This window comes from Mus caroli, unplaced genomic scaffold (assembly GCF_978045245.1).
Source record: "Mus caroli unplaced genomic scaffold, Mus_caroli_1 scaffold_11, whole genome shotgun sequence".
NCBI lineage: Eukaryota > Metazoa > Chordata > Mammalia > Rodentia > Muridae > Mus > Mus caroli.
Window position 1 is genome coordinate 77,050,870 of NW_028227266.1, and position 141,366 is coordinate 77,192,235.

General features: G+C 44.2%; 6 protein-coding genes and 2 pseudogenes across 10 annotated transcripts in view; 4 read left to right on the forward strand and 4 right to left on the reverse strand.

Moving 5' to 3' along the window:
• Positions 1-1,734: 1,734 nt before the first annotated feature.
• On the reverse strand, positions 1,735-21,265 carry LOC110301653 (glutathione S-transferase A2). Of its 4 annotated transcripts, none has more exons than XM_085827775.1 (8): positions 21,149-21,265; positions 17,085-17,198; positions 16,307-16,415; positions 8,890-8,941; positions 7,974-8,106; positions 4,421-4,562; positions 2,753-2,884; positions 1,735-1,964 (listed from the first exon to the last, which is right to left on the reverse strand). In XM_085827775.1, exons 3-8 carry the CDS (start codon positions 16,391-16,393, stop codon positions 1,842-1,844), a joined length of 669 nt encoding a protein of 222 aa, XP_085683901.1. In that variant the 5' UTR covers positions 16,394-16,415; positions 17,085-17,198; positions 21,149-21,265; the 3' UTR covers positions 1,735-1,841. The 4 variants fall into 4 exon arrangements, with proteins under 4 accessions (XP_085683901.1, XP_085683902.1, XP_085683903.1 ...); XM_085827776.1 differs by having other exon boundaries at positions 17,070-17,198; XM_085827777.1 differs by lacking the exon at positions 17,085-17,198 and having other exon boundaries at positions 21,149-21,255.
• Positions 21,266-46,165: 24,900 nt separating this feature from the next.
• Positions 46,166-47,009, forward strand: Dppa5 (developmental pluripotency associated 5). Of its 2 annotated transcripts, none has more exons than XM_021171224.1 (3): positions 46,166-46,280; positions 46,362-46,544; positions 46,951-47,009. In XM_021171224.1, exons 1-3 carry the CDS (start codon positions 46,166-46,168, stop codon positions 47,007-47,009), a joined length of 357 nt encoding a protein of 118 aa, XP_021026883.1. The 2 variants fall into 2 exon arrangements, with proteins under 2 accessions (XP_021026883.1, XP_085684403.1); XM_085828277.1 differs by having other exon boundaries at positions 46,169-46,280; positions 46,362-46,550; positions 46,954-47,009.
• Positions 47,010-54,298: 7,289 nt separating this feature from the next.
• Positions 54,299-55,277, reverse strand: Ooep (oocyte expressed protein). The gene is made up of 3 exons (XM_021173255.2): positions 55,103-55,277; positions 54,711-54,893; positions 54,299-54,435 (listed from the first exon to the last, which is right to left on the reverse strand). Exons 1-3 carry the CDS (start codon positions 55,275-55,277, stop codon positions 54,299-54,301), a joined length of 495 nt encoding a protein of 164 aa, XP_021028914.1.
• Positions 55,278-62,111: 6,834 nt separating this feature from the next.
• Positions 62,112-63,953, forward strand: LOC110302373 (isocitrate dehydrogenase [NAD] subunit gamma 1, mitochondrial-like; annotated as a pseudogene).
• A 1,329-nt stretch (positions 63,954-65,282) lies between these two features.
• LOC110302374 (large ribosomal subunit protein uL6-like) lies at positions 65,283-69,971 on the reverse strand (annotated as a pseudogene).
• Positions 69,972-73,165: 3,194 nt separating this feature from the next.
• Positions 73,166-101,057, forward strand: Ddx43 (DEAD-box helicase 43). Its single transcript, XM_021172583.2, has 17 exons — positions 73,166-73,611; positions 76,396-76,451; positions 78,073-78,199; positions 79,513-79,644; positions 83,593-83,674; positions 88,852-89,008; positions 89,358-89,476; positions 90,123-90,233; positions 90,898-91,039; positions 91,378-91,478; positions 93,853-93,940; positions 94,920-95,047; positions 95,216-95,325; positions 96,086-96,224; positions 97,479-97,566; positions 98,577-98,717; positions 100,999-101,057. Exons 1-16 carry the CDS (start codon positions 73,365-73,367, stop codon positions 98,688-98,690), a joined length of 1,941 nt encoding a protein of 646 aa, XP_021028242.1. The 5' UTR covers positions 73,166-73,364; the 3' UTR covers positions 98,691-98,717; positions 100,999-101,057.
• An 8,159-nt stretch (positions 101,058-109,216) lies between these two features.
• Cgas (cyclic GMP-AMP synthase) lies at positions 109,217-119,438 on the reverse strand. Its single transcript, XM_021173372.3, has 5 exons — positions 118,775-119,438; positions 114,731-114,950; positions 112,125-112,367; positions 110,976-111,078; positions 109,217-109,786 (listed from the first exon to the last, which is right to left on the reverse strand). The coding sequence occupies exons 1-5, from the start codon at positions 119,390-119,392 to the stop codon at positions 109,444-109,446; spliced, it is 1,527 nt and encodes a 508-aa protein (XP_021029031.1). The 5' UTR covers positions 119,393-119,438; the 3' UTR covers positions 109,217-109,443.
• A 5,024-nt stretch (positions 119,439-124,462) lies between these two features.
• Mto1 (mitochondrial tRNA translation optimization 1) overlaps positions 124,463-141,366 on the forward strand; it is a 21,948-nt gene continuing 5,044 nt past the window's right edge. The window contains 10 exon segments of the mRNA XM_021171983.3: positions 124,463-124,759; positions 125,650-125,849; positions 125,946-126,063; positions 128,540-128,829; positions 130,943-131,055; positions 131,149-131,339; positions 131,653-131,783; positions 133,682-133,886; positions 134,369-134,540; positions 137,930-138,048. Coding sequence (XP_021027642.2) covers positions 124,546-124,759; positions 125,650-125,849; positions 125,946-126,063; positions 128,540-128,829; positions 130,943-131,055; positions 131,149-131,339; positions 131,653-131,783; positions 133,682-133,886; positions 134,369-134,540; positions 137,930-138,048 — 1,753 coding nt within the window. The 5' untranslated portion in view covers positions 124,463-124,545.

The following is a 141,366-nucleotide window of genomic DNA, read 5'->3' on the forward strand; positions in this document are numbered from 1 at the left end:
AAAAAGACATTGAAACAATAAGACACCCAAACTTTTTGTAAGGTCCTTCCATTGTGAACTTTCCATAGACTGACAGACTCCTACTTAGGGTCTGGTGGAACATCCAGTGTGGGCTTGGCTACACAGATAGCTCAAAACCTCCAGGCTAGTAACTATGTTCACCATCAGCCTTCTAGTTTGAACACAGGTTACACATCCCTTTTTGTGAAGGAACAGCCTTCCAGATTCCTTGTGCCTTCTGTGAACTCTAGGAACTCTCTACCACCCCCAGGTGGGGAAGGGGCTGAACTTCTGTGTAAGACATGGGCCCTGCTCTGAGCTGGAGGTTGATAACAATGTAAGTGGAACTCATCAGAATATACCAGGGCAAGGATGATGAACCCAGGCTAGACCTGAGGAAGGGGCACAGGGTATTAGAGAGTAGGATTAGGCATTCTCACTAGGCTAGACCTCAACATAAGATATGCAGGGTAGGCCTGTGTCCACAAGTTTGATGTTGCACAGAAGGGACAAACAAAGTCAGAGGATTCCACTGGGACAAGGATAGAATTTTGTTTTTCTGGCTTTTTTTTTTTTTTCCTTTTCTTTCCTTGATTTGAGACAGGGCAAATCTATTTCTTCTGTAGCTCTGGTTGTTCAGAAACTCACTACGTAGACCAGGCTAGCCTCAAATTCACAGAGATCCATGTAGCTCTCCCAAGTATTGGAATTAACAGCATGTGCCCATATGTAGCTGCAAAGAGATCATTTCAAAGACATTTTCTATTATTGTTATTTTGCCTGAATGTATTTTTCCTGTATATTTTATTTTTTACATTAAATATTTAATTTTTATAACTTTGTATTAAGAGGTTTTGCCTAAGTGTGTGCGCGTGCGTGCGTGTGTATAATAAGTATCCAGTTACTGTAGAGGTCAGACAAGGACATTGGGTCCCACAAAGGTGCAGTAAGAGATAGGTGTGAGATATACAATCCTGTGGACGTAGGGAGCTAACCTGGGTCCTCTGCAAGAGCAACCAATGCTCTTTCCATCTGGGCCAGGCCTCCAGATCCTCCTTCCCTTTAAACATTTAACTTTGCTTCCTCATTTCCTCACTGTTTTCCCTCTTTTAAAACTTCTTTTACCAGCTGCTAATGCCTGCTTCAGTCAACTTAGCCCTTTTTATCTTAAAGTTTTTCCCATTTTAATTTTTTTGCCTTTTTCTTTTCATTTCCTTGTCTTGTAAATTAATTTTGATTTAAACTTTTTGGTTTATTTTACATTGATGTTTGTTACACCATATCTTTTCTGTGTGTGTGTATGTGTGTATGTGTGTGTATGTGTGTATGTGTGTGTATGTGTGTGTGTGTGCGTGTGTGTGTGTATGTGTGTGTATGTGTGTGTATGTATGTACGTGTATGTGTGTATGTGTATGAATGTGTGTGTATGTGTGTGTATATGTGTGTGTATGTGTGTGTATATGTGTGTGTGTATGTGTGTGTATGTGTGTGCATGTGTGTATGTGTGTGTATGTGTGTGCATGTGTGTATGTGTGTGCATGTGTTTATGTGTGTGTATGTGTGTGTGTATGTGTGTATATGTGTGTGTATATGTGTGTGTATGTGTGTGTGTGTTTTAGTTTCTCCTCATGCCTTATAAGCTTTGTTTCCTGTGAAGTGATTCTTACTTGCCTTCCTCTTTGTATACGATGCTAGCAATCTGAGCTCATACTTAGAAATTATGAGGAACATATATCATTTTTTCATTTTTTATTGTTGCACAATAGCCAGAATCAACAATTGTATTTTATAATTGCAAACCATTAGAGGCCAGTTTCTGTGGCTCCATCAATGCAGCCTCACTAAAACTTGAAAATCTTCCTTGCTTCTTCAATTTGTTTTGCATCCAAGGGAGGCTTTCTCTGGCTGCCAGGCTGTAGGAACTTCTTCACATTGGGGAGGCTGCTGATTCTGCTCTTGAAGGCCTGTGATCCAGAAACCACAAATTGACCATTAGTAGTAGGCACGTGCATGACCCAGGGATTTGAGCCCCTTCCAGAACACCATCAACTGCATCCTTGCAACAGCTCCAGTGTAGGCAGGAGAAGCATGGAAAACCATGAGCCAGAAGCAGAGCTCAGCATCATTTGTCTTCAGAGCTCCTTTGACATCCAGTTACAATCTCCTTTAGACACGCCCTGTAGATCTGCCTCTGTGGCACTGTCCCTCAGGTGTGAATGAGAAACAAGGAAAGAAAAAGGAAGACATGAAAAACTGATGTGCAAATGGAGACTGGAATGTCCAAGTCTAACCAGAAGCAACTCAGCCAGTTTTCACATTGGGAGACAGAGATGGGGTGATGGGATGGGGCTGGGGACAGAATGAGGGGGGACTGGAGAAGAAAGCAGGCTACAGAGAGCAGGAGACAGATCAGGGGGAAGGGGATCACATGACAGAGGCCTGCTCAGACATTGAGTGAGCAAAGATAAAAAACACACGAATGTAGATAAAAGAGAGGCCAGAAGCCTCCTGCCAGGAACAGGGGTCCAAGGAGAGAGCTTCAGGGTCATGCCTGTTTTTCATTACAAAGGGCAACATATTCTTCCTGGGATACCATCCTCAAATCTCCACATGTAAAAAGATTATTTTTAAGACTTAAAATGAGGGTCTAGGAGCTCAGTTTGGAGGCCCGAAAGTGGGACCTCAGCCCCCAGACCCACCATGTATTGTCAGAGGAGACATGTGTGTGGCTGCCTCTCTGAGGTGGTCTCACCTTCAGCAGAGGGAAAGGGGTCAGAAGGCTGGCATCAAGCTCTTCAACATAGAGGAGAAGTTCCAGCAGGTGGATGTCCACCCTGGTCAGCCTGTTGCCTACAAGGTAGTCTTGTCCATGGCTCTTCAACACCTGCAAATGAAAGGAGACCTATTATGAACAAAGAGTTAGGCTGGGGCCCTCACTCTCCCCAAGACTCTCAAAGCTACCCTGACTCTACTCAGCTTCAATAAAAGATCCATTGAAAGGCTTTTACATTGTGCTTATATACAAAGAAAATAATTATAATTACCCCATACAAAAACAAAACTAAGCATCAAGTGTCCATCAGAACATGGCTCACGGTGTACATGGAGGTCATGAATCTCACAGAGATGATTTCAGCTGTGATGACTGGACAGTGTGTCCCATGAGACAGGCCCTTGACTGTCAGCCCCACACGCTTCAGGGGACATGAGGACCCGATGGCACCTAAAGCCCTCCCTGCTTCCACAGAGCAGAGGCAGCAGTGAGCGAACCTTCAGTGATGAATGAAAAATAAGGTGATTCTTTATAAAATGGGATTTCAAGTCAGGTTCTGTTGGAACCCCGACAAAGTCGTGTGAGGAGATTTCTGAGTGCTTGTGGGAAAAACTCTAAGAAACCAAGACAGGAGTCTTGTGACCTCAGTTCCTTCCAAACATGGAAGTAATCTTGGATTAAGCTTCTCTGTCCATCCCAGCTGTAGTGAATGGGAGTGAGTTTAGCTCAGATTTTTCATTACAACTGGCTATTGTTATTTATTTATATGTCTATATGGAAAAACATGTTTTTGTCACTTGCAACTTGGCCAGCACATGAGCTTGATCTTGTGAGTGTACATTTTGCTCATGGGACTCATGAGTCTGATGCTCTGAATAAAGTTGTCTATTGCATGAGACTTTAGTTCACCTCCTTCATGGACGCCATTCTCCCAGGTCCCACCTCCTCTAGAGCAGACAACCAGGTCCCTAAGGAATTTGTAAGATGCCCTCCTCTAGGATCATAGTTTTAGCTCTTATCTTTAACTTGGCAGAAGTTTAACACCTTCTGAAGTGTTCTTGGTTTTCCTCCAAACAGAAGCCCTGACCATGAGAGGTACTGCATGGGCATTGACCTTCATTTACTGAGTGAGTGTGGCATTTATTTTAGAGGAGATCCCCAAGTCCTGCAGGCCAATTTTCCTTAACATCTCATCAGCCTCCTCCTTTCCACCTTCCTTCTATCTCCCTGTTCAGATATTTCCACTCCATCTTTGTCCTGATATTATATCCTCTTGACAGGCAGCTGCTCACAGGCCTCCCTGTGTAACTCAACAGAATGTTTTCCCATCTGTTGTTCACTGCAGTTCTCTGTGGAAGGGAAGCCCAGTGTGTTCTGCAGGACCCAGGCCCTTCTCTGGGGTGGTTCAGCCTTCAACAGGCCCAGTGCTGGTTGTGGCCATGAAGCCTGTTGAGTGCTAGATGTTAGACTGGCATAAGCACCCATTGCTCCTTCCAGGCCATTTTTACACAGTGCCCTGAGGGGCAGGAGATGCACAGCAGGCTCAAGGAAGTGAAGGCCAGTGTAGCAGTAGCCTTTGTCTCCCAGCCTCTGCCTTTCTCTTGTCCCTGAAACTCAGTGTCCCCAGATTTCAAAGAGCCTACTTACCTTTTCAAAGGCAGGCAAGTAACGGTTTTTGGTTCTGTCTTTTGCCAAGGCAGTCTTGGCTTCTCTTTGGTCTGGGGGACATAATACCACTTGCCCAATCATTTCAGTGAGATCTAAAATACCTTCTGTATACATGTCAATCCTAAAAGACAAAAGTTTCCAAATTGTCAAGAATATCCTATTTTACATTTATATGTGAAAAGCTGAGAAATTTACCTTGAACGTTGCTGGTAAAGCTATTTGTCTGTAGTGGGTCATTATCTCTTCCATTGGACAGGTATATTAACTTCCCCCTTGAACATCCTGCTGGTTCTGATACACTTTGAGAATTTGTACAAAATTCTTCTCTTATACATTATATCCAGACCACTCTTACCCCTCCTCCCTGCACTCCTCCCAGATTTGTTTAAATTTTGTTACACACATATGCCCTAACACAAGCACAAAAAATAATCAAACCCAGGCCCATCTAGAGATGGAGTCATAATTGATGGCATCTCACAAGATAACCATCAACTCTACAACAGGCTTGTTCTATCCCTGTCTGTCTGTCTACCTATGTACCCACCTCTCCCTGACATTGTTTGTTCCACAAGCATGCTGAGATTCTCAGAACTAACAAGCTGCATTCCCTGTGAGCTCAACACAAGTGTCTCTGTTCATCTCCCATTGTGCTGCACAGCCAGGAGTAATTTTTGGTCAGTGTTAGAAGTTGTCCATCTATTTCTCACAAATTACATTTGTATGACCTCCACATGCTGCTGACAGATTCTAGGCTTGTTAACATTTGTCAAGACTTATCTTTGTCAATCTACAGAGCAAGTTCCTGAACAGCCAAGCTAGGCAGTGAAGTAGTTAGGAAACAGAAAGCTGGTGATGAGGCAGCCATGTTCCAGCCCCAGCAAACAGCAGAACTTTGGTAGCTTCGGCTATATGTATCTGGCTTGGTAGTCAATAGAAAGAGACTACTGGGCCAGTTGATGCTGGTTAGCTGGAGCTAAGAAATTAGTGGTGATTAAGAAGAGACCAGCATCACTGAGGTGAGAGCTTCTGGGAAGTGTTTTCTGAGAGCACAAAGAAGCTGTGTTCTAGAGCTAGCAAGGGTTGTACCTCATGCTGCAGCTGGACTTCCTAATGTGTAAGAGTCACCCAGGTGGTACTGGTTTTGAAGGCATGAAGGGGTCATGAAGAGCAGCTGAAGCTTGGCACTGTGAGAGGCCTTGGAAGGCTGCCAGTGAAGGTGCAGCCTAGATATCAGTTGACAGCCCAGAACTGAAGGGGTCCTGGCACCTTGAAGAGAGCTGATGAGAAACTACTGGTGAAGCCTAGTTGTGATGGAAGACTCCAGCATATGGGAGATGCCAGTACCATGAGATGATTACCAAGAGCAGCAGCAGCAGTGAAGTGGATCAACCAGAGCCTAGAGTGCTACAGAGGGCAGAGCTGGAGAAGTGACCCAAGCCCTTTGGAGGAGCCCAGAAGATCAAGTGTAGATCCCAGATTATGAAACACGAACATGTGAAGTTTAAGTTGCCTTAGAGACCCCAAGATATTGGTGATGCCAGAGCCATGGGATATCTGCTGAGGAAAGCTGCTAACAGGGAGTGGAATCAGCACAGGAGAAAGAAGTTTGTTGCAGTCAACAAAGACGAAAAAGGAGTTGGAGATCTAAAGACCACATTGACATCAGCCTTGGAGATGCAGAGTTTGGAGTTTGTCCAGCAGGTTTCCTGTCTTGCTTTGAGGAGTACAGTTAAGAGATTGGATGGATGTTAGAAGAGACTTTGAACTTTGGACTTTTAACATTGTTGAGACAACTATACACTATAGAAATTAGACTAAATGTCCATTTTATTATGTTATGTGTAGGTTATGTTCCCCCCAAAACTCATGTATTTATGGGGCCTGGGAGTGGAACGTGATGGTTTGTATATGCTTGTTCCAGGGAGTGGCAATTAGAAAGTGTTGCCTTGGTTGGAGTAGGTGTATCATGGGCTTTCAAACTCTCTTTCTAGGTGCCTAGAAGCCAGTTTTCCACTAGGAGCCTTCAGATGAAGATGTAGAACTCTTAGCTCCTCCTGCACCACGCCTGTCTGGATGCCTCCATGTTCCTGCCTTGATGATAATGGACAAACCTCTGAAGCTATAAGCCAGCCCCAAATAAATATCCTTATAAAAGTTTTACTTGTTTCCTTTTAGGTTTTTGTTTGTTTGTTTGTTTTCTTTTTGGTTTTGTTTTGGCAGGGTTTTACTCTGTAGCCCTGCTGTACAGGCACTCACTCTAGAGATCAGGCTGGCCTTGAACTCATAGAGCTCTGCCTGCCTCTTCCTCCTGAGTGCTTGGCTTGGATTAAAGTGGGCACTCCGCGGCCAGGTGGCAATTTGTCTATTTCTTTATTCTGTCAGTCCAGAGCATATCACTAGACATATGTTTTCCCTTGTTCTAAATTGTATTTTATACAGTTCTTTTTGGAAAGGTGAGGCATCACATTTTCACACTATAGCATTTTTGGCTCCTTGAAAGATGGTATTCTGCGTTTCAGTATGTCCGTGGCAGTCTAACAACGTCAGCATACTGCAATGTTAGAACAGGTTGATCCCCTTTCCCTCCACTTCCTTCTTATCCACTCTGAGTACAGGAACACTTCCCATGAAATCAACCACAGAACATGTGGCCCTGGTGTCTGCTTCCTTTATAGAATACAATGCTTGCTCTTTATCCTTTCCTGCTTCCCTCACTGCACCATCTATTTTCATGGCTAAATTAGAACCTGGGCTCTTCTTTCATCCATTACTGAATATGTTGACTGATTCACAATAGAAAATTATAAATAATAGTGCTCTGAATATTTCTATGCATGCACTGTTAAAGCCAAGTCTCTATTTCCCGTGGACATGTCTTCCCATTAGTGTTGCTGGCTAATATCACTTCTAGTTCTGGGAGCAACTGTGACACTCCCACACTGGTTTTATGAATGAAGGATTCTGTCACAGTAGAGTGGGTCCCAGTGTGGGTGCTGCCACCAGCCTGGCTGCTTTCGTCCTGAGTTAAAGCTTCAGGTGACCCTGGTCCTCGGGAACCTTCCTCTCTAAGGCACTGAGTTGACCAATCCACAGAACTGGCTGGCATCCGGGTTCTTGCTCTGCAGTGTTCCTTCCTGGATGGAGGAAGCAGTTCCTTCTGCCCCTCCTTCCCTAGGACCCTCCTCTAATCTCCATTCCCATGTCCTTTGTCCTGAGCTGTTGCCTGAGGTGAGTCACTGAAGCTTGAGCACCTGAAGTCATGATTCCACCAAGCTCAGGAGCTGTGGCCCCTCATGGTTTGCAGCTGGGTACCTGTACTGTGCTTTGAGCATCATCCCCTGCTGTAGTCTCACTCTCCTGAACCCACCCCATCTGCTCTTTCCTCCCCTGTACAAAATCTGCCATCCTTGGCCTAAGTGTTTAATACCCAGAACCACCATAGACACAAACCCTGCCACTCTCTTGCTCCCTGAGAGGAACCCAGATCCTTCCCTTGTTTCCCACTAGGGAAAAAACAAGAAATACATACAGGGCTCTCTCCTTCATGTCCTTCCCATAGAGGTCATATTTGGTGGCAATGTAGTTGAGAATGGCTCTGGTCTGTGCCAGCTTCATCCCATCAATCTCTACCATGGGCACTTGGTCAAACATCAAATTCCCATCTGTGAAAGGATAAAGGGAAAAGGTCTGTCGAGTGTCCCAGACTCACTTCTTGGGAGCAAAAAAGTATTGAAGTGTCCCAACATGCAGAGGAAAGGTAAGGAGTGACTGCCTGTCTTTCAAATGGAATCTCATTTATTTTAGCCTGTTTCCTCTCTGCCTCACCCATCTCATCCTCTTTGAGCAACTCTCATTCACCTTAATTTCCTATCCACATACATATTATATCTCTCATGCATGGTTTTATGTTCACATCCTTGGGTGAATTAAGGAGGTGAGGAGGGACAGCCAATGACCACCATGCAAACAGAGCTACGTAGAGAGTCTGAAAGTCTCATTATGTTCATGGCATTAGGGTGTTTCTTATATAGTGAGGCTCCTTGTTATTCTCCAGCCTATATCTGTCAGGGGATAGTAACTCATCAGGGGCTATAATAAAAATGCTTGAGAAAACATCCCAGCTGTTTCTCTACCCATGATTTAAACCCTGGTCACATGTTTGTAGTTGATGGGCAGTGTGGGTAAAACACAGAGGAAGTGAGTGAACCTGAGTGACCTAGCTGATGGGGAAATAATGAGAAAACATTCACAAGTCACCAGACAAATCTTTGGAGACACTTGACCACGCCCCTATTCCCACTGTTCCAGCCCACTCAGGGAGCCCTACCACCTACATCAGACCACTCTGCCATTCCAACTACTCCCACCCACCACCCACCAACATCACCTTCAGACAGGCCTTCCCTGAGGCACCTCACTGATGTCACACATATGCTCTATGTTACCTTTTTTTAGCTTTTCCAAATCTTCCGGACTCTGTATAAACTTCTCTTCAAACTGAAAGCAGGAAAATAAAAGCATGCTCATTAGCTCCTTCTGTGTTACTGTAGACCTTTGAACTTCAGTGGTCCCTGTTGGGTGCTTCATCTGCAGAACTGAAAACCTCCAGAAGATACAAAGGAGTCTATTCATGGCCACTTGGAAATTCAGAATAGATTGTTCAGCAGATGGGCATTGAGCACAACCAAGCTGCTCATTCTTGGCTCGTTCTTCCTCTAGAACTCATGATGGCCATGCTGAGGTCCTAAGAAGAGAGTGATCTCCTGGCAGGCAAGCACTGGGACTTTGTTAAGGTTTTGGCACTCAGGAAAGCCTGCTAATTCCAGTGAGAACAGGATAGAACTTTCCAGATCTACATCATGGTGCATGGCATAGACCTATGACCACTTGGGTTTTGTTTCTTCAGGATTTAGTTTTACTAAATTTAATGGTACATGCATGCAAACATGTGTGTGTGTTTTGTATATATGAATACATTCCTCTTGGAGGTCAAGATCATGGAGGCCAGCCGGGCATGGTGGCACATGCCTTTAATTCCAGCACTTGGGAGGCAGAGGCAGGCAAATTTCTGAGTTGGAGGACTGCCTGGTCTACAAAGTGAGTTCCAGGACAGCCAGGGCTATACAGAGAAATCCTGTCTCGGAAAAAAAAAAAAAAAAGAAAAAAAGAAAAAAAGATCATGGAGGCCAGGTGTAGAGATTCCCTTGAGGTTGGAGTAACAGGCAGTTATTACCTGTCTTATCTGGGTGCTGCAAACCACAGAAGATTGCCTGCATGTTCAGTAAGAACTCTAAACAGCTACACTATTACACCAGCCCCTTGATAAAGTTGCTTACGTCTCAGGGCCATTGTTGTGTTTTTGATATATTTATGAGTTGTATGTATGAGTATTAAATGTTTTTGTGTGCACATACCCAGTGACAACCCACTATGTTACTGGGACCTGAAGCCATGTTTAATTTTTAGGCCTAGCCAGCTCTCCAGCCTTCTTAAGTAATCTAAACCACTCATTTTCCTTCAGATTGTAAAGAAATTTTTAGCTTTTCAAGGTTGAAAATCAGCTTCAAACTTGCCTAATAAGATTTCTCATGGTTCCATAACCTGACAGGATCAGGTTCATAGGCAACGTAAATAGAAGCGTCAGCAACTTGTACAACCTTCAGAGAGGTACAGGGATCACACAGCAGTCATCACAGATGGGGCTGAATTGTGATGGGCTGGTGGGGGTGAGGTCGATGGTGAGAGTGATGCCAATGGCCGGCCTGCAGGCACATGGCATCTGCAAGTTTTGAGCCAGGCTCTCTAACGGCCCCGCCCACTGCCTTCCCAGTGACCCCATCCAGCCTTCCTCTTGTACTGAACTCAGCACCCCAGTGGCTTAGCACATATCCCTGAGCCACAACGCTGTCATATGGACTCTGGAGCCCATTATGTCTTTATTTAAAGCATTCTCCCCGGGGACGGCTCTGAAGTGTCTCTGTTCTTATGTTCTCCTTCATTCAAAAAGGATCCAAAAGAAGCCCTTATCTTTTAGGAATGGAAAAGGTGCGATTCCACAGCTGAGGTAAACACGTGGCCATGACACTGCAGGAGGATACCAGCGGCCCTCCCGGGATGCCCCTTCATCCTTTAAGCCTCCCATTCTGCTGCTATCTGAGGACCTGATCTCCAGCCAGCAGTGTCCACCACTTCATCCCCAGGCATTCCTAACTGCTGAAATCCCCTGGTGTGACCTGGGAGGTTTTTTCCCCAGAGTCGCCGCTAGAGGGCAGCACTAAAGCCTACCGGCATTTTCTGCTCAAAAGCTTGAAAGGAAAGCATTTAGCTGCTGAATGCTGCTCTCCCCTCCTCACCTGGGCCACTCACACTGAAAGCTGAAGCTCACAGACATGGAGGCTGCCTGAGGATGCGAGCTCTCTCTTATTCACCACTTATACTCTCCCGACAGCCCTGTGCCTGCCATTTGATAGGCATTGGAAACTGATTACTGAGTGTTGTTCCGTTTCAACAGGTCGTTTGTTACAACCTTTTGTGTCAGGCCACAAATGTGTCACCACCATTTGTGGTGGTTGTTTTAAATATAACTCTAGAACCGGGCATGGTGGCACACGCCTTTAATCCCAGCACCCGGGAGGCAGAGGTAGGCAGATTTCTGAGTTCAAGGCCAGCCTGGTCTACAAAGTGAGTTCCAGGACAGCCAGGGCTACACAGAGAAACCCTGTCTTGAAAAACCAAAAATAAATAAACAAAAATAAAAATTAACTCTATTTAGTTTTCTGATATAGTTTATCCCTTTTAATGTTTTTATACTATATGTAGACAAGTGTGTGTGTGTGTGTGTGTGTGTGTGTGCATGCACATGTCTGCTCAATTGCCCATGATGGTCAAAGGCATGGGAACCCTTTGGGGTTAGAATGACAGGTGTTTCTGAGCAGCCTGTACCCGTCCTCTGCAAGAACAGTGTGGGATTTTAACCACTGAGCCATCACTTCAGACCCTGCCCCTTTAAACCATCTTTATCATAGAAACCTCAGGTTCTCTGCTGTAAAACTACAAGATATAAATATCTCCATCTGTCAGTCCCCAGCTCCAATACCCCCAGCTGCAGGCCACCCTGCTCATCTCTGTGCCCATCTTCTCTGAGACCAACTGTAATGTCACACAGTCCTGTGCTGTCACAGGTCCGCAGCACAAACATCTCACATAACATATATACTCCAAACTTATGGAGTTGTTTTGAATGAACAGTGGCTTTCCTAAAGTCACAATATCATACCATAAATCTGTAATAATCAATTAGTGTCACCTAATAACCAGTATTCAAGTTTGTGTTTCCATGTTTTGTTATGTAATTTGTTTAATCTCAAGTAACAATTAATTATTTGATTTTAATTGTGAATGATTTCTTCCTAGAAAGCACAGTAAAATTTCACTCTGTCCAGTCGATCGATCCCCTTTTTTAGTACTAGACAGTTAACTGTGGCCTCCCTTCCCCCAGCCTGGAACCTGCTCGCTCAAGGGTGGAGCTAACGGCTCATTCGTCCTGCCACGCCCACTGCTGGAACCTGCCTTTGCTGCCTGGAGGCACACACGTGTTCGTCCTGCTACTGGACCCTGAGTTACTTGGCGGGATATTGGGTTCCCTCCCCCTTCTTTTATAACTGAGTGTCTGGAAATAGTAAAATTGAGCTTTGATCAGGATGTTGTCTTAGCTCCATTGTTTCTTCCGCCCCGTCTAGATTCCTCTCTTTACCGGGCGTGGTGGCGCACGCCTTTAATCCCAGCACTTGGGAGGCAGAGGCAGGCGGATTTCTGAGTTCGAGGCCAGCCTGGTCTACAGAGTGAGTTCCAGGACAGCCAGGGCTACACAGAGAAACCCTGTCTCGAAAAACCAAAAAAAAAAAAAAAAAAAAATAGATTCCTCTCTTTTCAGCGAACTGCTATTCTCAGTTGAACCGTTCGTGTTGTGGACTGCGGGCAGGCCGCAACAGTTGGCGCCCGAACAGGGACCTGAAGAATGGCAGAGGGATGCTAAGAGAAACGACTGCTGTGTGGAGCTCCATAAGAAAGGAAAGGATCTTCATATCGGAGGAGCATCGGAGCAATGGACAGGTACACATGCTAGCGCTAGCCTAAAATTTCAGTTTTGTAAAGTGTTGCTGAGGATGCGGTAGGATACGAATCAAGTTTGAATCAGTGCTGACCCAACACTGTTTCTGCTTGGGGTCAGTAGTTCGTTAATCGGAACTAGATACGGAGACAGGCGGTGTGCCGCAGTTTTTTAGAAAACTGCTTAGGTGGAAGAAGGAAGGGTTTAAAGTCATAGATCAGGCGGTTGTTTTTAGCTTTCAGGAGTTGCTTCGGGCCAAAGGAGTAAGGCTTGAAGTACAATTAGTAAGAAATTTTTTAGATAAGATAGATAGCTGTTGTCCATGGTTCAAAGAAGAAGAAACGATAGATTGTGGAACCTGGGAGAAAGTTGGTGAGGCCCTGAAGCGAGTTAGAGTTTGAGATTAAGCTTCAGAGGCTGAGTCTCTTAAGATATTTCTAGTTTAGATAATGATTAATGTGGTTCCTATCCTAAATAGTAAAATTTAAGATAAGATATAAAGCAATGCCTCTTTATTAAAGCGTTAAAGCTTGCTTTAATAGGTATTCATAGGTATTAATTGATATCCAAACTTCGTAATATGATAGTAATGCTTCTAATATTGATTTTAACAGTGATAAATTGTTTTAAACATAGGTTTTGCTTTCCCAAAGTTGTAGATATTATCCTAACCTTGCACAAAAACTTAAAAATTATGGTTAAAACTGCCATTGTTCCATTGACTGCAGCTTGCAGTTTGATTGCAAATTTAAGATTAATGCTCAGATTAAAAAGTATTTTACCTTTGAGTCAATACAGGGCTCTGGGCAGTCCCAGAGCGGCTTGTGGCCCTTTCTTTTGTTTTGCAAACAATGCCTAAAAAAGTTTTTCCCTGTGTTCAAGAAAATTTCTTTTTAACAGTGTTACAGATCTATTCAGATGCTTAAATTCAAAGATTTTTGCTTCTAGTAAACTGGTAATCACTAGAAAATTTTGCCTCTACGTATGGCTAATATAGCTTTACATTATGTAAGAAAAATGTTTATTGTTTCTGCTTCTTTACAAGAAGCCAAAAGTTTTAATCTTTCAGTATATATTGTTTCCTAAGTGGAAAGTATTTTATTAACTAATGCTTCTCAAGGGAAGTTTACCTTAAATCCTTGCTTGTCATTTTTCCAGTTTAGACTAGCTTCTAGCCTTTTAACTTTATGGCAATAGTACATCAGAGACTGTATATTCAGGCTTAGTAAAATTAGTCATTTAATAGAGTCATGATGATTTTTCACTCTTCTTCAGTGTGACCAGCCATTCTAACTCAATCTTAGACTGGTCTAATATTCAGTTCAATTATTAGAGATTCCTATATTCTAAATTACCTAACAAAGTTAATTCAGAGCATTTCCCCCAAGGTCACCAAAGGCTCATCTTGCCTTCACCTTATTTGTCCTAAACTTTTTGCAAACTGACATTAAAGGTCAGTCTGCAGCGAAACGCCACTGACACCCAGTTACTTCTAATTCTTATGCATTGGTAAAATGGAAGGACGCCCTGACTAATAAATGGAAGGGTCCAGATCCAGTTCTAATCTGGGGAAGAGGCTCGGTTTGTGTTTTTTCACGAGATGAAGATGAAGCACGGTGGCTACCAGAGAGATTAATTCGTCAGGTAAACACAGATTCTGTCTCTTCTCATAAGTATCATTCTAAAGACTAGAATTCTTCTTGTGCTTAGAGTTCAGCTGGGAGTGGAAGCTCTCAAAAACACTGTTTTCCTCTGAGCCAAATCCCCTACAGGAGGCCAGAGATTAGCTTTAGTTTTACAATTTGCATCTAAATAAAGTACCTTGACTTCTCCAAACAAAAAATTTACATTGCTACACTCTCATTGTTTAGAATTCTTCCTTTTCTTAAACAGGTCAATCTACATTCTCCGGTTCTCCGCCCCTAAGAGCAAACAGGTGGTACTGCTAATCTCCCTTCCAAGGACATCCCAGCATGTGGCTTTTCAGTCTAAGATAAGATTTAGATTTACCAAGCCGGGCATGGTGGCGCACGCCTTTAATCCCAGCACTCGGGAGGCAGAGGCAGGCGGATTTCTGAGTTCGAGGCCAGCCTGGTCTACAAAGTGAGTTCCAGGACAGCCAGGGCTACACAGTGAAACCCTGTCTCGAAAAACCAAAAAACAAAAAAAAAAAACAAAGATTTAGATTTACCAGGAGAGCTAGGGAAGTAAAAATTTCATATATATTTACAGAGATTAGTTCTTATTTTGATAGAGATGGGCTTTGTCCCTTAGCTGGCCTCTGGCTTTTCACCCTTGCTGTTACTGCAAGGTGTCCTTAGTTCCTCAGGCTACTGGGAATAACAGAGATGAAGAGGAAAGACTTTCAGCTCCTATTTTAACCAAAATTAATGGTGTTAATACTGACATAATTCTTGTCTAGGCCTTGCTAAATCTGAGGTTGACAAGTCTCATATAGAGACCACGCACAACTCAGAACTGTGCTACTGATTCATAATCATATGAATACAGTATGGATACCGCTTGGCGCAGGAGATTACTGCGGAGGGAAGGTCCAGCTTGACCGTTTCTGAGTTCCCTGTGCGACACACCTGATTTGAAAGAGGTTGGTATCTGACTCCAGCTAAAAACCAAAAATACTTAAGGCTCTGCCTCCCCTCCCCAAAAGATACCAAGAGCCACAGATGTGAGTTGTTATAATGCTCACGGGAGAAATCAGGTCAATGTCCACCCAAGTCAAGGTTAAAGGCCCACTCATCTATGGATGAAAAGAATCATTTGATCACCTCTGTTAAGCATTGCCTATCTAAACTTAATTAATAGGGGGGAGAGAGGTTGGAGACCTTGCTGTCGTAAGGGCAGGCCCTTCACTGCCTCCCACCCAAATAAAAAAAAAAAAAAGCTAACTGGCCTTGTACTAAAGAGCTGGTCTTACCCCTTCTCACTGTTTCCCCTGCCTGTCACCCAAAATTGTGGAGGATTATCAGATCAGTGTTATTCTAAATTTGTTTAGTTAAACTCAGCCAGGGTTCCAACGCCCTACTTAAAATGCAAACAGGTAGCTACCTATTCAGCACTAATTAGCATTATAAAGTCAGAGCCTACAGCCCAGCGCTGCTATTCCGTCAGTGCTTTTAAGACAGTCTTAGCCAGATACAGTTTACCATTAGAAAAGTTAGGGAATCCCACGGAAACAGGTTTTTTCTTTAGCCCTAAGAACTCAGGCAGAACTATTGAACATAGATAATTTTTCTGCCTCAGGCCACCCCCTTTTTTATTTTTGTTTTGTTAACTAATGGGAGGAAATGTGGCCTCCCTTCCCCCAGCCTGGAACCTGCTTGCTCAAGGGTGGAGCTAACGGCTCATTCGTCCTGCCACGCCCACTGCTGGAACCTGCCTTTGCTGCCTGGAGGCACACACGTGTTCGTCCTGCTACTGGACCCTGAGTTACTTGGCGGGATATTGGGTTCCCTCCCCCTTCTTTTATAACTGAGTGTCTGGAAATAGTAAAATTGAGCTTTGATCAGGATGTTGTCTTAGCTCCATTGTTTCTTCCGCCCCGTCTAGATTCCTCTCTTTTCAGCGAACTGCTATTCAAAGTTGAACCGATCGTGTTGTGGACTGCGGGCAGGCCGCAACAGTTAACCATTAAAGGCAAACTTCCTGAGCTTCTCCTGGCATGGAGTCTCTCAGCTTAGAGAAGTATTTTAAACTGGATGTAAGGTCCAGCTGCAGAACCCTGCACAACCTACCTCCACCCCTGCTGCAGCCAGGAGCCACCTGATGCACTCCATTCTGCCCCGGGCATTGAAGTAGTGAAGCACTGGCTTCCCGGCCATAGCAGCAACTGTGGTTCACAGACTAGGAGTGAAAAGGCAGAGAGGTCAGCCCAGGAGCCTGTGGGGTGGGATGTATTTAGTAACACACACTGGAGAAGGGCAGTCTGCCTCCAACATGGCTGGCTTGCAGGGAGCTGAGGGAGATGTACTGGCTGGTTTTGTATGTCAACTTGACACAAGCTGGAGTTATCAGAGAAAGGGGCCTCCCTTGAGGAAATGCCTCCATGAGATCCAGCTGTGCGGCATTTTCTCAAGTGATCAAGGTGGAAGGGCCCATTGTGAGCGCTGCCATCCCTGGGCTGGTAGTCCTGGGTTCTATAAGAAAGGCAGGCAGATTTCTGAGTTCAAGGCCAGCCTGGTCTACAGAGTGAGTTCCAGGACAGCCAGGGCTACACAGAGAAACCCAGTCTTGAAACACCAAAAGGAAAGAAATAAAGGAAGGAAGGAAGGAAGGCAGGCAGGCAGGCAGGCAGAAAGAAAGAAAGAAAGAAAGAAAGAAAGAAAGAAAGAAAGAAAGAAAGAAAGAAAGAAAGAAAGAAAAGGAAAGAAGAGAAAAGAAAAGAAAAGAAAAGGAAAGAAAAGAAGAGAAAAGAAGAGAAAAAAGAAAAGAAAGAAAGCTGAGCAAGCCTGGGGAAGCAAGACAGTAATTAGCACCCCTCCATGGCCTCAGCATCACCTGCTGCTTCCTGACCTGTTTGAGCTCCGGTCCTTATTTTCTTTGGTGATGAACAGCAATGTGGAAGTGTAAGCTGAATCAATCCTTTCCTCCCCAACTTGCTTCTTGGTTTGTGCAGGAATAGAAACCCTGACGAAGACAGGAGAGCTTTGTAACTTAATCTCTCACCCATTGGTAACCATCAACCAGCAGCTGCACCAAACCAGTCTCAGCTGCCCATAGGCCTTCACCTCAGGGACAGAAGCAGACTTGCCTGGAGCCTACAGTGACGAAAAAGCTGGGAGCCAGGCTGGAGGAGATGGCTCAGCGGTTAAGAGCACTGACTGCTCTTCCTGAGGTCCTGAGTTCAAATCCCAGCAACCACATGGTAGCTTACAACCATCTGTAATGACATCTGATGCTCTCTTGTCTGTGTCTGAGAACAGCGACAGTGTACTACTTATATATAATAAGTAAATAAATCTTTAAAGAAAAGAAAGAAACCAAACCAAACCTGGGAGCCTGTTGAGCCTTGGGATGCACAGCCATCCCGGAGGGAATGAGGCACAGACTCTCCCTGGTTCTTTGGCTCCTGGACCACTTGGTTCAGAAACTTCTGTTGGCCTTATGTCACCCTGGCTGTGCCAATGCCCAATTCTCGCTGCAGGAGAAGGGTTATCTCCTGCTGCTGCTCTGCTTCCCACTGCAACTGGACCATGTTTCGAGGAGAGTAGCTGATGTGTCAGCCTCACATCCCAGGGGAAGTAACCGCCTTAGGTGTGCACCACGTCGAGGGCAGGTGCTCACTGAACCTCGGTGAATCACAAAGTTCCTTGGTGCAGTGCTGTCACTCTTGCAAGGAGACGGGATGATGTCATCCAATCCCCTGAGGAGGAAACCCTGATGGATACACCTGAGTTTCTGCACAGTGGGCAGACATGCTGGGTCCCTGCTGCTCAGTGATTGTAAGTCAACATCACGGGCCAGGGGAAGAGTCTTTAACTTGTGACAGGATAGAAAATTTCAGGATCTGTCTTTTAAAAAGGATTCTTTTTTTTTTTTTTTTGGTTGATTTGTTGTTGTTGTTGTTTGGTTGTTTTTTTTTTGTTTGTTTGTTTGTTTGTTTTTTGGGTTTGGTGTTTTTTTTTTTTTTTTTTTTTTGTTTTTTTTTGTTTTTTTTTGAGACAGGGTTTCTCTGTGTAGCCCTGGCTGTCCTGGAACTCACTTTGTAGACCAGGCTGGCCTTGAACTCAGAAATCCACCTGCCTCAGCCTCCCAAGTGCTGGAATTAAAGGCGTGTGCCACCCCGCCCAGCTAGGATTCTATTTTTATTTGTGTGTGAGTGTGTGTGTGTGTGTGTGTGTTTGTGTGTGTGTGTGTGTGTGAATGTGTGTGCATGGAAATATGGGCATGCATGCGAGCATGGGTGCCATGGCTATAAAGGCTAGAAGACATTATAGCCTCTAGAGCTGGAGTTATACTGTTGAAAGTCACTCGATATGGGGGGTTGGGAACTGAACTCTGTCCTTTAGAAGAGCAATGTGTGCTGCTAACCACTGAGTCAACACTACAGTTCTCTGTGGGGGTTTCTTGTGTGGAAGCTGTGTTAATTCTGAGTAAGACCTTGCTATTAGTTATATATTCTTGCGCATGTGCACATGACTGTGCTCCGGGCCGGCATAAGATGTAAGAAATGGGTATTGCTGTAAAGTCAGAGAGTTCTCGGTGCTGTTTCGAGGCTATTTGGCACTGGTGGTTTGGGCCAGATGATGGTTCTTTGGCTCTGTGACACTGTCCTGGGCCATGTAGTTTAATGTAGTCCATGAACTGAGCTGACAGCCTGTTGATCCCCAAGTCAGTTCAAACCACCCTCTAGACCTGGTCAAATGTCTCTTAGGGGGCGAGCACATTGCTCTCTGCTGGGAACTACTGCTCTAGTTCAAACTACTTGGGGGGTGGGGGGGGCAACACCACAACAAAGAAAACCTCACACAATCACCAGGCAAGCTCAGCAGGCAGGCAGGGCATATCAGGGGTGTGGTTGTAAACACCTACAGGCTACACTAAAGAGCCGGGAGAAGTCCAATCACTCAGACTTGGGAACAATTTCAGTTATATTTTTATAAGTGGTTGGGTTTTTTTTATCACTTATTTATTATTTATTGGTGTGTCTGTGAATGAATGTGGGCGTACGCTAACCACTGGGCACATGGAGAGGTCAGAGAGCAGCTTACTAGAGTCATTTCTCTCTTGTCGCTCTAAGTACTCCAGATTTACCTCAGTTCATCAGCCTTGGCGGCAAGCACCTTTAGCTATCTTGCTGACCTTATTTATTTATTTATTTATTTACATAGATACTTACTTTTTTTTTTTTAAGAGTTGTGACTTAGCTAGGCAGTGGTGGCACCCACTTTTAATCCCAGCATTAGGGAGGCTGAGGCGGGTGAACTTCTGAGTTCGAGGCCAGCCTGGTCTACAAAGTGAGTTCCAGGACGGCCAGGGCAACACTGTCTCAAAAACCAAAAAAAAACAAAAAACAAAACAAACAAATGAACAAAAAAAGCCCTGGCTGGAGGGAGAAACCTTCCAGACTGAGAAGTCCCTGACTGTTCTGCTCATGTGGCCTCTGCCTCCTGGGCCAGCATCACCCAGCCTCAGCCCAGATGTCAGCCTTCCTACCCTCGGATTGCAGCTGCTCCTCATGGTCACCTAACAGCTGCCTGCAGCACATTATAAACCTCTGTTCTTTTTGTCTTTCTGGTTTTCTTTGTTTTTCCCCACGAGCACTAGTTTGCCCTGGACAGCTTCAGTCTGGGGGACATCCCAGGGACTCTCAGATGCTGAGGCTCTCAGGGAAGTCCTTTGCTCCATCCTCCCCACGCTGTAGTCATTGCACAGCATTGGTCAGGCTACTGCCTTGCAGCCTTCTTGGTGATGAGTGCCTTATACATGACATCCATGCTGAGCTGTGTGGCTCTCTCTAACCTCCCAGAGTTAGAGCTGCATGCTACCCAAGAGTTCTAGAGCTTTCTCCATGTTTGTGACTGCCTAGAACCTCAGCACAGGATTGGCCACGTAACTGCTAAGTGTCGGAGCTTGCATTCAACCTCGTTCTACAGAAGGACTTTATTCCTGCTGTATCTTCTTACATACTCTTTAGTTTGCAAAGGAAATAAGTAGAGGGCCTCTTTCCTGGTATAGGATGGAAACCCTGGTATAGGCAGGGTCCTCAGATGGTTCAAGATTCACACTTTATTTTTCCTACTTCCTTGCTCTGGCTCACCATTTAAAAATACACATTGTGTTGGGTATTTAGATAATAAACTAGTAATAAAGTAAGAAATCCTAAGTATGAAACCTGCTACTCTGTTCAACAGAATGATCAAGGCAATGGGAATCCGCATGACAGACACAAATGCCTTAGAAAACGGAGCTGGGAACGTGGTCTCGGAGAGGACCCGGGAGGGTCTGTGGTGAATTTCACTTCTTAAGTGAGAGGAATCTGCAAGTTCTCTGTGGGTTTGGGGTTGCAGTTCAAGAGAAGAGCAGTGTTGATCTTCATTTTGCCTGAGAGGCCAGGCCAGGCCCACTCCTCACTATCCTAAATCCCATGCCCTTAGATTCCCCTGCAAATCCATTAAACCCCACCCTTTGGCTCAGTGACACTGAAAGAGAGGCAGGAAGGAGGGCAAAGACAGAAGTAGAAGGGGAATAAAGAGGAGCAGGAGAGGAGGAAGGAACAGAAGGAAAGAAGAAAGGACAGAAGAGGAGGACGGCAGACTGGAGGAGGGAAAGATGGAGGGAAAAAGGGACGAAGAGGGAGGGAGAACTGAAAGAAGGAATAGAGGGGGAGCAATAGGTGGCTACTGGATGTTCAGTCTCAAAGCAATGCATATGAACCAGAACCAAATGCAGGTAAATCAGTCGTAATGGACATTGAATATGAGCAAAGCCTATTATATACAGGGGTGAGAATTACCTAATAAATCCAGTTATCTTATGCAATCAGTGCATGCTAACTAAATAAAACACTGAAAAACTAGTTTGCAGTGCTGCAGACCTGAGAACAGGTCCCACAGGTTATAAGAGAGAATACTGACCTAGTGAAAGTCCTGGCTTCTTCTCCACTCAGCTCCCAGTCCAGCTCCAGAGGAGTGTGCACGCTACTTTAGTAAGGCGACAATTCTTACCCAGTGTAGGGACCAATAGGGAACAGCCCCTCCCATAGACACACATAGAGTCCAAGATTCCAGAGTTTCATGATAGACTAGAAAGGTGACAAATCAGGAAGAGGGACTAATGAATCCCACCCCTTGCTGAAAATTTAGAGTCCTCTAATATAGCCAGTCCCTGATAAGGTTCCTCCGAGCCTGTAAATGATCCTCATACATGCGTCTACAAACAACTCTGTAGGAACCCTTCTTCTTCTCCTTCTCCTTCTCCTTCTCCTCCTCCTCCTCCTCCTCCTCCTCCTCCTCCTCCTCCTCCTCCTTCTTCTTCTTCTTCTTCTTCTTCTCCTCCTTCTCCTTCTCCTTCTTCCTCTTCCTCCTCCTCTTCTTCTTTTTCTTCTTCTTCCTCTTCTTCTTTTCTCCTTCTCCTCCTCCTTCTTTTCTTTCTTTCTCTCTCTCTCTCTTTCTTTCTTTCTTTCTTTCTTTCTTTCTTTCTTTCTTTCTTTCTTTCTTTCTTTCTTGTCTCTCTCTCCCTTACACACACACACACACACATGTGGAATTGAGGGATAGGAAGGAAAGAAGGGAAAACCACTAGAGAGTCTCAAACAGTATGACCGTCCTTACCTGAGTCACCCCACAGAATTCTCAGCTATCATAACAAAGTTTGACTTTAAACTGCTGAATTAGGGAGATGGTTTTTTAAGGAGCCTTAAATTGCAGAATTAATGCACTGTCTCAAATTCAAGGCTAAGTTGGACACAACAGGTCACACTGCTCCCTGCTTATTTTATCTGATGAAGCATGTTATATTAAAATCCTGCAATAGCATGATATCTGTCTTAATCTTTGCCCTGTTTTGATTAAAAAAAAAAAATCAAGAGCCTGTGGGCAGAAAGGAGGGACACAGATCTTTATCTTTATCTGGTGACAAGTCACACTCTGTGCAGTCTGCTCTAGCTCTCAGTGCAGCCTGTGAGTCCCTGCAGTTACTCCAGTGGGAAAGTTGCTTTGTCACCATTAGCAATGCCATTTCCAAGCTAGTGAGAATTACTGATCCTTCCTGCCAAGTTCAGACATGGCTCTCTTATCCACAACAAGGTCATTCTCGCTGACCTCACTCACACACCCACAAGCTGATTCGTGATGTTAGTTAATCCTTGGTTCATGGGTCTTGGTTATTAATCATTACCTGATGATCTGGCTGGCCTCCGAGATGCCTGTCACATGCCTGAGGCTGTATACCCTACCAGAGAGCAAGGCTGGCCTCTTTTTATCTTGATGCCCACTGCTAATTTCTCTTCAGCTATAGAATTTCATTGTTCAAGGGCCCTTCACTTTGCTAAAAACAAATGACAACCTAGCCATTCCGCATTTCGAGGTGACACACATGTGCACCAGCACAGGGCCTCAGCCACAGGGATGAGTTGCGTTTGAGCACTGCTCATGAAAGAGTCCCTGTCACCGCCTGACAGCCTATGGCAGAGGAGGGAAGGAAACCCGTGGTGAAAGGAGATGTCCCAGGAGAGCAATGCCAAGACCCAGCAGAGACAACTGGGAGATCTACAGTGCACAGCAAGGGCTGAGTCAGGAGTCCTGCTGAGGACTGCCTTTGCCTTAGAGCTGGGTGCATTGTCCCAGCCTGGAAAGGAAGCACTCAGCTGCCTGCCTGTTTTGTGCCATTTGCCTGTGGTCATGTGGAGGCCCTGTTCTTCAAGCCTGCCTGCACTTTAGCCTTTCTCTGCAGTCCAGGCTCCACACTCAGGTTTCTTCAGCTGGCCCTCCTTCTCTCCATCCTCTTCAGCCTTTTCCTCTCCATTCTCTCCATCCTCTGGGGATGCTGCACTGCCTCTACCAGGTCCCTTTCCAGACGGAGTGAAACCCTGAGAGAAGAATTCTCCAGGGCTTGGTTCCAAGTTCCCATGGCTGGCCAGGTGTGCGGCAGAGAGAGGCCACGATAGACATGTGACCAACTTCCCTTGAGTGTTGGAGATGTGTCCCTGTGTGCAGGTGTAGAAAGGACAGTTGGATGATTTGTCATGTGCTACTCCACCAGACTAACAAATGTCCAAGCTCTTTGTTGCAATTCCTGGACTTTATCTGAAATAAAAAATTGATGTGTCCTTCAAATGTGTTCTTTAAAATTACTTGGGCTTCAGAAAAGTTTCACAGGGCTGAGAGTGCCGCTTGGTGGTATAGCCTGCTCTGCCATGCTCCCTGGAGCCTGGGGCAGAGCCCCAATATGGAAAAGACAAGTTCAAAGGTATAGACTCCCCAAATTCTCTTCCCCAGTGTGAAGGTTAATGTAGACACCAAGACCCCTTTGTCACACCACTCTGAGGCTGTTCCTCTTTGTCCCTTAAAAGTTAGTGGGAAGCCGGGCGTGGTGGTACACGCCTTTAATCCCAGCACTTGGGAGGCAGAGGCAGGCGGATTTCTGAGTTCGAGGCCAGCCTGGTCTACAAAGTGAATTCCAGGACAGCCAGGGCTATACAGAGAATCCCTGTCTCGAAAAGCCAAAAAAAAAAAAAAAAAAAAAAAGGAGTGGACTCGTCAAGGCCAGTTTGGGGATGAAGACCTAGCCTAGGAGAAATGAGAGTTTTGGTTCCTGGGAACTTGGCTTTTCTGATGAAGAGAATTATCAGTCCCAAGGCCACTGTGTGCTCCATCTGAAATGTTCAAGTCACCCCATCTATTTCCTTTGTTCAACATTGTGTGATTAGCCTCCTGCTGACTTTGTCCCTGTGTGAGATAGCTTCCTTCTGCTGTCTTTATCCACTTTCTCTCCTAAACATAATAAATAACATGGATGCACTTCTTGTCTCTTAATTAGCTTTCTTTTATTATTTACATCACAAATGTTGCCCCAATCACCCCTCCCCTTTGCCTCTGAGAGGGTCCCCCCAACACAATGGCTGCAGTTCTTTAGTAACCTTTTTTGGCATAAGAAACAGCTTATGTAAGACGTCCCCATTTCAAACATAAGTATCTCCTTACCTTATGATTTCCTTATCGCTCTCAAAGGACCCTGTGACCTAACACTGAAGAATGACCAACTGGGCCAACTCAGGCCCTCCTTATTATTTTCAGATAACTTGATTGAAGGGGTGTGTGTGTATTTTATATATATATATATATATATATATATATATATATATATATATGTTACATATGTGTATATATGCAAAATAAGGTAAATTAATGAGGTTTCTCCCTCACCATGTGATTTCTCAGGATCATATACAATAAGAAATATTTGGGGCTGGTGAGATGGCTCAGTGGGCTAGAGCACTGACTGCTCTTCTGAAGGTCCTGAGTTCAAATCCCAGCAACCACGTGGTGGCTCATAACCACCTGTAATGAGATCTGATGCCCTCTTCTGGTGCGTCTGAAGACAGCCACAGTGTACTTAAGTATAATAATAAATAAATCTTTAAAAAAAAAAAAGAAATATTTGGAGTCTTCCTATACTTCCTTTACTATAATAGTAAAGCCATTCTGGGTTCATATTTATTTCTTATTCTGGGTCCAAGACTTCTGCCTTTCTTTCTTTCCTTCCTCCCTCCCTTCCTTTCTTCCTTTCTTTCTTTCTTTTTTTTTTTTTTTTTTTTTGGTTTTTCGAGACAGGGTTTCTCTGTGTAGCCCTGTCTGTCCCGGAACTCACTCTGTAGACCAGGCTGGCCTCGAACTCAGAAATCTGCCTGCCTCTGCCTCCGGAGTGCTGGGATTAAAGGCGTGCCCCACCAACGCCCGGCTTGTTTTTTTTTTTTTTAAGATTTATTTATTTATTATATGTAAGTACATTGTAGCTGTCTTCAGACACACAAGAAGAGGATGTCAGATCTTATTACAGATGGTTGTGAGCCACCATGTGGTTGCTGGGAATTGAACTCAGGACCTTTGGAAGAGCAGTCAGTGCTCTTAACCTCTGACCCATCTCTCCAGCCCTCTTTCTTTGTTTTAATTTATATAGAACTACTTCAAGATGTCTCCGAATGTTTTGCCTGTTGTATGGGTGTGTTGGTCACGAGGTTGTCAGGTATGGGAAAAATCTGGAGTCCGGAAGACAGCTTTGCCAATCCAGTGATAACTGTAAAATGTTCATCCTGCTGAGAACCACATTTGTTGATTAAAAATGCATAAAGACCAAATCCAAACATCTTTAGATTTCATTCTTTTAATTGGGACCTTTTGTTTGTTTTCCCTTGGTTTTTTGTTTATTTGTTTGTTTTTCTGAGGCATGGTATTTTTAAGTAGTTGTTCTTGAACTGACATTGTAGACCAAGCTGACCTTGAATTCAGAGATCAGTCTGCCTCTGCTTTCTGAGTGTTGGCTGCAAGAATCTGGTTTGGGGAGGGGCTAAACTATCACAGTGAGAGCTGCTATCATTCATGTCACCAGGAGTTAGTCATTTGGAAGAGGTGTCAGCAGCCTCTGGTTCTATCTGTACCTTCAAAGTCTATGTAAGGCCAGACTAAGCTGAAGGAGTAAACAGGAGTCTCAGGGGGCACACAGAGGCCATGGAATACTTTCACCAAAGATATATTCCTGGACCATCTAAAAGGCTTCTCAGACTGTCCTTTGAGAATCAATGGGAGGCCAGAACCAGATCTTTTCCATAAAGCACCTCGATTGACTACACACTAACCCTTCTGGACCGACTGGCTGCCTTCCTTCCCAAGGCACAGATCATCCCAGCATGGGAAGATGGCCCTCCCTCTCCCCTCCCTCCCTTTTGACCCATTTTCACTCTTCTACCATTCACTCAATAAAATAAAATAAACAAATGAAAAAAAAACTACTTCAAAATTAGTGGCTTGCCTGCATGTACCCATGTACACCAGTGTGTGCCAGGTGCACACAGAGGACAGAAGAGGGTTTCAGATACCTGGAACTGGAGTTAAACCATGTAGGTGCTGGAAAATGGACTTGAGTCCTCTGCTAGGACAAGTGCCCTTCACTGCTGAACCCTCTCTCCAGATGGAAGGAGACTGCTGCACAACAGTGGCACAAGCCTGCAATCTCAGCCCTGGGGAAGCAGAAGCAGGAGGGGCCCATTCAAGGCCAACTGATCCACATAAGGAGTTCCAGGACACCTACAAACACACAGCAAAACCCTGTCCCTGGGCTAGAGAGATGGCTCAGTGATTAAGAGCCATAAGGACAAGACGGTTCTTCTAAAGACAGCTACAGTGTGCTTACCTATAATAGTAAATAAATCTTTAGAAAAGAAAAATCCCTGTCCCTGAGTTAAAAACATAAGTAAATAGTTTTAAAATGAGGGCCAGAGAGATGGCTGCTGTACAGGAGGAGAGGTTAGTTTCCAGGAGGCTCACAACTGTCACAATTCCAGCTCCAGGAGATCTAATGCCCTCTTCTGCCTCTATGAAAATATGAGAGCCTGCGTATACAAGCAACATAAATGCACACACACACACTAATAATAGTAATAATAATAATAAGCTAAGGTTGAAACAGAGGGCTGGGGATACAGCCTAGTGATAGAGCTGTGTGAGGCTATAAGTTCATCTTCCTGTATCACAAAATCAAATGAAAAGAATAGCCAGTGTGGCGCGGGATTAGCTTTGCCATGCATGCATCAATTCAACCTGCTCGTGCTGCTAGAGTTTCTAACTGTACAGGAAGAACCTGGAACTCTGAGCTCGCTGTCTCAAGTGCTTATCAGCTCTTGCTCACTCCCTTATATCTGAGCCCAGAGCTTCAGGGGTAAAGCTCAGAACGCTGCCAGTGTTTGATGTGAGGATGTGCGACACTGCACACAAGTCCCCAGGCAGCTAGGCACAGGATACTTTGTGTGTATGACAGGCATGGGCAGAGAGGAGTTGGGCATGTCCACAGACTGCAGGAATCTCAGCCTCTGGGCCCCTAGAGTGGGAGTCAACAGGTAATGGGGCCAAGGGAGTGCTTAGAGTTCTGGAAGAGTCTCTCTTCCAGAGAGAGGCAGAACTTCACCAAAAAGAAATAGTTGCGTCTAGATAAATATTTATTAGTCAGAAATGAAATGCAATCAAAAGCAAATAGTGCCGGGCTCGGTGGCCCAGTCCTTTAATCCCCGCACTTGGGAGGCAGAAGCAGGCAGATTTCTGAGTTTGAGGCCAGCCTGATCTACAAAGTGAGTTCCAGGATAGCCAGGGCTACAGAGAAACCCTGTCTTGAAAAACCTAAATAGATAAATAAATAAATAAATAAAGCAAATAGTGCGTCAAATTTAAAAAGTTATTGAAAGTCAAAGTCCAGGTGATTAGCATCTGGGTTCCTTTAATAACTAAACCAAGTGAAGAGTGGTTAGTTCCATGAAGCAAGAGCTCAAAGTTCAAAGTCAATGTGGGGCCTTACAGGGACAGGCTGAAGCCAGGCTTGGAAAACACCAGATGTTCGCTGGAATGTGGCCTTAGAATCTTGGCTATTTTATAGCATGTCTAACAAACTAGAGAATCTTTGCACATTTGTGACTTTTATTTTTGAGATAGGGTCTTACAATGTAGCCCTGGTTATGTGACTTTTATTCTTTATCAAGAACCGAGTGTCGGGCTGGTGAGATGGCTCAGTGGGTAAGAGCACCCGACTGCTCTTCCAAAGGTCCAGAGTTCAAATCCCAGCAACCACATGGTGGCTCACAACCATCTGTAAAGAGATCTGACTCCCTCTTCTGGAGTGTCTGAGGACAGCTACAGTGTACTTACATATAATCAATAAATAAATCTTAAAAAAAAAAAAAAAAAAGAACCGAGTGTCACTGAATGTCACCAAAAGACAGATGCAGTGGCTATGACTGTGCCAAGCAGTCTGTGGACAGTGTGTTTGTAAAAGAATAGCAGGACACACAGATCTCAGAGTTAAAAGAGTAAATTCTGGGCGTGTTGTAGGAGTGGCAGAGGGAAAGGCCAGTGGAAGTTCAGGGTTACTTTCATTATATACTCTTCAGTGGCCTCTTGTAATCATAGCTATGTCTGTCCTCCTCCCAAAGGATTGTCACAGGTCCCTGCATGTAGGAAAAACAGGTCAAGGAACCACTCCTGAAGCTACAGGTCAATGATTTCAAGCCTGAAATAGTTCACGGACCACGGGCGCTATGTGAAAATGGCACAGGCTTACCTCTGCCTGGTGAGCATGCGCCTCAGAAGGCATTTGCGATCCTAGAGCGACCAGCGGGGCTTGTAATTCTTTCACTGCTGCCTCTCATCTTTGTCATTCAGAAGCTGTGTGAGTTTCTCCACCTCTAACCCATCTCCCAGCAGTTTTAAAGGCCAGTCTTTGTAGTTTTCAAAAGAATTAGAGTCTAAAAGTAAGAAAACTGATTCCAGAGGAGTGTCTCCACCCACCACCCACCTCCTCTACCCGAAGACGCCAGGCTGTGACTCTGATCACATCTCATGTCTAGCCAGCTTCTGCCAATGCACGGGTTAATGCCTCAGACCCTCTGGGTCCCTTTGTCTGTGTGGAAAGGGTCTCTGGGTGCAGATGGGCAAGGAGTTGGCTGGCAAATGACAGACAGATGCACACAGGAGACTGTGTAGAAATCTGAATATTTTCACAAAGTGAACACCCGTCTTACATAGTACAGAAAATAAAGGGGGTAGGAAGTCACAGCATGCAAAGTACATTGAAGTTACCTGACACAAAACAAAGGAATGACTACAAAGGGACTTACAGGTAAATGTTTACAGTAAAGATAAAGCAGTCCTGCCTAGGGTCAGCTTAATGACAGGTAAGGATTTCACACCCTTAGTCAGAATTTTGGCTACTCCTTTGAGCCTTGTGAAGGCTAGCACCAGGGGGTTCTGCTCTAGCAGACCTTCTCATGAATAATGCAATACCACAACTCCCCAATTTCCTAGGCCTTGATATATTCTTATATGAGTGTAACTTTTAAGTATCTGGAGAATCTCCATTTGTCAGAAGAATTCACCAACTTGCTTCTAATATGCAATGTAGCCTGTACTGAAGATTTCTATCTCAGTTGGATTCCCTGGCTCTTGGCTACTGTCCTTAGTTAACACTCTGCAGACCAGCCCTGAGCTGCTGACTCCCTCTTCTGTAATGCTTAATTAGTTTCACTGTCTCTGCCAAGCTCCTTGGCTTCAAGCATTTTCTAGGACATTGGAACACTGTCGAAGGCTCTGGCTATGTCAGAATTCAATCTTAAAAGACACTTATAATAAAATAATACTAAAAGAGAGCACGTGGATCCATACACCAGACTAACGAGGGGATAGGGTATGAGTATAAGGGTTAATGGGAATGCCAAAGCTTCAGGAGGTGAGTTTTCATGAAACTCTTTGCCTCGTGAGTGCTTCCAGGCCTCTCAGCCTGTCAAGCAGACTTCACTGGAGTGTGCGTGGCAGGTTAACATGGCTCTGCTGCAGTCTACGAATAGAACCACCTCTGCACAAGGTGGAGGGTTCATCTGTACAGGGCACTTGGATCTCAACTGCAGATGTGATGGATGAACACACATGCGGGTACACGCACCTATATACACAGTCCAGGAAAGCAGCATGAGTAGATCTTTTCAGAAATCCAGTTGTAGGTCCCCACCCAACCCAACTGAACTACTTTGACATGGCACCTAGATCATTTTAGTTGGGATTAGAGTTTGAGACTGCTTCTATACTGTCCAATTTCCCAAATAACTACAGGATTTTAGCATCCCATGGAAAGTATCAACAACTCCAAATGTGCAAATGTTCTATCACCTCTGTATTCTATCCGACCAGGATAGAATAAAGCTGATTTCAACAGTAATAGAAACTGAGCTAAGTACACAAACTAAACTTAGAGAGACTGAGAAACCCTGTCTCAGGGGAAAAAAAATAAAAAACGTTTGTTGTGTTTTGGTTTGGTTTGTTTTGGTTGAGACAGGGTTTCTCTGTGTAACAGCCCTGGCTGTCCTGGAACTTATTTTGTAGAACAGGCTGACCTTGAACACAGAGATCCACCTGCCTGTGCCTCCCTGGTGCTGGTGTTAAAGGCACATACCATCACTGCCAGGTGAAATAAAGTATTTAAACTGATCCATCACCAAGGTGGTAGTTTGAATAGGCTTGGCCCAGGGAGTGGCACTGTTAGGAGGTTTGGCCTTGTTGGAGGAAGTGTGTCACTGTGAAGGTAGGATTTGAGATCCTCCTCTTACCTGCCTAGAACACAGTCTGCTCCTGGCCTCCTTCGGATGAAGATGTAGAACTCTCAACCCCTCCAGTACCATGTCTGCCTGCCGTTCAGAACCTGTAAATTGACGCCAATTAAATGTTGTCTTTTATAAGAATTGCCTTGGACATGGTGTCTCTTTGCAGCAATGGAAACTTTAACTAAGACAACCAGCAACAAGACTGAAGCAGTAATAATAACAATAGCTGGAGAGATAGCCCAGTGGTTAAGACAATTGGCTGCTCTTCCAAAGGACCCTGGTTCAATTCCCAGCACTCACAGCTGGCAGCTCACAACTGGGTGTAACTCTGGTTTCTGGGGATCTGACACCCTCACACACACATCTAAGTAGAACACCAATGCACATAAAATGAAAATTAAAAAAATTTAAGGAAATAAAATTCTTGGGCTGAAGAGATGGCTCAATGGTTGGGAACACTGACTGATCTTCCAGAGGTCCTCAGTTCAACTCCCAGCAACCACATGGTGGCTCACAACCATCTGTAATGGGATCCAATGCCCTCTTCTGGCGTATCTGAAGACAGATCGCTACAGTGTACTCGTATACATTTAAAAAAAAAAAAAAAAAAGTCTCGCCAGGCCATGGCAAGACTTTTAATCCCAGCACTTGGGAGATAGAGGCAGGTGGATTTCTGAGTTCTAGGCCATCCTGGTCTACAAAGTGAGTTCCAGGACAGCCAGAGAAACCCTGTCTCGAAAAACCTAAAAAAAAAGAAAAGTCTCATAAATGAGCTATGCCCAGAACCAAAGATATTCACTGCAGAATTCCACCAGAACTTCAAAGATTCAACACCTATACTATCCAAACTGTTCCATGAAATAGGGAGGAAAGGTTCTCAAACATATTTTATGATGCAGTATTACCCTGGCATAAAAGCCCAGATAGAGAGGCTGGAGAGATGGCTCAGCAGTTAAGGGCGCTAGCTGTTCTTCCAGAGGTCCTGAGTTCAAGTCCCAGCAACCACATGGTAGCTAACATCATTATAATGTGATCTCATACCCTCTTCTGGCACACAGGTGTACATTCAGAATATTCATAGATATTGAAAGACTCCGAAAGGAGCCCCTTGCTCAGGCCTCAGGACAATAGCAGACACCCAAGAACTCATGATAGACCGAGCTTGTTGCAAACCACATGAGGCTTTATTCGGGGAAAGCCAGAGCTCTGGGGACGACTCATATCCCACGCAGGGGTAGAGGAGTCGACCTCGAGGGGAAAGGGGTCCCAGTTTTTATAGACCCTCAGGGGGGAAAGGAGAAGAGGGGAGTAGGGGATTTCCAGACCTAAACAATGTCTGTTCTCAAGAAATGGGTATGGGAGGGGTACAAGGAAAGAGTCTGGTGCAGGTGTAGCAGCTCAGGATTGGCCGGGCTGTGGTTGCTGGGGAGATTTTCTGACTCTTTCTCAGCAACCAATATCACAAACACCTGGTAATGGGCTTCATCAGTGGGCACACACATGGGTTCAAGGAATGGTCAAAACATTGGCAGACACACGGATTCAGGGAGTGGCCAGAGCATTGTGCGCCTCTATTTTTCTAAATCAGTGAAGCTAGTTCTGCTAACAATAAAATCTATTTTGCCAATTTCAGGGCTTCTGTGACCTTTTACATTCTGTCAGGATCTTTCAATATAAAAGTAAATCTTTTTTAAAAATTAAAAATATATTAAAAAAAAACAAAAAACAAAAAAACAACTACTGGTACCTTAAAACCCAGGGAAGAATCCAAGTTGGTGGCATGGCCCTGAAGTCCCAGCATGTGAGAGGCTGAGGCCGGAGAAGAGGCACATTCAATACCAGCCTGGGCTCCATAGTGAGTTCAAGGCCAGTATGGGCTACTGAATGAGACCTGTCAAAGACTAGCATGCAGCCTTGTTCTTCTTCTCCATCCCCACTCCCTTCAAGTTCACAAGCCTTGGCTTGCCGCCCCTACCCCCCACCCTCTCATCCATTTTTTTAAACGATACTTTTTCTATCACAGTCTCATTCCTAGGTCCAAGGTCGTGAATCCCACACCAGTTTTGTGCTTTGAGAGCACAAACTAGCCAGGTGTGGTGGTGCACACCTTTAATCCCATCACACTCGGGAGGCAGAGGCAGGAGGATTACTGAGTTCGAGGCCAGCCTGTTCTACAGAGTGAATTCCAGGACAGCCAGACTACACAGAGAAACCCTGTCTCAGGGGAAAAAAAAAAAAAAGTATTTTTATTTATTTAGCAAACAATTTATTGTTTTTTTTTTTAAATTTCTCCATGTAAATAGCGTCCTGTACTCTTGTCTGAAAACGTTCTTTCAAATTCCCAACATGTTTTTAAGTAACATTACTTTTATTTTCTACCCACAATGCAGGTCCTGCAGAGATGGCAAAGCACACACTCAAAGCTAGCTTAGTGGTACACTGGGTGCCTAACATGTGGGAGGCCCTGGATTCTGTGCTCCGTAAAACAAAAAAAATTGGATTAGCAGGAAATCAATCCGTAAAAATAGTGGAGGGGTAGGAAAGAGGGCCACGAAGAATCGGGATCCAGATTGAGAGTTCAGCTGGAAGCCATGGATAAAATGAAACGGCTAGGTTGATTCTGGACAGCTAGCAAATCACCTTCTGTCCCAAGCTTTTAGCTTCTTACATGTCTGTGGAAGGTGCGGGAATCCCACACATCTGTCTACCCGTCCCTGTCCCACCCCATCACGCTGTGCTCCCAGTATCTCCTAGGTCTCTGGTAGGTGGCGTTCTGCTTCCTCTCTTAAGGTTCACGCAGAGGTAACTTCAGGGCTCTTTCCTCCCAGGTCCAATCCCAGGCGTCTCACGTGCTGAGTACCAACCATCAGACTCCTGGTTACTCTTAGCCCGGATGTAATTCCACAAATCCTAGATCCATATGATTCCTATCAGGATAGAACGTACTAGGAGGCCGAGCCCTCCCTTCTGAAGACGCTGACAGTTCCTTCAGTCAACCTTCCTTCAGAGAGGACCAGGGAGAGGTGTGTGTGTGTGTGTGTGTGTGTATACATATATATATATTTCAGATAGATAGATAGTTAGATAGATAGACACACACAGAGAGAAATACAACACTTGTTGGGCAGTAGTGGTAGACACCTTTAATTCCAGCATTCAGGTAGCAGAAGCAGGCTGAGTTTGAATCCATCATGGTCTATTGAGTGCCAGTACAGCTGAGGCTACACAGAAAAACTTTGTACTGAAAAAACACACGAGCCCAGAGTGAGCAGGGTCTGGAGCGAGCCGGACTGGAGCAAGAGGGAGAAGGGAAGGGGGGAAAAAAGAAAAAAGGAAAAAATCTAAAATAGAGAAAAACCAACCCATAGACAGTGACAGGGACACAGCATATCTTGTATTATAAGACCACATTTTGGGGCTGGAGAGATGGCTCAGTGGTTAAGAGCACCGACTGCTCTTCCGAAGGTCCTGAGTTCAAATCCCAGCAACCACATGGTGGCTCACAACCATCCGTAATGTAATGAGATCTGACGCCCTCTTCTGGTGCATCTGAAGACAGCTACAGTGTACTTACATATAATAAATAAATAAATCTAAACAAACAAACAAAAAGACCACATCTCTGCTTCCTGCTAACCTGCAACCTAAGTCATCCTAAAGACTGGCTCAGGGCTGGAGAGATGGCTCAGCAGTTAAGAGTTAGACTGTAAACAGTTAAGACTGGTCTTCCAGAGGTCCTGAGTTCCGATCCCAGCAACCACATGGTGGCTCACAACCATCCGTAATGAGATCTGATGCCCTCTTCTGGGGTGTCTGAAGACAGCCACAGTGTACTTACTTACATATAATAAATAAATCTTTTATTTATTTATTTATTTATTTATTTATTTATTTATTATAAGTAAGTACACTGTAGCTGTCTTCAGACACACCAGAAAAGGGCGTCAGATCTCATTACGGATGGTTGTGAGCCACCATGTGGGTGCTGGGATTTGAACTCTGGACATTCAGAAGAGCAGTCGGGTGCTCTTACCCACTGAGCCATCTCACCAGCCCAATAAATAAATCTTAAAAAAAGAAAAAAATTAAAAAAAAAAAACTGGCTTAATAGGAAGGCTAGCTGACATGGCCTTGGTGTCTGAGAACACACTGTCTTCTCCATGTCTCCCTCTGTGGAAAACGCTCCACAATAATTCTCAAAGACCAGAAGGGCAAGACTGTTCCAACTAGCTGCCTGCCTTTGTCTTCCCTCCCTGGATAAGCTGCTGCCAAAAGACAAGATGGAAGACAGACTCTTAGGTCTCAAATCCAGCAACTCAGGATGGCTCTGGGGATAAAATACAGTTTGAAGAGTCAATTCCTGTTTTTGGTTTGGTTGGCTGGTTTTTGTTTTTTTTTTTTTTTTCTTGTCTTATGTGAAGTGAAGCAGGGTCACAAGTGACAACTTGATTTCCTCAACTGTACAGATGTCCAAGGCCTTGGTTATTGTTACGGTTAGCCCTTTTGTTTGGCTTTTCTTAAGGAGGTAGTATTGGGATTTTTTGTTTGGGTTGATTCATAGTTGGTCCTCTTGCAAAGCCCTAGTTAAACTTGAGGTTTTCCAGCCTCCTTCACCCAAGGAGTTGATTTTATGTGTGACACAGCCATACCTGCCCTGTGGGCCAGCTTTCCATTGTACCACCTACAGAAAACAGCTCTCTGCCCACAGTAGGGTCTGACAGCTTTCACTTCCACAACAATGAACGCTCCGGGTTTTTGTGGTTTATTTTGATTTGTTGTCCTACATCTGCCACACATTTGGAATTCACAGTATTTCCCTGAATTTCCCTTTTTCTAGGTGCGACTGCACAAACTCTCAAGGGCAGGTCAATCTTTGCTGTTGTAGGAAGTGTGATGTGCACTGGGGGCTGGGCTTTGAGCAAATACAGAGCCTCCACCCTCCCAAGGTCAGATTTTGAATACTGGCTTCTCAGTTCAGTATTGGACATCAAGCATCAGTTAACATTACCATAGACAACCTTTCATTGCTGACTGCTTTTCTCCAGGATTCATGAGCAAACACTGAATACTGCACCTACCGGCTCAGGAAAAAAAAAAGTTTGCATGGATTGGGGAGTGGAGAAACTGTTAATCTCTCTGCATTTCTCCTGGGAGTGAAATTGGTGCCACCTTGCCTGAAGGAAAGTGGTTACATCTGGCAAAAGTAAGAGCAAGTGAGGTTTGTTTATCTGTGCTTTGGGAGTGGTGCTGGAGACTTAAACCAGGGCCCTGAGCATCCCAGACAGGTGGTCCACCACCCACCTATCCCGGGAGCTTCCTGCTTTTAGAACCACAGTTTTCCCCCTAGGAATTTAGCCTACAGACATGTAAACAAAACAACAGTACTCAATGAATTCCACACACCTGTAAAGACAAAAGGTCCGAAATACCCAATGGTCCTTCGAAAGAGAGCTAATTAAATGGAATATCTGACATGGGGAAAGAGGAACATATTATACATTTATAACTGGAACTCTGTTATAACTGAAACTCTGGCTGGGTGGTGGATCATGCCTATAATCCCAACAACCTGAAGACTAAGGAGAGAGGGTTGCCACAAATTCAAGGCCAGACTGGGCTACATAACAATGAGACCCTGTCTCAAAAACCAAACAGGGTCAGCAAGATGGCTCAGCTTGCGGCCAGGCCCTGATGACCTGAATCTTAGTTCCTGAACCTTCAGATGAAAGGAGAGGTCCAACTCCAGCAAGATGTCCTCTGACCCCTACCTACTCCAGAGAGAGAGGGGGGTATATGGAGAGGAAGAGGAGTATACCGAGAGGGGGATGGGAGGGGAGGGGGAGGGGGAGAGATTAAGGCATAAATAACACTTTTTTAAAACCCCTGGAAGCTTTGAAGTGGTGGCATGCTGCAGACCTTCTTTTTCCTGTGCCTGCGTAAAAACGAGTCTCTCGAGCAGATGGGCAAAGAGTCGGATGGGGTGACAGACAGATACACGCACACAAGAGAGGTGTTGAATCTGAATGTAATTTTCTGGTCGATCTTAGACTAATTATATTACAGCGAATATCATAAATTGTAAAACATAACAGATACGGTACATTGAAGTTTTCCAGGTGCAAGAGGAGTGACTACAAAAAGAATTCGCAGGAACCAGATAAAAGTTTATGCTAGGGATTAGTATCTCTCCAGATGCAAGAGGAGTGACTTCAAAAGGATTATGTTTACATTAGAGATTAGCACTTGCTTTGGATCAGCCCTGTGCCAGGCAAGAGTTTCACACCTTTGTGTTAATTGGGCTAGGGGGGTATAAACTCTTGCCTGGCTTCAGGAATAAAGTAGTGTCATGAACCTTGGAATTCTTAGGCCTTGTTAATTCTTATCTATGTCTGGAGAATTCCCATTTATCAGTATAGTATATTAATTTGCTGTTGGCATGGAATGTAGTCTGTAATAAGAATTTCTATCTCGGTGAGAATTCTAGTCTCTTTCTGCAGATAACTGAGCTAATGGCTAGTGCTTTATTGTTTTATTGCAGTGCTTAATTAGTTACTGAATAGGTTAAGCTCCTTGCTGCTATCTGGGAACTTAGAACACTGGGAAAGGCTTTAGCTATGTTAGAATACAATCTTAAAAGGCATTTACTATAAGGTAATGCTTAATAGAGTGCACGTGAATCTATACATTAGACTAACGCGGTGGAAATTTGATTATTTAGGGTTAAACGGCAAACCTCCGGGAGGGGAATTTCCATGGAACTCTTATCCCCGTGAACAGCTTCCAGGCTTTACGCCTGTCAAACTGACCCAAACTGGAGAGCTGACTTTCGTCAGACTTCCAGGAGGAGAGTCCTAGAAATTCATTTCTCATGAGCAGCTTTTTGGCATTTCTGCCTCACAAGCTGACTCCACCGGAGTGCCCTGGCAGTGGCACATGACTTTAATCTCAGCACTTGGTAGGCAGATAGATCTCTGAGTTTGAGGCCAACCTGGTCTAACAGATTGAATTCCAGGACAGCCAGAACTACAAATAGAAAACTTGTCTTGAAAACCAAAAATAGATAAATGTATACAGGAAATGTATACAGGAAAATAAAACTTTTTCATTGCTTGGAAGGAGAAAATAGATGAACATGAAACAGATAATACATTTTCTATCATGTTAGGGTGTGTGTGTGTGTGTGTGTAGTAGTAGTAGTAGTAGTAGTAGTAGATGTCTATATGGGAGTGGGGATAAGTGTGTGCCCTGGCAAATGTGTCAGAGGACAACTTGTGGAAGTCAGTTGTTTCCTTCCACAAAAAGGGTCCCTGGAACTGAACTCAGGCTTGCCGAGAAGCAAGATCCCACCCACTAGGAGTTGATCCACTTGAATGAAGTATTTGCTAAATTTCTGCTTTTCTTTCTTTGTGATGCGGAGACTGAAGAAAGGTCTCGCCATTCCAGGCAAGTACACTACCTCCCACAGGTCACATGCCTAACTCTGGTAGTATTTGTTTAAAATGTGGGCTGGTGAGATGGCTCAGTGGGTAAGAGCACCCGACTGCTCTTCCAAAGGTCCAGAGTTCAAATCCCAGCAACCACATGGTGGCTCACAACCATCCGTAATGAGATCTGGCGCCCTCTTCTGGAGTGTCTGAAGACAGCTACAGTGTACTTACATATAATAAATAAATAAATCTTTAAAAAAAAAAAAAATAAAATAAAATAAAATGTATGTAAATTTAAAATTAAGTAATGGAGGGGAGGGGCCAGAATCAGTTTGATTTTATTTATTTATTTATTTATTTATTTATTTATTTATTTATTTATTGGTTTTTTGAGACAGGGTTTCTCTGTATAGCTCTGGCTGTCCTGGCACTCACTTTGTAGACCAGGCTGGCCTCGAACTCAGACATCCGCCTGCCTCTGCCTCCCGAGTGCTGGGATTAAAGGTGTGCGCCACCACACCTGGCTCAGTTTGATTTCTTAAAGTAGTATCTGTATCCTTTCTGCAGATGGGATTCTACTAAGTAAACTAAGCCGTTCTCAGAAAGACGAGCTGTGCCTGTTTTTTTTTTTCCTCATGTGGCAATACTTGGTTTCTATAGACATTCAAAGATGGTCAGTCGAGTGCATGGTGCATGCCTTTAATCCCAGCACATGGGAGGCAGAGGCAGGCAGATTTCTGGGTTCGAGGCCAGCCTGGTCTACAAAGTGAGTTCCAGGACAACCAGGGCTACACAGAGAAACCATGTCTCGAAAAACAAACAAACAAACAACAAGCAAAAAAAAAAAAAACAGGTGTACACAACACCGGAAAGAAGCAGAAATTGTACCAGAGACAAAGATGAATAGTGGGAGGGGGAGAAATGGGAAGGGGCACACTCCAAGTGCCTGGTACACTTACATGAAAATATCCTCATATAACCCTGCTCCTGTGCGCAGTTAAAAAGAAACGAAGCAGAAGGGTTTAAAAAAATAATAAGTCGCTTTAATTTTGAAGAACTGAAATTTGATTTTGAAGAGTGGAAATGTTTGCTGTCTAAAGTGTCTGGAGAAAAATGGATCAGCTCTTTGTGGTAAGACACCACAGTTGGCTAAAAAAAAAAAAAAATGCTGGCCAAGCAGAGGGGGAAAGGGGGTGCATGCCTTTTATCCCAACCCTTGGGAGGTAGAGGCAGAAGCTGGTGGATCTCTGCATAAGATAATCCTGTCTCGAACCCCACTGACTCCCCCCAAAAGTTAGCTGATTGTTCTTCATCCCAGGCCTTTGTTGTTACTTTAAAAATGGCTTTGATTCCAATGTAGTACAGACTCAGAGAGTCTCCATTTTCTGCTGTGTTCCACTATTTTTCTCATATTTTAACTGTTGACAAAATCTCCAGAAATATCCTGTCCAATACTGTTTCATTCAGAATGTGCTTTTTTCTGAAACTGAAGTGTCCCTACCCATAACCTACTCCACTACACAGGACCTGCTCTGAGCACAGAATTTGGTTCCTGGCATTCCACCACGAGGGGGCACAAGAGCCTCCTGTATTGATAGAATTCTGCAAGGCAGACTAAATTTTTTTTTTTGGGGGGGGGGGGGGAGATGCCAAAGCTTTTAAGTCCAGACTCCATTTTAGAGCACCTGACCTAAGTTTGAACTCAGGTAAACTAATAGGCTGGTACCCAGCATTAGCTTCCAAGTTGCCTCCAACAAAATCCGAGCCTACCTCCAGTCTCTAGTCTAATCCCAGTAAAACCAGAGTTTCCAGGTTACACCCTCAACAAGACCAGTGTCTCTAGGATATTCCCCCAACAATCCTGCACTCCAGCTTACAAGCCCATCCCCTGCCTAAGGACCACCAATGCAGAACAGAGCAGGTTTATGACCTGACTCCCAGCACCAGCCAATTAGGTTAAGGGCCACAGCAGCTTTCCAACTAGCTGTTTGCACACCTATTCCCTGCTTGCTGCTTACTATAAAACCTTGCCCTGATAAGATATTCTTTGCCTCCCACACACACACCACCAAAACGATCCTGCGTGGTGGTGGTGTATTGGGGGGTCCGAGCAAGCTTGAATAGAATAAAGACCCTGTTGTGAGGTTCCTATGTGTGTTTTTGAGGATCACTAACATTTCCCTGGCATAACAGTGTTATAAGACAAGACTTCTCTGTATACGCTTGCCTGATCTAGAACTCACTGTGTAGACCAGGCTGGCCTCAAACTCACAGATCCCCCTGCCTCTGCCTCCCCAGTGCTGGATTAAAAGTGTGTGTGCCACTACCAGGAATTTAGACAGAGCTTTTTTGTAATCAAGTGGAAACACATTTCCCTTATACTCCAAACAGGAAGTTTTTGATCTGTGTTTAGTCACTGACTCAAACATGTACTTGCTTTAGCAATGATCATTTCCTGAGGGAAACATAAAAAATAATTTTGAGACAATATCGCATGTAGCTCAAGGTGGCCTGGAGCTCACTATATAACTAAAGATGACTCTGAATTTCTGATCTAGCTCCCGAAGAGTTAAGAGTATTATGTGCCACCTAGTCCTGTTTTTGAATAACTAGGGATCAAATTCACAGCTTTACGGATGCTGGGCAAGGTCAACCAAATCTCCTACAACCCCATCCCCTCAGCCTGTTCACGTGTTTGCTTGTGTGAAATTAGGATCTCCTGTAGCTAAGGCGGACCTCCAAGTAACTGAAAATGATCTCAAACTCCTGACCCTTCTGCCTCTAACTTTTTTTTTGGGGGGGGGGGGGTTCGAGACAGGGTTTCTCTGCATAGCCCTGGCTGTCCTGGAACTCACTTTGTAGAACAGGCTGGCCTTGAACTCAGAAATCAGCCTGCCTCTGCCTCCCGAGTGCTGGAATTAAAGGCGTGAGCCACCACGCCCAGCATGCCTCTAATTTTTAAATGCTGGAATTCCAATATATACCACCAGGCCCAGTTTAAAACAGAGGCAGGCCAGCCAGGTGCTAGTGGCCCAGACCTTTGATCCCAGTGAGTGCCAGGACAGCCAGGGCTACACAGAGAAACCCTGTCTCGAAAAACAAAAAAAAAAAAAAAAAACAAAAAAAAAAAAAAACAAAACAAAACAAAAAAACCCACCAGGACTAACTTGAGCGATATTCTGGAAAGCCAGGCTGCAACTCCAGGTGAGAGCTGATATAGAGGCCATGGAGGAGAGGACCATGCCGACTGGCTTGCTCAACTTGTTATACACCTGCCCAGGGATGACACCACTTACAATGGACTGGGCTCTCCCCTACCAATCACTAATTAAGAAACCATACTATAGAATTGCCTCTAGGAAAATCTTACAGAGGCATTTTCTCAATTGAGAGTTTCTCTTCCCAGGTGACTCTAGCTTGTGTCAAGTTGACTTTAAATTATCCAGGATGATGGGAGAACTCTGCTGGGCCAGGGGAGTCGTGTCAGGGATGGGAAAGTTGTCTTTGAGAACTTAAGAGCACTTGGTTTGGCTTGCAGGATACCCAGGTTCAGCTGCCAGCACTTCCGTGCTTACTCAGAAATCAACCTAACTCTGATTCCGGGGCACCTAATGCCCCCTTCTGGCTTCTGTGGTCACCAATATGGTGCACAGACATACATACGGGCCAAAAGCCTCATGGCCATGGAGGGAAAAGTGTTAGTTTCATCTGTGTCAGCATACCCTGGCCACAAAATATAATCTTGTCTGTCAGCACATGGAGTCAGAGTGAAGGTGTAAGACTCCGGGAAGCCTTAGCTTACCGGGGACCGCCCCCTGAGTGAACCACTTGGAGCCAGGATCGCTGCAAAAAAGCAAGAGGAATTTATTGTTCCAGTACACTGAGGTGGTCCCAGACCTGAAGAGAGGTGGCGACCCCCAGCACCCGTTCAGCAAGTTTTTATATGGTTTCCAGGGGCAGAACAGAGTATCAGCAACTAGGCACAATTTGATTGGCGGAACAGTGCACCCTTTTTATTTTCTTTCTTTTTTTTTAAAGATTTATTTATAAAGTAGGCGTGGTTGCGCACGCCTGTAATCCCAGCATTTGGGAGGCAGAGGCAGGCAGATTTCTGAGTTCAAGGCCAGCCTGGTCTCCGAGTAAGTTCCAGGACAGCCATGGCTACACAGAGAAACCCTGTCTCGAAAACAAAACAAAAAAATCTACTTATTAATATATGTAAGTACACGGTAGCTGTCTTCAGACACCCCAGAAGAGGGTGTCAGATCTCAATACAGATGGTTGTAAGCCACCATGTGGGACTTGAACTCAGGACCTTCAGAAGAGCCTTCAGTGCTCTTAACCACTGAGCCATCTCTCCAGCCCCAGTGCACCCTTTAAACTGATTGGTCTTTAGGAAATGAGGTGACAAGGACTTACCTTGTCTGAAGGTGAGCAACAGTCAGCTGTGCAGAATGTGTCCCCACCCGCAGGTCCATTCCCACCCTGTGGTCAGAGAAATGCTAATTAGACTCCCCCTTCCAGAGGGATGAGTGCTTCATGACCTTCCCAAAGTCCCCATGCTGACCTTTTCGAAGGGCTCCAAAAGCAAACATTTGGTTTTCTACTACTACTTCCAACCAAAAGTTTTTCTAAAGGAGCCAGGATTGTTTGGTGGTCTGTGGAAATGGTCAGCTAAGCTCAGTGTGTCCTGTGGTGATGAGAACTCAAGATTTCAGGCTTGGGCTGGAGATGGCTCAGAGGTTAAGATCACTGACTGCTCTTCCAGAGGTCCTGAATTCAAATCCAAGTAACCACATGGTGGCTTACAACCATCTGTAATGAGATCTGATACTCCCTCTTCTAGAGTCTCTGAAGACAGCTACGGTGTACTTACATATAATAAATAGATTTAAAAAAAAAAAAAGATTTCAGGCTTTGGGGTTTGTAGTACTTATTCCTGGTTGTCAACTTGACTATATCTGGAATGAACTACAATCCAGAATTGAAAGGCTCACCTGTGATCCTAATCTGGAGGCTGGGAGATACAAATTTCTGACCTGGATCTTGGCATGGAGATCTTGAGGCATAGTAGCTATGAATCTCAGAAGACAGGGAGATCTCTGAGTTTAAGGTCATCTGGGACAAAGCAAGTCCCAGATCCAGGCATGGTGGCACACACTTTTTGTCTAGGCCACATCTTCTGCTGGAGACCTACATAAAGAAGAAGGGAAATTTTTCTCTCTCTCTTCGCCTGCATGCTTTGTGGGATTGAGCAACTGCTAGATCCTTGGACTTCCATTCACAGCTGCTGCTGACCATTGTTGGGGTTGGACTACAGACTCTAAATCATCAACAAATTCCCTTTCGCTGGGCGTGGTGGCGCACGCCTTTAATCCCAGCACTCGGGAGGCAGAGGCAGGTGGATTTCTGAGTTCGAGGCCAGCCTGGTCTACAAAGTGAGTTCCAGGACAGCCAGGGCTATAGAGAAACCCCATCTCGAAAAACCAAAAAAAACACAAACAAACAAACAAAAAAGACAAATTCCCTTTCTATATAGAGACTACCCATAAGCTCTGCGACTCTAGAGAACCATGACTAGTACCTGGTTCCTGTGTTTAGCTAGTATACATGGCTCACTAGCCATAGGGGATATGCTCTTTGCTTTTTTATTTTAATAAGAAGGAGGGAAGAAAGAAGACTTGGTGGCTCCACCTTTTGGCACAGAAGTTGGGGAGCTGTGTGTGTGGGGGTACTAAGGATGGCATGAAAAGGGGGCCCCAGGCACTGGAAAGGAGAGGCTTTCTCTGACACACCCCAAATATCTGAGTATCTGTAGCTGTCAGGAACCCCTGCCTTCTCTTTCTGGCCTACTCAGCAAGCATGGAGGTCGTCCTCTAGGCAACCTTCTTTCACTCTTCGGGTACTAAGTATAGAACCTGTCCAAGGGCTGGCAAAGTCTCCCAGCCCATGCAATAATGCCCCTAGTTGATATAGATAGCTTTTAAGCCTTTAGAGAATAGCCCATGCAGTGAGACCTGGATTGGAGTTAGAGGCCAGCACAGTAGCACAAGTTACATGAGATCCTGTCAAAACCACAACACACACACAAGATTGCCTCTAATACCTTTTAAAAATTGAAGTCATAGTTGGGCATGGTGGCGCACACCTTTAATCCCAGCACTCCGGAGGCAGAGGCAGACGGATTTCTGAGTTCCTGGCCAGTCTGGTCTACAGAGTTCTGGGACAGCTCAGGCTACACTGAGAAACCCTGACTTGAAAAACCGGGGATGGGGGTTGGGGATATCCAGTTTCCCAGTGTTCAGATGCCCCTCCAACCAAAGAAATTAGAGATGAAGACTTAAAAGTTATGATGGTTTAGACACTCCCCCTCAAAGTGTCTTGTGGTTTTTTTTTTTTGTTGTTGTTGTTGTTGTTTTAGCAAACTGATACTGTATAGTACTTCCATTTTCTCTTTCAATAAAAAAATGTCAAGGGATTGGGTGGTGGTGGTGTGAATCCCAATCTTGGAAAACAACAAAAATATCAAGGATGGCTGAGATGGTTCAAATGGATAGAGGAACTTGACCCTAGTTCAAGTTTTAGAACCCACATTGTGGAGCGAAAGAAACAACTTCTAGGTTGTCCTCGGACCTCCTCCACACTAAGCGCATGTAACAGGTTTCAAATCCCAGACAAATGGCAGATGGGGCCTATTTAACACAACAAATCGAACCTGACCTCCTGGCTCTGCCTGCATTCTTCCTCCCCTCCAGTCTAGCATATCCTGCCCTCTGCCTACCTAAAACTTCTCTAGTCCAGGGACTGGGCTGCCCTTCCCCAGTGCCCTTTCCTATACACTCCAATTGTAGTTACCAGGCCTTGTTGTTTACTTTCTTGGCCACTTTGTCCATCATAATACCTAAGAGTAGTCAGGTTCTGTCCATTTTATTTTATCTTCTTCATCTATAACCTCCTACACTATATAAATATATATCAAAACTACAGAAGAGTTGAGGGTATAGACACTTGGAGAGAGGTGAGCAGTTAAAAAGGATTACTGCTTTTCCAGGAGATCCAAATTTAAGTCCTTAGTGCCTATGTAATCCTGTAAGTCTCCAGGGATTCTGACCTCCACAACACCTAAATTGACCTACACATTACCACACAGGTGTTCTTTTTTTTTTTTTTTTTTTTTTTTTGGTTTTTTCGAGACAGGGTTTCTCTGTATAGTCCTGGCTGTCCTGGAACTCACTTTGTAGACCAGGCTGGCCTCGAACTCAAAAATCCGCCTGCCTCTGCCTCCCGAGTGCTGGGATTAAAGGCATGCGCCACCACGCCCGGCTCGACTCAGGTGTTCTTAATGACTGAGCCAGCTCTCAAGTTCCCACTTTTGTTGTTGTGGAAACGGGGGTCTCACACCACAGCCTTGCCTGGCTTTGAACCCAGGCTTCTCCTACCTCCCAAGTGTTTATTCCAGACACTCTGTAGACATTTCTAAACAATTTTGTAATGCTGTTCATATTTATTTTCTTCCTTGCATTGAAATAGTCTTTGAGTCCAGAACATTGTCACATTTAATGCCCTTCGATCTAATTTAAAGGGGGGGGGGGGCTCTCTCATTCTTTACATGACAATTGACCAGCTCTCTCTCATCGTCTCTATTGTAAAGCATTGCCCTAAGACTTCCAGGCCTGCACAGGCCTTTAATCCCAGCACTTGGAGGCAGAGGTAGGCAGATTTCTGAGTTCAAGGCCAGCCTGGTCTACAGAGTGAGTTTCAGAACAGCCAGGGCTACACAGAGAAAAACCATCCAAACCAGGTCCTTGAAGGAAGATAGTGGGTACACTTTAAAGGCACCTAGAGATTTTAGTGACAAGAATGAAATTCCATTTTTCCTTTTCATTTTTATTAAATGACAAGAATCATTGTTGAGTTCTTGGGAGTTGCTTTGGCATCTGACAAAATGAGATCCCAGTATCTGATTCTTTCGGGATGGGAAAAACTATAGTCTTTTAAAAGTCTTTGAACTTTCCAGCGTGGATTCTCCACTTTTTTGGGGTTCAGACCCCGTCAGTTATTTCCCAGAGGAAGGTCATCAGCACTGACTTCTATTCCCAAGACCCCCCCACCCCCGGATTCGGATAAACAAGGCAGTACAGGCGACCAACCTAGTTAGCTTGTATCGGGCAGGCGGCTTGCCTTAGTTTCCCCAGGGGCATAGCCTGCGGGAGCCGCCTGGGATTGGGCCCCATAGGAGGCGGGCCCTAGTGGGCGTGGTCTAGTCAAACACCGCCCTCACAGGTGCTAAAACTTCCTGAACCTGGAGCTGTGGGCCGTGGTGGATAAGCTTGATCTCGTCTTCCCTGAAGTCTGGTTCCTTAGCAGGGGTTATGATGGTAACCTTCCTGACCCGTAAAGACATCCCCCCGTGGGTGAAAGTTCCTGAAGACCTGAAAGATCCAGAAGTATTCCAGGTTCAGTCGCTGGTGCTGAAATATCTGTTTGGTGAGTAGCTACTCTTGACCTCGCTGCCAAGGCCCAAAGCTCCGGGTCTTGGAGCTCTGCTCATTGCCTTTCCCCGGACAGGCCCACAGGGATCTCGAATGTCTCACATCGAGCAGGTGAGCCAGGCTATGTTTGAGCTGAAGAACCTGGAATCTCCTGAAGAACTTACCGAGGTCTTCATTTACGGCTCTCAAAACAACAAGGTTCGGGCTAAATGGATGCTTCAGTCCATGGCTGAGAGGTACCGCCTGCGCCAGCAAAAAGGTGAGAGTCTCTAACAGGTGCCCTGAACCAAGGTGCGGTGGAGCAGCCTCCTGCCTCCACCGAGTTTACCTCCCTTTTCACATCTCCACTGCTTGCATCCCTCTGAGGATGCCTTACTTTTGGGCATCGCCTGGGACTCCTCCTTGGTCTCTAGGCCGTCTCTGACAACCTTTTGGAAGTTCGGGGGCCCAGACGTAAGACTTATCCCTCTGGGGAGGGTTATCTGAGGTAACCCTGCCCCACCCCACTCCCATCTCCAGGTTTCTAGGAGAACGTTAGAACTGGCCCAGTGGGCCCCTGGTTCTAATTAGAGGTCCACAAAAACATGCTTAAAGAGATGGTGAATCATGCGGCCTTGCTCCTGTCCCACGACACTTAACCCTCCTGTTTGGTGGTTCTCATGCAGAAGTGCTGAAGCTGGAGGAATCCATGAAGACCCTGGAGCTAGGCCAGTATATCGAGTGAAGCCAGTTTCCGGTCATTGTGTCTCCCACCTGGACGCAGGTTATGCTGTGGCCAGTGTTTGGTTCTGGCGGGATTTTTAGCTTTGTTACATCCTAGCAAGATATTCCTGGATCCCTACTGCACATTCTGATGTGAATACCAAGGTTACCATTCTAAAAAAATAAAATTGAAATGAATAAAATGTGTGTCATCATTAAAATATGAAAAGAGCCAGTACCCTTTTTCCGGTGTCCCGTTTGTATCCTTGTAAATGCCTGAACAGATTATAGCCTGTGGGATCTTTTTTTGTTTTTCTTTTTTTTTTTTTTTTTTTGGTTTTTCGAGACAGGGTTTCTCTGTATAGCCCTGGCTGTCCTGGAACTCACTTTGTAGACCAGGCTGGCCTCGAACTCAGAAATCCGCCTGCCTCTGCCTCCCAAGTGCTGGGATTAAAGGCGTGCGCCACCACCGCCCGGGTTTTTTTGTTTTTCGAGACAGGGGTTTCTCTGTGTGGCCCTGGCTGTCCTGGAACTCACTTTGTAGACCAGGCTGGCCTCGAACTCCGAAATCCGCCTGCCTCTGCCTCCGGAGTGCTGAGATTAAAGGCGTGAGCCACCATGCCCGACAAGCCTGTGGAATCTTAAACTTGGGCATCCATCCTGTTGTGAAACACTGTCTAGCTTGTAACATGGAATGTAAATTGCTGCCTTAGGGGAAGTGGGACTTGTGAGGGTTGAAGAGCCACCAAAGTAGGTTTTCAGTTTACCGTAATGGAGATCAGTTTGATAGTTAACTGGAATATATCCCACGTGGGGAGCTTTCTGGCTTTATGACCTAAGGCAAATTGTTTAATCCCCTTTCCCGGTCCATCTTATTGGGAGGCAGGAGGATATCTGGAGTTCATGACCCGTCTTAACTACAAAGCAAGTTCTAGGCCAGTTTGGGCTAAGTGGGGCCCTATCTCAAAACAAAGCTTGGTATGTAATCCTATACATTTAATACGTACATGTAGGAGACTTAGGAACGAGTACGTGTAATAAGTACTATTGACAGCAGTGCGAGAAAACCCTCATCTGTGGAGATAAGTCTGTGTTCCCACCGCTTAACTGCTCTCCCTTTTGTGAGCAGTAAGGAAACCCCTATTCTGCGGTCTGGCTAAGGCTGGCATCCATCCACTTTACTATCCTCTTCCCAAGTGCTGGGAAGGCTAGGTGCATGCTACCGCGCCCAGCACCTCCTTCAATTTAAAAAAAAAAAAAAAAAAAGAAAAAAGAAACCCAGCTCCCTTTGTCTGCCTTATTAGGCTTTAAGTAATCTCACTCGTGCTTGCGTTCATGCTTTTGTTGTTTCGTATCTAGGTAGGGTCTTAACTCTGTAACTTTGGCTGGCCTGGAACTCCGTATACAGTAGAACAGGCTGTCCTTGAACTCCCAGAGATTACCCTGCCTTTATCTCCTGAGTGCCAGGAACTGAGCACTGGCCGGTTTTGCTAGTCTGTGATGCATATTTATCTCTGTTGAGAGAACCCCTCCCTACTGTCAGCTTTCTTCTTCCTTCTGGACGTTCACATACCTGATGTATTAGCATCTCATTTGTACCTTTTCTCCACTAGAGTAGGAATCTCTCACTTACTGTGGGTACCTCAGTGGTGTGCTTCTGTATTCATCTCTGAAAATAAGGGTTGAAGGGAGGAATATATGGTTACAGCTGGCCTGAGCCTAGGTTGAATCAGGATGATAACACAACAGTGATCAGATGACCAGATAAAAGCGTTATACTATATTTGTTTTGTTATTCTGTTTTTTGTTTTTGTTTTCGAGACAGGGTTCCTCTGTGTAGGTAGCCCTGGCTGTCCTGGAACTCACTCTGTAGACCAGGCTGGCCTCGAACTCAGAAATCCACCTGTCTCTGCCTCCCAAGTGCTGGTATTAAAGACGTGCACCACCACTGCCCGGCTATACTACATTTATATCACCATTGAGTGGTAGACATCACCATATGCATACATATACACATACCTATATATATATATATATATATATCACTATTGAGATAAATTCACCATATATATCACCATACATATATACTCCACATATATTCACATCAGCATTGGGATAGATATATACACATCACACATATACACAATTGTGTTTCTTAAATTTTGTTCTTTTTGAGGCAGGTCTCGTTTGTAGCCCAGGCTCTTCTCTAACATCAATCCTCCTGCTTCAGCCTTCTGACTCTTTGGGATTACAGGGAGGAGCAACACTCCTATGTTCACTAAATGGTTTTTGGTTTGTTTTTTTTTTTTGTAATTCAATTTTTTGTACCTGTATATGTAGGTATATGTGTACATTAGTATATGTGTACATTGTTGGAAGAGGGTGTTAAATGTCCCTGGGAGTGGGCCGTTATGAATTTACCAGGTGAGTGCTGGGAACCGAACCCAAATCCTCTGCAAAAGCAACAAATGCTTTTAACTAACCCGGCATTTTAGCCCTATAATAAGTATTGTTAATCTCTGGATGAGAGGCTATTCTTATTCCAGTTGTCTGCTGTCTCAGATCTGAAGGAGGGACTGTAGCCCTAGCTGTTCCTCCAAGGTTCCCCGCAGGGAGCACTCAAAAGATGCAGTCCCGCATCCAGTGGTCTCTGGGAAGACAAAGGCTTGCTAATGTGCCAGTCTTCACTGCATTAGCATTCTGAATCTGTCCTTGAGAATTCTGACCAGAGCTTTCTAGACCATTCAGATATTTTGAAGGAAATAAAAAGTTTGGGTTTGGCTTATTTTTTAATTTTTTTTTTTTTGAATTACAAAAAATTTATGCCGGGCAGTGGTGACGCATGCCTTTAATCCCAGCACTTGGGAGGCAGAGGCAGGTGGATCTCTGTTAGTTCAAGGCCAGCCTAGTCTACAGAGTGAGTTCCAGGACAGCCAGGGCTATACAGAGAAACCCTGTCTCGAAAAAACAAAAACAAAAAAAAAAATTATGAGTGTTTTTTCTTGCATGTATACCTGTACACAACCAGGTGTGTTTCTGGTGCCTGAGAGGTTAGAAAAACCATCCGATTCCCTGGAGTTAGGAGCTACAAAAACCCTGTCTCAAAAAAACAAAACAAAAAAAGTAAGTACACTGTAGCTGTCTTCGGACACACCAGAAGAGGGCATCAGATCCCATTACAGATGGTTGTGAGCCACCATGTGGTTGCTGGGAATTGAACTCAGCCCAGTCATGTGCTTTCCTGATGCTGCTAGAACCCAGTGCACCTGGCTTGTGGGTGGAGCAGCTACTGTTGCTCTCTGGAAAACTTTTCCAAGCTGTGGCTATTCTAGTCAGGTGCCTTGAGTTGTATCAGGTTCAAAACCTGGTTGCAACCAGCATAGTGGCTGAGACACAACTGGATTTTTTTTTTTTTTTTTTTTTTTTTTTTTTTTTTTTTTTTTTTGGTTTTTCGAGACAGGGTTTCTCTGTGTAGTCCTGGCTGTCCTGGCACTCACTTTGTAGACCAGGCTGGCCTCGAACTCAGAAATCCGCCTGCCTCTGCCTCCCGAGTGCTGGGATTAAAGGCGTGCGCCACCACGCCCGGCTCACAACTGGATTTAAAAGAGTTTTGCAGCTCTATAAGTTACATGAAAAATGTAGCAGTAGAAAAGTGTGTGTGTGTGTACATGTGTGTAGTTGGTCAGTTTGGCAAATCCATTTTAGCATATTGGTGGCCCATGTCTCTCTCGGCTCTTCGCATCTTCAAACTGATGATATTTTCTTACTAGTTCCTCCACTACAGGTTATTTTGGTCAAATAAAAATCTTTGCACATGCTCAGAAACAAAAAGAGGGTCTGGTAAGATGGCTCAGCAGCTGAAGAGCTTGCCAGCCAAGCATAAGGACCTGTATCCGAGCCCACAGAGAGAAAGAAACGGCTCTGGGGTTGTCTTCAGCCAACCCCACAGGTGCCGTCATATGTGCCGAGCCCTTGCCCCCCGCCCCGCTACAGCAGGTGTAAAACAAAGTGCAGGCACAGCTAGGCCTGCATCATGGAGTTGTTGCTTCTGTTCTATTCCCTCCCTAATGTTGCTGAGCCAACTGCTTAGGTCCCAAGCACCCAGATTAGGTGCTTGGCATAATGCTAATGCATAATCTACATTGGCCCTTAAGTGTGAAGAAGAGAATGTCAGAGCATTCTCCTGCCAGTTTTCAATATATTCAGGGCAGAACAGGAATGGTGGGCCACACTCCTCATCCCAGAACTGGGGAGGTAGAGGTTCGAGGAGTTGGAATTTAAGGTCATTCTTTGCCATTTATCAAGTTGCAGGCAGAGTACATTTCAATCTCCTAGCCTCCTCCCCGCACCTGGGAGGGAGAGACTAATCAAAGGAGGCTGGGGTGGGGGTGGGGGGCAGCCAGTAGGCATAGAACTTGCTACAAAAACAGAACTGGGTTTTTTCTTCCAGCATTTGATTAAAAAGCCAGGCACCCACGCCACACCTGTATGTAACCCTAGTGTTGAGAATGCAGAGAATAGAGGAGTCTTGGTGCTTGCCAGCTGGACTAATTAGCCTAATAGGTGAGGTCTAGGTTCAGCAAAAGACCCTGTCTCAAAAAAATACAATGAAGCATGGTGTGGTGGCCCCTCCTTTAATCTCAGGTTTAGGAGACAGAGGCAGGAAGATCTCAAAGCTTGAGGCCAGCCTGGTTTACATAGCAAGTTCCCGACATCCAAGGCCACATAGGCCACTCCCTAAGGAGACCCATACCTTTAATTCCAACACTCCAGGAGGCAGGGGCAGGTGAGTTCACTGGCCACACAGATTGAAAGAGAAGATTCCAGGACAATCAAGGGTACACAAAGAAAGCCAGTCTTGAAAACCACAAACAAACAAAAACATAAAAGTACAGAGATTGAAGCAGACATCAGAGTTAACCTCAGGACTCTCCTTGCAAGTCTCTATGCATATATATATATATATATATATATATATATATATATATATATATATATATGGGTGCACATGCACAGAATATTGGCAAATGGATGAGAAGAGAATCCAGCACAGATCTGTTAAATGTGTTAACTTCTTTGGGCTATCACAACAAAATAACCCAGTTAGTTTAAACAACAGAAATGAATCCCTGTAATTACAGAGTTAAAAGTCCAAAATGGAATTGTCACTGCTTTGGTGTCTGGGTCAACTCAGGTCATCACGTGATCTTCCCCAGGTTCACACCTTTGTTCACGTTTTCTTTCGGAGTGCATGTTTACAGGTATAGTGATGATATGACTTAATTTTATATTCATTGCATCCCTTTTTCCTGAGACTTGTGCTTGTATCTGCTGAGCCACCACTCTAGCCCCTTTTGAAAGGCTCTGGGGCTGGAGAGATGGCTCAGAGGTTAAGAGCACTGACTGCTCTTCCAGAGGCCAGGAGTTCAATTCCCAGCAACCACAGAGTGGCTCACAAACATCTGTTAATGGGATCTGATGCCCTCTTCTGGGGTCTCTGAGAGAGCGACAAAAACAAAAAACCAAAACCAGCCTTTGTCAGAGAGAGAAGGGGGGACGGGGTGGAAGGAAAAAAAGAGAGGCGGGTTCTATCTGGGAAGTGGAATCATGGCCTGGTGATTAAGAGCACCGGGTTGCTCTTCCAAGGACCCAAGTTTGATTCCCAGCACCCATATGGAAGCTAACAATTGCCTGTAATAGAAGTTGCAGAGGGATCTGATGCTCTCTTCTGGCCTCTGCAGGCACCAGACACACATGTGGTGCACAGACATATATACAGATATATACAGGCAAAACAACCCTTACACATAAATAAATAAAAACAGCAAAGCTTTATCTGAAAATATGCTACTCACAGCCTGTGGTCCTGAGTTTGGGGGCTCAAGTATAGGCTAATAAATACAAATTCTGGTAGAAACACAGAATTTTGTCCAGAAGTTACTAAAAAGTTTTAAGTTTTATGCATGAGCCTAATCATAATTCTGCTAATGATGATTAATCAATCTGCTTAAACGGTATTGACTTTTTTTTTAATAAAGTTCACACCAGAAAAAAAAAAGTATGACAAATTTCTGTGAGAAAACCGGAGCTCCTCTGCTGGCACATGGGTGGGTGGGGCCCGGGTGACAGGAAGCATGGTAACAGCTTAGCAACCTTGAGCAGAAATGATTGCCCCAAAGTCGTGTTTCAGCATCCTGAGCATGTTAGAGGTGCAAATTAATGTATCCTCTCACGGGGAATCAATGGAGAAGGGGCCCAGGATATTGTTTTGAGGCCCTTCCAAAGTGAATTCTCCTGTCCAACCCCCTTCCTGGTACAGGGATTCTCCATAATTCTGGCTGGCCTTAAATTCAAGGGATCCACCTGCCTCTGCCTCGTGAGCTGGGATCAAAGGCATTGCACCACCACTGCCCGGCTCCCAAGTGAATTCTTGCACACTATAAATCAATGGTTCCCACTCTTTCTAATGCTTCGGCCCTTTAATACATTTCACGTTGTGTTGATTTCCAATCGTACATCTCGTTGCTACTTCATAACTTGACCACTCTTCTGAATTGTAATGTAAATATCCGATATACAGGAATATATTGTGATCCCAGGTTGAGACTACTGCCTTAACTGGAGTAGGTTAAATAGTACAAAAGGGTAGCCAGAAATGGTGGAGCACACCTCTATCACAGAACTTGGGAGGCAGAAGCAGGTAGATCGGAGTTCAAGGCCAGCCTGGTCTAAATAGGAGACTCCAGGACGGTCAGAGCGACATAGATATTCTGTCTCAATAAGGAAGGACAAAAGGATCAAGAGTTGACATTTTAATGATGCCCTTTTCCCAAACTACTGGGTAATTTAAAATAATTTGCTTGGGCCAGGCGTGGTGGCGCACGCCTTTAATCCCAGCACTTGGGAGGCAGAGGCAGGTGGATTTTTGAGTTCGAGGCCAGCCTGGTCTACAAAGTGAGTTCCAGGGCAGCCAGGGCTATACAGAGAGAAACCCTATCTCGAAAAAACAAAACAAAACAAAAAATAATAATTTGTTTAACACAGGAGTTAGGGCCCACTTTTAAGTCAACTGTGCCATTCTTGAGGGCCGGACTGAGGTGTTGTTAGAAACCGTAGGAATACAACCTACACACTCCCGAACCATCAACTGAATAGTCAAGTGTTTATAAATTTTACTGTATGTGACCAAACCAACAACATACCAAAAAAAAAATTTTTTTTTATATTGGAATAGTTCTACAAATTGCTATTTGCAAAGAAAAATAAACAGGAGGTGCTCGTGAAGGCAGGTAAGAAAATACGTGTAGTGATTTAAGACTCCATCGGTGTTTCTCTTCCCTCCGGCGGAAGCGGAAAGCCAGCCAGTTTTAGCCCTTTCTTACTAAACTTGCTTAGGATTGAGGAGGCACGAATTTTCAAGAACTCTTCAACTTCTTTCACCTTCGCAGCTGGAAAAGGATCAACACCAACAGTCAGGTGGGAGGGGAGCAGAGTTTTAAAGAGAAGGACTTCTGGACCTGGAATCTAGGAAGACTGGTGCCTATGGCTGAGCAGAGGGGTTAATGGGCCTTGGGTGTGTCCGTCTTTCTTTCCCTACCTTCCTGCCATTTAAGGGCTTTGGAAAGGGCTACCCAGGGACAATGTAGTTTCCTGGTGTTTGAAAACTGAAATTGTGAGACTCTCCCGCGGCTTACTCCACAAGTGGGTTGTCAAAGTCCCTTACCTCTTTGGACTTCGTTTCCTTTGTGCCAGGCCGCCATATTCAAGAGAATATTTTTCATTCGCGTCTGTGCACGGGGTTGTCCAAAGATGGTGATTTCAACTAGGTTCCCAGAGTTGACTGAGTCCACTGTCAGCAGGGCTTGGCACATCCACTCTATTTCTGAGATTTCTGCTTGGTCTGTGCCTAAACAGGTGAGGAAGAGACTCTAAGTCTAAGCCGTAGAATGGCTTCAGATGGGAAGGCGCAGTCTTTGAAGGGCAGATTAGACTGAGGGATGGGGCATGGACTTGCTGCCCCTAGCAGAGTACAGAGAGAACTAACTAACCCAAACCTTTGCTGCCCCTAAAAGGATACAGAGAGCTAACCCAGACCCCCGCCTGGGGTGAGCTCACCTATGACCCTTTCTGCCACCCAGGCTTCCATGTAGAGCACCAGAGGATTGCTGACTTCCTGAATTGGGAACCACCAGGGCCGCGTGCGAAGTCGCAGGGACACAGGCAGGACGTTGAGCAGCTTCTGAGAGTCAGGGTCTGACTTGGCGTCAGCATCAGCCGTGTGGGATGCCATACTGCAAGCAGGAGGACGGGGCGCTGCTTGGCAGCTGGTCTGGTCTCGCTTTTCAAAGCTGCCCAGCCTGGCCCCGCCCCTTCTATGCCACGCTGGCGCCCCCCCAACCCCACCCCCAGCAAGGCGCGCACAGCGCAAGTGGGTGGGCTGGGTCTGCCAACACTAACAAAGGTCCTCTACCAGGTCTTCAGACTGTAATATTCTAGGCCCTGCCCAGGATACTGCTGACACAAAGAATTTGATTTGGTGGCTTAATTGGAATCTCCTCCTGTGCTCTACTTAATTCCGTGTTACTTTCAAAGATATAGCCCAAGGTAGGCTACTAGAGTCTGTAGAGTGTGCCTTGTCTGCTGTCTGAATTGTTAACCTTAGAAATCCTTTACAACACTGATTCGTGTTTTCATCTAAAAGACAGAAGTGGGTTTTGAAACAAACATAACAAACATTGACAGATTTTATTTATTTCAGAGTTCCTAATCCTGTGTCATTTCTTCTTTAAGTGGAATTAATTCCTGATTAAGGTTTTTTTTTTAAAAAAAAAAAATCGTTTTAAACCTAATACAATGATGTCTGTCAAGGTTTGTATGTCTCACTGGTTGTCATTCCCTGTCCCGAGGGCTGCTCTGTTTCTGTCAGTAGTGCTGACAAGCCTGCCTGCCCACTGGAAATACGGAACAGCTTTCCACAGGTCCATACATTTGCTTGAGCTGTTCTCTGGAGATGCTCCCAGCTGAAGTTACTTTTACTTAACAAGCCATATGTTACCCCACCACCACCACTACCACACACACACACACCCTGTCTCTGTATTTTCAGATTCCCTTAGGGAGCTGGGGCTAGCCACAAGTGTTGTTTGTCCACATCAGTTTTTCAAAGATCTGTGAGGAAGACAACATCCCTGACCATATTCATCAGGACGACAGTTAATTTGTGATTTCCTTTCCTTTTGGGGGCAGAGTTTTTTGTTTGTTTTGTTATTTTTGTTTTGTTTTTTTGTTTTTTGAATCCTAGCATCCCAGGTAGATAATATCACTGTACCTTACTTGCTAAGCCCATGCCAGCCCCCAGAGAGTTAAAATGCTCCCACTCTTTGATAGGCTTGGGGGGCGGGGAGGGGCGCAGGAGTGCCAATTGTTTTAACCTCCAGCTGTCTGGGTTTGAGTTTGATTGAGAGGAAGGTGGAGGTCATGAGACTATTTCGCCCTCATTTTCTCTGTAGCCTTAAACTCTTGTACCCAACCCAAACCAAGCAACTACAACGGAGACTTCCAATACTTGTGTCTCCTGTTATCTCGGGAGGGACGGACTGGTCAGAACAGGTTACAGTTCTTGCAGCAGGATACTGTGAGAGATCTGTTTTCTCTAAGTTTTATTCTTCATTGTCTTGCTTCTCAGTCTAATCTTAACTCCTTGTGTTGGGGCAGGAAGCAGAGAGAATAGTTTTCACAACACCTAGGGATGTGTAGCCGTTCAACATCAGCATCTTTCTCCAACTCTCTTTTCCTGTTCTCTGTTTCCAGACATGCTCTCACTGAACCTGACACATCCTCCAGGCTGGAATGTCTGGCCAGGAAGATCTAAGGATGCTCAAGTATTGTTCCAAACCAGATTCATTTTAGCCTGACCCTCATGTCACCCACATACCCAAACCCCTCTGGGTTTCTATCTCTCTGGAAGAGCTCCTGTTAGGTTGAGGACAGTTTGTTGGAAATATCTCCCACTGAGCTTCCCGCTGCCTGGTTGCTAAGGCCTGGAAAATTGTGACATCCCCTGCTAGAGAACTCTACTACTCAGCTACATCCCTGCCCCACTATACTGCAGAAAACAAAAACTATTGTATAGCAAGAATCTTAGGATCCGCAGCTGAGTGTGGCTGGCAATCCTCTGGGAGCTAAGGAACTTCACAAGGTTCAGAAAGTGACAAGATTCACAAGGTATCTTTCATGTTATATATGTCATAGACACCTGGCAGGTGCAGGTGTCTTCCATGTTCTATATGCCATAAACACTTGGCAGGTGCAGGTGTCTTCCATGCTATATACACTATAAACACCTGGCAGGTGTAGGTGTCTTCCATGCTACATGCAGTATAAATAACTGGCAGGTGCAGGTGTCTTCCACATTATATATACCATAAACTCCTGGCAGGTGCAGGTGTCTTCCATGCTATATACACCATAAATACCTGGCAGGTGTAGGTGTCTTCCATGGTATAAACACTATAAACACCTGGCAGGTGCAGATGTCTTCCACATTATATATGCCATAAACAACTGGCAGGTACAGAGGAAACTAGTGAAACTGAGTGCAAGTGTGTGGGGAGCTATTTAGGTATAGGCTTTGTCCCTTCCATCCCCATGTGTTGATGAGGGAGGACTACAGTTCTTTCATGGATGGGGCACATCGACTACCTCTTTTCTGGCTTCCTATTTCATACAGTAGTTCTATCTATCTATCTCAATTTTTCAAGACTGGGTTTCTCTGTGTAGCCCTAGCAATCTTGAAATTCACTCTGTAGACCAGGCTGGCCTCAAACTCAGAGATCTGCCTGCCTCTGTCTCCCAGGTGCTGGGATTAAAGACATGCACCCCCCCCCAGGCTGTTAATTCATGTTTTTCAATTACAACAAAAGGAGGTGTTTTGTTTTGACCTTTTAATATCTGTACAGCGTGTACTTTTGCTCATTCACGCACTTTATAATGGTTGATAGATGTCATGGTCGGAACACTGCCAGAGACCAGTCAGTTTTGTTCTCTAGTAGGTGATGTTTGGCTGGGCTCTCGGGGGTTCTAGAGCAAAGGTGGGTAGCAAAGATGGCCCAGAATACTCATCTGCTTGAAAGCACAGCAAAGCACTCGACAGAGCGCATACATGGTCACATGGTTTGGAGCCTGACCACACTCCCCCCGCCCCTGAAAACCTCGGAGAATCAGAAATAGAAGGGTCTGTGCCTTTCAGGGCGACACTGTGGCTACTTACAGCCATACTTTCTCCCCAGAAGGATGCCCATTTAGAGCCATGGGCCTCTTAATATTGTTTCTCCAAAGAGTAGTTTGTCTTGACTTTTCTAAGGATTCTGGAATTTTCTAACATTCTGTTCCTGCTTTTGGCCAGGCCTTGACTGGGTAATAGCTGGACCTTGTTCATTTTAGAGGTATCCCATGGAACCCTTCTTCATCAAGACCTCTTCCGGTCTTCCCTGAGAGCCCCCAGTGCTAAGAACACATTGTGACCTAGGGTTCTGCTCTGTATGCTCTTGGGGGTACTCATGAAACTTGATGCTTATGTCCCTTGAGGAGAAATGACCATGCAGAGGTTCCTCTGAGTCAGGTCACCGCAGACTCGGTCCTTACAGGAGTTCTATAATCATTTCACTTTTTTTTTTTCCCCAGACAGGGTTTCTCTGTATAGCCCTGGCTGTCCTGGAACTTACTTTGTAGACCAGGCTGGCCTCAAACTCAGAAATCCACCTGCCTCTGCCTCCCGAGTGCTGGGATTAAAGGCCTGTGCCACCACGCCAGGCATCTAAGAATGCTTCTTGCTCTTCCTCTAACTGCAGTTTTGGAGGGATCTGGTGCCCTCTTCTGCCCTCTATGAACGTCTGCACACACACATACATGTAATTTAAAAAATACTAAATATAAAATGGTGCTTAGTGCTGTGATCCACATCTTTTTGTTTGTTTGTTTGTTTGTTTTTTTCGAGACAGGTTTTCTCTGTATAGTCCTGGCTGTCCTAGAACTCACTTTGTAGACCAGGCTGGCCTTGAACTCAGAAATCCATCTGCCTCTGCCTCCCAAGTGCTGGGATTAAAGGCATGCGCCACCACTCCTGGCTATGATCCACATCTTTAATCCCAGCAACTGGAGGCAGAGACAGGCGTGTCTATGTTAGTCTAAGCCCAGCCTGTTCTACATGTTGAGTCTAGAACAGTCAAGTTACATACAAAGATTCTGTCTCAATAAATAAATACCTAGATAAAACAATTTAAAATAAGTATTATGTTTACATGGCAGAATTCTACCGTCTCCTCAGAGTCTCCTCAGAACACTTTGACACCCTGGTAAATGGACACTAGCTTCTACACCTCGCTCCCCTCCACTGTGTCATCTCCACTGATCTGCACAGGCAGAAGGAGGGAGTGATGCCCTTAGAGTCAGCCCACAAAGACGATGACATGACACCCTTTCATTTTCTGATGTAGATTATCCCTCCTGTGATGCCAGTGTTATAGTGGCTAACACATTTGAATAGTAAAGACCCTTATTGTGTCATGTGTTAACTCATGAAGAAGAGGACCTAGAAAGTTACCAGCTCAGGCCTGATTCAGGAAGGCATAGACAATGCCAGCCCCAGGGGCACAGTGGGCTGGGGGTCTTTTCTTCCTTAGTGCTCAGTTATCTACAGAGAGTTTGTCTTTTCATGTGAGTGTCTCCTCAGCTTTCTTCTACAGAGGCCTTCTATCCTTTAGCATGTTTCCCCACAGTCAATGTAACAAATAAAGATATGAAAATATTGCCGGGCGTGGTGGCGCACGCCTTTAATCCCAGCACTCGGGAGGCAGAGGCAGGTGGATTTCTGAGTTCGAGGCCAGCCTGGTCTACAAAGTGAGCTCCAGGACAGCCAGGGCTATACAGAGAAACCCTGTCTCGTAAAAACCAAAAAAAAAAAAAAAAAAAAAAAAAAAAGAAAATATTAAGGAGCTGAGATCTTGAAATATGAGCCTCAGTGAAGATATTGGGGACATGGAGGCACCCCCTTAGAAGGTATTAATCTCCCAAGAGCTGGTTGTTATGAAAATTCTTTGCCATGTTACGGCATAGCTTAGGGAACCCTGACTTTAAGGCCTGACAGAAAGGGTTGCCTGACTTGGCCATTGACTCAGAGAACATGTGGAAAATAAATACTTAATTTCTTTTCCAAGAACCCAGCTTCAGGTCTTTTGGGAAAGCAAGACATAATACATGAATATGGAGTCTTTTTATGTTTTGGTTTTTTTTGAGACAGGGTTTCTCTCTGTAGCCCTGGCTGTCCTGGAACTCACTTTGTAGACCAGGCTGGCCTCAAACTCAGAAATACACCTGCCTCTGCCTCCCAAGTGCTGGGATTAAAGGTGTGCGCCACCACCACCCGGCATATGCAGTCTTTGACTTGACAAACTGCTGTTTTGATTTGTTTTGGTTTGTTTGAAGACAGGGCCTCATTATGTAGCCTTGGCTGCCATGAAACTTGATATGGCTGGCCTCCGACTTATAGAGATCCCCCTGACTGTGCCTCCTCACAAGCTAGGATTAAAAGGTGTGCACACTCACAACCATCTATAAATGGGAATCTGATGCCCTCTGCTGGCAGGCAGCTGTACATGCAGACAGCATTCATATACATTAAATAAGTAAATAAATCTAAAAAACAAAATTAATCTGAGCATGGTAGTGCACACCTTTAAAAACAAAAGAGAGAAAGATATAAAGAAAAGGGGAGGCAAGAGGAAAGGAAGGAAGGAAGGAAAGAAGGAAGGAAGGAAGGAAAGAAGGAAGGAAGGAGAAAGGTGTCACACCCAGAAGCTTAGCCACTTATGCCTGTCCATCATAGTTACCGAAGACCTGATTGGGTGGGCAAAGCAAAGACCTATGCAAACAAACTCAATATAATCTGGACCTCACATTGTTTCCTTATCTCTAAACTGTAGCTCCAATCAAAAAAGAGGAGATCAGTACATACTCTGGAATGGCTTTCATTTCTCTTCTTCTTTTTTTTTTTTTTTTTAAGATTTTTCTTTGTAATGATTTATTTACTTATTTTTGTTTGTATTGATGGTTTATCTTCATGTATGTCTGTGTGGGTGATGGATCCCCTGGAACAGGAGTTACAGACAGTTGCGAGCTGCCGTGTGGGTGCTGGGAATTGAACCTGGGTCCTCTGGAAGTGTGAGCCATCTCTCTAGCCCCTTAGAATCACTTCCTTATGACACTCATTAGATACAGTTGTGTAAATACTGGTTGTCTTGTATTCTCTTACTATGGCTTGAGCCTCCTGCTAGAAGTGAAGACTAGGAGTTTATTCTTTTTAAGGTAGATTTTTCCAAGTAATTATTATGGTCATGAGCCTACAGCCCCTGCACAGAGCTGCAGTCTCTGAAGCTGGGTCAGAATTGGTGCATTCCAGAATAGACCTGGAAGAATTCAAAGCGACAGAGATCGCAAACCTTGTCGTGACTACCACCACAGTCCTAAACCCAAGAACCTGTGTTCACCTCCCTGTTCACAGGTTGAGTGGAACAAAATCCATGTGATTCTGTTTACAGCACAGATTCAAAAATTGACTCTAAGGAGCAAAAGTATAGCCGAGAGTGAAATGACTACTCTTCTAGATGTGACTCATCCCGGGTGAACAGGTGTCGTGCTCATCCAACCACATCACCACAAGAACACAGAATCACACGGTTCAGTTTACTAAGGGCTCTAACCACTATCTGGGTATTGATCTGTGCTCATCCATATATTGGGAATATGCTAGAAAGGTAAGCTAGACTCTGTGACACCATGTTCTTCCTCTCAATGAGGTCTCAGTGTTGGCTGGTAAGTGTGTGTGTCTTGGGAATCAAAGCAGTCAATCAACAGATTTATGTAGTCAGCCAGGAGGAGCATCACGATTTCAGAAGAGCCTTCTGCATCCGCTGGTGTCCACATGTTCAGGCCTTAGCTATGGGGTTCTAGTTAAGAGGAGGTAGGGCAAGATAGGGATGTAGGTCAGTTACTTTAGTGGTTCCCCACTATGCCCAAAGCTCCGCCCTTTGTGCCTCAGGATGGCATTAAACTGCCTGTGGAACTTTTCGTCATGGTGCTGAAGGTGGCGATAGCTGCTGGCGGTGCTGCAAAGGCAAGGCTCAAGCCAACTCTCCTCTGCGGTCCTTGGGAGGTTCTGGCTGCCCATGTGGCCTCCTGAAGGAGCATTTCCTCGCCTCCATCTGCTAAGTATGGTGGGCGGCATACAGTGACTATGATCCCAGGGGATGGCATCGGCCCAGAGCTCATGTTGCATGTTAAGTCTGTATTCAGGCATGTGTTCCAGTGGACTTTGAAGAGGTGCATGTAAGCTCCATCCAACGCTGATGAGGAGGACATCCGCAACGCCATCATGGCCATCCGCCGGAACCTTGTGGCCCTCAAGGGCAACATCGAAACAAATCATAACCTGCCACCATCCCACAGATCCCGAAACAACATCCTTCGCACCAGCCTAGACCTCTATGCCAACGTCATCCACTGTAAGAGCCTGCCAGGAGTGGTGACCCGGCACAAGGACATAGACATCCTCATTGTACGGGAAAACACAGAAGGCGAGTACAGCAGCCTGGAGCATGAGAGCGTAGCAGGAGTGGTGGAGAGCTTGAAGATTATCACCAAAGCCAAGTCCCTGCGCATTGCTGAATATGCTTCAAGCTGGCCCAGGAGAGTGGGTGTAAGAAAGTGACGGCTGTGCACAAGGCCAACATCATGAAACTGGGTGATGGACTCTTCCTCCATTGCTGCAGGGAAGTAGCAGCCCACTACCCTCAGATCACCTTTGACAGCACGATTGTAGACAACACAACAACGCAGCTGGTATCCCGGCCTCAGCAGTTTGATGTCATGGTGATGCCTAATCTCTATGGTAACATTGTCAACAACGTCTGTGCAGGGCTAGTGGGAGGCCCAGGCCTTGTGGCTGGGGCCAACTATGGCCATGTGTATGCAGTATTCGAGACAGCTACAAGGAACACAGGCAAAAGTATTGCCAGTAAGAACATTGCTAACCCGACTGCCACACTGCTAGCAAGTTGCATGATGCTAGACCACCTCAAGCTCCACTCCTATGCCACTTCCATCCGCAAAGCTGTCTTAGCATCCATGGACAATGAAAATATGCATACCCCAGATATTGTGAAGGAAGGTAAAATATTGTAGCTTGTGAGTTGTTTAAGAGCCCACTGCCCAGGCCTGGGACTGGGAACAAAGCAGAACAGCCCCCAGGCCTGCCAGGGCAGGGCTGTTGTTAAGGCATTCCTAAGAACATCTTAACTGTGAAGATGAAAAGAATTCAAGGAAGCAGGCAAGGCTATCTTGTCTGAGTCCCCACCATCTGGCCGGAACCTCTCCTCTGTCTATTGCCCCTTGGCGCCAGGTAAAAGTCATACATCTACTGGTTGCTATGTGAACAAAGATAAGCCCCCAGCCCACAGGAACAAAGTCCTGTTGCTCTGTAATCCTTCTGTTAATGTTTGAATAAGCCAATAGTGTGTCGCTATGCTGAATTCCACACCCCTAAGCCCCTTACTCCATAAAAACTCCTAGCTTTTGAGCCTCGTGGCCGGCATCCGTTATCTCCTGTGTGAGATGCATGTCGGACCGGAGCTCCGTAATTAAACGTCCTCATGTAATTACAGCAAGAGATGGTCCTTCGTGATTTTTTGGGTGCACGCCGAATCGGGAATGGGGTGGGGGTTTCCCCACTAGGTCTAACAATTGGAGGCCAGGGCACCACATCCCAAGCCATCCAGGACATCATTCGTCATATCCGCATCATTAATGGACGGGCTGTGGAGGCTTAGCTATCCCTACAGTTTTGCTCAGCCTGTCTGTACGACTCCCTTCTCACTTTAGCACTCCAGCTAGCTTGGGGGACAGGATCCAGAATAAAGCCACTCTGTTCCAGATTTTAAAAAAACAAAACAAACAAACAAACAAACAAAAAACAATCAACTGCCTGTGGAGGCACAGAGTTATAATTTCAGCCTTTAGGAAGTTGATGTGTGAAGACCATAAGTTTAAGGTCATCCTTGTCTATATACTGAGTTTATGTGCAGCCTAATTTAATGGTCTCTTAAAAACTCTCTCCAGGAGCTGGCGAAATGGCTCAGTGAGTAAGAGCACTGACTGCTCTTCTGAAGGTCCTAAGTTCAAGTCCCAGCAACCACATGGTGGTTTACAACCATCTGTAATGGGATCGGGTGCCCTCTTCTGGTATATCTGAAGTCAGCTACAGTGTACTTATGTATAATAATAAATAAATCTTTGAAAAAAAAAAAACTCTCTCCAAAAAAGGGAGGAGTTAGAGTCCTGGCTACCATGGATAGCAGAGTTGGTAGAGATGTCTCAGAGGTGAACAAAAGAGGAGGGAAGATGCTCTTTCAGGGCTAGTGCAGCCACTTCCTCCCCTTAGTCAGGCTAATGCCCCTAAGCCTAGGCATTTCCTGTAGCCAACCGACACCCAGATGCAGCATGTAGAGGCACACCCCATTAATTAACCAAAGAACCTGGCCTCTTTTCCTGCCAGTTCCTCTTGAAGGCTTATTCGTTGTTCATCTGATGGAAATTTTCATTGTGTGAAATTAAAATGACTTGGATACTCTCCCATTACTTGGGGCATGCAGGTTCTAGTCTCCTCCCAGTATGGCGGTCAGAAACACTCGAGAAAGAGACAGTTGGCCACGGAAAGATACAGTGGAGGAAGTCCAACCTTTTGTAGTAACCAGCATCTCTCAAATAACTTGATTTGGAGGCAGCTCCCATTTTTGAACAGGGATGGAAGCAGAGCGCTTCTCATGCAAATTACTTCTGTCGTGTAATTTGCTCACAGTGACAGGAAAGTAAGATAGATAGGTTGATAGATATCTCCTCAGATGAAAAGGAAGAGGGACAGACACCAAAGTAGTGAATGGGTTACCATATGTTCTGCATGCAATATACAAATGGTACTGTGTTCAGGCAAAGATGGAAAGTAAGCAACCGTTCTGTACTGGCCTGGAGTCATCCAAACACCCACTCTAGACTCCCTCACTGACTGCTGTGTCTCAAAGCTGAGCATTTACTAGACATCATAGAACAGTTCTCAAGTGACCAACCTTTTTCTTCTTTTCTTTTTTCTTTTTTTTTCTCAATATATAAATCTTTTATTCTCCCAAAAGAGCCCAAATTGTACTTGTGGTCAGGATCTCATTTCTGGAGTCAGGAAACCGAGGCCTCCTCACTCGTCAGCCTGCTGCACGGTTCCCTTCTCAGATACATAGATGCCATCCAAAAACTTCCCGAGATCCTTGTTTTTAACTGCTATGGCTTGCTGAATCTGAAACAAGTTCAGCATGATTTCCTTCAAGGATTACCTCATCCTTCAGGGCTTGAGAGACAGAACAAGCAACACCTGTCCTCATCCAAACCCTGCGGATGGATTTTTCACCCAAGAAATTTCGGATTTCAACCAAAGACCCATTCTCCTGGATTACGACGTTGATGGGGAAGTGAGCATACACAGACCGCATCTTGTATCGGAAGCCCAGTGTGACACCCTTGATCATGTTCTGAACATGACTGCAGACGGTCCTGACGGTGGCCAGTTCCTTTCTGTTACCCCACCATTTGTCAACCTGGAGCCTTTTCTTTTTCTTTCCAAGAAGACTCAGCTCCACATTGATGTGATTGAAGTCCCTCGGCAGAGTCCCCCTGGGGCCCTTCACAATGACTATGCGCCCCTTCAGAGTGACGTTGACGTTTTCAGAATGACGACAGTCTAATTGCTGAGAATGGTCTTTATCCTCCCAGGAGATGGGGCAAACCTTTTTTTTTTTTTAATTTATTTATTTTAAGTATACGCATACACTGTAGCTGTTTTCGGACACACCAGAAGAGGCCATCAGATCACATTACAGGTGGTTGTGAGCCACCATGTAGTTGCTGGGATTTGAACTCAGGACCCATGTTCTCATGTGCAGTTCCATTACTCTTCTGTTGAATCCACACGCATTTACACCTCACCACAGCAGTCCATGGAATGTGTGTCCAGTGGAAAGGGAGCTGCTTTCTTCCGACTTCCTTCCAGGTATCACCCAAGTTGGTGACTGGGAAGTTATCAGCATAAAGGCTAATGAGGAAGTTCCAGGTAGGTAGAGCATCCTCATTTTGGACCCTGGCAGAGGATCCCAGGTACACTCAGGCCACACCTTCTTCTTGGGTGGATGAAGGAATAGGAAAGGTCTCTGTGAGGACAAAGAGATGGGTGTGCAGGTTTGGGCTCACTTCCTTCAACTGCATAGTGATTGTGCTGTGGTTGGAGCGGTTTTGCTTCTAGCTGGAACACCAAGATGATCTTTGCCAGAATACCCACTTCTTCCTGCCTCTGCTACTGCCAAACCTACAAGCCTTTGATTACTTGGTTATTGTCGGTAGTAACTCTCCTTGGGACTGTGCCCACGGAGGGTTGTGCTCGTCTGGGCTTCTTGACACCCAGGGCACAGTTCTCTCAGGGAACTGACACAAACCTGGAGGGGAAAAAAAAGTTCTTACAGCAGATCCTCCCCTACTTTCTCCTTACAGCAAGCACCTTCATGGTCTTCTCTCCCCTGCTTAGTCCCATTTGGGTGGGTGATCCCAGGGTGGAGGGCAGACTGCCTGCTTAGTTGGGCTCACGCAGGAGATTCAGTGTCCTATGAAGTCTATGATCCAGAGGGAAGATGAACTGATCTGGTGTGGTTCCTTGTGGCATCAGGCACTGTAGGGAGGGATGCGGAGCTACTCTCTATCCTGACTTCCTTGTAGAAGAGAAGCAAGTAGAGGAATGGGAACTACAAAGTGCTAACAATCTGGTAGGTAATTGCATTCCAGGCCTGTTCTGTCCGGTTGTACCTTCCACTTTGGGATATGCTCAGTGTGTAGGTAAGGACAAAGGCAGAGGGGAGGTACTTGACTGTGAGCTCCTTTGCATCCTGTGTTCTGCACCCTGGGCTGACTTGCAGGGTTCACGAGGGAAGGGAAGGAAGAAGCCCAAAGTCTATCTTGTAGCCTATGGGATCTAGTGTATGAGGGTATGAGGAGGTATCTAGACTCTTTGGCCCCATCTCAGGCCAGTTATTCAAAACCACTTTGCATGTTCTTAAACATAAGGGCATGGACATGGGTTGTGGTTTTCTTTTGTTTTGTTTAAGATTTATTTATTTTATATATGTAAGTACATTGTTGCTGTCTTCAGACACCAGAAGAGGGTGTCAGATCCCATTACAGATGGTTGTGAGCCACCATGTGGTTGCTGGGAATTGAACTCAGGACCTTTGGAAGAGCAGTCAGTGTTCTTAACCACTGAGCCATCTCTCCAACCCCAGGGCATGGTGTTTTTTGTTTGTTTGGTTGGTTTTTTTTAATGTCTTCTATGATCTGTCTCACGTTGGTCTAACAACCATGTCTGAACCTTTCTCTTTCTCTCTCTCTCTCTCTCTCTCTCTCTCTCTCTCTCTCTCTCTCTCTTTCTTTCTTGTGGTTTTTCGAGACAGGGTTTCTCTGTGTAGCCCTAGCTGTCCTCGAACTCACTTTGTAGACCAGGCTGGCCTCGAACTCAGAAATTCGCCTGCCTCTGCCTCCCAAGTGCTGGGATTAAAGGCGTGTGCCACCACACCCGGCTTGAACCCTACTTTCTTGACCTATCTTATTGCATCACCATTTCCGGTCTGTCTGTGGTCTGTTTCTCCTCTAACCATTCTGAGGCTTTTGTGTTACAGGATAGTTCAGACAACTCACCTTTTGGGGAGGCGGGGTGGGGGGAACGGACATGAGTTTATAATCTAAGAAGTCTGTTTCTCCCAAATGCCTCTTCCCTGGAGCTTTTCAGAATGGCAAGGGCCTATGCTTGCCGCATTGTGTCTCCTCTCTTGCATTCACCTCACTGTGCAGCTGAGTTTAGGCCTACTGTTCATAGGCTATATTTGTAGATCTAACACATCGACTCTGCCGTCTGTAAACTCAGAAGCTTGTGCTTCTCAGTAGTGTGTCCCACAGAGACCCAGGAGCCATGCACACCCTGAACCTTCCAGTCATATTACCTGACTACCCTTTACCCAACAGCCTCTTCACCCTGCTCCTCCTACTCCTGGCCCTCTCTGTTGGTTGTAATCTATGGAGGGCTAGAGGTCTCATTTGCCTGCTACCCTGTTCCTGGTCCTGAATCCTGGGTAGGACTATCTAGAGGAGTTTACCTAATGTGATTCCTCAGCCTCAGTCCTGAGTGTTCTAGGTCTCTGCGTACATACACGTACCTACCTGTGAGTTATCACCTTCCCCATGAAAACGGCCCTACTCTCTCTATCACACAGGCACAGCATCAAGGGTAATGTTAATCAATATAACTCTTAGAGACAACGTAACCAGAAGAATGGGCAGTTGAATCTTCATTGGTCATGTGATTCAGTCCCTTTACTTGGGTGGCAATTGAAAGACTGCTGCTGCTGCTGTTGCTGCTGCTGCTGCTGCTGCTGAGCTGCTGAGAAGCGAGGAGAGCTGAAAGGAGGAGGAGCTTAGAGACCAGAGTCAGTTCGATGTCCTCTCCCTGGGGTGAGACACCGCATAGATAAAGAAGAAACAGTACAATCAAATACCACGGGAAAAGTTTCCTAAACCCTGATGATAGCAAGGTGGAAGTGGGAAGGAATCCCTTACCTGGATGGTCAACTTGGTCCTTTCAAGAAATCACCAACATGGTGACATATTTGAACAAAAATACCTCTCTAACTTGACTCTTTCCCTGCTTTGCCCCAGCCCTGAATTCTGTGTATGTGGCCCCTAGTATAGAGCCATCCTGCATATGAGAAGAGATCTGTAAGAAAAGGTGAGTGGAGACAGTACCTGCCCACATAAGGCCACTTCAACTGCCTCAGTTACTTTTCTACCGCTGTGATGAAACACCATGACCAAGGTAAATTATACAAGAGTTCACTGGGGCTCACCCATGCAGAGGGTGAGTCCGTGGCCATCACAGCAGACAGTATGGCAGGAGGCAGGCAGACATGGCACCAGGACACTAGCTAAAGATTCAGATATTAACCAGAAGGCAGGAAGCAGAGAGAACTAACTGGGAATGAACCTAGTCTTTTGGAACCTCAAAGCTTGCCCCCAGCGACACATCTCCTCGAAGAAGGAAAAACTTCCTAACCCTTTTCAAATAGTTTCACCATCTGGAGACCAAGGATTCAAATCTATCATCTTATAGGGACTATTCTCGTTCAAAATTCATCTGTGATGGTTTGTATATGCTTAGCTTGGGGAGGGACACTATTTGGAGGTGTGGCCTTGTTGGAGTAGGTGTGTCACTGTGGGCGTGGGCTTTAAGACTCTCATCCTAGCTGCCTGGAAGCCAGTATTCTGCTAGCAACCTTCAGATGAAGATGTAGAACTCTCAGCTCCTCCTGCACCATGCCTGCCTGGATGCTGCCATGTTCCTGCCTTGATGATACTGGACTTAACCTCTGAACCTGTAAGCCAGCCCCAATTAAATGTTGTCCTTTATAAGACTTGCCTTGGTCATAATGTCTGCTCACAGCAGTAAAACCCTAACTAAGACATCACCATTCTTGGCTTTAGCCCTTTTTATTTGCACTTCCATTTCATCTGCACCTGGGAAGCCTCATCCACACTCATCCCCCTAGGACCACCAATTAACCAAGAGGACCTAGTCCAGCAGGTGCAGCAAGAACTAAGAGGCTCTGGTAGCTGCAGTCCAGCCCATAGTGTAGTGAGTACTCTGTTTCTGGTAAGTTCCCATCTCATCTTCCCTCTGTGATGGTTGGGAGCCCTTGCCATCATCTGTGACCCTCCCTAGTGACCAAAGCTTGGTTGGGAGGCTCCAGCCTCACCTATTGTCCCAGTACAGACTAGGTACCTACCAACACTCCTGCATGGCCAATAACCCTAGTACACTGAGAGTAAGACATAAGCCCCACAATCTGTCCCACCAATGAGATCAGCATGCCTATTAGGTTTTCTTCCTACCCATCATTGTACAGGCAAAGACTGCAAATATATGAAGCCACGGTCCTGGCCAAGATCTCTATTGAGTCCATCACACAAGCAGACTCTGGGTCCTCCTCCAACCTGGTGGAGACTTCACTCCTATGCGGTGCCAGTGCAACCTACTGCAAGGATTAGGGCTGCCTACCCACAAAGCTTCAGCTATACACATTGGCTTGGTAATATAGGCATATTATTATACTGGGGAGATTATAGCCGGAAATATTGCTTCAGCAAACTCTTCATAGGGCTCCTGTGGCCCTGATAAGGACTGCAGCCACGGAAGTTACAATTCCCTCTGCTTGAGCCAATGTAGATCATGTGCCAGAATGGTTCATCCCTGTCTATCACTTTGGGAAGGCAAGAGCAAATCTAAAAATCATGGGTACAAGCCGGGTGTGGTGGTGCAAGCCTTTAATCCCAGCACTTGGGAAGCAGAGACAGGTGAATTTCTGAGTTCGAGGCCAGCCTGGTCTACAGAGTGAGTTCCAGGACAGCCAGGGCTACACAGAGAAACCCTGTCTCGAAAAACCAAAAAAACAAAAAACAAAAAACAAAACCAAAAAAAAAAAAAAAAACCCAAAACAAACAAACAAACAAAAAACCAAAATCATGGGTACAAAAGATGGTGAAGAATTCCATGCTAAAAGCATGGAAATGTTTTCAATTAAATCATTGCAGGAAAAAAAAATCCCTAAATGAGGGGAAAGTGACACCAATCTAGATAAAGAGCCATAGAACACCAACAGAAAAGATGAGAGCAGAAAAGAATGTCCCATCAGGCTATCTTTAGTAAAGTGTCATGGTTCAGTGGACCAAAGCACTTCCCACCCATGCTTGACACCTGCGTTTGATCCCCAGAACCTACAGGGAAGGACACTAGTTATTCCTAAAAGTTGCCCTCTGATCTCCACATGCCCACTAGGACATGCACATAGCCACACACACACACCATATGCCCAGAATTTTACACTCACACACACACACACACACACACACACACACACACACACACACACCCCTCGATACAAGAAAGTCTTCTAATGAATTTCAATGTCCCTTCTGGATAAATATTCTGAAAAAAAAAAAAAACTTGATAAAGGGACAGGAGAGACGCCTAGCACTAAGAGCACCACCCTGCTTGCTCTTCTTGTAGACAGGGTTTAATAGTCATGAATCTACATGGTGATTCACAAGTCCAACTCCTCTGTCCACCACAGCAACAGAGGGATGGGCAGCTCCAAGCCATGGCAGTCTGGTGCAAATGGGATTTGAGTATGCAACTAAGCTGCCGCTGAGTCTTGACAGCCTTGGGAGCTTTTCAGAGAACCTGGTCCCTGAGCATCCTTGAAGGAAAGAAGCAAAAGGTGGGTGAGGCAAAAGATGACACACACGTGCACCTGTATGTGTATTTGTGTGTGTGCGCGTGCACATGTCCGTGTACACTTACTTCACTTCTACCTTCCATCCAGAGGTAACCCCTCCGAGAACACCGGAGCAAAGTAGAAGTGAGTGTAAACTTTCCGCCTGAGAAAAGAAACCGCCTTCGAAGGCTCTGTAGGTTAGAGTTGAGTGGTTCCCTCCCCCCACTTTTTTTAGTCTTCATCCTTTGCACTATCTGGAGGGAGAAAGTAGGAGGTGGATGACCCCAAAGCCTCTCAGTCTGAAGGACTCTCTCCTTGCTTAGTGAAAACCCACCGCGTCATGGATTGAATTAGTACAGGGTGATTCTTAATTTCTTTTTCCAAAAAAGGTTTAGTGATACAGATCTGGAAGAGAAAGTGCATTTGTTTTGTGAAAAGTACAGAAAAGCAGGAAAGCTGTTACACGACTTTCTCCCTCTCTTCTCCTCTCCTTCCTAGGAGTCTTCATGATTTCCAATTTACCCAGCAGCTTTCCCCTCATGACGGTGGACAGCATCCCTATCATTTCTCCAGAGCAGTACATTGGTTATAGTAGAAGAGACTAAACTAAGAGGCCATTGCTTAAAATCCAGTTCCCCAAACAGCTCAGTATCTGTGGCGGGCAAATTTGGCCTTCTCAGAGGAGGTAGAATATAATGCTTTCTGCTTCTAGTTTCTGGAAAAGGTTCGTTACCCAATGCTAATACCAGACAAAGGCATTGCAAGAAAGCTGCTAAACAAAACCTCTCATGAACATCCAGGCCCAACAAACATCCAGTGACGTTAGCACATCAAAACCAGCAGTCACTTCTGAAGGCGGTTACCCACCCACTTCAGGGTCTGCATGGACATTTAAGATTTGCTCTACTTCTGGCTTCTCCTGGCTCCCCCGTGTTCACACCCCCATTCTATGCTGTTTGTATTACTTTAAATCCTCAAGCACAGTCAAGACATGTTTTGTGATTGGCTTATTTTTTATTTTGCTCGATGTTTCTGTGTAAGTCCAAGATGCTTTGATAGTTTGGTGCTTTATTCACATTCCCCCAGAGAGTATTGTATCAAGAGATACTGTTGCTACATCTGTGTGTCATGAAATTCATCTATAAGACCAGCACTTGAGTGCCCACTCCCAGGCAGGAGAATTAAGGCTACCTTCAAAGATATTAGTATACATAGTATTATATAATATAATTTGATGTAATTTATTTAACCCAGGATAGACCCAACCTTTCAGTTTTTCCTCAGTGTCTCCTACAAGACATTCAGTGCTAAGATTCTGAGTGTCCTCTGTTTGATGGATGGTTGACCTGTGATCTAGTCTGACAATTCGAGGATCCCAATCCCAGCAAAGGATCTGGAGCTTAGGCCAAGCCTGGAGGAGTGTGTCCAGCTCCAAAATCCTTGCAAAGCTGGGTGTGCTTCAGGCAGTGCTATTTTTTTTTTTTTAACTTTAGGTATTGGGGAGTGTAGATAGAGTATCCTGCGCTTCGGCAAGCGCTTTCATCGAGTTATTTCAAGATAGAATCTTAAAGTAATTGTCACGCAGACCCTCCTGCCCCAGATCTCAAGCCTGCACATTAGCCCGTCATGAACCTGAATTTCGAGGCACGGTTGGGATCGTTTCCGTGGCACCGAGACGCGCTGTCCTCAAGCTGATGTTCCCAGCCAGACACTAGCCGGGCAAATAGGGGTCCAGGTGGCCGCTCGGCTGCAAGCGCCGATTGGTCAGGCCAGCCAGGCCCCGCCCCTGAGGCGCGGCGGCCAATGAGCGCGCAGAGGACTGGCGGGCGAGCTCGCGGGCGGCAGCGGAGTTTTTCCGACGCCGCGGCCTGGGCAGCTGAGTCTGGAACGACGTGCGACGCGCGGCTCTCCTCAGAGCCATGTCTAGGCGGGAACCCGCAGCCAACGCTTCCTCCTCGGGCGTTGCTCCCCGGCGAAGCTCGACCCGGTCCCGGGGCGCCGACCGGACGGCAACGGAGGAGACGAACCGGAGAGGCCGGGTCGGTAGCAGGGGTGCGGGCGGCGGCTGGAGAGAGCCCGCCGGGGCCGCCGAGGCTACGGCCGCGGGCCGCCGCGAACCGCCGCTCTGCTTCGGGGTGAAGAACGATGTGGTGGGCGCGGTGATAGGTGAGCGCCGGCGGCGCCCAGGCTCGCTGCGTGACGGGGCGGCGGCGGCGGGGCTCCAGCAGCGCGGGGGCGCAGTTCGATGGCGGGCCGGGGCGAGTGCGGGAGAGAACCTCCTGGAAGACTCGCGCGGCATCCGCGGTAAAGGTCTTTCCGGTTTCCCGCAGTGCGGAGGTCCCGGCCATCACCCTCTAGGTCGTTTTCACACCTAGTGTGCTTTAGTGTCAGGTCAGAGCCTCAGCTTCGTCTCTGCCAGGAGGTTTAACTTGAGGTGAATGTAACTGCGGAGAGCAGTACGCGGGAGTCTTAGATGTGCAATTTTCAACTTTTCTGAGATGCATTTTACAGTGATGGGGATGTTTCCCTCAGCTGGCTTCAATTCTTAGTTTCAGTTATAGGGATTTTTGGGGGGTGGGTGGGGGGGGGTTGGGGTCCGTGAAGTGAATATATTTAGTTCTAAAAGCCTGCTTTGTGGCATTTAATCGTATGTTTTAAGGCTGGTTACTAGAATAGACAGAGATTCCGTTTGCAGGGTCCAAGCTCCCCCGCCCTCTCCACCCTTCCCAATCTGAACGAGAAGCCCAGTATTTGAACGGGAAGCTCACCAGAGAACCAATAGATTTGGGACAGAAATTAGACCCGCTGCAAGAAGCAGTGAAGTCTAGGCATTGGAATACACACGACTCCTTGGGTATGCATGCTACTGTTTTTGTTTGTTTGTTTGTTTGTTTCTTATTCTGGGTATTGAACCCAGTGCATCCCAAATAATTAGGTGCATCCTGAGCTACATCCCTAGCCTTGCAACCTAGATAGTTTATTCCAGTGTGTGTTAAAATATGACAATCTTTATTTTTTCCTCTACTTTTCATCTTCTCCCACCCCACCTCCTTCTTGCCTCTCTTTTTCTTTCTTTGATGGTACTCAGGATTGAACCCAGAGGTTCATAAGAGTTAAGCCTATGCTTTACCCCTAATCTGCTACCCAGCCCCACCTTAGTTCTATAGTTAAGAAGTAAGCATATATAACGAACGCAGTGTTAGTGGTAATGGGAGATTGTGTCCCAGCTCTTCCGTGATTAGAACTATACCACCTCTCAGCTCCTCGTTTCTCCTTGGTCTTGTGCCTCCACATCACCACTCTCTGCTGCTACTTCAGATCCTCAAGTAGAATCAAGGACATTACAGTGTTTTGTGATTGACTTACTGTGGACATAATGTCCTCAATTTGTCATCTGGTTCTTAATGTCTGACAGAATTTCCTGTTAAAGACTGAATATTAGTTAATATATTTTTTAATTTTTTAGTTCTATTTTTTTAATTGACTATTTTATGTATTCACATTTCAAATGTTACCCCATTCCGGGTTTCCCCTCCGCAAACCCCTATCCCATCCCCCCTCCCAGAACATTACGTCTTTCCTATGTATCTCTTCCTGTTAGCCATTATGCTCTTGATGCTGATTAAGTTGCTTCCAGGTTCTTACTTTGGTGCACAGTGCTTCTGTGTGGCACAACAGTGCAGGTCTTCACCATCAGGGCCACGCTTCATCTCCTTTTCCTTACGTGTGTACTCAGTCATGTCAATGCTGAATTAGTTTGTAAGGTTTTCACTTGTTATTTTTTTCCAATCACACCAGTAGTTCATAGGCTACCAATTAAATAACATTCTTACTAAAGCACATACATAAAACCCTTGATTCATTTCTAAGTACTGCAAATTATCTTTTTAAAAGGAAACAGTAAAGTTGAATGTGGTGATGCAGGCCTTTAGCAACACTGGCCCCACCCCCAGAGGTAGAAGCAGGCTAAGTCTCTATAGAACATTCTGGGCAGGTTAGAACTATATACTGAGAGCTTGTTTTTAAAAATAAACGACAACAAAAAGTACTTTTTAAAGAAAAAATAAGAAGCAATCTTTTTGTATTTACAGTCTGGGTTAGACTGTTTAGAGATGTCGAATAGCTGATAGACTTAAATGTTTTTGAAGAAACGCTTGCACAAATCCCTCACCTTTTGAATTTTTTTATCAAAGTTTTTTTTTTTTTTATAAGAGTCAGGGAGGGAGCACACTAGGGGGTCTTAGGCATGCTACTGAGGCAAGTGCTGTACTACTCAACTGTACTTCATCTTCCCTTCTCTGTTTTTTTGTTTGTTTTGTTTTTGTTTTTTGAGACAGGGTTTCTCTGTGTAGCCCTGGCTGTCCTGGAACTCACTCTGTAGACCAGACTGGCCTTGAACTCAGAAATCCACCTGCCTCTGCCTCCCGAGTGCTGGGACTAAAGGTGTGAGCCACCACACCTGGCTCCTTCTCTGCTTTAAAGGAAAAAAAAAAGAATTATTTAGTTAGATGTGGTGTCCAGTGTTTGAACTGCCACTGCTTAGGAGGCAGAGGCAGCAGAATTGCCTTGAGTTTAAGGCCAGCATGGGATGCATTCTGAGTTCAAGCCTAGGCTATCAGTCTTACAGATAAACACACACACACCTGGATTTTGTTTCTGTTATAAGTGACTTTAATTTCTTCATATTGTCTTCGGTACAATTTGGTATGTTCTGGAATAGAATCTTTTAGTCTCCATCTTGGTTAAAAACAACAACAACAAAAACCCTCCTACTACTCAAAAAAGTGTGAGATGACATCCCCCATCCAAGACAGAAAGTGTTTGCCACACCCTAGAAATCTTCCCTTGAGTGATTTGGGGAAGAACCACACAAAGTCCTTTGAGAGAAGTGCATAGATCCCTTTTATTGATTTTAGTTCATAATCGTATTTTTTTTATTCTTAAAAACAGGTCGTGGTGGGTCAAAAATTAGAGAAATCCAAAATACAACGAACACTAGGATACAGGTAAGTCACCTGTGTTCCTTCCCCGAGCAGCATCTGTCTATCCACCGTCGGCTTGCTGCTTAGCTTGTGCTGTAGGAAGCAGCCAGAATGCCGCAGGAGCGTTCACCAGCATTTGCCTGGATTGTTCTCTTCTAGGTGTAGTGTTTGTGACTCTTGGAAGTAAAACCTAAATCTTTAAATACAATCTCTGTTTTGGTACCCTCTTGTGGCCTCCCTGGGCACCAAACAACCCTTTTAAAACCAAACCTAAAATACAAACAACAACAAAAAGTTTTGTAAGGGGAGTTGGAGGGAGGCGATGGTAGATAGATGTGATCAAAGTACATTATGAAGGCACACTGTAAAGATGTCCAGAGAGGGACAGAAAGACTGTAAGAGCCAGAGGACCTGGATGCCTACTGGGAGATTGTCTCCCGGAAGTGACAGGTAAATGACACCCATCAAATCTCAGCAGTATAGCTATCTAACAAAACCTGAACAACAGCTAGTAGACTTGCTAACATGGGCAGAGGAAACCTCAAGGAGTTCTCCACCCCTAGATGCAGAGCTACAGGCAATTAATGACTCCTAAGAGGGAAGACTAGTCTTCCTCCACATTGGTCAGACTTGAGAGCATATACATACAGGCAACACTAAAGGGCCTCAGTAGGGCTCGTTCTCTGTCTGTCTGTCTGTCTGTCTCTCTCTGTGATGATATTAACTAAGAAGAGGCAATGAATTTGAGAGGGAGTAAAGGGAATCCAAAGAAAGAGGGAAGAAGCGGGAAAGGAGAAATTATATAATTATATTTTAGTTTAGATTATTGCAAATAAAAATATATTGTAAAAGTATAAAAATATCAAAGAATAAATACATACTATTTTCTAGTGGGGTGTGGTGGCTATGCCTTTAATCACAGCACTTATGAGACAGAGGTAGGCAGATCTCTATGAGCTGTGAGTTTGACACCAGGCCAGTCTCCAGAGTGAGTTCTAGGACAGCCAGGGCTACACAGAGAAACCCTGTCTCAGAAAACCTAATCCAAAAAAACAAAAACAAAATCAAAAACAAAAAAACCTCAAAAACCCTAGATCCATCATTGTTTACATGTACAGAGAGTTCTTTTAACTTAAAATTTTATCTAGTCCAACGAAAGTTCAGTAAACTATAGACTATAGTTTATTACTACTCCCGCTATATCATTATATAAGATGCAGCCCCCAAAAGTACTATTTTTACAGGCTAGGGAACGCCAACTCACAGTAATATCACATGTCAGATTAATATCTACATTTAATATTTGGGTGTGTGGAGTTAAGAGAACAACTTAGGGAGTTGATTCTCTCCTATCTTCAGTGGGATCCAGAGATTCAACTCAAGTTCCCAGGCCTTGGGGACAAGAACCTGACTATTGAGCTATCTGGGCAGCCCCTGTATTAATGGTTTATTTTTCCATCAACCACAGCATCCTGAAGTTAAATTTACAGATTGTCATATGGGCGTGGGCGACCCTACTCAAGCCAGACGTGGAATAGTATAGCAAGACCCTGTTTGCATTCTTCCTTACTATTTGAACTTGATTAATTCTTGGGGCTGGGTGAGGAGACTTCGATCCCACCTGTGTTTCTCCCTTTGTATCTAGGTAATAAAAGGAAATCCTGAGGCAGAAATCAAAATTTTTGGTAATAAAGCCATGCAAACAAAAGCAAAAACAGTGATAGATAATGTTGTTAAAAAACAACAAAATTACATTCCAGGACAAAGAGTTGGTAAGTAATTTTTGCACACTTAAGTCCTTTAGTTTATTGGTGATGTTAATTTTTGCACATATAAGTGATTTAGTTTGTTGTTGTTGAGACAGATTCTCACTGTGTAGCCTTGGCTGGTCTGGGACTCACTATGTAGACCAAGCTGGCTCAAATTCATAAGTATCTGCCTGCCTCTGCCTCCCAGGTACTGGGATTAATGGCATGTACTATCATTCCCAGCCTGCTTTAGAAATGTAAAGATACTTTTTGTCAGTGCTTATAGTTTTGTTTTGTTCTGTGATACGGAATCTCCAATGTAGGACAAGGTGGCCTCAAACACATCCCCTGGCCCCTCAGCCTGCCGAGAGCTAAGAATACAAGTGTGTGTCAGCACACCTGATTATATAAGTATGTTATAGATCAGTGTTATATAAATGTCATGTTTGATTCCTTCCCTCTGACAAAGCTTTAGCTTCCTAGATCTACACTTTTTTTTTTTCAGTAAGAGGCCAGATTACTTTCATCTTTCAAAATTACATGTCAGCGAAGGTGCTTGCCATGAAGCTTAAGTAACTGACATGACTTCTGTTCCCAGAATGTACCAGTGGAAAGAGAAAACTACATTCTACATGTTGCCCTCTGACATATGTGCCCCATAGCATATTCAGAGACATGTATGTGAGTGCACACACACCACACATACTGTGTAAATAAGCAAATGAGAAAAAAACATTCATAACATCTGTGGCTATTTAGATAGTATGGTTAAATCTAGTTTCACTTTTAGCCACAGGTAAGTTAAAATGAAAGAACTCTTCAACACACACTTTAGCATTAAGGATAAGATTAGCCTGTGTGTGTTTATGCCTCTGTGTGTGTGTGTGTGTGTGTGTGTGAGTGTGTGTGTGTGTGTGTGTGTGTGAGTGTGTGCGTGCGTGCATGCGCTCTAGTTTGTGTTCAGAGGCTAGCTGTAGATCTGAGTGTTCTCCATCTCTGTCTTAAGTAGCATCTTGGATGCAGACGTCACTGGTTGGGCTACCCTAGCTACTCAGCTTACTCTGGAGATATCCAGTGTCCACGCCCAGTCCTGTGATTCTAGGCAGACCATCCACCCTGTCCACTTGGAATGGACATAGGGGCTGGGGACCCAGATCTGGTCTTCTTGCTTGCTTTGTATTACACATAGAGCCATCTCCCTAGACCTTGAAAATATAGAATTTTACATTTCAAGTGTTAATATCCTGTTTTGAATAAACATACACAAAAAACTGCATTTGGGATTTTGTGTTCTCAGGACCTACTTCAAAGCTAATTTTGTCAAAATCTTTTAACAGGTATTATTGCATTCCAACCTACCGTTGGAGCAGATACCAGCACAAGTGAGAGTGTAACAGACGATCAGCCATTGATAGATTGGGATCAAATTCGAGAAGATGCTTTGAAATGGGAAAAGAAAAAGTGGGCAGGTCAGTCCTGTATCCTAACACTTATCCATGTGATGCTGTTTCTTGACTGCCGTTCATATCCTCTGCAACCAGCTTCTTAACCTGTGGTCAGGACCCACATAGGGTCACATAACTACATTCAAGGGTCATGAAAATGTGGCAAGAGTGCAAGGTTTCTGAACACTAAGTGGCTGGACATTAATTTAGAATCAAAAGCACACTGGATCTGAGGTGTGCCGGGTAGTGCTCACCGTGTGGCGATACCAGCCTTCACCATAGCCCAGGTCGTGACACAGTCAGCTCTGCGTTACTCATTCTGAGATACCACACACACCTCACCAGAGGCCACCAGAAACACCTCTCTTCAGGTCTGAGGCTGCTATATGCTATGAATTGCAGTGGGTTTTTTTTTAACTGTTCATGCAAAGTTTTTTGACCTTCCAGAAACATAATGCTTTAACTACAGAAAAAATAGTTGTTTTTTTTCCATGTTCCTTACCATGTGAACTGTTAAATTAGTATATCTTTGAATTGTATCATGCTAGAATGTTTGATACTAAAAATCACTGGCCAGGAATGATAGCACACACCTTTAATCCCAGATCCCTGAAGACAGAGGCAAGGAGACCTTTGTACTTTCAAGGTCAGCCTGGTCAACATAGCAAGTTCCAGGCCAGCCAGGGTGACATAGTGAGACCCTGTCTGAAAATGAATAAATAAAAAATTGCTATTTGTGTTGTAGGAGAATTTCAGAAAAGAATATCATTTAAAGAATTTACCCTGGGATTGGGACAGAATTTCCAACAATTTATGAAATGATCATTTTATACTACAAATTTGTGTGAAGTGGCATTCTTAAGTATAGATGATTAAAATATAAAAGTAAATTCTGAAAACAGTGTTCTATACCCTTGTGGTGGTGTTGAACTAAATTTAATTCTCTACATAAAAATAATCCGGGCAATGGTTGTACATGCCTTTTATCCCAGCACTTGGGAGGCAGAGGCAGTTGGATCTCTGAGTTCAAGGTCAGCCTGGTCTATAGAGCAAATTCCAAAAGAGCCAGGACTACACAGAGAAACTTTGTCCCAAAAAAACAAACAAACAAAACAATTAAAGAAATAAAAAACAGGCATATCTTATCTCATTACAATACGATTTTACTTTAATCTTTAATAAATTCTGTGTATACCAAATTTTTTGAAGTAAATCTTTGATTTATTATCAGTGAATATTTAATATGTATAGCAGTTTTATATAGTATTCTCTGTCAGGTAAAAATTTCGCCAGTGTGGAACAACAATATGAACTAACCAGTACCCCAGAGCTCTTGTCTCTAGCTGCTCTTGTCTCTATCAAAAGATGGCCTAGTAGGCCATCACTGGAAAGAGAGGCCCATTGGACTTGCAAACTTTATATGCCCCAGTACAGGGGAACGCCAGGGCCAAAAAGGGGAAGTGGGTGGGTAGGGGAGTGGGGGGGGGTGGGTATCGGGGACTTTTGGGATAGCATTGGAAATGTAAATGAGGAAAATGCCTAATAAAAAGTATTAAAAAAAATTTCGCCAGTGAAAAGTGATTCTGAGAGAAAAAGTTTAAGAAGCAGGGACTCTATAAAGTGTCTACTTTTAGACTCTTAAATAAGGCAGCAATATAGCATTGTTATTTAGTGTTTGTTTGTATAGGCTGGAGAGATGGCTCACTGCTTACGAGTACTTAGTGTGTAACTATGAGGACCTGGGCTTAACTGTTAGTACCCCACCCCATATAAAAAGCTAGCTGTAGTCGTGTGCATGCCTGTAACTCTAGCATGTGGGTAGGGAGACAGAGCCAGGAGGACTGGCTGCCAGCTTCAGCAAGACATCCTGCCTCAAAAAATTATCGCAGAAAGGGAGAGAGGGAGATACCTGCTTGTCCCCTGGCCTCCAGTGGCTGGGCATACTCTCATACACAGATGTGTGTATACTCACACATACTTCACATATACACAAAGGATAATGCACTAATAATAAAGTAATCAAAATGTTGGTAACTATGTCGTTATGTGGGCATGTTAAATTTTTATATAGTCGATGTGTTATGGAGGCACTGTGGAAGGAATTAAGCTTAGAAGAGGTATAATGAACTTTTATAACCTCAGAGGCTGCAGAAGGTCATAACTCTTGTGCTTGCCACATTAAGCATGAGGACCAAGTTCATTTCTACAGCACCCACTTATCAGGTGGACGCTGATCACCTGTAATCCCATAGCCTGGAGAATAGAAACAGATCCCAAGAGCTCATTGACCAACCCTGTCTAGCCAGTTGGTGAGCTTCAAATTCAATGAGAGGCAACAAGAACCACCATTCTCTGGCTTGCACATGTACATATATATCGCACACATAAACCATACTCACATACACACAAAGACTGAGACAACCTCATAAAGTTGAATGAGGATCTATATTTAATGCCTAAAAGTAGTAGGATGGGGGCTGGGAGCTTATGGCTCATTGGTAGAATAGGTCCGAGTTTGATTATAAACATTACAAAAATAAACACTAAGGGTATGGAACTGAAGAGATGACTTTGTGGCTAAGAGTGAATAGCACTGCTCTTGCAGAAAAAGGAGTTTGGTTCCTAAGACGCATGTCAGTTGTCTCAGAGCCACTTGTTATTCCAGCTCCAGGGGATTCAGTGTCTCTATCCCCTGCAGGTGCCTACCCTCACATACCCACAGACAGACATACACTCATACACATAATAAAAATAGCCTGGTATAGTATCAGGTACCTTTAATCCCAGCACACAGGAGGCAGAGGCAGGAGGATCTCTGTAAGTTTAAAGCCAGCCAGAGCTACATAATGAGATTTTATCTAAAAAACTAAATAAAAATGAATCTAAAAGATTTTTAAACTAATGGTATTGACTTTTGAAGAAAAATTAAAATCAGTGTTAAGTGTTTTAGAATAAATTCATTTGTTGCAATTACTTGGGCTTCTTTTAAAATCATGTATTCCAGGGCCCCCAATGAAGGAGCTAGAGAAAGTACCCAAGGAGCTAAAGGGGTCTGCAACTCTATAGGAGGAACAACAATATGAACTAACCAGTACCCCCAGAACTCGTGTCTCTAGTTGCATATGTAGCAGAGGATGGCCTAGAAGGCCATCATTGGGAGGAGAGGCCCTTGGTCTTGCAAAGATTATATGCCCCAGTACAGGGGAATGCCAGGGCCAAGAAGTGGGAGTGGGTGGGTTGGGGAGCAGGGCAGGGGAGGGTATAGGGGACTTTCGGGATAGCATTTGAAATGTAAATGAAGAAAATATCTAATAAAAAAATTGTTTTTGAAAAAAAAAATCATGTGTTCCAGTCGAGCATAGTAGCACACACCTTTAATCCCAGCACTCAGGAGGCAGAAGCAGGTGGATCTCTGTTAGTTTAAGGCCAGCCTGCTCTACATAGTGAGTTCCAGGACAACCAGAGATGTACAGTGAGTCCCTGCATAGGAAAAAAAAAAATCATTCTCTCCTGTCCTTTCCTGTGAAAAACTCCTTCCTGGGGGCTCAATATTTAAGAATACCTGTGACTCTGGCAGAGAACCTGAGTTTAGTTTCCAACACCCTCGTTAGCTGTCTCACAACTGCCTGAGACTCCAGCTCTAGAGGATCTGACTGCCTTTTCTGGACACTACAGATGCCTACACATGAGACATACACTCACACAGATGTACACACTTATAATAAGTAACAAAACACATATATTTTTATAAAATACAAAATATTCTTTCCTGGGTGAAAACTATAGTTGAAAGAAAAACCAAAAAGAATCCTTTTAGACTGGCATAAGCCTGGGTGGCAACATGTAGAACTACCTAAAACTGTATGCATAGAGAACTTAATATTATTCTACTTTGATATCTGTAGTTTTGAATAAGTGTTAGTAAATGTACAATATTATTTATCAAAGTTTGGATTGTCATCTTTGTCCCAGATTTACCTCCAATTAAGAAAAACTTTTACATAGAGTCAGCAACGACAAGCTCAATGTCACAAGTGCAAATAGACAACTGGAGGTGGGTAGTTGTTTCGTTACCTCAGTGTGTTCTTAGGTTTTGACTGTTGACTCATTAGGCAAGGAGTTTGAATGATTGTGTTAGAACACTACACCCAACTTCCATGTTTGCTCAGCTGGAAATTTGGGTGCATCTTGCATGATGAATTTTAGAGCATTTTTGTTGAGTACTGCAGTGGAGCATGGTGGCACATGCCTGTAATCCCAGCACTCAGGAGCAGAGGCAGGAGCATCATGAGTTCAAGGTCAGCAAGACTGTCACAAACAACAACATTGGGTTATGATGATGGAAGCTGGTCTGATTGTGTCTCAGTATTCTGTAAGACTGCTGAATACTAACTGTGGCTCTTCTAGCTGAAGAGCAGTACATGCTGGGGATGTAAAGTCAACCTCAGCCTCCATGACCCCGCAAGAGTATATAATGGATCTGAGGAATTACTATGCTGAAGCGACTGTAGCTGCCATAACACAGTGCAATGTATTCACATGTGTGGCAACGTGGTACATCTGAAGCTATGCTGGTCAGAGTATAGTGTGTAATGCGCAGCCTGTAAAACACTGTAATGAGAACAGATGACTGCTCCTAAGCATTGTCTTAAAGCATATTTGTTCTAACAGAAGTAAGCTAGGGCTGGGGTGTATCTCAGTAGTAGAGTGCTTGCCTGGCATGTACATCACTCTGCTTTTGGTCCTCTCAGATTTAAACATTACTGTAGGACTGAGAATATAGTTCAGTTGGTAGAGTGCTTGCCTAGCATAGAACACAGAACCCTGAGTTTGGTCCCTAGCACCATGTAGCCAGGCACAATAGGGCATGATGGCACATGTCCGTAATCCCAGCCCTCTAGATGAAGGCAAGGATCAGAAGCTCAAGGGCATCCTTGTGTACATAGTGAGCTCCAGAACAGTCTCTAGTACAAGTGCCTGCCTGTCTCAAAAAAGAAAGAAAGAAAAAAGAAAAGGGGAAAAAAGGAATTATTGTGTGTCAAATACTAACAGCAAACTCCTATCTGTTTCTATAGAAAACATATTTATTTTTATTTTATATATATGCACAAGTGCCTGCATATATGTATGTGTATGTGTACTATGTGAGTGCTCGTGCGGTTATGTACTGCCCTTTGGATGCTGGGATCCAAACTCAGGTTTCCACAAGTGTGAGTGCTCTCAACCCCTGAGCTGCCTGTCCACTCCCAAACTCACATAATCTTGCCTTTATTGCAGACTGTTGACAGCATTAAAAAGCAGGTTGTTAGGGGAGGACTTTGCAGATAAAGATGAATAAGAACAAAGTAAAATTATATGTATGAAAATGTCATGGTGACACCCACTGCTTTGTAGGCTAGTTTACATCTTTATTTGTTTTTATTGTGTTTGTGTTTGTGGGTGGAGGGGAGTGATGCTCCTGCCAGGTCATGTGTGGAGGTCAGGAAACTTGCCAGGTCATTTCTCTTTCCACTGTGTAGGTCCAGGAGTCAAATTCAGGTCATCAGGCTTGCCACCAAATGTCCTTACCCACTTGAGCCATCTCTCCAGTTCAGTTATTAAAGTGCTTGCCACAAAAGTAACACATAACAAGCTGGTTTAGTGAGCATTAGGGAAAGGGAAGTCAGGCAGATCACTAGGGCTTGATGGCCTGCGAGCCTGCCTACCCTTATTTAGCTCCAGGACAATGAGTGACCCTGTCTCAAAAAATAAGGTAGAGATCTATCTATATCTGCCGTTGACCTCTGTCCTTTACACTCCCACATACACAAGTACACACACGTGTACACACACACACACACACACTTTTAAAAGTCCAGGGTGAGGGACTGGAGAGAGGGTTCAGTTAAAAGTGTTGGCTGCTCTTACAGAGGACCCAGGTTCAGTCCCAGCACCACACAGCAGCTCACAACTGTTTATAACTCCAGTTCTAGAGGACCTGATACTCTTGTCTTGCCTCCTAAGAGATTTCATGTTCAGGTGCATTTATATACATGCAAGTAAAATACTCAGAAACATAAAAATAAATAAACCCCTTTTTAAAGACCAAGTTGGGCTGGAGAGTTTAATTTTTAAGAGTTTTAAAGGACCCAGGTTTGATTCCCAATGCCTGAATGTCAGCTCATAACCATGTGTAACTCAGTCCCAGGGATCTGACTCCTTCTTGTGACTTCTGTGGGTATCAGACATGTCTGTGGTGTACTCAACACATGAAGACAAAGCATTTATACACATAAAATAATAAGATAAAAAATTTAAAGTACATAAAATTATAAAGGCCAGTTTGTGTTTGGTAATTATATATAACTTTGTGTAAATACACTGTCATGTTTATGAAACAGAGAGATTGCCAGCCACTGATCTCTCAGAATGCATCCCCTATCATTAATTTTCATGACATTAATTTCAAATTTAAATTGTCATGTGTTAGGGGTGCCTATTGTATTAGATAGTAGTTTAGAGAATGATGTCTCCAACACTAGAAAATTAAGGATTTTTTTTTTTAGGGCTGGCAAGATGGCTCAGCAGTTAAAAGCACTTGCCATCAAACCTGAAAACCTGAGTTTGACACCCTGTGATCCACAAGGTGTAAGTTGACCTCTGACCTCTGCCTGGGCACTGTGGCAAGTGTATGCCCCACCACTAACATACATATACACATACATATTAAGTAAATATAATTTGTAAATTGTTTTTTTTCCTGAGACTGCCTTCCCAGGCTGGCCTCATTTACTGTGCAGCCAAAAGTGACCTTGAATTTCTTATCCTCCTGCCTCTGCCTTCTTTATGCTGAGATTATAGGTATGCGTCATCTTGCCCAGCGTATGTGTGCTTAGTGAACTCAGGGCTTCATGCATTCTAGGCCAGTACTCTACAACCTAGCTAACCAGCAAACAGTGAGAAGTTGAAAAGGTAAAAAAAAAAAAGTTGTTTTTTTAAATACAATAATTTTTTTTCAGTGAAACACATTACTTTTTAATTACATTTATTTATGTATGTGCACACATACATGCATGACATGGCACACATATGGAGGCCGAAGGATCACTTATGGGAATTGCTTCTCTTCTACTCTGTGGTCTCAGGGATAAAAACTAGACTGCTGTCATGCACCTTTACTCAGTGAGCCATCTGGCCAGCACTGGAATTGCTTTTTTTAAAAATTCACATGTGTATACTATATTTACATCATTTTCACCTTTCCTTTCCTCCCTCCAACTTGTCATGTGTCCCTTCTACTTCCTTTCGAATTCATGGACTTTTTCTGTTTATTACTGTTGTTACATGATTGTTACATGAATTATGTAGGCTGCTTGACTCCATTTGTTGTTACATAATGCATGTTTTTAGGGCTGACTACTTGGTGTTAGATAGCCAGTTAGGGTCTTTGTCCTTGGGGAAGACTGATTCTTCTTCCCTCAACAGACACCGATTGCCTGTAGCTCTTCATTTAGGGGTGGGTCCTTGAGATTCACACACACCCCCATCAACCGTAGCATGTCAATTTAGGCAGCCATATATCTTGAGATTTCATGGGTGCAGTTCCCTGGGTGCAGTTCCCTTCTCATATCTAGAAGACACAGTTTCAATCAGTTGTTCTCTGAATTCTGACCAGTTATGCCTTTCTGAATTCTGTCTGTTATGAATAATTTCTTAACCTCTTCATTTCTTTTTTATTTCTTTTTCTTTTTCTTTTATTTATTTAATGTACAAGTGCTTTGCTGCATATATATCTGCCTATCTGAAGAGGGCATCATATCCCCCTATAGATGGTGGTGAGCCACCATGTGGTTGCTGGGAATTAAACTTAAGACTTCTGGAGGAGCACCCAGTGCTCTTTTGTTTGTTTGGTTGGTTGGTTTTTTTTTTTTTTTTTTTTTTTTTTTGAGACAGGGTTTCTCTGTGTAGCCCTGGCTGTCCTGGAACTCATTCTGTAGACCAGGCTGGCCTCGAACTCAGAAATCCGCCTGCCTCTGTCTCCCAAGTGCTGGGATTAAAGGTGTGCACCACCACGCCCGGCGAGATCCAGTGCTCTTAACCGCTGAGCCATCTCACCAGCCTGTAACCTCTTCATTTCTTATCTGATGCCATAAGTTTTTTTTTTTTAAGAGTTTGTGAGTGTTTAGCCTGTATGTATATGTGTACACTACATTTATTCAGTGCCTAAGGAAACCAGAAGAGGGCATTGAATCCTCTGAAATATGAGTTACAGACTGTTATGAGCCACTGTATGAGTATTGGGAACTGAACCCCAGTGCATGAGCAACCAGTATGCCTAAGTGCTGAACCATCTCTCCAATCTCTTAATAACAACCTTAAGAACTGATACAAATCTTAAAAATAATAAGTCTGTTGTAAAAATAGTGGCTGTAAAAATAGTGGACATAGTAGTGCATGTCGGCACTCTGGAAGTTGAGGTAGAATAACTAGGAAATTCAAGGTTATTGTAAGCTACATGTAGTATTTGAGGCTAGACAAGGCTACATGAAACTTGCAGATGGATGGATGGACGGATGGAGCAGAAAGATAACTGAGATAATGCTAAACCTTAGTCACATATCAAGTCTTAGGACCATGTTCTTCTAGTTTTGGGTTATGTTGCACATATGTGGGCTCCACTTTCCATACTCATTCCTTCATTCACCAATATAATTGAAGGAGATTTGCCTTTCCCTCTGCACCCTCACATAAGAGGGAACCAGGCTCCTATTTTTCTTTCTCTTTGTTTATTTGTTTGCTTGTTTTGAGATAGTCTTATATCCCAGACTGGCCTCAAATCCTCCTGTCTTCACCTCCCAAGTGCTGTATTCCAAGTGCGTGCCACCATGTCCAGCCCTCCATTTCTTAGTCTATTCTACCTTAAAATTCTAAAAGCCTGGTTTTAATCAATTGCAGATGAATTTCTAGCTATTACCTGAACTGATTGTAAGAAATATTTTTTCGGGCTGGTGAGATGGCTCAGTGGGTAAGAGCACCCGACTGCTCTTCCGAAGGTCCCAGAGTTCAAATCCCAGCAACCACATGGTGGCTCACAACCATCTGTAATGAGATCTGACTCCCTCTTCTGGTGCATCTGAAGACAGCTACAGTGTACTTAGATATAATAAATAAATAAATCTTTAAAAAAAAAAAATATTTTTTCTTTCTTGTGTAAATTGAACAAATCCACTAATGCTTGTATTTTCTATAAAGGAAAGAAAATTTTAATATAACATGTGATGACTTGAAAGATGGTGAGAAGCGTCCTATCCCCAACCCTATATGTAAATTTGAAGATGCCTTTCAAAGTTACCCAGCAGTTATGGAAAACATTAAAAGAGCAGGCTTTCAAAAACCTACACCGATTCAGGTATGCCTTTGTTAACTCCAATTTTTCATTGAACACTTTCCCCCCCCCAATTAATGTGTTTTAGAAGTTAAACCACCGGGGAATAGCTATGTCTAAAAAGCATGTGGTGGCACGAGTCTTTAATCCCAGCACTTGGGAGGAAGAGGAAGGGGAATTTCTGAGTTCAAGGCCAGCCTGATCTACAGAGTGAGTTCCAGGACAGCCAGGGCTATACAGAGAAACCCTGTCTCAAAAACAAACAAACAAACAAACAAACAAAACAAACAAAAAAACCCATAACGGTGAGGGACACGAAGAGAGAGAGAGAAGACTCATGCTTCTTGCTTCAGTGTTTATCACTCTTTTTCAGTCACAGGCATGGCCAATAGTTCTGCAAGGAATAGATCTTATTGGAGTAGCACAAACTGGAACAGGGAAGACACTGTCCTACTTAATGCCTGGATTTATTCATCTAGACTCTCAACCACTGTAAGAATTCCTTTGGCTTCATTCTCTTACCAGGGATTTAATAGATATAGAACAAAAACTATAATTAGTTCCTGTCATTTTTTGCATTGTTCAAACTGATGCCTCCTGGCCAGTATGCACATAGCTATGCTGATGAAGTGTACACTCATAAAGGCATCTCAGGAAGCAATAGGCAGTAGTCACCACCAGAATCATAATAGAAAGACACTGGAATCAAATTGTTTAAATTGTCCTAAGTCATGCTGTTTAATTGTATGAATAAATTGTCCAGTATAGTTATATTCAATGAGAAAATGTCATTTCAAATGAACTATTAATTAAAAAGTCATGTTAAATGAACAAATAAGAATGTGAGACAGTGGATTTGTGGTATATGTGGCTTATTTTCTTGCTTTTGTCATTTTTATGATAACTATGCCTTTCTAGCAAAAATTTATAGAAACTTATACCAGCAGCTTATATATTTAGGTATGTTAATTGTGATTAACAAACCAAAGTCTATAGGAGAAACGTTTAATCATACACTTCACCAAAAAGAACAAATATGCTTTGTCTGTCTTTGAAACATCATTAAAAATCTTGTACTTAAAGAACTTTCCATGCATCTAAGACAAACATAAATAATATTACTGTTTCCCTTTTAAAGAGCTAGAGAACAAAGAAATGGGCCTGGCATGTTAGTTCTTACGCCCACCCGGGAATTAGCCCTTCAAGTAGAAGCTGAATGTTCTAAATATTCATATGGTGATCTTAAAAGGTAAGTCATTTCTGTACAAGTGTTATATTCATCTTCACGATTATAGTAACTTTATTTAAACTAGAAATGTGTGTGTGTGGTTCTTGGGTCCAAATTCACAGCCTTATGCATATTATCCAAGTGTTCAACCACTGAGCTATGGTCCCAACTCTACATATTAGTTTTCAATTGGTATACAACAACAAAAATCATACATATTAATGAATCACCACGTGATGCACCTGAGAGGCAGATAAAGATCTCTTAGTTCAAGGCCAGCCTGGTCTACAGATTGAGTTGCAGGGCAGTCAGGGCTACATAGAGAAACGTGTCTCAAAAAACAAAATGCACGTGTAAAATCACTGCTGTGCTGTACTAGCACAACAGGGGCTTGCTGAATTTTCCCTTGGTCGTCGTAGCTTCTCTCATCTTCATTAGTTTCGCACCTTTAGAATCTGATCTGAGTACAGTGGTCATGTCATAGAGCCAAACTATGCAGAAGCAGTTCTTTAGGAAACACTGTGGCCTGGTGGTGTGGACAGTTTCCACAAAGGGACAGGTACTCCTAAAAACACCAGATTCTCTTATTTCATCTTATCCTGTAACCAGAATGCTTAGGCTAGTTATGATTTTCAATTATGATGGCGTATTCTTTGCTTAACTGTGAACTTCTTGATTTTTTAAGTGTTTGTGTATATGGTGGTGGTGATAGAGATGGACAAATACAAGATGTTTCAAAAGGTGTAGACATCATTATTGCAACTCCTGGAAGATTGAATGACCTACAAATGAATAACTTTGTCAATCTGAAAAGTGTAACCTATTTGGTAATCATGGAATGAGGGTTTGGAATACTGGGAGGCAAAAGAACTGAATCTGTAGAAAAATTTGGGTGGTGGGATGGCTATTTTATAGTGCTTTGTGTTCTGGGAATATTTCCCATTTCCTTTAGCATAATAAAGAGTAGGAAAGTTAGACATTCATTTTTTTCTCACTCAGTGGCCAAAGTAGCAGTTGGGAATCAAGTCAAACAAATCAGTCTGTATTTTATGCCCATAGAAGAAAGTTTATTCTGAGTGTCGCAGAAGTTGAAGTGGTTATAGGCTTAATGGGAGAAGTAAGTGCTTAGATATGAGATTGACTATATTCTTTGCTTCGAGTACAGGTTTTAGATGAAGCAGACAAGATGCTGGACATGGGATTTGAACCCCAGATAATGAAGATTTTGTTAGATGTACGCCCAGACCGGCAGACTATTATGACAAGGTAGGTATGCCTAATTATGTATACAGAATAGAAGTAAGTTAAAAACCCATTCTAGGGCTGGTGAGATGGCTCAGTGGGTAAGAGCACCCGACTGCTCTTCCGAAGGTCCAGAGTTCAAATCCCAGCAACCACATGGTGGCTCACAACCATCTGTAACAAGATCTGACTCTGTCTTCTGGAGTGTCTGAAGACAGCTACAGTGTACCTACATATAATAAATAAATAAATCTTAAAAAAAAAAAACCCTGGTTTAAAAAAAAAAAAAAGAAAGAATGGAATTTATAAAAAAAAAAAAACCCATTCTATGTTGATTTCTCAACAGTATTTTAGACCATTACTTAAAAGTATTTTGAGATTCTTAAACGTAACTATAATAATGGCTTTATCATTAACTATTATAGTTTTCCTTCATTATAAATGTGTTTGTTATTTGACTTTTTTTTTTTTTGAGACACTTTGAAGTTCTGCCTAGCCTAGAACTTTCCATGTAGACTAGGCTGGCCTCAAACTAACAGAGATCTGCCTCCCAAGTGCTGGAATTAAAGGCATGCACTATCATGACCAGCTGTATTTATTTTTGTTTGTGGTGCACACACTGTGGCACATGTGGAGAGGTCAAAGGACAACTTGCAAGAGTATGTTTCCTCCGACACAGAAGAGGCTCTGGAAATGGAGTCAGATTCTTGGCCTTGGCAGCAAGTACTTTGACCTGCTTGATCCACTCGTGATGGGTTTTACATGAAGTTTACATTTCATGGAAAAATCTATGCTGAATAAATGATCACTTACCTTTAGAGATAAACATTTGATATCTGATTATTTTCCCTGATTAAAAAAAAAAAACTGAGAAAGCAATGATTGATTGTGTGGTCTTAGTATTAAGAATAGGGCATGGGGCAAGAGAGATGGCTCAGCGGTTAAGAGCACTGACTGATCTTCCAAAGGTCCTGAGTTCAAATCCCAGCAACCACATGGTAGTTACAACCACCCATAATGAGATCTGACGCCCTCTTCTGGAGTATCTGAAGGCAGCTACAGTGTACTTATGTATAATGAATAAAGAAATCTTAAAAAAAAAAAAAAAAAAAAAAAAAAAACAGGGCCTGGAGGCTGGAAACAGGGCTCAGGGATTAAGAGTGCTTGTTGCTCATGCCGAGGACCCAGACTCAGTTCCCAGAATCCACAGCAGATGGCTCACACCTGTAACTCCATTTCCAGGGGCACCTGCAGGCACATGCATATACCTATGTACACTTAAACATGTAATTAAAATAATAAAACTAAGTCTTGTTCTTTAAAGAATAGTATATGATTTCCATCCCAGGCCTATGAAATGTCACAGAAGAGGGGGCAGGAACAGTGAATGAGCCAGAAGTCGGGGAGGACTGTAAAACAGTGTCTTCTAGACATGACAAGCAGTTGCTACACAAGACCTACATACAATCGATCTAGTGAGAATTCTAGCTTGGATTGAACAGTTGTCAGTGGAAAGTAAGTTTTGTTCAGGAACAGGGCCATGGTAGGGTGCTTATGCTTCAGTGTGTAGCCCTACACCTACATGCATGTGGTAACACATTGAACTCAGGAGGAGGGGTGTGTGTGTGTGTGTGAGAGAGAGAGAGAGAGAGAAAGAGAGACAGAGACAGACAGAGAGGTGAGGTTGGGAAGTGGGATGGGAATCCTAGTAGGAGTTAGGAGGGCAGTGAAGGGTGGATTTAATAAAATAAAATGCATTTGTGTGTGAATGGAAATTTTTTAATTTACAAAAAGGATATTTGGATGACAGAGAAAAACTACTAAATAACTTTATTTTCTGTCTTGTGACATTTCAAGAAATAAAGTTATATTTCATTGTATATGAAGGTACAAAAGGTGACCAATTTCATTACTTTATGTATGATGAAGAAAGATATAAATCTCTATATCTTTGACCAGTGTGCCGAAAGTGATTTGTATTGTGCTTTAGTGCTTGTTTCTTCTAGCTGACGCTGTGTGGTAGTTACAGATTATTTGGTTTTGGTGGTTTGTTTGTTTTTTCTTTTATACAGGATGAGATATTACTATCCTTTTATTACCTTTTTATATATGAAACTTTATTTGAAGTTAGATAAGTGTCCTTATCCCTTAGGACAAATAAAAAATAATAAGTGAATGAAAAACAATCTTTTTGTAAACCTAGTTAAAAGTTGCATCCAATAGCTTAACTGTAGCCAGACAACTCTTAGTCAAATTTAACTGTAAATTTGCTTCCCTCATTTAACAGATTGGAAATATAAAGATGTCTTTCATGAGTAACACTGTTCATAGAATGCTTAAAGAAAATTGGTAACATGTTATAAAGTTTTGATGATAGTGTATCTTGTTTTGTTTCCAGCGCTACTTGGCCATATGCCGTCCGCCGTCTTGCACAATCTTATTTGAAAGAACCAATGATTGTCTATGTTGGTACTTTGGATCTAGTTGTAAGCTTGCTTTTATTGCTATTCAAACTTCTTAAAATTATGCTTAAAGAACATAGTGGGGTGTACTTTAGTGATAGAGTGCATACGTAGCATTCACGAAGCCATCCCCAACACAAGGGGGGAGTAGCTGACTTTGCTATGTCTGTGCTGTTGATTCATTAGTTTACTAACAGTATATATCAGAAGATAGGGATTGGAGAGGCAGTTTAGTGGCTAAAGTACGTGCCACTGAAATATGTGGAATTCAGGTCATAGAAACAAGGTGGAGATAGGCAGATGTGACGATCATAAAGTCAGGATCCCAGACAAGCCAGCTACTGAGACTAGGCAAAATCATAGAATTCTAAGTTCTGTGAGAGACCCTGCCTTAATAAAGTGGGGAGTGATTGAGGAAGATCCTGTCAACATTGGGCCTCCACTTTTATGGGCCTCCACTCTGCATACATATACATAAAAACTAAGAGTAATATGAAATAATGCTTGGTAAGGTGATAAACGATCAGGAGAAACAATGGGAGTACCTCATCTGAAGTACTTCAGTCTAAAGTCCCAAACAGGAGTATTTCAATCTAAAGAGATCTTTTTTTATTATGGTTAAAAAATGACACCAGTGAGTTGTATTAAATTGCCAAAGTACTCACTGAATTGAAACTCATTTCATCCTCTCATTCATCAGTGAAGTCTGATAGCCAAGGTTCAGGAAGATAATTCATACAAACATGGTATTAGATGATGGTTGTTCTTACAGTAGTAGCCACCAGCTTACAGCATGCCTGCCAATCATTCAGGTGTTCCCAGACTCAGTGTAGGTAAACAAATGATAGAAATCAGAGGCTGAGCTTACATGCTGAGTAGGAAAGGTAATTTGCTATGCTCACTACTTTTGTGTTTTCAAAGTATGAATTGATTATAAATGCATTGTTTGAGCTGCAGGGGCTTCTCCCTGGTGCTAATATGTTATAATCTCTGAATTATTCAGGCTGTAAGTACAGTGAAACAAAATATAATCATTACCACAGAAGAAGAGAAACGAACTCATATCCAGACCTTCCTCGAGAATATGTCACCTAAAGACAAAGTCATTGTCTTTGTCAGCAGAAAAGCCGTGTAGGTATTTCCCTCTGCTTCTGCCGTCCTCAGAAATCCACTTGATTTACTCAGGACTGTTTGTGTTTGTAGCTAATTTCAAATGGGGACAACTTGACAATTTGTTTGCTACTTGATAATGGTATTAGAAAAAGTGCTTAAGATCATTAACTTTATTCTTTGCCTCAGTGCTGATCACTTATCAAGTGATCTGATTCTCCGACACATATCAGTGGAGTCTCTGCACGGCAACAGAGAACAGAGCGACCGAGAGAAAGCGTTAGAGAACTTTAAGACAGGTGGGTTATAATTGCTGTCTGTTGTAGTTTCCTGTAAGTCTAGAGCCTAGGCTTGACTGGGTGATGGTATCTCTTCATGTCTCCCATTTCTCAGTCTGACCTTGCCTTGTAAACCCTAAAATAGATTTGTTAGAGCTCTATTAATCTGCTTCTGAGAGATAACTAGCCAACTCCACAAAGACTAATACATGAACAGGTGTCAGAATATTATCTTATAATGGAGACTGTATCTTAGTTTACCTGAATGACATCTATCTTAGTAACTTCTCTATTGTTGTGATAAAACACCATGACCAAGGCAACTCATAAAAGGAAGGCTTTATGTGGTGCCCATCACCATCATGAGGAGCTTGGCAGCAGGCAGGCATGACATTGGAGCAACAGCTGACAGCTCATGAAGGAGAGAGCTGCACTGGGGCTTTTGAAACTTGTGACATGCCTTCTCCAACAAGACCACACCTCCTAATCCTTCCCTAACAGTTCCACCAACAAGAGGCCAAGCATTTAAACATAGTGTATGGGGCCATTCTCATTCAAACCACATCAAAACATTCTCTTTCCCACATTGTTCAGATAGGTCGAGAGAGGACCGTATATTGTATATTGTGGTATATTGTGTTGTGATTTGCCAATAGTTTAAAAATCTTTCTTTTCCATTTTCATGTACGCAGTAATCATCTGATTAAATAATAAGAGTAATTTTCACATGTCTTGGACTCACTATAACCAGACAAGTTTAGTGTTTGTCTTTACTCTTTAGGTAAAGTGAGAATACTTATTGCTACTGACTTGGCATCTCGAGGTCTTGATGTCCATGATATCACTCATGTCTACAATTATGATTTTCCACGGAACATTGAAGAATACGTACACAGAGTAGGGCGCACTGGGAGAGCAGGGTAAGCCAGCTGGGTCTACCCTGGAGAGAAGCCAGTTCTGGTTCTGGATTCCTGTCACCTCCCCCTCCCCCCGCACCTCAGCGACTGTTCTTGTGCAGAAACCATTTTATTCTCTTGTAAATGTTCTGTTTCTCTCCTGACCCTTACTGATTCTTTTATTCCTTTTCATCTGGATGAACTAGACCCTGCTGTGACTGACTTCTTGTAATTCAAAATTTTTTAGATTGTTTATTGTTATCTGTAGGTTTTTTTTTAACATTTTGTTCTTTTTTTAAAGATTTGTTTGTGTATTTTATGTATATGGACACTTTGTCTGCATGTACATCTGCACACCAGAAGAGGGCATAGGATCCCTTTACAGATGGTCGTAAGCTGCCATGTGGTTGCTAGGAATTGAACTCAGGACCTCTGGAAGAGCAGCCATCTCTCCAGCCCCCCATGTGTGTTTGTGTTTGTTTTTGTAATCCTGGGTATTGAACTTAAGGTCTCACACATACTAGGAAGTGCCCTACCACTAAGCCACATCCCTGGGCCTCTTTGTATCCCCCACCCCCATCCCACAGGCAAACCTTGAACCTTGTGATCTTCCTACCTCAGCTTCCCAGGTATGTAATTGTTTATGCTTATGTTTTAAGCCTGCAGTATTCCAACAGTGAGCTGTGCTCAGTTGACTATTTTTATTATTGACAAAGTACTCAGATTTGCATTAGCATGAGAAGAGACCCCTTACCCTACTGTTGAACTCTTGGGCTGTTTTTAAAGTAACTGAACATTATACCAGCCTTCTGAACTCAGAATTTCTGCCTCTTCAAACTTGACCAGCCATAAATCAAAAATGTTTTTTTAAAAAACTGCCTGTGCTGAACACACAGATTCCTTTTCTTGTCTTTGTTCCCAAAATGGAAGATTATAACATCTATTTTTATTGTGTATGTATGTGCATGTATGTGCACAAGTATGATAAGTTATCTAGGCAGTGATGTATATTATGCAGGGTAATACATAAATGTGATGCCATTTTATGTAAGAGACTTGAGCATCCTGTGATTTGATGTCGTCAGGAAGTCCTGGAGCCAACACCACTGAATGCTACGGGATGACTGTCTACATTCTGAATTGCTGTTTATGTGATCCTAGCTCTATGACACATATGTGAAAAGGTTGAGGTTTCTTGGGTTTGTTCTGTTTTCTGTATTAGCTGAATTATAAGAACATGGTATAAAATAGATAACATGAACTTTTTCCCTCTTAAAGGCGCACTGGAATGTCAATTACCCTTATCACAAGAAATGATTGGAGGGTTGCCACTGAATTGATTAATATTCTAGAAAGAGCAAATCAGGTGAGAATATGCAACTTACTAGAAATATACATGTTCATGTTTATTCATATGTTATGCCAGGTACTGAGGGCCCTGCTTGGCAAGTAAGGCATACAACAGTAAACTAATATGAGGGCTGTCACATGGCAAAGATTGTGAGCTATGGAAGTATGGGATTGAAAAGCCTAACATGATAGGAGTGAGCAACAGACAGCAGTGGAAGCACTCTCGGGCCAAGGGTGAGACAGACTCCGTGAGAATGGCACCATTAGAGAGGGGTGTTGGTGGTCTGAGGGAGAGGAGGAGGACTGGCCAAAATGAAGGATGCATGAAAACGCATAGAGTGGGAGCCTGCTGCTTTATAATGTAGTTAAAAATATAGAAGGGCCACTGAGATGGCTAAACAGGTAGGACAAGTACACATAGGGCCTGGCAACCTCAATTTTCTCCCAAATTTCTCAATGTGGCAGGAGAGAACTAACTTCCATGAGTTATCCTCTAGCCAGGAGCCTGAGCACACACACACAACATAAAATATATGAACATTTTTAAAGATGCACTGGGGCTGGAGAGATGGCTCAGCAATTAAGAGCACAGTTCCCAAGTATCCAGAACCAATTTCCCATGAGCATGTGTCTCACAGTCATCTCTAGTTCTAAGAAACCTGACACCCTCTTACAGCCTCTGCAAACACTATGGGTAGAGGAGGTACCTAGGCATACATGGTACCTAAGCAAAATAGTCATACATGTAAAATAAAACAAACAAAAAAATTCACAAATAAAAGCATGTTTGGCAGCTAGGAAAGAACATAAACAGGGAGCAAGAGAATAATGGGTACAGTTAAGGTTATTCTTAGAAATATATTTAGGAGTTAAATAGCAGAGAAAGACCTTTCTCTCTCCTCCCCCTACCCCTGCCCTCTTTTTTTTTTCTTATAATTGTGGGATTCTGAAATAATTTGAAGGTCATTTAGCATGTCACAGAAAGAAAGGAACACAAAATCCTAATAATACATTTAATAATTTCAGAATATCCCAGAGGAACTTGTCTTAATGGCTGAGAGATACAAAGCAAATAAACTAAAAAGGGAGATGGAAAAAAAAGTGGGAAGACCTCCAGGAAAGCCCCAGAAGTTTTACTAATGTTGCATGGAGCACTAGGTGCCACAGGTAAAGTTTTATGGTGTAGACATTCAAATCTCTGTCCTTTTTGTATATTTTGGTTTTTTTTGTTTTTTTTTTTTTTTAAAGATTTATTTATTATATGTAAGTACACTGTAGCTGTCTTCAGACACTCCAGAAGAGGGCGCCAGATCTTGTTGCGGATGGTTGTGAGCCACCATGTGGTTGCTGGGATTTGAACTCTGGACCTTCGGAAGAGCAGTCGGGTGCTCTTACCCACTGAGCCATCTCACCAGCCCCCTTTTTGTATATTTTGTTGTTTGTTTTTTGAGACAGAGTCTCTTTAGGTATCACTGAATGTCCTGGAACTTGCTATGTAAATTGCAGTCTGCCTGCTTCTTCCTCCCAAATTCTGAGATTAAAGACATGTAATGCCACACCCAGGAAGTCTGTCTTTCACATCTAGGCTCAGATGGTATATTATTACAATCAACATAATCCTAAAAACTAAATGATAAAGTCTTACTCTCTCACCTATTACCAAAGTGTAGTTAATATGTCTTTTTTAGACATATGCCACCCAGGCTGGTGTCAAACATGCCATCCTTCTGCCTTAATCTCCTGAATGCTAGGTTGCAAGTGCTAGGTATAAATGTTGGTACAGGAACATTACAGGTGATGATGGTCTTATTCTTAAATTGTCTTTTATTTAAAAAATATTTTTATTTATACAGTGCTAGATATAACAGACTATACGATCCAGAATCGATTTACATATTTGATCAAATGACTACCAAAAATAGCTGAGAAGCATTTTTGTGGAAAAATTGGACCCCTTGTTCATTGTTGGTAGAGGTATAAATTGATTTATCTTTTTTGAAAACACCATAGTGGTCTCTTAGCAATCATATGATGTCACAAATCTACTTGTGGGTATACATACCAAAGAGTAGGAAGCAGGACCTCAAAAATGTACACCCTCTGCTCATAGCACCGTATAAAAAAGCAGCAGTGCTCTCGGAAGCAAACTAAAGGTGTAAGAATAAGGTAATACAGTGGGGGCTGGAGAGATGACTGCTTTTCCAGAGGACCTGAGTTCAATTCCCAGCAACCACATGGTGGCTCACAGCCATCTGTAATGGGATTTGACGCCCTCTTCTAGTGTGTCTGAAGACAGCAGCAGTGTACTCATATATATAAAATAAATAAATCTTTTTTTAAAAAAGAAAAAATGGTAATACAGTCATCATGTATGTAACAGAGGGACTGTCCATTTTAAAAAGGAATGTCACCTGTTGCAACCAGAGTAAATGTTGAGGACATGCTTCAAGTGAAAAAGTTACAAAAGAACAAGTACTGTATGTGAGGCATCTAAAAAATCAAGTTCCTGCGGAGGCAGCAGGATCGGGTCCTAGAGCAACCTGGGCTTGCATGGGACCCCGTTTCAAAGAACAGTCACAGGAACAGAATAGTGCTTCCAAGGATGGTAGGGGTAAGCAAAGAAGGCATCGCCGTTTGGATATAGAGTTTGAATTTTGCAAGTTGAAAGCTAAAGAAATTGAACAACAGTGAATATAGTCATCAGCACTAAACTGCACACTTAAATTTTTTGATATAGTGTATTTGATATTATGTAATTGCACCAACCTTTATAAATAAGAATTTTGAGCTGGGTAATAGTGTTACATGCCTTTAAGCACTTGGGAGGCAGAGGCAGAGGCAGGTGGATCTCTTAGATTCAAGGCCAGCCTGGTCTGCAGAGCAAATTCCAGGATAGCCAGGGCCACACAGAGAAATCCTGTCTTGAAAAACTAAAAATACAAGAATTTTGTAAATAGTAACTTTTCTTTTTTTTTAATTTTTAATATTTTTTATTACATATTTTCCTCAATTACATTTCCAATGCTATCCCAAAAGTCCCCCATACCGCCCCCCACTTCCCTACCTACCCATTCCCATTCTTTTGGCCCTGGCATTCCCCTATATTGGGGCATATAAAGTTTGCAAGTCCAATGGGCCTCTCTTTCCAGTGATGGCCCACTAGGCCATCTTTCGATACATATGCAGCTAGAGACAAGAGCTCCGGGGTACTGGTTAGTTCATCATGTTGTTCCAACTATAGGGTTGCAGATCCCTTTAGCTCCTTGGGTACTTTCTCTAGCTTCTCCATTGGGAGCCCTGTGATACATCCAATAGCTGACTGTAAGCATCCACTCCTGTGTTTGTTAGGCCCCGGCATAGTCTCACAAGAGACAGCTATATTTGGGTTCTTTCAGCAAAATCTTGCTAGTGTATGCAATAGTAACTTTTCTTCCCACTTATTTTTCAGGATTCAAGATTGTAGTCAAAGTGGAATTGTTTAAACATACATCAATATGAAGAGACTTGGCTGATTCTTAAAATAATAGTGTGTTAAAATGTAGAATTCAATGTTTTATACTTTCTTTAATAAAACAGTAGTTTTTAACCTTGTTGAAATTTTTTATGGATATTAGTTAAGATTGTAGTGCTAAAAGGTTTTATCTATAATACTTTTTACTTTAAAAGAGAAATTTTGGGGCTGAGGTTTTCAAGACAGGGCATCATGTATCCTGCCTTTCCCTCCTTGAGTGCTGAGATACAGGCATGCATGCACCACCACTCACATTCCTGTCAATTCAAATGTCTTTCCCTTTTGGTGCACTTTGAACTGTAGCAGTTACACTCCCTTATGTAAGAGGAGTATATTCAAAGACCCCCAGAAGATGCCTAAAACTGGATAGTTCTGAACCAAATGTGTGTTGTTCCTATATGTACATGTCTGTGATAAAGTTACATGACTGGTGGTTAGTGTTGTTCGCTTGACAGAATCTGGAATCACTAGGAGGCAAGCCTCCAGTTACAACTGTGCCAGATTAATTAGATTGGTTAGTCTCTTGACCAGGTCTGTGAGGAATTAGTTGGGTTTATTGAGGTAAGAGACCAGCCTTACAGGAGGACAGCAGTATTCTGTGGGCTTGGGTCCTGGATTGCATGAAGAGGAATCTAGCTGAACGTGAACATTGATGCTCTGTCTCTTAACTGCAAATACAGCGTGACCAGCTGCTTCATATACCTGCAAGGAAGTCCTGCCATGATGAACTATACCCTTGCAACTATGAGGCAAAATAAACTCCAAATATTTTATCATAGCAACAGAAAAAGTAAATGAGAGGCACAGTCAAGATTTATGGTATGCAGTGTTGGTGCACATGTATATTCAGGTGCATGTGCCTGTGAAGGCTAAAGGAGGACATTGGGAATTATCCTCTATCACTCTCTTTTATTTATTCATTTATTTAATGTGCATTGGTGTTTTGCCTGTATATATGTCCGTGTGAGGATGTCAGGTCCCCTGGAACTGGAGTTACAGTTGTGAGCTGCCTATTGAACCCCGGTCCTCTGAAAGAGCAGCCAGTACTCTAAACTGCTGAGCCATCTTTCCAGCCCCCTACCTTGTTTTTTGAAATAGGGTGTCTCAGTAACCCTGAAGTTCATCATTTTGGCTAGACTGACTGCTCAGTAAGTTCCTGGGACACACCTGTCTCCACCTCCAACACAGGTTACAGTCAAGGCCAGCTTCTGTGTAAGTAGTGAGTATTTGAAGTTAGATCCTCTTGCTTTCATAGCCAGAAATCTTACCCCTGAACCACCCCCCTTAACCCTTTTTTATTTTTTGGTTTGGTTTTTGTTTTCAGGGTTTTTAAAATTTACTATAGTCTGCATGTGTATGTCATGCATGCATACCACTCCACACATGGTAGAAATACAGTCGGTTCTCTCCTTTCACATTTATGTGGGCTCTAGGGATTGAACTTGGGTCACCAGACTGACACAGCAAGCACCTTTATCTGCTGAGCCATCATCTTACACAGCCTCACAGCTGCTGGAGGTACCATGCCTATTTGGAGGATGGGTTGCAGTGGTGCAAGGATCAAAGCTGGGGCTTCCCATGTTCTAGACAGGTGCTTAATGAGCTGCATCACCAGCTTTATCATTTTTTTTAAAGATTTATTTATTTATTTATATGAGTACACTGTAACTGCCTTCAGACACACCAGAAGAGGTCATCAGATGGTTGTGAGCCACCATGAGGTTGCTGGGATTTGAACTCAGGACCTTTGGAAGAGCAGTCAGTGCTCTTAACCACTGAGCCATCTCTTCAGCTCCTCTTCATCATCTTAAATTCTGCTGGAAATACGACTGCAGATTCTCTGTAGACATAGCCTCTCCAGGAATGTGTTTCCCATCCAAACCTGTTCAAGCTGTAGTCATCCCTGCAGTAAATGGCTCAGAAAGACTTGTTTCAGGGCCCCCTTGCTGCAGTGTTCTTAGGGCCTGACTACTTAATGGGACACACATTTCCAATGAAATATGTTTTCTGTTGATGTTTCCCCACCAACAAATTTAAAACCTTTTCCGTCTTTTTTTTTTGTTTGGTTTTTTTGTTTTTGGTTTTTTGAGACAGGGTTTCTCTGTATAGCCCTGGCTGTCCTGGAACTCTCTTTGTAGACCAGGTTGGCCTCGAACTCAGAAATCCGCCTGCCTCTGCCTCCCAAGTGTTGGGATTAAAGTTGTGCGCCAACACACCCGGCAAAACCTCTTCCATTTTAACTGAGCACTTATGCACAGTTGAATCATTGTAGCAAAACTAGCACATTTTTCCCTTTCTTCATAATTCCACAGATCCCTTGTTACTGTAAAATGTTAGAAGTGTGTGGATATTAGTTTTCCTTATTGAAATCATTTCACTTAAATTATTTTTATGTGAATGGATGTTTAGCCTGCATATATATATATATATATATATATATATATATATATAATTTGTATATCCCATGTGTACAGGGTACATGGAAGCCAAAAGAGGGTCAGATCCCTTGAGACTGGATTTATACACCTAGGGCTGGAGTTACAGACCATTGTGGGTGCAAAGACTTGAACCAGAGTCCTCTGGACGATCAGCCAGTACTTTAGCCATCAAGCCACCTCTCCAGCCCCCATTTCACTTGTTTAAAAGCATTGCTACCTTTCTCTTTGGCAGACACAGGTCAGTAATGCTGGTACTATTGCATGTTGGAGCCATTACGAAGCAACACCAAGGCTTAACACAAGGACTGCAATGACTAACGTGCAATTGTGGGAGCTGGAGAGATGGTCAGTGCTTTGGAGCACTTGTTGCTCTTGCAGAGGACTCAGGTTCAATTCCCAGCACTGACATAGCAGCCCAACCACCTGTAATTCCAGTTCCAGGGAAATTGACACCCTCACGTGACCTTCATAGGCATGTATGCATACATACATTAAGGCAAAACACTAGTACACAAGGAATCTAAAAAAATTTTTTGTTTTTTTTGTTTTGTTTTGTTTTTTGAGACAGGGTTTCTCTGTGTATCCCTGGCTGTCCTGGAACTCACTCTGTAGACCAGGCTGGCCTCGAACTCAGAAATCCACCTGCCTCTGCCTCCCGAGTGCTGGGATTAAAGGCGTGCGCCACCACTGCCTGGCAGAATCTAAGAATTTTAAGGGCGCCATTCTGTAAGTTTAGGGTAGCATATTCAGCATGGATATGGTGGACAAAGGGATGATGCTTGCCCTAGTGAGGTGTGAGCAGGTCACTGTGGGTAGCATAGGATGGTACAAGACTCTAGCAAGCCACACAGAACAAAATGCAACTTGAAACATACTTTTTTTTTTTTTTTGAGTTTTCCACTTTATGTTTTTGGACCATGGTTGACTGTATCAGAAATCATGGAAAACAAAATTGCAGTTAAGTGGTCTTATTGTATACAACCATTAAAAGCTGAGTGTAGTGACAGTGACTTGTTTCTCTGAGAGTGACAACTGTACATTCCAGTCACTGGGTAGCTTCTATCATTTAGTCTTATAGAACATGCATCCAAGTACTGAGATGGTATGGGAACAATCGGAACTCCAATAACCTTCCTTTAAAAACAAAATGCTTTTTAAAGTGGCAAAGCGCTTGGCCAGCATCTGTGGGGTTCCAGGTTCATAGCAGAAAAAAGGGGGGAAAACCCCCAAACCCCGAACCATTACGTTGAAGATGAATTGACAAAACATTGGAGCTAGGAAGTTGGCTTCGTAGTCAGTATACTTGTTGGGAAAGGATTGCTCAATGATTAAGAACACTGGCTGGGAGTTGGGAGTGGGTGGGTGGGAGAGGGGGTATGGGAGAGGGGGGTTCCAGAGGGGACGGGAAATGGGATACCTTTTGAAATGTAAATACATAAAATATCCAAAAAAAAAAAAAAAAAGACACTGCCTGAACCGGAGTCTCGGTCATCCAGAGCTACTGCTGGTCCCGTGGCTCCCCGCCACCCCGACCCCCACCCCCGTCTCGGGCCGTGTCGCCCTCCCCACCCAATGGAGGCCCAATGTGAGTGAGTAGTCGACATATTTCCTGGCGGTGCCACTGCCCGGGGGGGGGGGGGTGCTGCCCAACGTGACCATCTATCTGTACCTAGGGGAGACAGTTCATTTCCTGCGGGTTCTGCGCTGCCGCTGCCCGGGCGACGTGAGTCTGGAGGTTGGGAGGGCATGGACTTGGCATTCCAAGGAGCCTGGATCGAGTTGGCGAGTTGGCGACTGCCCTGGCCGTCCTGGCCTCGGTCAGCGCCAGAGGAGGGCTGCCAGGGCACTGGCAACCAGGATGCTGAGCCTCTGGGGTGGGGTAGGGGGGAAGGTGTGTGGGGGGGGGTTGTTTCGAGGCTGCAGTCCCCTTCTTACTCACGGCCCCGGGCCTTGCTACCTCTTGGGGAGCAACCACGCTTCCTGACTCCGGAGGTCTTGAGGTCTCCTTGATTGCCGTGGTTCAGTGGTCCACGGCAAAGCTGCCCTTCACCGGAAACATCCACACTCACTTCTGCCTGCCGGGCGTCTGCCTAGTGTACCCCTGACTGCTTCTTGTGAATCCCCTGTTCAGACCTACTAGCGTTTCCCTCGAAACATAGCGTGTCCCCTACAAGCTGCTCAACAACCTCCAGCCCGTAGCTGTTTGGCTGGCTCAGCTCCTGACACTCGGGAACCCTAAGACCCTCTTAGGGCTCCCTGTTTCTAGGCTGCATTTCCCACTGTGGGCAGGGAAGCCCTGTCCTGGTTAAGGGATGAGGGCAGAGCTGTGAAACGGGCCATGTGGCTGAGGCTCAGCTGAGTGTGTCCCCTACGTTCTTGGGGGAGGGGCAGGGTGAAGAGGGCTGGCCTCCCCCCAGCAGGGCGAGGGCTGCAGGAGCTCCCTTGCTTCAATCCTTCACTTTGTTCCAAGTTTACAGAGTATTCTCATTCCCTCTCTCCTCTCCGCCTCTGAAATCCCTTTGCACCCACCTGCAGGGCTGAGATTAGAGGGTGGGAGTGGTGAAGGGGTCCACAACAGTGACAGTGACTCTCCTCTCTCAGGAGTTGGGGACATAGCTAGGTGGCCTCTGTCATGTTTTATGTTGGCAGCCTGAAGCGCTTTTAAGTTCTGTTTTCTTGTTTTGTTCTTGTCTGTTCCTGTAACTTATTTTCTGACTACATCTTCCGGCTGAAGTAAAACTATTAAAAGCTGTATGAGAAGAAGAAGAAGAACAACAACACTGGCTGTTCTTGCAGAGGACCCAAGTTCACCACTGAACATTTCAAATGGATAAAACTGTGGTGGGTATATCTCAATAAAGTGTCCCTTAAAGTCTGCTTCTAAAAGCAGACAGAACAATAAGGAAATAGTTATCCAAAATCTAAGCATGGGGCTGGTGAGATGGCTCAGAGGGTAAGAGCACCCGACTGTTCTTCCAAAGGTCCAGAGTTCAAATCCCAGCAACCACATGGTGGCTAACAACCATCCGTAACGAGATCTGGCGCCCTCTTCTGGAGTGTCTGAGGACAGCTACAGTGTACTTACATATAATAAATAAATCTTTAAAACAAAACAAAACAAAACAAAATCTAAGCATGAGTTGAACTCACAAGACCAATGCAAGCCCAGTGTGGCAGCACACAAACGTTGATGAGGCTGGGTCAAGAGGAGATGGAATTCAAGGCCTGTGATTTCTTTTTTTACTTTATTTAGATGCTGGGAACTGAATCCAGGGCTTTCTGTACCATTTCAGGGAGGAAGACACATTTGAAAATGTTAAATGGAGCTTAGATTTTTTCCCGGGGGGGGGGTTTAGGGGGGCGCAGGGGACACTGATGTCTGGCATTCTACTTGTTAATTGACCTCAGAACTCTCCTCATGTTGACACTCTTTCTCTGATGTTTAAACCCAGTAGATGTTAAGAACAAGGCACAAACTCTAAGACTGATACATTCAACTACATTAAAACATTTAAATCTTATTTATTGAGAGATACTTTAAAAAAGTGAAGACAACACACATGGCAGACATTATTTGTTACTCAGGGAACAGCTACAGAACACTGGAAAAGGCTCCTGCAACAACATATGCAACAAAGTACTCAAAAAGAGGCAATGAGCATCAGCTGCCCCTGGGGAAAGCTGCTTAGATGCAGACAGAGTATCCTCTGTCCCACACCCATCTCGCTGCACTAGGTACCATTGCTTTTGTAAAAACACGTATAGAATAAAAAAAAAAAGAAATTACATGCTCCTGCACACATGATAAAGTACCTGAGGGAGAGCTGACGGAGCACACAATCCTCCCTTCTACCTTAGGACAGAGGAGCAGGCAGTGCATTTCTTGTGTTTGAACAAATTCTAAATCAACCATTTCCAATACGATCTCTCACAACCTTCTGCGGATTCTACTAGGTGAGAAGTATACTCATTAAGCTCTTAATGAGTCTCACTGGGGAAAGTTTTTATTTGTTTTCCCTTTCTAATACGGCAAGGTCTTTGTTTTTATCTTTAGTATTTCATTTTTGTTATACTCTTTATGTGTGAGTGAATTATGAGAAACTGAGTATTAAATAATTATATCCATTTTAGTCTGAATTTTTTTTTTTCTTTTCGAGACAGGGTTTCTCTGTGTAGCTTTGGCTATCCTGGAACTCATTTTGTAGACCAGGGTGGCCTCGAATTCAGAAATCCTCCTGCCTCTGCCTCCCAAGTGCTGGGATTAAAGGCGTGCCACCCAGCTTTTTTTTTTTTTTTTTGAATTATTTTAATCACATTTTGGGGGTTCTTATTTTGTACTCATAGAGAACATCAGCCATTTCATAGACACACTAGCCATATGGGGTGTGTGTCAAGGAGTTGGGGGGGGGGGCAGATTTCATGAAAGCGTCAAGAAGCACAACATACCAAAAAAATCCTCTGTAAGTTCTGACAATCCTAAAGAGGAAAAAAAGAAAAAGAAAATGTACCTTTTTGAGTCAGGACAGGTGAGCAGACCCAGGCCAAACTCATAGGGATTCACAGTGACTCCTAGGGACTGCTGTCGGCTCTTGGTGGTTGTTTTTTAGACAAGATTGTATTTTATAGCCCAGGCTGGCCTTGCATTCATGGCAACCATCACATCTCAGCTTCTCAAGTGCCAGGATTATAAGGAAGTGCCAGCACACTTATCATATTATGGGGTCAGATTATAGTTTCATTTTCTTTTTGTGCTCTTAAAAAATAGTGTCAGTGTGTGTGTCAGTGTGTGTGTGTGTGTGTGTGTGTGTGTGTGTGTGTGTGTGTGTGTGTCGTGGTCAAACTAGACTCCCTGGAACCGGAGTTACAGTTGTGCCTACCACTGGATGCTGGGAACCAACCCAGGCCCTCTGGAAGAGCAATAAGTGCTGCTAATGATTGAATCGCCTCTTTGTACTTTGTTTTAAGCAGGTTTCGTGTACCCCAGGCTATCCCTGAACTAAAAATATAGCCAAGGATCACACTGGACTATTTTCTGCCTCCACTTCTGTGGTGGTTTGAATACCCTCCACCCAGGATGTGGCACTATGAGGACTCGTGGCTTTATCGGAGTAGGTGTAACACTGTTGGGAGGAAGTGTGTCACCGCCGTAGAGGTGGGCTTGTAAGACTCTCCTCCTGGCCATGTGGGTGACAGTTTGCTCCCGGCTTCCTTTGGATGAAGATGTAGACCTATCAGCTACTTCTGCAGTGCTATGCCCTCCTGGATGCTGCCATGCTTCCTGCTATGATGACAAAAGACTAAATCTCCGAACCTATAAACCAGCCCCAATGAAATGCTGGCCCTTATAAAAGTTGCCTTGGTCATGGTGTCTGTTCATAGCAGTAAAACCCAAACAAAGAAAACTACAGGCAAGTGAGTTAAGTCACTTTAACCCAATTTGATTTCAGAAGGCAATGTCAGACTGGGAAGATGGCTCAGTCACTATAGTACTTGCTTTGCAAGCGTGAGGACTTGAGTTGAGACCGCTAGCAACAATGTAAAAGCTGTATAGGTGATGCCCATCTGTCATCCCAGGGTTGGGGCAGCAGAGGTAGCTGAATCCCAGGAGTTCACTGGCTAATCAGCCCGGACACCTCCTTGAGCTCCAGATTCAGAGACAGACCCTCTCTCAAAAAAGTGAAGTGTGCCACGTAATGGTGGCATAGGCCTTTAATCCCTGCATTCCAATGGCAGAAGCAGGCAGACCTCTTTGTTCAAGACCAGCCTGGTCTACAGAGGGAGTTACAAGACAGCCAGGACTACACAGAGAAACCATGTCTTGAAATCACCACTCTTCCCACCACCCCCAAAAGTGAAGCATGACTGAAGAAGACATCTGGCATCAATCCACCTCTGACCTAAAAACCCACAAAAACACATTATAACATATAACACAAATACAGTTTCAAAGCTTGTCAAAAATTGGAAACCCATTATTTCTTTCATATTCAATTTTCTTCGACAGAAATTCTTTACTTTTTGGGTCAATTAGTTCTTGAGAGAATAGATTGAACTTTGGAATAAAATAATGTTCCAGTTTCTCTGTCCTGAGGCACTCAAGAAAGAATGCTAAAAACTTATCAAAGCAGGAGTTTAGGTTCCTGGGGTCCCACTGACTGTCCTGCGGGTCCTGGGTCCACATGTGAAAGATGGCAGTTTTCACATGGTAGGAACAGAATGCATCCAGCTCTCGAAACTCTTTTTTCAACTGTTCCAAAAGGTATTTCATTAATTTTAAACATTCTTTCCTGTTAAATAAGAAAGAAGATACTCATTTTTACTTACAACTGTCTCTTTTGAGACAGGGTCTCTCTATGTAACCCTGGCTTTCCTGGGACACAAGAGATCCACCTGTCCCTGTTTCCCAAGAACAAGTGCTGGAATTAAAGATGTGCGCCACCTTGTCTGTCTCTTTTTCTTTTTTAAACATACTTTCTTCTTTACTTCCAATTTTTTAAGGCAGTGTCTCATTAGCTCAGGTTGGCCATAAACTCATCATGTAGCAGGGACTGGCCTTTCGCTCCTAACTCTGCTCTACCTCTCAAGTGCTAGGAATAAAGTGTATACTACCATACTTGGATCAGTGTCACTTCCTTTTTTTTTAAAGATTTTTATTATTATTATTATATGTAAGTACACTGTAGCTGTCTTCAGACACCCCAGAAGAGGGCATCAGATCTCATTATGGATAGCTGTGAACTACCATGTGGTTGCTAGGATTTGAACTCAGGATCTTCGGAAGAACAGTCAGTGCTCTTAACCACTGAGCCATCTCTCCAGGCCCCCATTGTCACTTCTTTTTTTTTTTTTTTTTTTTTGGTTTTTCGAGACAGGGTTTCTCTGTGTAGTCGTGGCTGTCCTGGGACTCACTCTGTAGCCCAGACTGGCCTCGAACTCAGAAATCCGCCTGCCTCTGCCTCCCAAGTGCTGGGATTAAAGGCGTGCGCCACCACGCCCGGCCTCCATTGTCACTTCTTAATGGTGTACATTCTAGCAAGAAAAATGACCCAGTGTATTTCAAGTGTGGCCAGTCAGTTCCTAATAGCACACTGCTATTCATCCCATAGCAGTCACCACTATCCGGTAAGAGTCATTCTTTGGTCTCTTCGCCTTTTATGACAATACTCAATCAGCCAGGTGTAGTGCGCATGCCTCTAGTCCCATCACTTGGGAGGCTGAGGCTGGAAGATCACAATGAGTTCAAGGTTGATACTGGCTACAGAGTTCAAGACCAGCCTGGACTATAGAGGGAGATCCCAGGAATATATATTCCTCCTCTGCCTTCTCCCCTTCCTCCCTCTTGATCTCTACCCAAAATCATCCACCCCCAAAACACCCTTCTCCCATCCCAGCCCAGGAATAATCATCCCCACACCGAGCTATAGTGCCAAGGAAGCATTAAATGGTATCTGGGTAGCTGGCCATTAAGGACATTACCTGCAGCATTTTACTCCGGAAGATTCACAGCATGTTTTCTCTATCCCGTGATTATTCAAAATGTACTTTTCAGTGTGAGAGAAAGAGAGGCGCCAGGTCTCTCCTTAATTTCAGAAAGAAAAACAGAAAGTTGTCTCACTAAATGCAGCCACATGTAAACAACACGATATATAAGTCTAGATCCTAGACTAAAATATCCTGAAGAAGTTTAAGAAAAAGACAGACCACTGGGCAGTGGTGGCGCACGCCTTTAATCCCAGCACTTGGGAGGCAGAGGTAGGCGGATTTCTGAGTTTGAAGCCAGTCTTGTCTACAAAGTGAGTTCCAGGACAGCCAGGGCTATACAGAGAAACCTTGTCTCGAAAAACCAAAAAAAAAAAAAAAGAAAGAAAGAAAAAAGAAAAAGACAGACCAAAAGCAATGAACGAATAGACAAAGTAATTACTAAAGTAAATATCAGACAGCAACAGTAGGCTTAAATGGGGAAAGACAGAGATCAGAACTTAATATTCTTAGCGAAGATCAGACATAATTTCAAATATATAATATTAGGGATATTGTGTCACATTATTTTTGTTATCTTTGCTTCCCCAATGGTTAAACCGCTCCACAATCTTTCAAGTGGCTTTGCTGTGCACAGATGAGCGACTACACAAGAGGCTTTAAAACAAGCACAAGATCACACAGCTGGTCCAGGGGAAGCCCGGAACTCAGAACCACAGTGGACTGGGTCCAAGGCTTCAGAACCACAATGGACTGGGTCCAAGGCAGCACTGTCTTCACTTACAAAGAAGCAAACGTTAGATGCAGAGACTTGTAGACATATGAAAGTGGAGTCATTATTGTTGCCATGGCTTGGGAGTTATTCTGAGACAGGGTCTCATGTCACCCAGCTTGGCCTGAAACTCACTATGGAGCAGAGATGACCTGAAACCCCCGTTCCTTCTGCCTCTGCCTGCGCCCTTCTCAAGTGAGACTACCACACATTTCTCAGTCTGAGCTAGCCACACTCACGTTGTAGTCTGTTTAGCCTGATGGCTCTCAAAATGCCAGCACCTCACAGGACTGCTCATCTTTTACTGTCTTTGCACACACATGACACTACTGAGCCATTTCCACCCTTCCCGTTAACCTTTACATTTAACAAACCTTGAAAACTATTTCCATCTTTTGCATTCTTGGGTACGAGATAAAACGGCTCTCGTCTTAGATTGGTCCTCACTTTTGTGCCCAGCCAGCCTTGAATAGGTAGTCCTTCTTTGGTACTAATAGGCCAGCTGCCTTTCGACTCCAAAGCCAGAATTATATCCACAGAGATTTCTTCAGGGTTCCTGATAAGAAGTGTTACAGCGGGGCTTCCTGGTTTTTCCTTCTCCACACTGACATCTATATCTGTTTACACACAGTGAAGCAAAGAAAGGGTTGATCCATTTTCTCTGGAAATACGAGAAAGTAACAGAACCATAATTTAAAATCTATACCCTAAGCCCTAATTAACATTAGCTGCAATATAGAACTACACCCCAGGAAACAGTGTTTTACCATGTAACTAAGTTACTATCTGGAGAGCTGTCAAGAGTCTATCTAGAATCTGTGGAAGCACTCCTAAAGACTTTGGGTTTGGGAGGGTGTAGCTGGTCTTTGCTACTTTGTGGGTTCTCCTTTTTCCCATCTTTTATTCCCACATTTCACCCCATATCACTAGGTAGGAGAGAAAGAAGGAGAGAAAGAAGGAGAGGAGAGGGGAGAGGAGAGGGGAAGGGGAGGGGAGGAGAGGAAAGGAGAGGAGAGGAGAGGAGAGGAGAGGAGAGGAGAGGAGAGGAGAGGAGAGGAGAGGAGAGGAGAGGAGAGGAGAGAGGAGAGGAGAGGAGAGGGAAAGGGGAGGAGAGGAGAGGAGAGGAGAGGAGAGGAGAGGAGAGGAGAGGGGAGGAGAGGGGAGGAGAGGACAGGAGAGGGGAGGAGAGGACAGGAGAGGAGAGGAGAGGAGAGGAGAGGGAAAGGGGAGGAGAGGAGAGGAGAGGAGAGGAGAGGAGAGGAGAGGAGAGGGGAGGAGAGGAGAGGAGAGGAGAGGAGAGGAGAGGAGAGGAGAGGGAAAGGGGAGGAGAGGAGAGGAGAGGAGAGGAGAGGAGAGGAGAGGAGAGGAGAGGGAAAGGGGAGGAGAGGAGAGGAGAGGAGAGGAGAGGAGAGGAGAGGAGAGGAGAGGAGAGGAGAGGAGAGGAGAGGAGAGGAGAGGAGAGGAGAGGAGAGGAGAGGAGAGGAGAGGAGAGGAGAGGAGAGGAGAGGAGAGGAGAGGAGAGGAGAGGAGAGGAGAGGAGAGGAGAGGAGAGGAGAGGAGAGGGAAAGGGGAGGAGAGGAGAGGAGAGGAGAGGAGAGGAGAGGAGAGGAGAGGAGAGGAGAGGAGAGGAGAGGAGAGGAGAGGAGAGGAGAGGAGAGGAGAGGAGAGGGAAAGGGGAGGAGAGGAGAGGAGAGGAGAGGAGAGGAGAGGAGAGGAGAGGAGAGGAGAGGAGAGGAGAGGAGAGGAGAGGAGAGGAGAGGAGAGGAGAGGAGAGGAGAGGGAAAGGGGAGGAGAGGAGAGGGGAAGGGAGGGGAGGGGAGAAAAGGAGAGGAGAGGGAGATCCCTAAATCTAATTTCGTTTTGTTTCTTCTTTGAACACAACTACTAACAAACCACAACCAGCCCCACCTTGAACAACCACTCCCATGGGACTCTGGCATTTTTATACCCTCTGAAAAGCTCCCAGAATTCCCAACATCACATAATCGCAGAAACTAACTGTAGCTAGCAAAACCATGCCTCTGCTAGAGCACGAGGCAAATCAGAGTAGGTTGCTTCGGACTGTCCTAAGCAGCCCCGTATCCCCAATACCTGGGACAAAAACAAAAACACATTCTTATTTCTGTATTTTTTTTGTTAAGAACCCAAAATTCAAAAATTGTCACTACAGGAGTAATTACATTTTCACTTAGAATTTTAAATGGTACTTTGGAGAAAAGCCAGCCAAAGTTGCCGCATAGTGGCCGGGATGAGAGTAGCTACAGTCCAGCACAGAGGCAGTGAGTATCGAGAAACAGTGCAAGTAAGAGCAATTACAGAGGTTCAAATAGGGTCTCAGGGGTAGTGCTTGCTCAATATTGCACAAGATCGTGAGTTCAACCCCTAGTATCACCCCCAATACATTTACAGGTCCAACGTGGGCAACATAATATCTCTAAGTAAACAGCCACACGAATAGTCTCAAGTCAATAGAACTGGGAAGGGCACTGAGCCTCCTCACCAAGGAGGGCAAGCAGATGCTTTAGATCCGACCCCACCAGGTCCATCCTATAAAATGGTTAATGTTGAGGAAAGACTGGACCGAAATGAAGTTCAGCATGGGTGCCGCTGTACCATTTCATTCAGGAGGCAGACAGGCAGATTTCTGTTACGTTCAAGGCTAGTCGACACAGTAACCAGTACATAGGTCAGCCATGGTTCCATAGTGAGATCCAGTTTCAAAAGACGGATGGATGGGCAGACAGACAGATAGCAGGAGCTGTAGATGCCCAAGTGGAGACAGCCCCAGGATAATTCGTGCGGTCAGTTCAGGAAGCTTTGGGAGGTGGCAGTAGACTGCTCCAAGGAAAGACTTCTGGGAGCACCCACAGAAAGGGGAGAGAGAAGTTGGGGAGAGCCATGGAGAGATATGGGGGGATGGGGTCAGAGGAAATCAGCAGAGCAGCACCAGATCTGCAAGACTCAAACCCCCACATCTCACCTTTGATTTCTTTAACTTCTTCTTTAATGATTTTCCTAAACTTTGACAGCATCTTGGTAGCTGATAATACTTCCCCTTCTAAGAAATGACTCAGCGGATTTCCTCGTGGAATTCTTTTGAATTTCACAAGATAGAAAGCACCTGTTTCATAATATTCTTGTAGCTCAATTCTGGGGACTTCCAGTTTAAACATAACATCAAATTCATTAGGAGCAGAAATCTAAGGAATAGATAGCAAAAAATCATTGAAACAGTTCTAAATAACCGCTTTCGCGCCCTCCCCCCTGAAATGTTCACTTGACACTCCACAGTGAAAACCAGGATTCCCAGTATGAATTCCTTTTCAGAACAGGACCAGAACACCTGAGGACAGGAAGTTCCTGGTACTATGTACCGCATTACTGGTTGTAGCTTGTAGAGGCCCTCAATTTTTCTTGTTTTAAACCAAGCAATCACATACATTTTATTTGTTTTAAGACCGGGTCTTGCTTTGTAGACCAGGCTGGCCTGAAATGCACCACATAGCCCAGGCTGGGCTTAAACTCAAAGTTGGTTCCCAGCACCCTATCAGGCAGCTCACAGCCACCTGTAACTAAAGTGCCAGGTGACACAACATCCTCTTCTGGCCTGCACGGGTTCCTGTACATAGGGTGCCTATAAACTCACACATACACATAAATAACATATAAGTAAATATTTTTTAAATAAACTAAAAGTTTTCCACAAAAAGAACTCTAGTCTTAGACTGCTTCTTTGGTATACTGTTCCAACACAGGGGGAAATATATATATATGTAATTTATACATAATTTACATATCAAAATCCCAGGAATAGGGGTTAATTCCCTAATTCTAGAGATAAAAACAGGTAGAGCTCTCTAAGTCAAGGGCAGCAGCTTGGTCTATTTAGTGAATTTCTTTCACCTGTGGCTTCATAGTGAGACTCTATCTCAAAAAAAAAAAAAAGTCACCAAAAAACATTTTCTTTAATAAAATTAAAAACCTTGTGATGTTACCTTTTGTATCACAAAATACACATGCCTGCCACAGTGGTCACAGAAATGGGTTTTGAGGCTGGCATGGGAACACTCACCTGTAATCTGAGCCCTTGGAAGACTGAAGTAAGAGAATCACAAGTTTGAGAAGCTGGCCTGGGCTACACAGTAAAATCCTGTCTAAAAATGAAACAACAATAAAAATCCTTTTTCGAGTTTTCAACAATCACCGTAGCAATCACAATAAATACTTTTCCTATATTAAATAACACAGAGAGCTCAGTTGGTAGACTATTTTGCTTAGCATGAATGAAGTCCTGGGTTCAATGCTGAGAACCTGTATAAACTGGTTAGGATGATGGTATGATACCAGCTCTAGAGAGGTAAAGTCGGGAGGGCCATCCTTGGCTACACAGTGAGTTAGAGGCCAGCCTGGGATACTTGAGATGCTGTCATAAAATAAAATAAAATAGCAGAGTAGAATAAAGTAAATAAAAATACCACACAGCATTCATTAGTTTGAGCTGTGCTTTTTTTTCTTTTTTCTTTTTTCTTTTGGTTTTTAGAGATAGGGTTTCTCTGTGTAGCCCTGGCTGTCCTGGAACTCACTTTGTAGTCCAGGCTGGCCTCGAACTCAGAAATCCGCCTGCCTCTGCCTCCCAAGTGCTGGGATTAAAGGCGTGCGCCACCACGCCCGGCTGAGCTGTGCTTTTAAACACTACTCATTTATCTTATTTATGTGAGTGTTTTGCCATGGATGTGCCTGGTGCCTGTGTAAACCTGAAGGAAGTGTTGGATCCCTGGAACTGGAGTCACAGATCGTTTTGAACTCCCATGCGGTTGCTGGGAACGGAACCCTGGTCCTCTGGAAGAGCAGCCAGTATCCTTAACTTCTGAGCTCTCTCTCCTCTCTCCATTTGGTTTTTACTCCATCTGTACCTCATTTGCATCCCCTTGCTAGCACATTTAAAGAGTTGGGTTTAGTTTATTGTTTTTCTTTTTAGTTTATTGGTTTTGTGTCTAGTAGACTTGCTAGCTCACTGGCCGTTTTAATAGCTTATACGTAATTATGTCATCTGTGCATAATAGTTTTTTGCCCCTTTGCCGATCTTACTCATTCGGTTTCTTTTGCTTGATGTGCTGCAGTGGGTATGTGCACTAGTTATTATAACACATTCACGTTGCACGTTGTTATGGCTCATTCTTTTATTTGGTTTGGTTTGAAACAGCGTCTTGATAGAGCTATAGCTGTCTTGGGACTCTCTCTATGTAGACCACACTAGCCTCAAACTCACAAAGATTCACCTGCCTCTGCCTCCCCGCTGGGATGGGTTACCACATCATTTGAATGAAACCACTACATTTTCCTTTATTTCTTACAATTCTCACTAGTGTTGCACAGGATTAGCCTCTGGGACACACTGCCACCTACTGAGATTCAGACCCAGGACAATCAGCTGAGGTGCATATTTAACACGCCAAAGTGGCCCTGGCCACCAGGTTCTCCCAGCATCCTTCATTCGCTACCCGACAGGCAAACCGTGTAACATAATAGTCACCCACTTGGTATTAACTTTGGAGACCTTACATTGTTTACACTTGCTAGAACTTAGTTTTTGTCTTCTGAAAATTTTGGCTATGCTCTATGTCTTCACTCTTAAAAAGGTATTTCATTTTAATATTACAGGTACAGTTCAGAAGAGGTTAAAAAAACAAACAAAAAATAAAACCAGACAGTGACTGTTTAACTCAGATACGATTAGTCTGCATTAGCATCCCAAATCCAGAACAGCTCCGAAAGTGGCTAGCCCCAGATAGTCCCACAACCTATACAGCAAGTTAAACAGCCTGCTCTTCTCAGACTTGGTCAACATTCCAGTTTTGAACCCTTTCCCTGATAATGGCACCCCAATGTCAGCAAAGTAGTCATAGACAATTGCGAGGCCCTTTATTCATTTATTATCAACAAAAGGCTGAGGTGTCTGGATTCAGATCCAGGTGCATATTTAACCAAAGCCGACCTGGCCTCCAGGTTCTCCCAGGTCCCTCAGTCCCTACCTGTTACAGAGCGTGGCTAGCCTCTGCCCTGAACCTTTCAGCCAAGGGGCTGGGCTTCCCCTACTCCAGAAGCAGCTCTTCTCTATATAATGTGGACATTTTGTACTCTCTCTCTCTCTCTCTCTCTCTCTCTCTCTCTCTCTCTCTCTCTTCCTTCCTTCCTTCCTTCCCTTCCTTCTCCCTCTCCCTTTCTCCCCTCCTTCTCTCTTCTCTCTCTTCCTCCTTCTCTCCCCAACTCTGCCTCTTTGTACGTTCTCTCTCCCTGCGTGGGCACACTCTTTCTCTCTCTCTTCCCTCTTTCCTCTGTCTCCCTCCCCACGGTGACTACCCTGGCCTTTTTCTTAGGACCAGTGAACCTGCCCAAGAGCAGCTTTCTAATAAACCTGCCTTAATATACTTTAATTTGGCCTGAATTGGCTCATTTCACTAGCAGAGAATAGCTATCACCACCATCTTCAGGAACTCAGCCGGACCTACTCTCCAAAGAGCTTTAAAGGTAGGCTTGTAGATTGACGTTTGTTCGTTTGCTCAAAGGGGGTGCGACAATGTCAACGGACCCTCACTCGAGTACCCAGCCACCTCTCCCAATTAGTTGTATACAATTCTGCCCTAATTGCAGGCGGTCCCAAAGTCTCAGGGATGGACTAGATTCAATCTAGAGGCTATAGTTGGAGAAGGATTAATAAAGATGACTCACCTGCCGCTACTTTAAGGTCACCTGTCCCATCCCTCCAAAGCGAAGTGTGTTAAGAGAAACTAACTAGCTATCAATATTGCTTGCTGTGAGTTAACTGGATGAATAGAAGAAGAAGAAGAAGAAGAAGAAGAAGAAGAAGAAGAAGAAGAAGAAGAAGAAGAAGAAGAAGGCGACGACGACGACGACTGGAGGGTTCTAAGGGGGGGGGGGGGCCTAAGAGTGTGGGAACCCCAAACAGCTGAGGAGGCAGGTGAGGAGTGGGGCCGGAGCCCCTCCAGCAGATCTTGACGCTCACCTTCACATGTTCATAGTAGCTGCCCGTGTTCAGCTGCTCCACACCTTTGAACTCCGATTCCCGTTTCTGCATTCTGCGCAGCAGGCGTTCCACGACTTTATTCACCGTCTCGGCCGCCTCCGAGATAGCTTTGCGTTTCAATCTCAATTTGTCCAGCACCTTCTTTAGCTTGTCCGGTTCCTTCCTGGACCCTCGCGGCGCTCTGGGCTGCCCGGCGGAGCGCGCGCCCCTTCTGTGGCTAGGTCCCCTTACGACTTTCGGCGCCTCGGGATCCGCGGGCGGCTGGGGCTCCCGCACGGCGGGCAGCTCCGGATCGAGGATGGCTTGCCGCTGGGGCACCCGGACGGCAGGCCGCGCGGTGGCTCCTGCCGCGTCCATGGCCGAGGGCTGTGCATCGTCAACTGTGAGCTCAGTTGCCCTTCCTGGACGCGCTCGGGGCGCTGGGGCACGTGGCTTCTCTGTGGTGTCCCCGTCACGCTCCGCCCGTCGCGATCGAGCCCCCCTTTGCGGGCCGCAGCTTTCCGCGTGGGCCCGGGTCCGGCTGGGCTGCGTCGGGGCGCGCTTCGCGGACGACTTCTTAGCGCGCGGCGCCGTCGTCCTTCTACGCGGATCTTCCATATCTGCCGCGCTTCGGTCCCGGAAAGAATAAATCGACTTCGAAGAAAGGCCGCGGAAAGGGGAACTCTCTCTCAGTGGCCGCTGGAAATGAAACTTAAATATATGGCGGGAACGTAGCCGGTCAGTCTCCGCCGCGAGCAGGCGCAGGAGCACGCGTGAAGTCAGCGCCAGGAAGAGGCGGTCCAAGAGATGCGAACTTTTTCACCAGTGGGGACCAGCAGAGCCACTAGCTGGGGAACCACCCACTGAGGCACTGGCCGGGAAACCTCTCCTTTACCGCACAGACGCGGAAATCACTGACAGCTCAGATGGCTAGATTTGCCGCCTACCACCAAGAGGGGTTTCAGGACACTACTGTCTCTCGTACATTTGTAGTTGATAAAAACTTTTTTATGTAAACTTTTTTGTTGTTTTTTGTTTTTTCTTTTTTTTTTTTTTGTTTTGTTTTGGTTTTTTTTGTTTTTTGTTTTTTTTTTTTTTTTCGAGACAGGGTTTCTCTGTGTAGCCCTGGCTGTCCTGGCACTCACTCTGTAAACCAGGCTGGCCTCGAACTCAGAAATCCACCTGCCTCTGCCTCCCAAGTTCTGGGATTAAAGGCGTGCGTCACCTCGCCCGGTTTATGTAAACTTTAAATCAGAATTTACTGTTCTTGTTAATGAGAAATAGAAACTCACTGAACCTTTTCAAGTTAGATTAACTGCTTGGAATTAGTATTTCAACTTATCTTTCTAAAAAGCACACAGACTCAGTTTTTTTTTTTTTTTTTGGTTTTGGTTTTTCGAGACAGGGTTTCTCTGTATAGCCCTGGCTGTCCTGAACTCACTCTGTAGACCAGGCTGGCCTCGAACTCAGAAATCCGCCTGCCTCTGCCTCCCGAGTGCTGGGATTAAAGGCGTGCGCCACCACACCCGGCTTGCACACAGACTCTTAAAGAACATATTCAAAGTGCCTGTGCGGGTTTCATGAGCAGCACGGTGTAAGCCATCCTCCTGATTTGGCTGCTGAGATTCCGTAGTCCTTCAATGCAGACTTTCAGAAAGCGATTTCTAAAGTCGGTCTCGTCAACAGTGGCTGCTTCTTTTAAAGTTGTTCTTGGCGGAACTCATTTTGCCTTCCACTGCGCTCGGCTGACAAAACCAAAACCCTGTCTTCTGATGATTTACACGGCTCAGAACACCACTTAGTTTTCAGCTAACATCAGAATGTTATAATAATAACATTATTATATTCCACTCCTTATTACGCAATCCTGTGTGTCCCTTAAAATAAAGCTCAAAATTTGCTGCTCTGTGTAACTTTTGGGAAAATGTGTGTGTGTGTGCGCCTGTGTATGTACCATATATTATGAGATACAGGTAGCCTGGATAAAAAGACACTGATCAGTGTGCTGCCATCCTATTGACCCTGCAACTCTCTTCCCTCCTTCCTGTCAATGCCTGTACATGAGTTTTCAAAATGGGAACTTGTCTAACAAGCATTCGCTTTTGAGTGGCAAGTAGACACACCTGGGAATGGAAACGCTGCCTACTTTGCAGAAATACACTTAAGCAGGAGACCTCTCTGTGATGTCTGGCCAGTATAGTGGCATTCACCATTATTAGTCTCAGCAGTAGGAAAGCAGAGGCAGTAAGTTGGAGATCTACAGAGCTAGTTCTAAGACAGTCAGGGCTATACATCGAAACCCTATCTGGAGGAAAAGAAGAGGAAGAGAAGGGAGGGAGAGGAGGAGAAGGAGGGTGAGGAGGAGGAGGAGGAATTAAAAAGAAAACAGTGCAATAGGGTATGGAATAGGCATGAGCATTGGAGAGAATGAAGTTTGAACAATGATTTTTGAAAGGAGCAAAATTCACTGTGACAACCATACTGTAATTGTAATTCTTTTAGTTGTGAATCTTTGTAGTTAATCAACTCTTAACATCACCTGTGGGAGCATAGGTCCGTAGATCCAGCTGCTCTGGAGGCTTAAGCAGAGCATCTTTGAGCCCAGAAGAACAAGCCTGGATAAGAGAGTGAGATCTTGTCTCAAACAATAAATCCGAGGTCCATCCTGGGGACGCTGATACAAGAGTAACAGACTACCTTCCATATGAGGGTTTTATAGACTTCCCAGACAGAAACTCGGTTTCTATTGTCTTTATTATCTGTCCTTGGGCTACAACTGGATGTTCTGGTTCTGAGTCTATGAGTAATGTCTTCGTTGAAAAGGGAAGATTCTACACTGAATACATAACATGTGAACAGATTAATGCCTAGTCTTCAAATGTAGGTGAGAGGGATTCTCCCAGGTAAGTTTCAACTGGGTTTATAATTCTTTGGGGAGGAGGCAGGTTGTGATCCAGGGTTTCTTTGTGTGGCCCTGATTGTCCTGGAACTCACTCTATAGATCAGGCCTTGAACTCAAGAGATCCTCTGCCTCTGCCTCTGCCTTTGCCTCTGTCTCCTAAGTGCTGGGATAAATTTGTGTAACACCACATCTGAGAACTGCAGGGGATATTTTTGTTTTTGTTTTAATTTATTTGTTTATATGAATATACTGTTGCTGTCTTCAGACACACACAAAGGGAGCATCAGATCCCATTACAGATGATTGTGAGCCACCATATGGTTGCTGGGAATTGAATTCAGGACCTCTGGAACAGCAGTCAGTTTTTGTTTTTGTTTTTTTAAAGATTTATTTGTTTACTATATGTAAGTACACTGTAGTTGTCTTCAGACACACCAGAAGAGGGTGTTAGATCTCGTTACGGATGGTTGTGAGCCACCATGTGGTTGCTGGGATTTGAACTCGGGACCTACGGAAGAGCAGTCAGTGCTCTGGGTTGCAAAGTAAGATATCTCAAAAACACAATAGAAGCTGGGAAGCTGGCTCATTGGATAGCTATGCACTCCTGACACCTGTTTTTTATTCATAGAACCCACATAAAAGATATACATGGTATATCTTGGTACATACCTCTACAATCTTAGCCCTCTTACTGCAAGATGGGAGGCAGAGGTTGGAGAATTGGCCTTAAGTTCTTTAGCCAGCTGTCCTGGAGTACACAGAACATCAAGACAAATAATCAGAGAGGCCTTGCTTCAAAACAAGGTAGAGGGGCTGGAGAGATGGCTCAGTGGGTAAGATCACCCGACTGCTCTTCCGAAGGTCCAGAGTTCAAATCCCAGCAACCACATGGTGGCTCACAACCATCCGTAACGAGATCTGACTCCCTCTTCTGGAGTGTCTGAAGACAGCTACAGTGTACTTACATATAATAAATAAATAAATCTTTAAAAAAAACAAAAACAAAAAAAAAACAAAACCAAGGTAGAAGGAGATCACTGGCTCCTCAGAAGTTGACATTTGTGTCCCAAATGTTCACCAAGACATACATACTCATGCTCACCTCTCTTTCTCCTCTCTCTCATCTAAAAACACCTACCATCAACAAACAAGCCAATATTGAATACAATGTGGAAGACATTATTTAAAAAAAAATATTTTTCTTTTTTTTTATTTTCACTTTCTCTCAGAGACAAGATCTCTCTACATAACCCTGACTATCCAGGAACTCACCGTGTAGTTCATGCGTACCTCAGACTCAGAGCTCTGCCTGAGTTGTGCACCATCGTGCCCAGCTAAGCAAACATATTTATTGTTAAGGGGACTGGACAGATGATTGGCAGGTAAAAGTATCTGCTGTCAAATCTGGTAATGTGAGTTCAATTCCCAGAACCCACAGGATGAGGAGAACTGACTCCCTCAAGTAGATCTCCATATGTACGCTGTAGTATGAGTAAGCCCATACACACGCTCACATGCAAATGAATACATGCAATTAAAAATTTAAATATATATATATAGTTAAGTGGAGGGGAATAAAGTGAAAGATAGTATAATCACACAATTCATATACAATATACTAGCGTTCCTGTGCCGTGTGAGTTTTCCCCCTCCTGTGAAAATGTGAATAAATGTATACTTACCTGAGGGCACCAAGAACAAGCCAAAGAAAATTATTCCACTCAAATATAATTTAGTGAAACAGTAAGTTTTTTGGAGGTATTTACAGGAGTGTGGATGACTCAAAGACTGCATTACAAAAGTCCAGGGCAGTATGGATGACAACTCACAAAAGTTGTATCCCTGAGCCCCGGAAGGACTTGCACATCTGATGGTCCTGGAGTCTACCCCCTAGCAATGGTCCCTGCTTGTATAGCCTGAAGTAGGGGTGGGCATGGCAATTTATAAATCTCCCTGGGACTGAACCTGTAAACTTTGTTCACTTCTGGACTTTTATGAGACTCCCTCCTCTAGGAAGGAATATTTCAACTTAGAGGAAAACTTGTACATGCATATAAAAATAGCTACTAGCAACAAAAGACTGGCATTCCTTTAAAGTAGGGACAGAGCACTTGGTAGGAGTTACATACACATCTTTTAATTCTCCATGTCTTGTGTTTATGTAATGTTTAAATAGGAACCCAAGAAATGGCTCAGTGAACAAGATCTCTTGCTCTTTGCAGAGAACCTGCCTGTTTTTGATTCTCAGCACCCACATAGTGGCTCACAACCCTTCATTGTTCCAGAAAATCTGATGCACTCTTCTGACTTTTGTGGGAATAGGCTAGGTCGAGGCGCGCGCGCACACCCACACACCCATACACCACATGCACAGGCAAAACAATCATACACATAAAATAAATGTCTAAAAAAAATGTTTAAGCTGTATATAAATAATGGAGTTTTGATTTGGAGACGTGATAGTCATTTGTAGACCCAGATGGCCTTCAACATGAGGATGAGAACTCGGATTGCCTTAGTCGACGAACCTCTCAGAAGATTTTGAGGCGAACTGATCAAATGTATTGTTCATAGGTAGCAACCTGGCGATAAAGACGAGTCCACAGGAAAAGCCTAACCTCAACCTCCAAGATAGAATCTCCCGCCAGCGCTGAAAGTACGCGCGGGCGGGGGTGGGGGGGTGCGGGGGGAGAACGCACAGGGCCTGCGCGCACCTCCCCGCGGCCGTAGCCGCGCGAAGCTCCAACCCGCCAATCAAAAGCGTCGCTGGACGCAGGCGCGCTACGCGCTGACGCGGCCAAGATGGCGACGCCCAGCTGGCTTCTACTCCGGTGACAGTTCCGGGCGTCTCTAGCTAGCTTCCCTCAACATGTTCCTTCTCCGAGGCCGTGGCCGCTGGGCCGCAGCGTCCCTCGGCAGACGGCTGCCTTTGCGTCGCCTCCGCAGCGACAGCGCGGCGCCCTGCACCCCGCACTTCGACGTGGTAGTTATCGGAGGAGGGCACGCGGGGACCGAGGCGGCCGCCGCCGCCGCTCGCTGTGGCTCGCGGACCCTGCTTCTCACGCACCGCGTGGACACGATCGGTGAGGAGCCCCGCGACCGCGGCGGGGACTCTGCGTCCGACCGAGCGCGGGCAGGGTTGCGGTGGACCGGAGTGGCCGGTGCCAGGGGTCAGGGAGCGGAGGACTGAAAGCCACGGCGGCCGCTGGGCAGGTCCCTGGGTTGACCATCCCCGTATTGTCATCTCCGAGAAATCCCGAGTTAACATTTTCACACCCGTCTTGTTAAGTGACCGACGTGGTGCGTCCACGGAGAGCTTGTCAAGCCCTTCCGCCACTTGTCGAGTTCGGTATTTTGTGCTGATAGGCGCCTCAGCTTACGCACCTCGTTTTCATTATCCATCCATCACTTGATAAACATTAGGGTGATCCCGCTTCTAGGCTCTGGCGAGTAAGTGTCTCCTTAAATATAGAAGTCCACTTGTCACTTCACACAGATTTAAATTCTTTTAGACATATACACAGTAGTGCAAAACCTGTGTTCTATCAACGCTGTAGAATATGGCTAAAAACATTTCGGAGGCCTACTAATGATTCTCATAAATGAGACAGTGCTGTGTAGACCAAGCTGGCTTGAAAGTCACAGTGATCCATCTGCCTCAGCCTCCTGAGTGCTGGGATTCAAGGTGTACCCAATCACGTCTGACCAAAGTGATGAAGGACGGTGGTACAGTATCAAGTATTCCTTGGCTTCAAGGAAGAAAGGTAACTTTGGCTTAGACGATAGAGTCCATAGGAATGCAGAGAACGGGAATGAGTCGCCCATTTTCTGCTAATTCCTCCTCTCTTTGAAGTTAGAGGAGAGCGTGTTGGGGTTTATTGTTTTCAATGAATCGGATTAGTCTGATTCCGAGCACTCTTTATTAAGTAATATGTACAGGGTACTCTATTATGATCTTACCCATTCTCTTTAGGTCAGATGTCCTGTAATCCTTCCTTTGGTGGCATCGGAAAGGGGCATTTGATGAGAGAAGTGGATGCCTTGGATGGCCTGTGTTCCCGGATCTGTGACCAGTCTGGCATACATTACAAAGTGCTAAACCGGCGCAAGGGCCCTGCTGTGTGGGGACTGAGAGCACAGATTGACCGGAAACTTTATAAACAGAACATGCAGGTGAGCACGGGAGAGGCCGGGGGTGAGCACCGGTGAGGCCAGGAGGGACTGTGGGCTTCTCCAACTGCTCTTTCAACTGGCATTCTCTGTTGACAGAAAGAAATCCTGAGCACGCCTCTGCTCACTGTTCAGGAGGGAGCTGTAGAAGATCTAGTTCTTGCAGAAGCAGAGCCCGGGTACCCTGGGAAGTCCAGGGTCAGAGGTGTTGTCCTGGGTATGTACTGGCTAATAATGCTAACCAGCCTAGCAAACTCTGTGAGAAACTTGCTTTAGAGAAGAGCATGCAGACGTTTTTGCTGTTCCAGGAAATTCTGGTTTTCGATGCCTGAATAAGAAAATTATGTAAATAATCATGTGTCTCTTCATTTTGACCATCATGAATCTCAGTCAAATTCAAGGTTCATTAATATTATTTTAGTGCCAGGCAGTGGTGGCACACACCTTTAATCCCAGCACTTGTGGGGCAGAGGCAGGCAGATTTCTGAGTTTGAGGCCAGCCTGGTCTACAGAGTGAGTTCCAGGACAGCCAGGGCTACACAGAGAAACCCTGTCTCGAAAAAAACCAAAAAACCAAAAAACCCATGTGAGGCAGATTTCCCTACATCACCCACCCCTCCGTTCTTGTCTTACTTAAGGGTAGTGTTGCTGTGATGTAATGACGAAAGGCAGGTTGGGGAGGAAAGGGTTGATTTGGCTTAGTATCACAGTCCACTGAGGGAAGCCAAGACAGGAATTCAAATTGGGCAAGAACCTGGAGGCAGAGCCGCTACAGAGACCTCAGAGGACTGCTGCTTACTGGCTTGCTCAACTTGCTTTCTTACAGGAGGACCCTGGACCACCAGTGTCCAGGCACGGCCCTGCCCACAACAGGCGGTCCTCCCACATTAATAACTAATTAAGAAAATGTTCTATATGGTTGCCTACAGCCCAATCTTATGGAGGCAGTTTCCCAGTGCCTCTCAGAACACTCTAGCCAATGTTAGCTTGACATAGAATTAGCACAGTTTCTCAACCTCAATCTTTCTGGTTCTCTAATTTCTGACCTTTGCAAGGAGGAACTAGTTCAATCTTACTAGTTTCTTCTCTTCCCTCTATCAGTTACCAGTCTTCCAGCTACTATCTAGCATTCAGAAGTGGATACAACTTTTTTTTTTTTCTTTTTTTCTTTTCTTTTTTTGGAGTGATGTTTTCCTGTGTAATCAGGGTTGGCCTCGAATTCACATAAATTCACCTGCTTCTAATTTCCAAGTGCTGCAGTTAAAGGCATGTACCTCACATGGCCTATTTTATACATTTTTAAAATTCCTTTCAATATCTGACAATTTAAAAAAGAAAAAATCATGTTGTATTTAATCAAAATGCTAAAATCAGTTAATTTTTGACAGTACCCTCACCAAGTGCAGCATGCCTGTGTGCTTCTTTAGGAACATCATGTTTCCCCTGCTACACTGCTTAGATTCTTGAGATTCATAACATATAGCCATCTAGAGTGATTATGCACATGTGTTTAGTGGGTAGAGGTCAGCATTAGGTGTCTTCCACACTTGTTTATTTTTTCTGCTTATTTATTTTTTACACTACTGGGGGACATGTCTGGCACACTCAAGGAAGTTAGCAGCATGCAGGAGACATTTCATTCCTTCCACCGTGTGGGTTCCAGGGACCAGGCTCAGGTCACCAGGCTTTATAGCAAGTTCCTTTTGGTCTGGTGAGCCATCTCACCAAGCTGCAGAGTTGCTTAGTTTTGGAAACAGTGTCTCTCACTGATCCTGGTGCTCACTGACACAGCCAGCCTGGCTGTTCCATTGTTCCAATGCCGAGGTCACAGACACCGCGCACTGGGGCACATGCAGGCTTCTTATTCATTTGGAATTCTTTGTCTTGAGTGCTAAATAAAGAGAAGTTGATCTATAGGCACAAGCTTTCACTTATAAGTTGGATGCTTTTAGAGATGAAATGTGTAGAAAGGCATCAACTATAGTTGATAATACAATGTTGTACCCTGAGATTTTTCTAAGTACGGTTATGGGACTCATTTTATACAAGGTACCTATAACACCATGATAACATCATAAATATGTACTGTTTTTCTGTTTGTTAGTTCTTTAATAAACAATTTATATTGAAAATTGTATTTTATTACTAGGCAGTGGTGGTGCAAACCTTTAATCCCAGTGCTCAGAAGGCAGAGGCAGGTGGATCTTTGTGAGTTCCAGAATCGCCAGAGCTACATAGAGAGAGCCTATCTCAAATAAATTAATTAATTAATTAAATTAAATACACATACATACTTATTGATGAAAAATAAATTTGTTCATACTTTAATAAAGTTTTTAAAAAGAACTACAAGAAAAAATGTCAAGTTTTTAGAGACAGGAAGTTTTTCTGTAATTATTTTTTTGCAGTGGGTGGAGGCTTTTGGGTTTTTTTGGTTTCGTTTTGTTTAGAATGGACTTCTCTGTATAGCCCTGGCTGTTCTAGAACTCACTCTGTAGACCAGACTGGCCTCAAACTTACAGATATTCACCTGCCTCTGCCTCTTGAGCCCTGGGACTAAAGGTGTGCACCACCACTGCTGGCTCTGGAATTCTGATATAAAGTACTTACATTCTATTTTCTTCTGTGGCAACAATGAGGGAATACTTCACTGCTTTGTTTAGTTTACTTTTGTTTTTTTCTCAATCATTTAGCAGATGGAAGTACAGTTTATGCAGAGAGTGTAGTCCTGACTACTGGGACATTTCTGAGAGGCGTGATCATGATTGGATTGGAGATGCATCCTGCAGGACGTTTGGGGGATCAGCCCTCCATAGGGTTGGCTCAGACTCTGGAGAAGTTGGGATTTACGGTAGGAAGACTAAAGACTGGAACTCCACCCCGACTCGCCAAAGAGTCCATTAATTTCTCCATTCTAAACAAGCATACACCAGATGATCCATCCATACCATTCAGCTTTCTCAGTGACAGCGTGTGGATAAAGGTAAGACAGTTACAAAAACCCGGGTTGATGGCTGATACTAGGTATTCACAGCAGGACAGATCCTAACTGTCTGTCTTTCTCCTATTTCTGCTGTCATTTTAAAGTTTTGCTTTGTTTTTATTTATATGTCTGTTAGTTAATTTAGTAATTGGGTCTTTTCCTATACATTGTTAAATTTCATTATTTCATTTCTATATAACTTACTTTGTCTACTGCCTCAGTTACTTTTCTATTGCTAAGACACTATGACCAAGGCAACTTACAGAAGAGTTTTTTGGGAGCTTATAGGTCCAGAGGGTGAGTCCATGACTGTCATGGTAGGGAGCATGGCAGTAGGCATGGCACTGGAGCAATGGGTGAGAGCTTAAATCTTGATCCAACACCTGAGGGGGAGAAAGAGAGCAAGCTAATTAGGAATGTCTCTAGTCCCTTGAAACCTCAAAGCTTATCATCAGTGACACACCCCTCCAGCAAAGCCATCCTCCTGCCCTATCCTTCCCAAACAGTTCCACCACTGAGGGACCCAGTGCTCAAGTATCGGAGCCTATAGGAGCCGTTATTCACTTAAACTACTACATACAAAACCTTTCTGAAACAATTTCAGGTTTACAAAGTAGGAAAACAGACTGAGGGTAGGGTGATATATGGCTCAGTAGAGATTGTGAGCCTTCCCTCTAAATAATTCAATATGAACCTCAACTAAACACAAATGTCCTGTAATATAAATGCAGTGCAGTGTTGAAATTTGAGGACTGTCATACTGATCCAATGTTGTTATTAATAGATATCCCTAGCCAAAGTCTACTGATTCCCCACCCCTAGTCTAGGTCTGTATTTATGTTGTTTCACATTTATTCTAATTGACTTACTATGTAACTCTATTAAGGAAGATTTCCTGCCTCACCTTCCCAAGTGCTGAGATTATCAACAGGAAGCACTATGCCTACTAAAACATCAAAAAATGTTTTTCTGTGTGTGTGTGTGTTTAAAGAGAGGATAGATCTGGCTAGCCTGGAACTCTAGACCAGGCTGGCTTTGAACCTAGCAATCCATCTACCTCTGTCTCCTGAGTGCTGGGATTAAAGGCATGGGCCACCACCATGCAGCTGGTTCTATGGTTCTTTAATGAATGGTTCAAGCTAATGGCTTAAAATGTTAAGAAGTAAAGCCAGGCGTGGAGACACACGCCTTTAATCCCACACTCGGGAGGCAGAGGCAGGTGGATTTCTGAGTTCGAGGCCAGCCTGGTCTACAAAGTGAGTTCCAGGACACCCAGGGCTACACAGAGAAACCCTGTCTCGAAAAAAAAAAAAGTTAAGTAGTGTATTTCAGTTAAGGTAGGCCACCACCACCTGGCTAAAACATTTCGTAATGTCATCTGGTGCTCAGTTTTCCCCTAATTTCCTCAAACATAGTTCATTCTATTTGAGTGTGTTTTCTCTCCCTACCACCTTGATTGCTCTCTCTCTCCCACTCCCTCACCTCTACGGCCTCTGACTTGCGTATGAAGATCACATGCTAGTGGTGGACACCTAATGGGAGTTATCCCCTTCCACTATGGAAACCCAGATTGTCCCTCATTATCATCCCTTGGGTGTGTTTCTTGCAGTAGTTTTATTTTAAGCTATTTTAAAAATGACCAAGAGAGAAGTGTACATATTCCACTAGAGGCTGCTTTATATCTGTTGTTCCTGTCCCCAGTATTTATGTATAAAAGGAGTTAAGTTTTCCCCCCTCTAACTTCCCATATCCTAGATTTGTCTGATTATTGCCTGTACCGTTTTTCCCAGAAACTGATAATTAGATTTAGAAACTTCTTATGTTTAGGTTCACCTGTTGGGATATATGCTGATTTTTGTCAGGAACATTTAATTATGTACAAACGAGATATGTGTTAAAGAAGTCAGTATTGCGTAGAATTTATTTGAATAAGCAGCAGGTCAGTCAGTAAAGGAGCAATGGCCCGTATGCAACCTCAGCAGTCAGGAGCTAGAACAAGAGAGCCAGAGTTTAAGGATAGCTTCTCTCCTCCAGGCCAGTTAGGCTACTCAGGGCCCTGTCTCAAACAGACAAGCAGGTGAAGTCTGCACTGTATCTGCTTGCTATCTTCTAGCCGGAAAACCAACTGCCATGTTACTTGACTCACACCAACCCCAGAGTGGATGAGCTTGTCCTTGAGAACCTTCACCTGAATAGCCACGTTCAGGAAACCACAAGAGGGCCCCGGTAAGGACAGAAGCTGGTGCTTAATCACTTTAAGGAATGAGGAAAACTTTTTCTGTCCTTGAATTTACTTGAAATTTTAATGTCTTGTTCTAGATACTGTCCCTCTATTGAATCAAAGGTTTTACGGTTTCCAAATCGTCTACATCAGGTTTGGTTGGAGCCTGAAGGAATGGATTCTGATCTCATCTACCCGCAAGGGTTATCTGTTACACTGCCAGCTGAGTTACAGGAGAAAATGATAACATGCATCAGAGGCTTGGAGAAAGCCAAAATGGTTCACCCAGGTAAAGAGGGCCCCAGATACTCTGCAGTGTGAGCAGCAAGGTGGTCTTAGCTCCGACCATTGTTGCTTAACACTCCATAAAAGTAGCCCAAGCTAGACATAGGAGAACGTACATCTGTAATCCTAGTACACGGGAAGGTAACACGGGAAGCTATCTGCAAGCTTGAGGCAGTGTGGCTACATAGCAAGACCCTGTGTCAAAATACATAAAGATGGAGCCCAGCATCCATCCATCTGCTGTGGTCTGATGTGCTTTGAGTCTCCTCCCTTAGCCACGTGCAGCGACTTACCGTGTGCTCTTGTTCTTTGGTCAGGCTATGGTGTGCAGTATGATTATTTAGACCCCCGTCAGATCAGTCCTTCCCTCGAGACACACTTGGTTCAGCGGCTGTTCTTTGCTGGACAGATAAATGGAACCACTGGCTATGAGGAAGCTGCAGCTCAGGTGAGATTTGTTTGTTTTGTTTAAGATCTGGTCTCTATGTAGTCTTGGCTATGAAGCTCACTATGTAAACTAGGCCCACTTGAAACTCTCAGAGATGTACCTGCCTCTGCCTCCCAAGTGCTAAGATTAATGGTGTAAGCCATCATGCCCACCCAGTTCCAGCTAAGAGTTGATTCAGATTCATATGGTACTATAAACAAAGAAAATTAGTGTTCATTACTTACCGTCTATTGTGTTAACTATACAGATCTTAGATACAACAGTATTTCAGGCTAAGTGGAGATAGTTGTATAGAATATACTTGTTTTGTTTTGAAATACGGTCTTGCTATGTAGTAGCCCAGACTCATCTTTTATCTTGGTTTTTTGTTTGATTGGTTGGTTGGTTTTGGGGTTTTGTTTTTGGTTTTTTTGTGTTTGTTTGTTTTTTGTTTTTGTTTTTCAGATAGGGACTCGTAGCCCAGACTGGTCTCAAACTTGCTATATAGCCAAGGCTGACCTCAAAATTCAGACCCACCTTCACCTTTGTACTACTGAGATCAAAAGCATGCACCACCACTCCCGGCTCAAACTGCTGATCTCTCTGCTTCACCTCCCTAGCGCTAAAATTGCAGGCGCATGTGTGCCATGTTGCCCAGCTTGTGGGATATGATTTTGAAAGAACTTATAGCTAGTTTCTGAGTCCCTAGATATGCTAGCATGTTATGAAAATATGGGATTGCTTCTAAAGTGTAAAAAAGACTATTTAATTCTTTGAAGATGATCATATTGTTATTACTATTCTGGCTTTCTGTGTTGTGTCTGTGCATTTGTGCATGTTGAGGTCAGAGATCAGCATTAGATATTTTTCTCTGGTGTTCCTCACCTTATATTATTTTATGTGTATGGGTGTTATGTCCCCATGTTTGTCTGTATACCATGTGTGTGCCTGGTGCCTGTGGAGGCCAGAACACGACCTTAGATTCTCTGAAACTAGAGATACAGATGATTATGCGCCACCATATGGATGCTAGGGATCAAATCCAAGGCCTCTGGAAAAGCAGCCAATACCCTTTCCTGCTTTATAGCCAGTTCTCTAGCTGCCTTCTTTTAGTTATGTATGGGGTGATGGTATGAGCACATGAATGTAGGTGCCAGGAGAGGGGTGCCCTAGAGCTGGAGTTATAGATGACTGTGAGCTGCCGAGCATGGGTACAGCAAACCAAACTTGGGTCCGCGGCAAGAGCAGTACACATGCTTAACCTTTTGAACTACCTCCTCAAACCCCCTACCTTATATATATATATATTTTTTTTTTTTTGGTTTTTCGAGACAGGGTTTCTCTGTATAGCCCTGGCTGTCCTGGAACTCACTTTGTAGACCAGGCTGGCCTCGAACTCAGAAATCCGCCTGCCTCTGCCTCCCAAGTGCTGGGATTAAAGGCGTGCGCCACCACCGCCTGGCTATATTTTAAGACAGAATCTCTCATTAGAGCTCATCAGTTAAGCTAAACTGACTAACCAGTGAGCTTCAGTGACCTGTCTCTGCCTCCCTCGGTGCTGAGGTTATAGGCTTGTAGCCCTATTCTCGGCTTCTCGGGAGGGTGTTTAGGATCAAATGTAGGTCCTTGTGCTTTTGAGGTAGCATCTTATGAAATCATTCTAACCTCCCATAATCGTTACCACTATCTTGGTTGGTCAGTGTTGCATTGCTATAAAGAGACACCACATACATTATGTATGTATGTGTATATGTATATATGTATGTGTATATGTGTGTGTGTACGTATATATACTGTGCCCCCACTCCCCACTGCCCAGCTCTTCCTCCCTGTGTGGGTTTTTCCTAGATAGCGTGCTACATAGAATAGCTATTTGTTCAGTTCATAATGGCCTCTTAAACATTTCAGTCCTCTTCTAGGGGGTGATAGCTGGAATCAATGCCAGTCTACGAGTCAGTCGAAAGCCACCCTTTGTTGTGAGTCGCACAGAAGGCTACATAGGAGTCTTGATTGATGACCTCACCACCCTGGGCACCAGTGAGCCATACCGAATGTTCACTAGCAGAGTAGAGTTCCGATTGTCACTGCGCCCAGATAATGCTGACACCCGGCTCACGTTCCGAGGTAACTTTTAATGTTTCACTGCTTTGGGGTTTTATTGGTTTGTGTAATTGTTTTGAGGCAGGATCTCTTACAGTGTGGCCTCAGATGACTTTGAATTCCTGTTCTCCTTGACCACACCTATCAAGTAGTAGGTGACTACTACATCCAGCCGTGGGAAGTGGGTGTTGGTGGGGAGCTATTAAGACAAGGTCTCCACGTCTGCACGCAGTGTGATGCCATGCCCTGTACTCTGCTGGTCTTTTATAAATAAAAGATTTATTTATTATTATACATAAGTCACTGTAGCTGTCTTCAGACACACCAGAAGAGGGTGTCAGATCTCATTACGGGGGGTGCGGGGGGGGGGTGAGCTACCATGTGGTTGCTGGGATTTGAACTCAGGACCTTCAGAAGAGCAGTCAGTGCTCTTACTTACCCGCTGAGCCATCTCTTCAGCCCCTCTGCTGTTCTTTAAAACTTCTTTCTCCCTCTTCGTTTCCTAGCCCATAAGGAAGCTGGCTGTGTGTCCTCACAGCGATATGAAAGAGCTTTGTGGATGAAGTCATCTTTAGAAGAAGGTATTTCTGTGTTGAAATCCATTAAATTTTCAAGCTCCAAATGGAAAAAGTTAATTCCACAAACTCCTATAAGTATTAATAGAAGCCTTCCTGTCAGGTATGATTTTCAATGTAGACTTTTCTTAGTTTTTACAGAAAAATGAGATAGTATGACATTAATCTTGGCAGTTGATAGGGATCAGAAGTTTCAGGTCTGTCTCTGCTGTAGCTGTATAACAAAGTGGGGTCTAAACTGAGCTCATAAGACCCGGTCTTGAAAAATGAATTTAGAAAGAAAGTAAAATGTGTATGGCTGGGCTTGTAGCTTGATGGTAGAATGCATGCTTAGCATGAGTGAGGTCTTGAATTCTCTGTTCTCTGCCTCCCTAGTGCGGGTAGTAGCGTGTACCACCATACCTAGCAAAGAAAAAAATCTTGATAAATATATTTATGTTTGGTTATAAAGTATGTGTAGGTGTTATATGTGTGTGTGTGTGTGTGTGTGTGTAGGAGTTGTGTGTGTATAGGTGTTGTGTGTGTGTGTAGGTGTCTGTGTGTAGATGTGTGTGTGTAGGAGTTGTGTGTGTGTGTAGGTGTCTGTGTGTGTGTAGATGTGTGTGTGTAGGAGTTGTGTGTGTGTGTAGGGGTGTGTGTAGATGTGTGTGTGTAGGAGTTGTGTGTGTGTGTGTGTGTGTGGGTGTCTGTGTGTAGGGGTGTGTGTGTAGGGGTGGGGGGGTGGGTGTTGTGTGTGTGTGTAGGAGTTGTGTGTGTGTGTAGGGGTGTGTGTGTGTGTGTGTGTAGGAGTAGCCTACATGAATTACATGTACCGTATGCATGCTTGGTGCCCAGGGAACCAGAAGAGGGTGTCAGATCCCATGGAACTCGAGTTAGACAGTTGTGAGCTGTCCTGTGGGTGCTGGGAAGCAAGCCCGGATCCTCAGGAATAACATTCAGTGCCCTCAACCCCTGAGCCACCGCTCCAGCTCAAGTCTTAATTTTTTGTACATGTACAATTTTCTTGTGGTTTCCATTGAATTCTTTTGGTTTTCCTCAGATTTAGAGACTTCAAGCCAAAAGAAATACAAGGCCCCATTTTCTCTGTTAGGCTGGAAAACTAGAGTGGTCCCAGCTAATGCATGTTCTACAGCAAGGAAAATTGTTTAATTTTAAAAACATAGTAGTATAAGTTCTTTTTTATTTTTTCAGTGTTATATATTCTGTATAATTTTTTTTTTGAAGGATCATGTCACATTTGAGATTTTGTTTCCCTTGGTTTAGCTATGTGGCTTCTGAGTCTAAAGGACACTCTTAGAAAACATTTTTGTTCCAGGAACAAGGAAGGGAGGTGTGTGTGTGTGTGTGTACGTATGTGTACATGTATATACGTACACACTCGGACGTACACACATCCACGCCTTGTGCAGTCTGAGCCAGCCTTATGTTTCCTCAGTAGCTGAAACAGCTTAGGATGAGCTTGCACCCTGATCATCCTGCCCCAACTCCAGGTCCTGGGACATAAGTTCTAAGGACCTTGAGTAATATAAAGTATATGTGTTTCACCATTGAATTTTTTTTAATCCCCATTTGGAAAACAAACAGACAAACAATGTAATTTAGCTAGGAGAGGGAGCCAGCAGGGCACAAATCAATCATGCTTTGGACTTTAGAGGGACACTGTGCATATCATGATGGCACTGATATTCTCCCTCTTGTGAGTCCTGTTTTCTGGGATGGCTCTTAGAGATGTTACATTGTTTTTAGTTTTTTGTTGTGTTGTACTTAGTTTTATTTTGGGGGTGGGGTGGCCCAAACTTGCTCCATGGCTGGCAGTTACTTGGTGCTCTTGATCCTCTGCCTCCATCCTTTCATGGCAGAGGGACAAACAAGACTCCTTTAAGGGCACTAATCCTTATGGCTGGCCTCGCCTTTTCATAGTAGTACTTGGGTTCTTAGGACCCAACAAATAAATTTGGGAACAACATTTTCACTATTGCAGGCAATATTTTTGTTTACTAGCTCTATTAACCAGTTTTATGTTATAATAAAATACCCAAGGCTGCATATTTTATTTTTTAAAAAGAATCTTTATCTGGCTACCAATTTAGATTCTGAAACTTCCCAAGTTAGGCAGCTTCCTCTCTCTGACCTCTGCTGAGGGTTTACGGCCAGTTGCTTCAGAGCAGTAGGAGTATGTGTAAGTTTAAAAATAACCGTATGTGGCTAGAGCGCATGTGCTGCTCTTTAGAACCCCTATAGAAATATAGGAAGCGAGAAATGTAGGTGTCAGGCTTGCTCTTCTGACAAGAGCTCACTAATGTGAGCACTAACTTCCTAACAGTAGCATAACCCCTTCTGAAGAGCAGAGACGCAGTCCTTTGTCTTAAAGTGTGGTCCTCAACAGTATGACTTATGACACTGGAGACTGTACTTCCAGAGCATATGCCTTTGAGGGACACAAAGGATATCTGAACCCTAGCACACAAAAGGAGGACTCTAAAGAGGGCAGTGGAGGGCCACAGCCTCATAACACCATAATTATTACATAATAACATCACAGTTATGGTGATGAGGGGTTAGGGAGTTAAGTGTTCACGCCACTGAGTTCTTGTGGACAGGGTATTTTGAGCTAGAGTTCGATGTAACCCAGGCTGGCTTGGCACTGCTGGTGCTCCTGCCTCTTCCTCTCAGCTGCTAGGGTCATAGGCATGCGTTAGCGGCACAGAGAATCCATTGCATATTCTTGGATGACCTTTGCGGATGCGTCACTTTTTATTGCTTATTATTTATTTTATTATTTTATTTTGAGACATGTTCTCTCTATATAGTTCTGACTGACTATACAAACCAAGCTGGCCTTGAACTCACAGAGATCCTTTTGCCTCTACGTCTGCCACTGCCACCCTCCACCCTTTTTTTTTTTTTTTTTAAAGAAAGTGTATGTTAGAACCCTGATGTTGAGTGTTTTTTTTTTTTTTTTTCCCGAGACAGGGTTTCTCTGTATAGACCTGGCTGTCCTGGAACTCACTTTGTAGACCAGGCTAGCCTCAAACTCAGAAATCCACCTGTCTCTGCCTCCCAAGTGCTGGGATTAAAGGCGTGCGCCACCACCGCCCGGTCAAATACATTTTTTAAAGATTTATTTATTTTATGTATATGAGTACACCATTGCTCTCTTCAGACACACCAGAAGAGGGCATCAGATCCCATTACAGATGGTTGTGAGCCACCATGTGGTTACTGGGAATTGAACTCAGGACCTCTGGAAGAACAGCCAGTGCTCTTAACCGCTGAGCCATCTCTCCAGCCCTTGCCTCTGCCTCTTAAGTGCTAGGAGTAAAGTTGTGTGCCACCACACCTGGCCAGATGCTGCTGCGTTTGCTCAGTATACTTAGAAAACATTTGAGAGTCCCTTTTAATGTAATGTTTAGTATATTCCAAGGAATTTTGTTCTGAGTTTGGTTTACAGGACATGGGTCCTTATGTTAATAAAACTATTTACACTGGCAGTGCTCTGGATGTTCTTAAGTATGAAGAAGTGGACATGGAGTCACTCGCTGGTGTGGTTCCCGAGCCCTTGGAGAAGTATACTGCATGTAGAGAGCTTGCCAGAAGACTGAAAATAGAAGGTAAGGAGGACTGTGTGCCTAGGTGATGCCATCCTTTTCCACGTGTGCAGATGATGGATGAGCAGTAGACCGACCACCCAGGGCAGTGGTTGCTGAGCATGCCTGAGGATGATACAGGCTCTGCATGGCCATAGCTTTGTCCTCCAGTGGAAAGCTAAACAGAGAAGCATGCAGCATAGGCTGATAGTGGGAATGGTGGGAGAGCTGTGTGCTGAGTATACAGAAAAAGACTCTCCTTGAGGAGCAGCCAGGGAAGTAATAATGGCGCTTCCGCCCAGCGACAGTGCTCCCTTCAGTTCCACAGCTCACTGGACTTTGGCTGAGGACAGAGTGATGTGTGCTGCCTGCCATTCCTTGGGTCATTTTATAAAGGGATAGCAACAAAGAGAAACCTAGAAAATTCCTAAAAACATTTTCCCAAATGACCCAATACTAAAACATTAAATTTGCCGGGTGTGGTGGTGCATGCCTTTAATCCCAGCACTCGGGAGGCAGAGGCCGGCAGATTTCTGAGTTCGAGGCCAGCCTGGTCTACAAAGTGAGTTCCAGGACATCCAGGGCTATACAGAGAAACCCTGTCTTGAAAAACCAAAAAAAAAAACAAAAACAAAAACTAAAAACAAAAAACCACACATTAAATTTAACTTAAAAAATAACGGAGATAGAACTGGAAAGATGGTTCAGTGGCTAAAAGCGTGTGATGGTCCAGAGGCTCAGGGTTCAGTTCCCAACAACCACCTGTAACTGCAGCTCTAAGGGAGCCAAGTTTTCTGGCCTCCACAGGTTCCTACAGTTGTGTGCACAGACATACATATGATTCAAAATAACTTGCTTAAAACTCAAGTCACCCAGTACAGAATGACAGCATGTAAGGATTCAGACTTATGTCATCATTATGGTTCCTCTATTGAACACTTCAGATAGTTGGGTGTAGCACTGGAAACAGCTGCTTAGATGGCAGACTTTCACCTCGCTGTGCAGCTTTACTTTGTTCAGTTAGCGTGATCCACAGTTAGCATTGTTTATCATCATCCCTGTTGATAGGAAGAATTCAGCCATGGAGTAGCTGTTATTTTGTTTTTATGTACATGTATGTGTTTGTGTGTGCACACATATGCAGGTGCTCGTGGACGGCAGAAGAGAGTTTCTGATCCTCTTGAGTTAGAGATACAGACTCTGTAGTGAGCTGCCTGACATGGGTGAGACACTAGAGCAGCAAGAGTGGGAAGAGCTCGCTCTTTTCCTTTGGTTTTTCGAGACAGGGTTTCTCTGTGTAGCCCTGGCTGTCCTGGAACTCACTCTGTAGACCAGGCTGGCCTCGAACTGCAGCAAGCATTCATAACCACTCTCCAGTGGTGTTTGTGTTTATTTTTTGTTGTTGGTGGTGGTGGTGGTGGTGGGTGGTGGTGGGTGGTGGTGGTTTGGTTTGGTTTGGTTTGGTAGACATGACCTGATGTAGCCCAGGCCAGCCCATCCTAAACAGCTGAGGATGACCTTTTACTCTTAAGCCCTTTTGCCTTTTACTCTCTACGTGCTGGGATTGCAGTGTTTGCCACCTACCTGTTTTTGTGGAGTTCTGGAATGTAATGGTTAATATTGATCATCAACTTGACAGGGTTTAGAGTCACAAGGATTTAGGACTGAAAACATGCCAGATAAGTCCTCTGCCTACTGACCTACCTATCAGCCAGCCCCTAGACAAGTTTCTTGGGGGCAGAACTCAATGTTATGTCTTATTTTCTTTCCTATTTTGCAATGTATATTTGAGAGATGAAATAAATATGCCCTTGGCCATATGCAAGGTCTTAGGTACCCTGTTAGTAACACAGTTACTCTCCCCTTACTGTGATTTGTCTCCCATCCTTGACAAAGAAGGATGGGTTTATAAATACAGAGGCTGTGGACGTTGGTCATGGGGATGAGTGGGTTTTGGCTCATGGCTTGAGGAGAGAGCATCTTCCTGTGGTTGGCTGAACATGAGGCACTGACTTACAGCTCATCCACAGGCAGGAGGCTGAGACACCGGTGCCCGGCTCCCTCTCTCCCTTTGTGAAGTCTGAGCCTGACCTGGGGATGGAGCCACCTCGTCATTCTTTACTTAAGCCATTTCGGAAATATCCTGACAGACATACTCAAATTTCCACAATGCCTTTAAATCTTGTCAAATCAAGAGTCAGTATTAACCATCTTATCCCATTAAACCCTGAGGCCTATTTATGGATCATAAACTTGTGCCAGGTATAGTGAAGCATTCCCATGTAACCCTAGCACTTGGGCAGGCTAGACGATAGGAAACTCAGTTTCAAAGAAAACAAAAACTTGGCATTTAGCCACGTGTGGTGGCATATGCCTTTAATTCCAACACTTGAGAGGCAGAGGCAGGTGGCTCTCTGTGAGTTTGAGACCAGCTTGTTCTACATACTGAGTTCCTGAACAGCTGGGGTTACTTAGTGAGGCCCTGTCTCAAGGCAGCTCTTTAAAAGAACTATTTGATTGGGGGCCTGTAACGTTTTAGAGGTTAGTCCATGATCATCATAGCAGGAAGCAGTCAGGCCTGGGCTGGAACAGCAGCTGCGAGCTTTATGTCCTGACCTACAAGCAGCAGTCAGAATCACTGGGCCTGGAATGGGCTTGGGCAACATACTTTCGCCAACAAGGCTACACCTCCTAATCTTTCTCAAAGACTTTCACTCACTGGGGACCAGGTATTCAAATATATGAGCCTATAGGAGCCATTGTCACTCAAGCCACCACATGGCCTAAAGTGTATGTCAGAGTATGTGTGGGGGTGTGCTCATTCCATGGCCCTTGTTTGGAAGTCACGGGACAACTTACAGGAATCAGTTCTCTCCTCCAACTGTAGAAGGTCTTCAGGTGTAGCAGCAGTTTGTATACCCTACCCCCGTTTTTTGAAATGGGTCTGATATAGTCCAGACTGATCTGGAACTTTTAGGATAGCCTTTATAGGATAACCTTGAGCTTTCAGTTGCCACACTTAGTAAGAACCTATCCAAACTGTGCGTAATGCACGCTGGGTAATAGGTAAAAGTGTTGTGACCCACATGATCCTAGCCCTCGGGAGGCAGGTGCAGGGGGATCTCTCTGAGTTTGAGGCCAGCCTGGTTTATAGAAAGTTCCAGGACAGCTGGGGCTACAGGGTGAAACCCTGTCTCAAAAAAAAAGGAAGGGAGGGAGGAGAGAGAGAAGGAAGGAGAAGAGGGAACTTACCCTTTGTTGAACAAGATGAAAGGACTGCCTTAACTTAGGTTTTTAAAATTTTTGTTTTGTTTTGTTCTTTCCTTTTTGATTATGTTGGAG

What these genes read in the sequence shown, in the direction of transcription:
- LOC110301653 (XM_085827775.1), bottom strand. Translation starts at nt 16,393, where the DNA reads ATGGCCGGGAAGCCAGTGCTTCACTACTTCAATGCCCGGGGCAGAATG. An exon ending in TGGCTGCAGCAGGGGTGGAG is followed by an intron (nt 8,942 to 16,306) that starts GTAGGTTGTGCA and finishes TCCTGCTTTCAG; the next exon opens with TTTGAAGAGAAGTTTATACA. An exon ending in GACATGAAGGAGAGAGCCCT is followed by an intron (nt 4,563 to 7,973) that starts GTATGTATTTCT and finishes TTTGTCTTTTAG; the next exon opens with GATTGACATGTATACAGAAG.
- Dppa5 (XM_021171224.1), top strand. Translation starts at nt 46,166, where the DNA reads ATGATGGTAACCTTCCTGACCCGTAAAGACATCCCCCCGTGGGTGAAA. An exon ending in GGTGCTGAAATATCTGTTTG is followed by an intron (nt 46,281 to 46,361) that starts GTGAGTAGCTAC and finishes TTCCCCGGACAG; the next exon opens with GCCCACAGGGATCTCGAATG. An exon ending in CCGCCTGCGCCAGCAAAAAG is followed by an intron (nt 46,545 to 46,950) that starts GTGAGAGTCTCT and finishes GTTCTCATGCAG; the next exon opens with AAGTGCTGAAGCTGGAGGAA.
- Ooep (XM_021173255.2), bottom strand. Translation starts at nt 55,277, where the DNA reads ATGGCATCCCACACGGCTGATGCTGACGCCAAGTCAGACCCTGACTCT. An exon ending in GGTGGCAGAAAGGGTCATAG is followed by an intron (nt 54,894 to 55,102) that starts GTGAGCTCACCC and finishes TCACCTGTTTAG; the next exon opens with GCACAGACCAAGCAGAAATC. An exon ending in AGGAAACGAAGTCCAAAGAG is followed by an intron (nt 54,436 to 54,710) that starts GTAAGGGACTTT and finishes ATCCTTTTCCAG; the next exon opens with CTGCGAAGGTGAAAGAAGTT.
- Ddx43 (XM_021172583.2), top strand. Translation starts at nt 73,365, where the DNA reads ATGTCTAGGCGGGAACCCGCAGCCAACGCTTCCTCCTCGGGCGTTGCT. An exon ending in GGAAAAGAAAAAGTGGGCAG is followed by an intron (nt 79,645 to 83,592) that starts GTCAGTCCTGTA and finishes TCTTTGTCCCAG; the next exon opens with ATTTACCTCCAATTAAGAAA. An exon ending in TGAAAAGTGTAACCTATTTG is followed by an intron (nt 91,040 to 91,377) that starts GTAATCATGGAA and finishes CTTCGAGTACAG; the next exon opens with GTTTTAGATGAAGCAGACAA.
- Cgas (XM_021173372.3), bottom strand. Translation starts at nt 119,392, where the DNA reads ATGGAAGATCCGCGTAGAAGGACGACGGCGCCGCGCGCTAAGAAGTCG. An exon ending in AGAAGTTAAAGAAATCAAAG is followed by an intron (nt 112,368 to 114,730) that starts GTGAGATGTGGG and finishes GTGTGTAAACAG; the next exon opens with ATATAGATGTCAGTGTGGAG. An exon ending in TCCGGAGTAAAATGCTGCAG is followed by an intron (nt 109,787 to 110,975) that starts GTAATGTCCTTA and finishes CTTATTTAACAG; the next exon opens with GAAAGAATGTTTAAAATTAA.